This window comes from Lynx canadensis, chromosome E1, assembly GCF_007474595.2.
Source record: "Lynx canadensis isolate LIC74 chromosome E1, mLynCan4.pri.v2, whole genome shotgun sequence".
Lineage (NCBI taxonomy): Eukaryota > Metazoa > Chordata > Mammalia > Carnivora > Felidae > Lynx > Lynx canadensis.
In genome coordinates, this window is record NC_044316.2 from 12639899 (window position 1) to 12744074 (window position 104176).

At 41.2% G+C, this 104176-nt stretch overlaps 1 pseudogene; it reads right to left on the bottom strand.

Annotated features, from left to right (window-relative positions):
- Window positions 1–14094: 14094 nt before the first annotated feature.
- Window positions 14095–94002, bottom strand: LOC116737765 (annotated as a pseudogene).
- Window positions 94003–104176: the final 10174 nt, after the last annotated feature.

Below are 104176 nucleotides of genomic sequence, written 5' to 3' on the forward strand. Positions count from 1 at the left end.
TCAATCAAATTGACAGCTTTGCTAAAGTTTAACTTTTAAGGATGATTTTTTTTAGGGATTAATTTTTAACTCTGAAATTTAATCATATGCATGCTCCTTAAATGAGAAGGTGATGCCTGGGTAATTCGCTCTATGTGGCACTGAATATTAATTCACACATTTCCTCTTTAAGGATACTGTCCTGATAAGATAATGTTGCCCTGGAAAGTGTTTGAATAGCCACTGGCACATTTTATACTTTTCACTACAAAGGGTTAATAATGACTCTCATAATAGTTAATGAGAGAAAGGGCTAATTATTCAATCTTTGGTAACTTCAGTGAATTTCAGAAGTAGCCTCTCGATTCTAGACATTAAAATGTACACAAATCAAAAGGAAGAATCTGCTCCATTTCTAGAGTCTTGACAGCTGGGGCAGAAAAGGATGTGCAGTAGAATTGGACATAATCAGTTTAATTAAGCCCAGTTTATGAAACCTTCTTATGAGGTTTTATTCTCCTTAGGTTAGTGACACTCATATGGTAATTAGATTATATCACTTTTCTTTTTAAAAATATTTAAAATTTTTATTTTATTTTCTAAAATTTATTTATTCTTTTTGTGCGTGTGTGTACAAAACAGAGAGAGCACAAGCTGGGGAGAGGCAGAAAGCAAGGGAGAAAGAGAATCCTAAGCAGGCTCCGTGTTGTCAGCATAAAGTCAGACATGGGGCTCAAACTCATGAACGGTGAGATCGTGACCTGAGCCAAAATCAAGAGTTGGATGTTTAACTGACTGAGCCACCCAGGTGCTCCTCACTTGTCTTTTTAAAATTTTTTTATTTAGGTCTAGTTAGTAAATATACAGTATTACATTATTTTAGGTGTTTGATGCAGTGATTCAGTACTTCCATATATCACTTTCCTAGCCCCTTAGGGATTCCCATCCTCAGAACTGACATAGCGACCTGGTTTCCAATGCATCTGACTACTGACAAGAGTAGTATGATGTTATAACCCAAGGTCCTGAGCTATTGTTATTAATAGATCACATGCAGACATTATACAAATTTTCTGATTTATTTTAAAAAATAAACTTTGAAAAGATGTCTGCACCCCTATGTTTACTGCAGCATTATTTACAGTACCCAAGGTATGGAAGCAACTGAAGTGTGCATCAATAGATGAATGGATAAGGAACATAGGGTATACATACACAATGGAATATTACTCAGCCATGAAAAAGAATGCATGTTTGCCATTTGCAGCAGCATGGATGGACCTAGAGGGTATTATGCTAAGTGAAATAAGATAAAGACAAATACCATATGATTTCACTCATATGTGGAATTTAAGAAACAAAACAGGGGCAGCTGGGTGGCTAGGTTGGTTAAGTGTCTGACTCTTGATTTTGGCTCAGGTCATGATCTAGTGGCTCATGAGTATGAGCCCCACATTAGGCTCTGTGCTGACAGTGTGGAGCCTGCTTAGGATGCGCTCTCTCCTTCTCTTTCTGCCCTTCCTTCACTTGTGTTGTCTCTGTCTCTAAATCAATCAATAAATAAATAAGCAAAATAAAAAATAAAAATAAATGAACAAAGGGAAAAAAAAGAAAACTAAAAAACAGACTCTGAACTATAGAGAAATGGTGGTTTCCAGAGGGAAGGGTGGGTGGGAGATGGATGAAATAGGTGAAAGTTGTTAAGTGTACACTTGTGATGAGCACTGAGTAATGTATAGAATTTTTTATTTTATTATATACCTGAAACTAATGTAATACTTTATGTTAATTATACTTGAATAAAAAATTAAGAGAAAAAAGATGGGGTGAGGAAGAAGAGAGATGTGTAAAAGCATTATAATATTCAAGACAAAATTATAAAAGTTCACAAATATATTCAATTAAATGTAGGTCTACAAAACATAATAAACCTTTGTTTTAAATTTTTTTTTCAACGTTTATTTATTTTTGGGACAGAGAGAGACAGAGCATGAACGGGGGAGGGACAGAGAGAGAGGGAGACACAGAATCGGAAACAGGCTCCAGGCTCCGAGCCATCAGCCCAGAGCCTGACGCGGGGCTCGAACTCACGGACCGCGAGATCGTGACCTGGCTGAAGTCGGACGCTTAACCGACTGTGCCACCCAGGCGGCGCCCCAAATAAACCTTTGTTTTAATTTAAAATATAAAGTCATATATGCTCTCCAAATGCAATCATAATGGGTTTATTTATAGAATAAAATTATACAGTAAATTGCACTTTTCTATACCTATTGAGGATCTGGTATCAAGGACACAGAGTATCTTGATAAATATTTTAGATGGAAAAGTGATGTATGAAAAAATGAATAAAGAATAAGTATAGATTTTCGAAGGTGGAGGAAGATGGCAGTGTAGGAAGACGCTGGGCTCACCGCATCCTGCCAATGGCTTAGATTCCACCCACATCTGCCTAAATAACTCAGAAAACCGCCAGAAGACTAGCAGAATGGACTCTCTGGAGCCAAGCGTAGACGAGAGGCCCACGGAAGAGGGTAGGAAGGGTGGAGAGGCGGTGCACACTACATGGACTGGCGGGAGGGAGCCAGGGTGGTGGAGGGGCAGCCAGCCCACCCAGCAAGGCAGAGCCCCCGAGTCTGGCTTGCGAAAGTGGAGGGGCCAGACAGAGTGTGTTCTGACAGCCAGCAGGACTTAACATCTGGAATGCTATAAGTCAACAGCTCTGCTCAGAGAGCGGAAGGGCTAAAGGACAATGGGAGGGAGAGTTGTTGAGCCCCAGAGGACAGAGCTCAGCTTGGTGGGGAACAAAGGCACTTGCCAGCGACATCTCCCTCACCCATTCCCCCAGCCGAAATCCCAAAGGGAACCAGTTCCCATCATGAACTTGCTTGCACCGCCCAAGCCCCCAATGCTTTGCTTCTGTGGATCCATCCTCCGAGGGGTCTGCCTCCCTCCCGGTGCCACAGAGCCCCTCCTGAAGCAGACCACTGAAGGCAAAGTGAGCTAAGCCTGCCCCTCCCGCCCCTGTGCACCTTGCAGAACCACCCCGGCTAATACACCAAATCCCATCGAAGCAGCACCACAAGCCTGGCAGTGTGCATGTAGTCCAAACAGAGGCCACACCACTCCACAGTGAGTTCTGCCCCTGGGAGAGGGGGAGATAAGGTACACACCAGTCTGACTGTGGCCCCAGCGGTGGGCTGGGGACAGATATCAGGTCTGACTGTGGTCCCACCCACCAATGCAAGTTACTCCAGACAGCACAGGGGAAGAGCCCTGCAGTTCCACGCCACTCCAGGGACTATCCAAAATGACTAAACAGAAGAATTCTCCTCAAAAGAAACTCCAGGAAGTAGCGACAGCTAACAAACTGATCAAAAAAGGTTTAAACAATGTAACGGAAAATTAATTTAAAATAACAGTCATAAAATTAATCGCTGGGCTTGAAAAAATTACAGAGGACAGCAGAGAATCTATTAGCACAGAGATCAAGGGACTAAGAAACAGTCAGGAGGAACTAAAAAATGCTATAAATGAGCTGCAAAATAAAATGGAGGCGACCACAGCTCAGATTGAAGAGGCAGAGGAGAGAATAGGTGAACTAGAAGATAAAATTATGGAAAAAGGGGAAGCTGAGAAAAAGATTAAAAAAAATCCGGAGTATGAGGGGAGACTTAGAGAACTAAGTGACATAATTAAACAAAATAATATACACATAATTGGAATTCCAGAGGAGGAAGAGAGAGGGAAAGGTGCTGAAGGTGTACTTGAAGAAATCATAGCTGAGAACTTCCCTGATCTGGGGAAGGAAAAAGGCACTGAAATCCAAGAGGCACAGAAAACTCCCTTCAGACGTAACTTGAATTGATCTTCTGCATGACATATCATAGTGAAACTGGCAAAATACAAGGATAAAGAGAAAATTCTGAAAGCAGCTTGGGATAAACGTGCTCTAACATAAAAAGGGAGACTGATAAGTCTCGTGATGGATCTGTCTACTGAAACTTGGCAGGCCAGAAAGGAATGGCAGGAAATCTTCAGTGTGATGCACAGGAAAAATATGCAGTCGAGAATCCTTTATCCAGCAAGTCTGTCATTTAGAATAGAAGGAGAGATAAGTGTCTTCCCACACAACAAAAACTGAAGGAATTCATCACCGCTAAACCAGCCCTACAAGAGATCCTAAGGGGGATCCTGTAAGACAAAGTACCAGAGACATCATTACAAGCATGAAACCTACAGACATCACTCTAAACCCAAATCTTTCTATAATAACACTGAATGTAAATGGACTAAATGCTCCAACCAAAAGATATGGGGTATCAGAATAGATAAAAAAACAAGATCCATCTATTTGCTGTCTACAAGAGACTCACTTTAGACCTGAGGACACCTTCAGATTGAAAGTGAGGGGATGGAGAACTATCTATCATGCTACTGAAAGTCAAAAGAAAGCTGGAGTAGCCATACTTACAGCAGACAAACTAGACTTTAAATTAAAGGCTGTCACAAGAGATAAAGAAGGGCATTACATAATAATTACAGGGTCTATCCATCAGGAAGAGCTAACAATTATAAATGTCTATGCACCGGATACGGGAACCCCCAAATATATAAAACAATTAGTCACAAACATAAGCAACCTTATTGATAATAATGTGGTAATTGCAGGGGACTTTAATACTCCACTTACAACAATGGATTGATCATCTAGACACATGGTTAATAAAGAAACAAGGGCCCTGAATGATACATTGGATCAGATGGACTTGACACATATATTTAGAACTCTGCCTCCCAAAGCAACAGAATATACTTTCTTCTCGAGTGCACATGGAACATCCTCCAAGATAGATCACATACTGGCTCACAAAACAGCCCTTCATAAGTATACAAGAATTGATATCATACCATGCATACTTTCAGACCACAATGCAATGAAGCTTGAAATCAACCACAGGAAAAAATCTGGAAAACTTCCAAAAGCATGGAGGTTAAAGAACACCCTACTAAAGAATGAATGGGTCAACCAGGCAATTAGAGAAGAAATTAAGAAATATATGGAAACAAATGAAAATGAAAATACAACAATCCAAACGCTTTGGGGTGCAGCGAAGGCAGTCCTGAGAGGAAAATACATTGCAATCCAGGCCTATCTGAAGAAACAAGAAAAATCCCAAATACAAAATCTAACAGCACATCTAAAGGATATAGAAGCAGAACAGCAAAGACACCCAAACCCAGCAGAAGAAGAGAAATAATAAAGATCAGAGCAGAAACAAACAATATAGAATCTAAAAAAACCTGTAGAGCAGATCAAGGAAACCAAGAGTTGGTTTTTTGGAAAAATAAAGAAAATTGCTAACCCTCTAGCCAGGCTTCTCAAAAAGAAAAGGGAGATGACCCAAATAGATAAAATCATGAATGAAAATGGAATTATTACAACCAATCCCTCAGAAATACAAGCAATTATCAGGGAATACTATGAAAAATTATATGCCAACAAACTGGACAACCTGGAAGAAATGGACAAATTCCTAAACACCCACACACTTCCAAAACTCAAACAGGAGGAAATAGAAGCTTGAACAGACCCATAACCAGCGAATAAATTGAATCAGTTATCAAAAATCTCCCAACAAATAAGAGTCCAGAACCAGATGGCTTCCCAGGGGAATTCTACCAGACATTTAAACCTATCCTTCTCAAGCTATTCCAAAAGATAGAACGGGAAGGAAAACTTCCAGACTCATTCTATGAAGCCAGCATTACTTTGATTCCTAAACCAGACAGAGACCCCGTTAAAAAAAAAAAAAAAGAACTACAGGCCAATATCCCTGATGAATATGGATGCAAAAATTCTCAATAAGATACTAGCAAATCGAATTCAACAGCATATAAAAAGAATTATTCACCATGATCAAGTAGGATTCATTCCTGGGCTGCAGGGCAGGTTCAACATTCGCAAATCAATGTGGTACATCACATTAATAAAAGACAAAATAAGAACCATATGATCCTGTCAATCGATGCAGAAAAAGCATTTTACAAAATTCAGCATCTTTTCTTAATAAAAACCCTCGAGAAAGTCGGGATAGAAGGAACATACTTAAACATCATAAAAGCCATTTATGAAAAGCCCACAGCTAATATCATCCTCAATGGGGAAAAACTGAGAGCTTTCTCCCTGAGATCAGGAACACGACAGGGATGTCCACTCTCACCGCTGTTGTTTAACATAGTGTTGGAAGTTCTAGCATCAGCAATCAGACAACAAAAGGAAATCAAAGGGCATCAAAATTAGCAAGTAGAAGTTAAGCTTTCACTTTTTGCAGATAACATGATATTATACATGGAAAATCCAATAGACTCCACCAAAAGTCTGCTAGAACTGATACATGAATTCAGCAAAGTCACAGGATACAAAATCAACGTACAGAAATCAGTTGCATTCTTATACACTAATAATGAAGCAACAGAAAGACAAATAAAGAAACTGATCCCATTCACAATTGCACCAAGAAGCATAAAACACCTAGGAATAAACCTAACCAAAGATATAAAAGATCTGTATGCTGAAAACTATAGAGAGCTTATGAAGGAAATTGAAGAAGATACAAAGAAATGAGAAAACATTCCATGCTCATGGATTGGAAGAATAAATATTGTCAAAATATCAATACTACCCAAAGCTATCTACACATTCAATGCAATCCCACTAAAAATTGCACCAGCATTCTTCTCAAAGCTAGAACAAGCAATCCTAAAATTTGCATGGAACCACAAAAGACCCCAAATAGCCAAAGTAACATTGAAGAAGAAGACCAAAACGGGAGGCATCACAATCCCAGACTTTAGCCTCTACTACAAAGCTATAATCATCAAGACAGCATGGTATTGGCACAAAAACAGACACATAGACCAATGGAATAGAATAGAAACCTCAGAACTAGACCCACACAAGTATGGCCAACTAATCTTTGACAAAGCAGGAAAGAATATCCAATGGAAAAAAGACAGTCTCTTTAACAAATGGTGCTGGGAGAACTGGACAGCAACATGCAGAAGGATGAAACTAGACCACTTTCTCACACCATTCACAAAAACAAACTCAAAAGGGATAAAGGACCTGAATGTGAGACAGGAAACCATCAAAACCCAAGAGGAGAAAGCAGGAAAAAACTTCTCTGACCTCAGCTGCAGCAATTTCTTACTTGACACATCCCCAAAGGCAAGGGAATTAAAAGCAAAAATGAACTATTGGGACCTCATGAAGATAAAAATCTTCTGCACAGCAAAGGAAACAATCAACAAAACTAAAAGGCAACCAATGGAATGGGAAAACATATTTGCAAATGACATATCAGACAAAGGGCTAGTATCCAAAACCTATAAAGAGCTCACCAAACTCCACACCTGAAAAACAAATAATCCAGTGAAGAAATTGGCAGAATACATGAATAGACACTTCTCTAAGAAGATGTCCAGATGGCTAACAGGCACATGAAAAGATGCTCAACATCGCTCCTCATCAGGGAAATACAAATCAAAACCACACTCAGGTATCACCTCACGCCAGTCAGAGTGGCCCAAATGAGCAAATCAGGAGACTATAGATGCTGGAGAGGATGTGGAGAAACGGGAACCCTCTTGCACTGTTGGTGGGAATGCAAACTGGTGCAGCCACTCTGGAAAACAGTGTGGAGGTTCCTCAAAAAATTAAAAATAGACCTACCCTATGACCCAGCAGTAGCACTGCTAGGAATTTACCCAAGGGATACAGGAGTGCTGATGCATAGGGGCACTTGTACCCCAATGTTTATAGCAGCACTCTCATCAATAGCCAAATGATGGAAAGAGCCTAAATGTCCATCAACTGACGAATGGATAAAGAAATTGTGGTTTATACACACAATGGAATACTACGTGGCATTGAGAAAGAATGAAATATGGCCTTTTGTAGCAATGTGGATGGAACTGGAGAGTGTCATGCTAAGTGAAATAAATCATACAGAGAAAGACATACACCGTATGTTTTCACTCTTATGTGGATCCTGAGAAACTTAACAGAAGTGCATAGGGGAGGGGAAGGAAAAAAAAAGAGGTTAGAGAGGGAGAGAGCCAAAACATAAGAGACTCTTAGAAACAGAACTGAGGGTAGATGGGGGTGAGAGTGTGGGGAGGGTGGGTGATGGGTATTGAGGAGGGCACCTTTTGGGATGAGCACTGGGTGTTGTATGGAAACCAATCTGACAATAAATTTGATATTAAAAAATAAAAAGCATATTGTATGCCCTCTTAACAATTCAATGAAATGGAATGTAGACTGAAATTCTACATCCAGAATATCTGTCAAGAAAAAAAAAAAGACAATCATGGCAATGAATGCTTTGTATGTTTTAAAATTTCATTCTAAGTAATTCTAAAATATTTAACATTTGTGTTATTATCTTTCCATTTTTAATGATTTTTATATATTCATTTCATGTTAATGTTCCCATATTTTAACATTTCCTTGTTCCCAATGTCTGTATCAAGTACAAAATATTTTTGCATATCACAGAAATATATAATCTTGTGACACATTAATCAATAACAAAAAATAACCATGCAAAAAATACATAGCTATTTAATAGATATCTACCAAATGAATAAACAAATAAATCAACCATGTTTATCACGATTAAAATAAATCATTTTAATAGTGTGCTCGTGTTCACTGCTCATTTCATGAGCACCACATAGATGTGTATAGAAAAAAAATTACCTCTGAACGATTGGAGATGCTTCTATCATAAATTACCAAAATTTACAAAATATACTATTAAGATTTAGTAGACATAATTAGATTTTTGTGTGAGTGCATTTTAACAATAGAGAATTTAAAAATGTACTGCATTAAATTCTATTGGTGTTTATTTAGGGAATATAATGAGAACAGTTAAGATCATGAGATGAGGAACACCAAAATGATCACTTGATCACCAAAATCTTCTCATAAAATATGCATCAAAAATTATTCCCAATACCCTCAGACCTATCATGAAGTTCAACATTTTCACCTGTTTTCTTGTGCCAGAAAAATGGAAATAAAATCATATGGTAAGAAAAGAAAGACAATGCATTGTGAGTTGGCAAAAGTTTTACACCAAGGACTGAAATATACTTCCCCCAAAGAATTCCCACTGAGAAAGACATCCAGTAAATACTGAATGTCTAAAATGTGTCAATTTACCATTTTCCCCTAGAAACACAATGTCCTCTGCTAATCCTCATATTAATTTCCTCTTGTGCTTCTATATACTTTAAAATTTTTATATAAATTCCACTTAAACAGTGTAATATTAATTTCAGGTGTACAATACAATGATTCAACACTTCGATACAACACCCAGTGCTCATCACAAGTGTACTCCTTGGTCCTCATCACCTATTTCACTGATCCCCCCACTCACCCCAGCTTTGGTAACCATCAGTGTATTCCCTGTAGTTAAGAGTATGTTTCTTGGTTTGCCTCTCTCTCTTTTTCCCCTTGGCTTACTTGTTTGTTTCTTAAATCCCACATGAGTGAAATCATATGATTTTTGTCTTTCTCTGACTGGCTTATTTTCCTTAGCGTTATACCCCCTAGCTCCAACCACATCATTGCAAATGGCAAGATTTCATTCATTTTTATAGCTGAGTAATATTCCATTGTATGTATATACTACATTTTGTGAGCTATGAACTTTGAAACTACATTCTGATTTTCAGATATCAGAACACATAGGCAGTAAATTATTTGTACAAACTGAATTGCTTTACAGTGAACTGTGAACATGCATGTTCCTGAAGCATTATCTCTTCATGAAATCCCTATCCTCCTCTTCTTTATCAGCCATAATCTTCATTATATTTTCAGTTAAAGTTTATTGAGTTCCACTAAATGTGTATTCCTAGAATTTGTACCATAAGAACACAGATTAGTTATATGTTACAATTTTTTTTAGAAGTGCGTAATGTAGTATGGGTATGGACCAGTCAGTTGCCAATGGATATGACACAGAATTCCAAGAAAGTACAGGATAAATGTGCACACAATATAACAAATTCACATGAAAATCTATACGTGATCATGTAAGCTTTTATAGTATTTAGTTTCCAAATATTTGAAGTCTGTTTACCTGTCAGAAACAATAGGATCAAGAATTAGGCAAGGGGTGCCTGGGGTGGCTCAATTGGTTAGGAATCTGACTCTTGATTTTGGTTCAGGTCATGATCTAATTGCTCATGAGTTCAAGCTCTATGTTGGGCTTTGCACTAATAGCATGGAGCCTGCTTGGGATTCATTCTCTCTCCCTCCCTCCCTCCCTGCTTCCTCCCTCTCTGCCCCTCCTTTGCTTGTGTTCTATCTCTCTAAAAATAAATAAATGAACTTAAAAAAAAACTAGGCAAGAAATAGACATCAAAAAATAATGGCCTGTATCAAGATGTGCAATTCTCACAATTATTCATAAACACCCAACATATAGAAAAAAAAATCTAAAAGATATTTTCATCATGCTAGGCTAGATTGTGTTGCAATAACAATATAACTTCAAAATCTGAACGCCCCAAAATAACAAAGGCTTGTTTTTGATTCATGCTACAAATTCATGTGGGTTAAGGGATTGGAGGAAAGGGGAGGAACATGTGCTGTGTCTCTCTACACTAGGACAAAGCTAATAGAACCTCCCCACCTGGGGCTGGTTGCCACGGCAGAGAAAAAGAGGTTCTGACAAACTGTGCACTAGCCATTACAGCTTTGTCCCAGATGTGACGCATAGAGCTTCTCAAGATTCATCCACCAAAGCAAGTCACATGACCATGATCAGTGCAAAGCAGATGGGAAAATTCAACCACCCTTCTGCCCAGACACGAGTCAGAAATATTTGGTGAGTAGCACTTGTATGTACATGTATGAATAGGTAATAGCTTAAAAGTTTTCAAATACTTAGATATCTGGAAAGTGCAGGTAATATATCTGTAAGATGTTTTTTTTTTCCTTACAGATATATTCAGCATCTTAACCTGAAAATCTTGGTCAAAATGCTACCACCTTAGTCATGCATCTTTCCATGGAATTTCTATTCTTCTCTCCCTTCATCTAACTCTGGTCTATGCAAGTTTAGCAGAATTAAATATATATGCAAACTTTAATGGGTTCCCTCCAAAAACATTAGTCAATTTTGCTTCGCAGGGAGCAGAACAAGTGAAAACATTATATATCAATTATATTTGCTCCTAAGGTTGTTTCCTTGAGTTGAACAAGATAAACAAGTGGAAATTGTAAACATTATAAAAAAAAACTGCCAGAAAAGTTGATTATGTTCTGAATTCCTTTACAATTGCCTTGGTGTTTTTTATATACAATTTTAAGTACAACAAACACTACCTAAAGTAGTGCATTTCATTTATTTTTGGCATCTCCAGCCTGTTCTTGAATGATATTAGATAAGAATAAAGATGGCTAAACTAGTCATGGAGATGGAAAAGATAGTGCTTGCATCCTTTTCTGAAGATAGAAGAGGAGGCTTCTGAACTAAAAATATTATGTACGACTGTTGCCTCACATTTTATTATAGATGCTTTTATCAAACTAAAACAATTTACCCATCTCTGTATATCATCTTTTCAGTCCTTGCTAGTAAAAACCCTCACTTTATCCCAGAAACAAAGGAGGTGTAGATAAACTTCTCAGAGGTGTACACTCTTCCTTTTTATTTACATTATTTTAGATTTAAAGTAATCATTTAAAAGAGTTAATTTAATTCCTAATAGAATCTCATTCCTGTAACATTCTTCTCCATCCCCTCCAGGTTAATGCTGAAGAAATATCTACAAGGTTTCTTAGAAATTTGGACACAGTAAGGAGAAAAGGGTGTGCATGTCTTATGGGGAAGGTTAGTTGTGGTGATATTAGTCCAAGATTAGCCTAAAAGAATACTGTGTATAACAGGGCAATGAATAATCCCTGTCCCACAGACTCACACCCACCTCAGTCCTTCAATCCCACAATCCTTTGTCTGTCTTCACTTGAACTTCCTAGGACTTGTAAAAGAAAGCTTGTGAAGTGGTGGGGGGGCATAAAAATAGAGGGTCAGAGAGCTCTGGCAGCCTATTTTACTAGACAACCTCCCTCTCTCCTTCTAGATATCATTGAGAGGAGAAGCAAATTGGAGAGTCTGCTTTCTAGTTGTTTTGCTTTCTTGTTTTGGTCCCTAAAGTCATTAAAAACAGAAAGAGGAGAGAAAAGGTGAGAGAGGCACAGAAAGGAGAAGAGAGATGTTGGAATGAGTTGTAGGCAGACAGATGAAGTCTACAAATAAAATGTGTCTTTTCTCTCCTGACATCTCACAGAGCACTTTGTCATCTGGTCATGATCAGGTAGGCAAAAAGGGGCTGAGAAACACACCAAATTCTCCATGGGCTCATTGGATGTGGCTAAGAACACATGATGCCCAGAAAGGATACCATATTCACCCTTGTTTAGAGTTATAGAGCCACACCTGCCAGCCTAATCACCTCTCTGACATCAGGTATGGTTCCTGAGTGACAATGAAAGGAGGGTAGGTGGAGGACCTTTCCAGTGGTTGGTACGGAGCATGAGTCCACGGGTGGTTCTGAAGGTCCCTGTCACCTAGAAAGCAGAAAATGGGGTTGCTGGTGCTCGGTACACAGATTATCCAAAAGGCTAATAGAAAAGGTAGAGCATGGCATAGGCCGTCATGAAGACTTATCAGCAGCAAAAAAGCTACTTGAAAAATTTTGGATTTTGGTAGATTTAGAGGTCTCTTACTTTTATCCTTTACCTCAGCAGCATTCTACTGCTTATGTCCTTGTTTTTCCAGATACTCAGCAGGGTGGGTGACATGGGCTCCTGGGCAAAGATGAAAATTCAGATGGTGATGGCCAAGCCGAGGTCTTAGGGTCGTGACATTATCCACTGGAAGATGAACAACTTGCCACAGACATTAAACATGAATCTAGCTTTTCAATGTTCTTGTAGTTATGGTGCTGGAAGATACAATGTTCCTCTTCCAATGTGACTCTTAAGTACCTACATCACAAGCAGGTGGGAAGGCCTTGACACAAACAAAGATTCAAGCAATGGAGATGAAGGCAGTGCTGTCTTTACTATCATTTCCTTGGCTTAGACAAATCATGGTCATGTCCACAAAAGCTACATTAGTGATGATGACAGCAATGACAGAGAAGAGAGGCCAGCACATGCACACCACTGTTGGCCAAGCAGAGGTCCAACAATGGCTGGCAGGTAATCTGGGGCAAGAACAATTTCCAAAGGCAGGAGTTAACCACACTAGTACCCAAAGAGCTTGAGTATCTCCATGGGCTGCCCTGCTGAAAGTAGTCTGGTTTCCCTTCACATGGTAGTTACTCCTGTAGGAACTGGACTACAGTTCCCCATTAGCAATAACAATAGTTTCATGCTCTCTTGGGCAGCACATATACTAAAATAGTAATAACAATAGTTTTGTCTCATTCTGGGAGGCTGTGGTCTGAGGCAGTAATGAAGGTAAGAAGCTACAAGTGGTGTCCTACTCCTGTAGATGAAGGACAGGGGGCATAGGGTCCTGATCCAATGTTTTGAATGGAAAGAAAGGACATCTGTCCAGAAGATCTGACCTCATCACACTCTCTGATCGCCTGTTTTTGCAGTAAGAGTTTGTCCAAAAGAAGACCCTCAGCTTGTAGCCGTCCTGGGATGTCTGAACTCTTTCATCCCTAACTGGTATACACCTTAGCAAATCTGCATTAGGGTGTTTGTTAGGTGGGGGTTGGTTCAAAAGGTCCCACAATGCAGGTATATTTTGGTTGATGAAACTTGTGTCCTCATCCAAGTGCCGCTGCATTCGCCCCAACTTGGGATTGAGGTGGAGGAAGGCCCTGTCAGCCTGAGCATCCATGGTCTCTAACTCCACACTCAAAGTCCCTGAAGAGATCACATTCAAGGCTCAGGGCCTCCCCACTTCCTTCACCTCTGCCACTTTAGTCTTCTGCACCATGTCTCATCTGAACATCCCTTCCTCATCTTCTCCTCTACCTCCTCATTCATTTTTTTCTTCTCCAGGATTCTCATCTCTCCATTGGCTCTTCATCCACTAATTCTTTCTGCTGCCACTGAGAAGGTGGCATACTCCTCAGTCATCACATGAGACCTCTATGACACCATGAACCAGATCTCTGTAGGCACTCCACCTGACATTACCAGGGTGTGAAAGTATATCACTCACCAGTACCAGATGTATGGGAGAAAACTGAGGCTTCACAAGTGATGGCTGGCAGAATGCAGCAGCTTGGATATTGCCACACCCTGCCACCCCAACTCTAAAGGAGGGGACACCACTGTCACACCACTGGGGACAGCAGTTTCTGGGATTAGATAGAACAGTAACTACTACTAAGAAGAAACTCAATCTCCCACAGCAGGGCCAAGAAGCAGCCTCCATATCCTTAGCACATTCGTTTTCATCAGACAGTATGTTGGGGATTCATCTCTATGTATTTATCCCCTTCCTATGCAATGATTACCAGGAAAGCAAAATTATTACCCTGTTTTTTTTAAATTTTTTACAAATCATCTTGTAGTCAATCCAATATTAGCACTTTCATTATAGGGTCCTATTTTATGATGTCAAAGTCTGATATTCTGAAATGAATTTTGATGTTTTAATGAGTTAATGTTGCAAAGGCTAGCACTCTGTACTGGTCCTTATGCAGTCACTGGCAATAAGAACGAAGGTGTGATGGGTCATTAAAATAACCTTCTATTACTTCTAACTTTCTATGGATGTTACCTCTTGTCACAAAGGAACTGAAAGTTCTCACTTGGCATTGTCATAAACTGGCACTTCAGAGAGAGGAGTCTCTGTATACAGACACCGACTCTTTGCACAATCTCAGGAAAATAAAAGTTTGTGCTCCTACAGTCAGCTGTCATTTTTACCCATGGACTGTTTTCCCCACTACAGCTTTAAAATTCACACCTGATTATCCTCAGACATCCTGAATCAGCATATGGGTTGAAAGCAGGTTTATTTACTCTTTTTTAAAGGCCTTGAAAACCACATGAATATGCTCATTATTTTGAAAGGAGATGTCTCATAAAGAAGAACTATTTCTACAGCTTGGTTACACAGCTTGGAGGGCATGTTCCTAACACTACAAAGTAGACAAACAAAGTCTATCTCAAGAGGAAGCCTTCACTTTCAAGTTTTCTTTCCCCACTTCTGAGTCTGTAACTGGCATACACATACCCAATGGATAAATTTCTCTCTTTAGCATGGTATCATGTTGATGTTGGGTGTGTGTGTGCGTGTGCACACATGCACGTGTGTTTATATTCTCCCTCTACTAGCTATGTATTTTACTTTTTATATGCCTGGACCCTAGCACAGTAGCAGGATGGTTTTTATGAGTTTTACTGAATGCTTTAAATTGTGTCTAATTTCTACAGGTTGGAATTGTCAAGTTTTCAAATGCAAAACTCAGGACCACCTACATAAAAATCACTCAGAGGGTACTTGTTAAAAATGAGATCCCCAAGGCTCCACACCTAGATCTACTAAATCAAAATATAGGTATAAGGCCCAGCCATCTACATTTTCACATTCTCAGGTATATTTATGATTTTCAAAGTTCAAAGACTCCTGGTATATGAACTAAAAACACTACAATATTTACCCAGATATTCACCTTTTCTTTAAGACCCAATGAGATCTTGAAAGGAGAAGAAAAAGAAAAAAGAAAAGAAAGAGAAGAAAAGTACTCCTACCCTTGAACTCCAGCCATTTCCTTATACTCCTTCTCTGTCTTCTACCCTATCCATAGGGCAATAAACTTCTCCAAAGATTTCCTTACACATCAGAATTTCAAACTATAAGTCCTAGCCCAGACTCCCCGCCCCCCCAACACAAAATGTTGAGATTCATTTGGCACAATAGGTATTCAATGATCCAAAGAAAGTTCGCTGGGTTCAATTAATGGCTGTATAATGGCTTAGCAATTCAAATGGAAACTACTTGAAGGATTTACTGATAAAGCCACTTAAAAACCCCTCATTCTTTAAAAAAAAATTTGGGGGCGCCTGGGTGGCGCAGTCGGTTAAGCGTCACGACTTCAGCCAGGTCACGATCTCGCGGTCCGTGAGTTCGAGCCCCGCGTCAGGCTCTGGGCTGATGGCTCAGAGCCTGGAGCCTGTTTCCGATTCTGTGTCTCCCTCTCTCTCTGCCCCTCCCCCGTGCATGCTCTGTCTCTCTCTGTCCCAAAAGTAAATAAATGTTGAAAAAAATTAAAAAAAAATTTGTCTAAGTTCACTCATTTTGGCTGATGTTTCTGACCCAAATACTACTTCTTTTAAGGGTGTTTCTACAATGCTCAGCTGATACAGCACTGGAAAAGAGGTCATGGATATAAATACAACAGTGATTTGACCTGAGAACTACTCTGAAGTGAAGGAAAATAGATTACAAATGACTGCCCATCAAAGAAAGCTCTTCTCCTGATAATATGCTCAGTAGATCTATCAGTATAAACTCCAGTTTCTTCCCAGGAATCTCAACCCTGTGGAAAATGCTGCTGTCAGACCCCAGGTTATTTATCATAAAAGTTATTGAATACTGGGTCACTTGAAAAAAGAAAAATATATTGAAACACGCAGTCAAAATTTCTTTCTTCAAGTTAGATGTGGGCAACTGAAAATTTCTTTCCGCTGTCCAGCAGTCTATTCTATAGGATCGTCAGTGATAGGGCTTCGACTCTCCACTTTCATCCCCCCAATATCACTTTTAGTTACTCTATGTTCCAATCAAAATGAAGAACTCAAAGTTCTTTGCCAACTTCCTGTATCTCCCTCCACCATGTTTATACTCAGAGTTACTGCTCTACTTGGAATCATTATCCATTTGCTCTTTGTAAAATAATTACTGAGTCTGTCACTTTCAAGAAAAGTTTTCCAGGGATTCCTGATTTGTCAGAACTTTAAACATTGCCCCTAAAAATCAATGAATGTCTGCTGTATTTTCAGTAAACACATAATGAGTGTTAAATAAAGTGAGTCAGTGTCACAAAAGTGAATAATTTCAAGACTTCCAATAATGCTACAGTAATCAATCAAGACATTGTGATACTGGTGAGGAACCAACAAATATATCAGTGGCACAAAACAGAGAACCCAGATGTAGATTCCCAGAAATACAGTCAACTGATCGTTGACAAATAAGGAAGGGCTGTGTACCTGGGTGGCTCAGTTGTCCAATTCTTGACTACTTAGCTCAGGTCTGACTCTTGATTTTAGCTCAGGTCATGATATCATGGTTTCTGAGTTTGAGTCTCACATCAGGCTCTGTACTGACCACTTGGAGCCTGTTTTGGATTCTGTCTCTCTCTCCCTTTCTGTCCCTCCCCTGAGCATGCTGTGCTCTCTCTCACACAAACAAACAAACAAGAAGCAAGAGCAACAAAATGGAGCAAAAAAAGTTTCTTTAACAAATGATACTGGAATGAGTACACATCCACATGAAAAGAATGAATCTAGACACAGACCTTACACCCTTCACAAAAATTAACTAGAAATGGGTCAGAGACCTAAATGGAAAATGGAAAACTATAAAAGTCCTAAAGAAGAAAGTCTAGATGACCTTGGGATATGGTGATGGCTTTTTAGATACAATAATGAAGACGAGATCTATGAAAGAAATAACTGATACACTTGACTTCATTAAAATTTGTAGACCTGCTCTACAAAAGGTAGTATCAAGAGAATGAAAAGACAAGACAAAGACTGGGAGAAAATACTTACAAAAGACACATTTGATAAAGGACTCACCCAACATATATAAAGAGCTCTTAAAATTCATCAATAAGAAAACAACCTGATTAAAAATGGGCCAAACACCTTAATAGACATCTCACCAACGATATGCAGATGGCAAATCAGTATATGAAAAGATGTATCACATCCTATATCATCAGAGAAATGATAAATTAGGTAAATGAAAAAATAAAGTGGTCCATACAAACAATGGAATATCATTCAGCGCTAAAATGAAATGAACTATCAAACCATGATAAGACATGGAGACTTGAATGCACATTAGTAAGTAAAAGAAGCCAATCTGAAAAGACACCATACTATATGATTCCAACTATATGACACTCCGGAAGAGATAACACTATGGAGACAGCAAAAAAGACTAGTAATTGACAGTGAATGGTGAGTGAGGAAGGGGATGACTAGGCAGAGCACAAAGAATTTTTAAGGCATTGAAAATACTCTGATATTATAATGATGAACATATGTCATTATATATTTAACCAAATCCATAGAATGTGCAATACAAGAGTGAACCCTAAGGAAGACTATGGACTTGAGGTGTTTATAATGTGTTAGTGTGAGTTCACCCTTGGTAAAAATGTACCATTTTGGTGAATAATGCTGACTGGGTAAAGCTACGGGCCAGGGAGTATGGGAAATTTCTGTGCCTTACTCTCCATTTTACTGTAAACTTAAAACTGCTCTAGAAATATTAAGTCTTCTTTTAAGAAGTACATAGTGAAGCCCGTGAATCAAATGAAATCAAGTGAATCAAATGAAAATGTTTCATCACAAATATGTTTCTTGAAGATAATCTAACTTCCATAAATCCTAATAGCCTCAGGTATCAATATATTATCTTTTATCCTCCCAGATTAAGTATAGTTTAGAAAACAAGCCTTCCACAACCCCTCTTCCATGAGTTAAATGTGTCACATGCTTCCAAGTCCATTTTCATGCTTTATCTTTGCTAATCCTTTAAATCCTTAGGTAGAATGTGATCTTTGCTTCTTCAAGAAATGCAATACAACTTGGCTGTGGCACATTGTACACCACAGTCACTTGTGTTTGTACTTTATCATCCTATGTACATTACCAGGTCACTTACTTTTGAAAGCAAGGATAATATCTTAGTTATCTTTTTAAGTCCTGCAGGGGCTAATAGAGTGTAGCATAGTAGACGCTTAGAGAATTATGACTGAGTCAAACTGTATTATATACATCTCTATCAAGAGCTAGGTCAACATCGATAAGATATAAACTGCATTTCAAAATCAAAGTCATTGTAAGAATCAACTCACCATGAGCCTGTGTAATGCCAAATCCAGAACATATTCAGATCAGCAGGTGATTAGTATGAATTATGGAAGTATTTCCATTAAGTAGACAAAATTAACTGCTTTCTTCAGGTTTCCATCATTGACTCAAGTCTCTCATACACACCTGCTAGCCCAGGTAATGCTACTGCCATTTCTCACTTGAAAGATGGCAATAATATCCTTGTGTTCTGCTTTTGCACTTCAGATATATGCCCACACAACTGTGAAAGTGATTTTTTAAATTATTTTTTTTAAAGATTTCAGGAATAGAATTTAGTGATTCATTACTTATATAAGACACCCAGTGCTCATCACAAGTACCCTCCTTAATGCCTATCGCCCATCTAGCCCACCCCACCCACCTTCCTCCAGCAACCCTCAGTTCTTTCTACGTAAGAGTCTCTCATGGTTTGCCTCTCTCTCTGTTTTTATTTTTGCTTCCCTTCCCCTATGTTCATCTGTGTTTCTTAAATTCCACATGAGTGAAATTACATATTTGTCTTTCTCTGACTTATTTCATTTAACATAACACACTCTAATTCCATCCACATTGTCACAAAAGGTAAGATTCCATTCTTTTTGATGGCTGAGTAATATTCCATTGAATATATATACCACATCTTTTTTATCCATTCATCAGTCGATGGACACTGGGGCTCCTTCCATATTTTGGCTACTGCCAATACTGCTGCTGTAAATATTGGGGTGCATGTGTCCCTTTGAATCGGCATCTTTATATCCTTTGGATAAGTACCTAGTAGTGCAATTGCTGGGTCATAGGGTAGTTCTATTTCTAATTTTTGAGGAACCTCCACACTATTTTCCAGAGTAGCTGCACCAGTTTACATTCCCACCAACAGTGCAGGAGTGTTCTCCTTTGTCCATATCCTCACCAACATCAGTTGTTTCTTCTGTTAGTTTTATTCTGACAGGTGTGAGGTGGTATCTCAATGTGGTTTTGACTGACATTTCCCTGATGATGAGTGATGTTGAGGATTTTTTCATGTGTCTGTCTATTGGACATCTGGATGTGTTCTCTGGAAAAGTATCTATTCATGTCTTCTGCCTATTTCTTTGCTGAATTATTTGATAAAGTGATTTTCCTTCCATGACTTCACCTTGCTCCTATGATTAAGACCAAAATCCTTAAAATGGCTAAAACACCAGGTTCTAGCTCCTACCTGTCTTTATCTTGTGCTACTCTTCCATTATTTCAGTTTGACCACAGTGATCTTCATTTACTTGTTCCAATTTCATTATGTTCCTTTCTGACTCAGAGCCTTTACAGATCCTGACCCCACCGCATAAAATCCTCTGCTTCCATCATCCTTCCTGCCAAGTTAGCTCCCTCTCATCCCTTAGATCTCTATTTTAAGGTCACCTCCTCATGGATGCCTTCCTGAATTCCTAAAGTGGGTGTCTCTATCACAGGTTATCATAACACTATGTAATTTTCCCTCATATTGTGGTAGTTTATAATTATGTATTTGAGAAGTGATTAATCTCTGTCGTCCTCATTAGTCTGTGAACTCCATGTAGGCAGGTATCATGTCCATTGTGCTGGTGATATGTGGTAAGTGTTCAAGAAACCTTCCTTTAAGGGATAAATGGGTGAAAGGGGTTGGTCAAGTTGTGGACTTCCTTAAGATCATGCAGTCTTGAGACCCCCACAAGCAGTCTTCTGGAAGGGATAAAGCCTGAGCAATGTTAAGTCCACCACCTATTAGCTTTGTGACCTCAGATAATTTCTTAAGCCCCCTTCAAGCCTCCTTTTATTCTTCTATAAAAGGCAAATAATATTTTACAAGGCTGCTGAAAAGATTAAATAATTTTATATCTCTCTAGTGATACCCATAATTTTAATTAATAAACAATTAACTGTCTGTATATTTGTTTAGTATCTATCCCTAATGCTCAATTTATAAGCACCAAAGAATATGGACCATGCCTGTCTTACATACTACTATGCTCCAATGCCTAGCTTTGTATGTAGAACACAGTAGGTGATAATTATTTGTTGAAGATAAATCAATAAACATAAAAAGAATTTAGCATGGTACCTAGCTAAATTAAGCATTCAGTAAATATCAATGTCTACCATAGATTGAATGTTTGTGGCCCCCTAAATTCCTATATTGAAACTTAATCCCCAATGTGATGATATTGGGATATAGGACTTTTAGGAGGTGATTAGAGACCTTTGGGAGGGCTCTACCTTCATGAATGAGATTTGAGTCCTTATAAAAGAGACCACAGAAGGTGAGCATCCTTGTCTCTTCCAGTATGTGAGGACATGGCAAGAAGACAGCCATCTAGGAGCCAGGAAGTAGGTCCTCCCTAGACACCAAATCTGCCAACACCTTGATCTTGGAACTCTCAGCCTCCAAAACTGTGAGGAATAAGTTTCTGTTGTGTATAAGTTACCTGGTCTGTGGTATTTTTGTTATAGCAATCCAAATGGACTCAGACACTCTTCTTCCCTCCCTTCATAGCAAATTCCCCAAGACATTCCCTCTAGCCCTGTTGTTCTTTCATTTGGGTGGAGGTAGAATCAGCTGCTTGCATTGTTCATTAATTCACAACGTATTTACTGCAGATAGTGTTATTATTTTAAAAATTCAAAATTGAATTTTTAAAATAATAACACTCTCTTTTTTATGGGCAGAAAAAAAATCCCAACAACAATGATCTGCTGAGCACAATTTATGTGTCAACTGCAACAAAATGCTCTATCAGTACTACTGTTCCGACTTTGTAGAAGCAGAAGATAGACACAGATAGGCTACATGACTTAAGTAACAAAGAGAATTAAAATGAGCTTTCCACACTTCTGTTCAATACCCTTTCCTCTGCACTTAATTGTCATTGCACATGAGCAAATTCAGCAGTTCTCATCAGGCCTTCTGTGATGGTCAATGAAACTTCTTTCATCAGACAGCTGAAATATGCTCTATTGTTTATGAGACAGTGAAATGAGTAATGAAATTAGGTTAAGTGGGAAAAGGGAGAGGCACAATACTATGCTTAAAGTATTTTTTTTAAACTTCTGCATAAAGATTCTCTTTAGCTTCCTGGAGCCAAAGAGAACTAGTGTTTATGAAGTCCAACACATATTAAAAAATAGTACAGTGGCGCCTGGCTGACTCAGTCAGTTGAGCGTCCAGCTTCAGCTCAGGTCATGATTTCACAGTTTGTGAGTTTGAGCCCTGCATTGGGCTCGCTGCAGTCAGTGCAGAGTCCACTTTGGATTCTCTGTTCCCCTCTCTCTCTGCTCTTCCCCTACTTGCACTCTCTCTCTCAAAACTGAATAAACATTTATTAAAAAATAATAAATAGTAAAGATTTGTTGAATGCCTTAAAAAAGGAGACCTAGTTATAGTCTTAACTCTAGGCTAAAATTCAAATTGCAATTTAAAGATTCAAACTCAACCTCCAACTATTATTTCAAGAGCCTTGTGTTCATAATAAAAGGTTTTGGTTATTCTTTCTTTTTGCTCTCTGAACACTCCTGTGATGTACCCATTGTTTTCATTCTAAAGGTATGAAATTTGTCTCGTGATTGTCAGTTACTGGATGCAGGATACCAGATTATGAAATATAAATATAAATATATAAATATATATATGTTATATATATATGTGTGTGTGCACACGCGCATATATATATATATACACATATACATACATATATATACATGTATGTATATGTATATATATGTGTGTGTGTGTGTGTGTATAAAGCTAGGACCACCTTTGGTCCTAGTTCTGCACCTAACTAACTAGGAATAGTAGCTGTCTAATACATGACTGATCTCAACCACTGTTTTCTACAATATGAGCTTTTAGCCGAATCAAAAATCCCATTCAAATAACATCTCTGCCACTTACTAAGCTCATCTTCAAAAGGGACATAACACATATGGCACAGTGTTCTTCTGGAAAATAAATATCACAATGAAGGCATTCAGCTCTGTGTTAGAACACAGCTTATATTTAGTATATGTGAAGTCCACTTCTTTAGTTCCTCTTTGCTGTAAGAAATTTTCACTTTTTAAATCACTAGTTTTTTAAGTGGTAAGAAGTAGGAGAATTACATTTCTGCTACATAACAAGAATTAAAGGTTTGTGAGGAAGATAATGGAATCAATCCAATTCAATAAGATTTGCAGATTGCACTGAGGCTATCCTACCAGCTAAGTGAGAGGTAGCTGTCCTGTCTAGAAGACCAATTTCCATTTTAGTAAATGCATCCAATGCCCAGGTATTACAAGCCTTGATGGGAATATAACTGACATATTCATATTCTAAAGCTTGCCAGAAATCCTCTTCTAAATGGCCTAAGGGTAACAGAAATGCTTGTAAAAATATCATTGTCATTATACAAAGAAAACTTGATATTTTTAAATGAAAAAAATTAAGTTTATTCATTTATTTTGAAAGAGAGAGAGCATGAGCAGGAGAGGGGCAGAAAAAAGAGAGAGAGAGAATCCCAGGCAGGCTCTGCACTCTTAGTGAGGAGCCTGACACGGGGCTTGAACCTATGAACTGTGAGATCATGACCTGAGCTGAAATCAACAGTCAGTTGCCTAATGGACTAAGCCACCCAAGCATCACTAAGTGAAATTTTTAAGTAAACATATTGAAGTAACTCACCGACTAGGTGGTAAACTTAAAATTCCAAAGTGTACACAAACTAAAAGCTAGTTTCTCATAATATTCTGATAAAGGTGTTAGTGACAAGGGCAAACATGCTGTTGAGCTCAGAGCTTAACTTCTTACAGCTTAATACATAAGAGACAGACACTGTGTAATAACATAGACTCCATAAAGGCTAGTGAAAAATCTTTCACTTGTATCATGAGGTAACATTTACCCTTTTAGATATAGGAAATTCTAGCAACATGGGTTAATATACTAAGAAAACTTGCTAGAGACTAGTTATCATAAATTTCCAGACTGTTTTTACAATTGATAGTCGTTTCCTTTGTGTCTTATTCTACTCAGGCTGCTAATAACAAAACACCATAGGCTAGCTGGCTTAAAACACAGGAATTTTGGGGCGCCTGGGTGGCACAGTCGGTTAAGCGTCCGACTTCAGCCAGGTCACGATCTCGCGGTCCGGGAGTTCGAGCCCCGCGTCAGGCTCTGGGCTGATGGCTCAGAGCCTGGAGCCTGTTTCCGATTCTGTGTCTCCCTCTCTCTCTGCCCCTCCCCCGTTCATGCTCTGTCTCTCTCTGTCCGAAAAATAAATAAACGTTGAAAAAAAAATTAAAAAAAAAAACACAGGAATTTCTTGGGGCACCAAGGTGTCTCAGTCGGTTGAGCACCTGAATCTTGATTTCGGCTCAGGTCATGATCTCGTGGTTCATGAGTTCTAGCCCCACATCAGACTCTGTGCTGACAGTGTGGACCTTGCTTGGGATTCTCTGTCTCCCTCTCTCTCTGTCCCTTCCCTGCTCGCTGTCTCTCCCTCAAATTAATTAATTAATTAATTAACTAATTAATTGAAAACAAACAAACAGGAATTTCTCACAGTTTTGGTGGCTCGGAAATCCAAGACCAAGGTGCTGGCCGATTCGGTTCACTGGGGAAGGTGGACCTTCTGGCTGGCAGGACTTCTCCCTGTGTCCTCACTTGGCTGAAAGAGAAGGAACTCTGATCTCTTCCTCTTCTTCTAAGGACACTGATCCCATCACAGGGCCCCATCCTCATCATATCATCTAAACCTGATCACCCTTCCAAAGGGACCACCTCCAAATACCATCACATTGGGGGTTAGGGTTTCAATAAAAGAACTTTGGGAGGATACAAGCATTCAGTCCATGACACCTGGTAGTACAAAAATCAAACACATCAATCTCTTAGTGGTGTCCACCACTATTTAGGTGATTAAAAATTAATAGGGGTAAAAAGAACAACCCCCAAACACTTTGATAAATTCAGCAATACACTTCATCAATTTTGATTTCTGCTTGGCAATCCACATTATTTTAGCCTTCTATTTCACGATTTCCCACAACACTAAAAGAAAATGTCATTTGAATATCAAAGGAAAATCATTCAGGATGTCAGATTACAACATAAAAAAATAAACATTTTAGGTTCCATTTCATTGTGTTAGTAACAGACATTGCACAAGTCAATGTTACTTAGAGAAACACTGTCATCTTCATAAATGCCATATTGTAACTTGGATTATTCAGAAAAAATTGCAGACAAACCATAAGCCCATCTTCAGGAATAAGGATCCATGAGGCTCCAGTAAAGGTCATACAAATAATTCATTTCAGGGAGCTTCTCTCTTAGCCCTTATTTTACCTCTCTCCATACCCTTCCTTCATAGACTTTCTCTGGCATACAACGTAATTCTAATAACCTGAGAGAATGAACCCAGGCAAATGAACATTTTATCTATTTCTAATAATCACTGGCCACACAATGTTCATGTACAAACACATGCACATCCAAGCATTTGCCTATCAAACACCCACCCCCCCCCCCGTACTCACCATATATGCCCAGAAACACCTATGTGAAAAGGAGAGTTAACATTTACAGTTAGTATATGGACCAGACACTGTAATAAGCATTTTACAGGTATTTCATTAAAATGTTTTTTTAATGTTTATTTATTTTTGAGAGAGAGAACGAGCAAGCAGGGGAGGGGCAGAGCAAGAGGGAGACACAGAATCTGAAATAGGCACCGGGATCTTTTTTTTTTTTAATTTTTTTGATGTTTATTTATTTTTGAGAGAGAGAGAGAGAGAGAGTGAGCGAGCAGGGAAGGGGCAGAGAGAGAGAGAGGGAGAAAGAGAATCCAAAGCACACTCCAGGCTCTGAGCTGTCAACACAGAGCCTGACATGGGGCTTGAACTCATGAACCGTGAGATCATGAACTGAGCCAAAGTTGGTCACTTAACTGACTGAGCCACCCAGGCGCCCCTAGGCACCAGGATCTTGAGCTGTCAGCACAGAGCCTGATGTGGGACTCGAACTTACCAATGCGAGATCATGACCTGAACTGAATCAGATGCCCAACCAACTGAGCCACCCAGGTGCCCCTACATGTATTTCATTTAAAAGCTCATTTAATCCTCAGCTCTGTCTGATGGAAATAACTTCATTCATGACCTCTGCTGAAGAGACCACCATATTTTGCCCATGTAATCCCACCACCCATCAGGTCCAGGATACTGGAGAAGACATCTTCTTAGCTGAGGAGTATCTGTCCCAAACCTGGGATAAAGTCTATCTTTAAGAAATTCATGTTGCCGCTCATAGGAATACAAGTTAAATACAAAGACTAAGGTAAATGGTAAAGTAAAATGTAAGATAATGAGAAAGCCAAGACACATGGGGGCATAACATTAAGTTGGAGTCCTAGAATGAAAAGCCATCAATCCCAATTGCTGAGGTACTTAAGCCACTGGATCCCAGAACCACCCTCAGGCTCCTGCTCTTTTCAGTTTGTTTGGCTCTTTCTGATGTCCCATGCCTATATACTCATATAACAAGTTCCCTGACTCAGAAAATTTTGAGTTAGCCTCAACTCCTTAAAACTCAATTAGTCTAACCAGTACCACCTACCCTAAATCTTTGAAGATGGATCATATACCAAACATCCTCAAAAGTACTGGGACAATAGTGGGTTTTACCCCACAAATCATTCCCAGAGAACAAGATCTGTTTGGTAGTTATCTTCAAGAGCATTAGATCTAATGGAAGTGACTGATTATTCTCTATTTTCAATGAGAAATGAATGATTAAAAAAGATAGGGGAGGGTTCCCATTGTAATAGGAGGAATTTAAATGACATTTCCTTTAAAGTAATGGCTTTTTTTATTTTACGCTGGAAAGACAACAGAAGGAGTCCTCTCTGGATGAAAAAGACAACAGATCATTTTAGAGAAGCAGGAATTTTTAAAAATTGGAATTCAATGCACACGTCCCTCTCTGAGTCTCCCCATGCCATGACGGCTGCACCACGGTAACCAAGAATCACCTCATCAGCTCTGGCACCCCAGGGTCCCAGGGAGCCCTATGGAAAAGATGGCAGCCTGCAGGTCTTTACTGCACATTGCCAGAGGAAACATCATGAAAAGCCCCAACAGCAGCGTTTAGAGTCCAAATACCTCAATTCAAAGTTTAACTCTACCTATTCTAAGTTTATGTGTTAGGATCTGTGAAGTGGAGAGGAGAATACTTGTATCAGATATTGTGAGGATTAATAACCATTACCATGCAGAAAAGCATCATGGGAGCTGTACATCCCTATAAATTCTTAATATTTGTGATAAGAAGAAATTTCTTACAGAATAATTAGTAGTGAAATTCACTTAGGAGTTAAAAACGTGGACTCTAGGATCACACAGACCTAACTTTGAGAGCTAACCTTCTAGATCACTAACCAGGTAATATTGGACAAGTTATTTCAATTCCAAATCTCAGTTAGCTGTAAAATGGGGTGAAATAGAAACTCACCTCATGAGCTGGTATGATTTTAAGTTACAGGAGATCATGAGTATAAAGCATCAAGCCCTAAGATTCACACTCATTATGTATTGCAAATGTTAATAGTAGTAGCAGCCTCATTAAGTGGTATTTCCAATACTATTTATAAACAGAGCATCATCCCAGATACAGAAACACCTTGGAATGCCCATTCCCAAGAAGTAACTAAAGAGCAGGAAACCTTGAATGTGATACTCATTTTTTATACCAACCAGCAAGTGGCATCACTTAGGGTGCACCGTGTTCACTTCTCATGCTAATAGCAAAAGGAAATTCAATGTAGCTTCTCCAGCCACAAATATACAGTTGTCCTTTAGGAAGAATTTAGGACTGGTGAACCATAATGAGGAATTATATTCTCCTAACATCAGTGTTCAATTTATTGTTTCAAGTCTTCAGATATAACCTACAGACAAGGCTGAGATCTGGCAGGAAGAAAACACTTTTTGCTGTAATAAGCTAACACATCCTTAGAGCTGTCATTTTGACTCCTACTTAAATATTCTTTCATTTACCCAATCATTTAACATATACTTAATGGCATAGGATCAAACATTGGCTATTTGACAGTAAGCAAGGCACATACGGCCCCTATCTTTTACAGCTCACAGCCCACTGAGTACACAGATGAGATAACCAGCAATTACCATCCTGTGTGTGGAAGTTGTGTTAGGAGAAATCTGCTTTGTGGGTACCTGGAAAGGAAATCCTCCCCTATTCTCAAGGTAACAATTCCATAATAATCAAGACACTGAACTGGTCTCCTCTCCCTATTAAATTATGACTCTCAAAGAGAGAATCCAGCTTACTTGTCTTTATTTTCTCCATAGAACCAGAACTATTACTTTCCACAGGTACTTGCCTAGCATGTGTCCAGCTGACTGGCCCACTCAACATCTATTCCAACCTCCTTGTACTTTTCTCCAAGACTGGAAAGTAAAAACATCCCCCAGCCACCCTTGTTCATCTGGCTATCAGTGTGACTTTGTATTTGCATGTAATTGGCACAACCGAAGAGTTGTTTTAGAAATGTGTTAAATGGAGATAAAAGTAGTCCTAGAACCATCCCTTAGTGGTGTAGACTTCAGCAGACACATGCAGCTGGAGTCAACAAATTCAGCAGTGACTTGCTGGGTTATGGCTGAGATGGAATGAAACTGGGGCCAGAATTTTGAATAGCAGCCCTCTGACCTCCTGGGATTATAACCGTGACAGGGCTAAAGCAATTTTGGCGGGACTCTTATTCTGCAGTCCTTCCCAGAGGCTCAGCCTAACCGCTGTTTCTCCAGCATTTTAAACAATGTTATAGCCAACTAATTCCCTGTATGAAGTCCCTTTCCACCCAAACTAACTGTAACCATTTCTGTTATCGGTAACGAAACCCCCATCTTCTGAACCAAATGGAATTTGTCAGAAATATATACCAGACCCCACCATCAGTAACGTAAAGCACTAGAGCATAAGATGAAGCCACACATGGTAAGAATAGTAAGAAGGAGCACACCATGGCCAGACCTAACTACTTACATAATTCTGCTTCAGATGGTTTGTGAATGTGTTGGTCTGTCAATAATCTGGAACCAGTCAAGGCCAATCAATGTGGTTCTATTGCAGGCTTAAACTGGCCTGCAACCAAGTGGACAATCTAACAAACTTAAAGATGTGTCGTGGTCTGCACAAAGGTCTAGAAAGAAGGAAGTCAAGAGCAGGCACACTGTAAAGAAGATGGGGACTTGACCAGCAAACAGGAGAAAGTTCCCTTGGAAGGCTTGATTCTGTCGATTATAAAAACAATGAAACTCACCATGTAGGTTCTCTACCTAATTCCTTTGGGTCTGCTTACAGATTCATTATAGATTTTTTTTTAAATTTTTTTTTAACGTTTATTTATTTTTGGGACAGAGAGAGACAGAGCATGCACGGGGGAGGGGCAGAGAGAGAGGGAGACACACAGAATCGGAAGCAGGCTCCAGGCTCTGAGCCATCAGCCCAGAGCCTGACGCGGGGCTCGAACTCACGGACCGCGAGATCGTGACCTGAGCTGAAGTCGGACGCTTAACCGACTGCGCCACCCAGGCGCCCCAGATTTTTAAAAATACCTAGCTAGTTTCCAATCATGTGGTGATTACTTTGCACCCACATATTCATTTTCTTCTCTCACCCACTCTTTCTAGATCCATTTTATAGGCAAAAGCCTGCAGCTTATGAAGATAATTGATACACCCCAAGTCTTATAGACACTGGTTGGCAAAGCGGGGATTCTCTGGCTCTGTGACACCAAAATCAAATTCCTGAATGACAAGTTACATCATGCTGCCCCCTGCAAAGAAATTCCTTCCAGGGAGAGAATGCAGTGACCAATTGCCATTAGTATTCATGTCCTCTTGCCAAGCATAGTCTCTGTAAAATAAACAATTGTATCTTGTACAACAGTCTCTTTTGAGTTGAGATAACCTGATTTTTCAGACCCCATCGACTCCCTCAAATCTGATACACCAGTGAGGTAAATTGGAGGAATTGACCAACTCAAGAACAGGCTCAGAACATGCTGGACCCACCAAAATGCTGCCATCCTTGGGCTCCCAGCCTGGATAGCCTCTTTTGTAGCTGCACACTGAAGAAAAAGTTCCCACTTAGACTGAGCAGACGTACAGGGCTGCCTCTGCCAGCAAAATAGTGGCAGGAGCAAACTGCACATAGTCTTTGTTTCATGTTCACCAGGTATAAATATGAAACAATGTTAGAGCATGGGAGGAAAACACAAGGAGCCTCCAGACATAGACCAAACACACATCTGGTGTTTACATGAAAGCATGCAGGGAAGATGTGCAGTTTCAAGGACTGCTAGGCAATGACAGTGGGTCCCTTCCCTCACTGGCTCCTGGGAGATCATGGGGCTCTGGATCTCACAGTGCTATGGCATTCCATAGCCTTGAGACCAGAACATCACTGACGTTTCAGCAGCTACCCCATTCACTTTCCCAAGGCTTACAGTAAATTCTCTAGAAATAACTCCACACTCTATGTATATCCTTTCTTTTCAAAGGCCATAACCCCTATTTCTCTTTCTCCTCCCTCTGTCCTCAGGAGACTGCTGTGGTTTAGGGGGAGGCTCTTGGGTGTTCACCATAATGGCATGACACAGATTTCTGAGCTATTTCGGTAGGAGGCTTGTCCCATGTTGTCCTCACATGAAAGATTTTTCAAAGGTTGTAGAATTCCACAGCTCAGTCTTATCTTGACTAGTCCCTAAAGTGCAGGTTCCAACAACAACAGGGAGTATTAGCAGCTGTTTTCATGATGTAATTTCAGGATCAACAAGAAGGCCTCTCCCACACTCATAAAATTATATCTCCATCTGGCTAATGAGGCCTAAAAATTCACAGATTTATTCTTTTAAGCTGTGGCTTCCTGCATTTACCACATTTCAAATACCCCTAGGAAACCAGTATATTAACCTTTTTCAGTCATTAACATCCTACTGAGCTTAGTTTCTCGTAAGTTCCACCTACAGGAAGGTTTTAAAAAGTAGGACCAGAAAGGGGAGCCTCAGAATATGAGGCTTTAAGACACAGAAGGGATGGGGGTGGGAGGTGGAGAATGGTCTCTGCCTTTCTGGAGCTCAGCTCTAGGAGGGGTGGGGAAGGGAAGAGTCAAATGCATGGCTTACAGCCACTCCCTCCATGACTCCCCCACCTTCCTGGGTTCTATATGCTATCTGAATAACCTATGTTATATTTTTCAAACTAAAATAAGGAGTTCAAGTTGAGCTTCCACTGCCTACTCAGTACTAGAAAAGAAAAAAAAAAGATGTGGTATATATCTACAATGGAGTATTACTTGGCCATCAGAGAGAATGAAATCTTGCCATTTGCAAATATGTGGATGGAACTAGAGGGTATTATGCTAGGTGAAATTAGTCAGAGAAAAACAAATATCATATGACTTCACTAATATGAGGACTTGAAGATACAAAACAGATTAACACAAGGGAACGGAAGCAAAAATAATATAGAAACAGGGAGGAGGACAAAATATAAGAGACTCTTAAATATGGAAAACAGAGGGTTACTGGAGGGGGTGTGGGAGGCGCAGTGGGCTGAAACATTAAGGGGCATTAAGGAATCTACTCCTGAAATCATTGTTGCACTATATGCTAACTAATTTGGAGGTAAATTTAAAAATATATAAAAATTAAAAAAAAAAAGATAGAGAGACGGAGTAACTTGATCCTCTGCAAATGTAACAAAGGCAAAGTCCTGGAACAATTTGGGAATGAAGCCGTCTACCGCTTCTCAGTCCTGGCAAAAGAACTGCTGCAGCATATATGCAGTCACGTCCCTCTGTAAGGCACCCGACAAACGCCTTCCTGCTTCTCTAAAGCTCATCTGGGCTTTGATGAGATTCAGGAAGTTTGCAGTCACACCATTGTTCCTTGATCGTATGTCTCTACAGGTGACATGACTTTCACCTGGGTTTCCTATTCCATAAAACAAACACAGCCAAACCCCTTTGAAGGACTCGTGTGAATATCTTTCCTGTCCTGAACCAGAAGAACCTCTCCAAAGCTACCAAAATATTCTTTCAGATCCTGTTCGGTTGTTTTCCCACGGGAGACCCAACACTCTTAAAGCGGACGTTTTCTGGATGGCTCTCTTCACTTTCACTGCTGAAGAAGCAGGCATCTGTCTCGTCCCTTTTCCTGTGGCTATCTTTGGGATAAGTTGACGACTATCCGCTACCGGATTTCCCCAGCCAGCATCAGGGATGTGCAGAATGTCTTTGACCGGCCGGACACCTCTCATACGCTGAGACGCTGGATTCCGGTAGTGCAGTCCACGTGCTGCCGACAAACTGGGCTGTCACTGTGGACAGCAGCACTGTCCCGTCGTCTTCCGATGGCATTTCAATGGGCTCGTCGTTCTCATCTTTGGTCACCCGAGTACATTCAGACACCTGCTCTTATTTCTCCGCTAGGCCGCTGCTAGGAAGCCTGACAGGGAACCCGAAGCAGCGAGGGATCCAGGAGCAGCCCAGCTACTGCTCCGCTCCCGCGAAATGGCCGCCTTGTAACTCTTTACGGAAGAAGAAAAAACACCACCGTGACCGCCACCATTTAATAACCTTGCTCTAAGTGTGGAGAAAGCAACCACCCATCCCCAAAAGGAAACATCGGCAGGCTACACGTATAGGACATATGGGGCCTATACTTGCAAGTGCTTACTTATGTGGGAACATGGAAGGGTCACCTGAGTCCCTGATGGCCCAGATGGGGTTCTTTGGAGGTGTCTGAATGAGTTTTCTTGTGTGCTCCCTTAGAGAAAGCTGGCCGTGAGACGACGCGGCCAGAAACTAGGAAGCCCTTTGGTTCCACCAGCGAAGCCCTGACTTTTGGGGAGGAACGGACGCTCACGGAGATATCCCGGGCCACATTTGGTTTGTGGGTTGCTGCAGCTTTTTTTTTGGCTTCTTTGCGCCAAATTGGCTGTGTTCTCATTGGAAATGGAAAACACCTGCGCGATGGGATCCATCCGCGGTAATGCTCTCGTGCGATTGGATTTGTTTTTACAAAAGGGGGAGATTTGACCATTGGGTCTTTCGTGTCCTCTCCACAAATAGGAGTGAAACAAAGGCTGATGTTGGTTTGCATCTTGTTTGTGGATCTATGGCCACAGGTGTTATCCGTGTGAGATGTTTTCTCTACCTCTGGATGCTATTGCTAACACCGATTTGTAAACGAGCTCCGTTAATGTGTTTCAAGGCAAGCTCTTGTAAACATTGGGCCTTCTAACACTCGGGAGGATCAGAACAAACCCAAATGTGTGTCACATTCACATGAACGGGGTGTGTGTGTGTGTGTGTGTGTGTGTGTGTGAAATTCTGTACATTCAGAGTTTTATGTTACTCCATAAGAAAGTTGCCTCACGGGAAGGGACACAATTGATGGCCCAGAGAGAGGAGAGATAAAAATTGAACACACCTGCCCTCCCCGCTACACCCACACCCACACCCACACCCACACCCACACCCACACACCCTTTCCCAATAGTCAGAAGAATGAGGAAGAGGAGGAAGGCAGACAGGTGCCAGTGATCCTAAACCCACCCCTGCTCCTCCCCGAGCACAAGCGCCAGAATTGGTGCCCACCCCATGGCCTGCTCCTTCACCTCTTCCACATGGCTGAAAAGCAAACAGAAACAAAGCCACTTCAGCAGGAGGGAAAGACAGACGGAGATGGGAGATGGGAGATGGGAGAAGGGGAAGGGGAAGAGGAAGGGGAAGAGGAAGAGGAAGAGGAAGAAGAGGAGGAAGAAGAGGAAGAAGAAGGTGGCTGACGCTGATGTGCAAAAAAAAAAAATGATGACATAAAAAGATAAAAGAAATGGAAAAATGTTATTCCAAAACTTTAAATCTGCCCGGGGCCTTGCCAGTGGCTCCCTTGCCACCTCTCCCTTCCCCTCCCTCCCCCACTCCTCCTGTTTCTGCATCAGTTGGTGTGGCTCCAGTGATCTCCTAGGCCATCCCCGGTGGTGGGGCCTCCAGTGAGGGCGACTTTGGGCCACTTCCTGATGAGGTTCAAATTGGAGCACCTACCAAATCAGCAGAAGGGGACCAAGAGGTCCCCTGGGCTTCAACTGCCCACTTCAGACTTTCCCACAGGAGCCTGATGGAGGGGAAGTGAACCGTTTGATTTTTTTAGTGGACACAGGTGTGACATATACAGTACTAAATCCCATTCAAGGTTGATTGCTTATTTAAAACAGACATGTTTTTGGAGCTTTCAACATCAAACACAATACAGATAATCAGGCTTTATTCTTTGTTGTTGTTGTTGTTGTTGTAGTAAAATCATCACTTGAATTTGGTACTCTCTGCATTACAAGCCTTTGGGGTGGGCAGTGGAATTGCCTTGCTTCTGTCCCGATACTGAGCCTGTCTGTAATTGTGGTTATCAAAAATTGTGGCCGTTATAAACAAAACAACACATTTTATCCCTCGTTTTACAAGAGGTATCAAAAAAAAAAAAAAAAACCTTAACAAATACACCCTTGTTCTACCCTGACACTCACTTCAGGATCCATCCCTGAGGGAGGAGCCTAATCAGCTTTTATGTGAGTTAATTTTATTAGTTAACTAGTACCTGTTGCAGTTTGTCAGGGAAAATTACTTCAAATGATGTTTCATTTTGTCTGTCTCATACAGTGTCCATGGGTGATTGTTGAGAGGATATAGGGTAAATACATAAAAAGGTTTATAGGTAAACTTTTAAAATGGCTTCCCAAATCTTTCGTGACCTGGAACTTCAAAGCTTTGCTAAGCTAAGTGGTAAATTAGGTTCAATTCTTCGGACATCTGAGTCTTTTCCACAGAAGATAAAATACTAAAGGGTGAATTACTAAACACAGTGTATTTTGTTTTGTTTTTTTTTTTTTGTCTTTTGCCTTATTCAGAAAAACTAAACACACTTCTGTCTGTTAGTAAACATGTTACATGCTTTTTTTTTTAAGATTTGTTTTTAGGTCTATTTCCTTATTTTTGAAAGAGAGAGAGAGAGACAGAATAAGCAAGAGAAGGGGAACAGAGGATCCAAAGCGGACTCTGTGCTGACAGCAGAAAGCCCAATGTATGGCTCGAACTCATGAACTGAGCCGTAGATCATGACCAGAGCTGACGTTGGAAGGTTCATTGACTGAGGCACCCAGGTACTCCCGTAAAGAAAGTTTTAAGAACACCTATTTCTGTATGCATTTAAATGCTAATAGACTGACACTTTAGAACAGTGTACATTTAGGCAATTGAGCATAGGGCCATTCCTTAGAAGTGTATGGAGTGATTATCAAACTCTTTTTGTAAAATTTAACATATAGTTAACATATAGTGTAGTATTGGTTTCAGGAGCAGAATTTAGGGATTAATCACTTACATTCAACACCCAGTGGTCCTCCCAACAAGTGTCCTTCTTAATGCCCAACACCTATCCCATGTCCCCTCCAGCAACCCTGACTTTGTTCTCTATATTTAAGGGTCTCTTAGGGTTTGCCTCCCTCTCTGTTTTTATTTTTTTAAATTTTTTAATGTTTATTTTTGAGAGAGACACACACACACACACACACATTGTGAGTGACGGAGGGGCAAAGAGTGAAGGAGACACAGAATCTGAGGTAGGTTCCATGCTCCGAGCTGTCAGCACAGAGCCCTATTCAGGGCTCAAAACCACTAACTGCGAGTTTGTGACTTGAGCTGAAGTCAGATGCCCAATCGACTGAGCCACTGAGGTTCTCTAGTCCCTCTCTGTTTCTATCTTATTTCTCTTTCCTTCCCTTCCCATTTGTTCATCTGTTTTGTTTCTAAATTCTACATATAACTGAAATCATATGATATTTTCTTTCTCTGACTTATTTTGCTTAGCATAATATACTCTAGTTCCATCCATCCACTTTGTTGCAAATGGCAAGATTTCATTCATTTTGATTGCTGAGTAATATTCCATTGTATATATACACCAATCTTTATCTCTTCATCAGTTGATGGACATTTGGGCTCTTTCCATAATTTGGCTATTATTAATAGTGCTGCTATAAACATTGGGGTGCATGTACCCCTTTGAATCAGCATTTTTATATCCTTTAGTAAATAACTAGTAGTGCAATTGCTGGGTCATATGGTTGTTCTATTTTTAATTTTTTGAGGCAGCTATATACTGGTTTTATATAGGTTTTTATATACTGTGTATAGGAGCCTATACACAGTGGCTTTACCAGTTTATATTCCCCACAGTGCAAAAGGCTCCCCTTTTTCTACATCCTTGCCAACATCTGTTGTTTCCTGAGCTGTTAATTTTAGCCATTCTGACAGGTGTGAGGTGATATCTCGTCATGGTTTTGACTTGTATTTCCCTGGTGATGAGTGATGTTGAGCATCTTTTCATGTGTGTATTAGCCATCTGGATGTCTTAATTTTTTTTAATGTTTATCTTATTTTTGAGAGAAACAGAGACAGAGAAGGAGACACAGAATCTGAAGGAGTATCAAGCTCTGAGCTGTCATTACAGAGCCTGAGGTGGGGCTCAAACCCAGAAACCATGAGATCATGACTTGAACCAAAGTTGGACACTTAACTGACAGCCATTCAGGCACCTGCATTTGGGTGTCTTCTTTGGGAAAATGTCTGTTTATGTCCTCTGCCCATTTCTTCACTGGATTATTTGCTTTTTTGTTGTTGTTGAGTTTGTTATGTTCTTTATAGATTTTGGATAGTCACCGTTTTATCTGACATGTCGTTTGCCAAATGTCTTCTCCCATTCTGTTGGTTGCCTTTTTGTTTTGTTGATTGTTTCCTTCACTATGAGGAAGATTTTTATCTTGAGGAGATTCCAATAGTTCATTTTTGCTTCTGTTTTCCTTGCTTCTGCAGACATTTCTGGTAAAAACTTGCTGTGGCTGAGGTCAAAGAAGTTGCTGCCTTTTTTCTCCTCTAGGATTTTGATGGTTTCCTGTCTCACATTTAGGTCTTTCATCTGTCTTGAATTTATTGTGTGTATGGTGTAAGAAAAGGGCCCAGTTTCATTCTTCTCCATGTCACTGTCTAGTTTTCCCAGCATCACTTGTCGAATTGACAATCTTTTTTCCATTGTATACTCTTTCCTGCTTTGTCGAGTATTAGTTGACCATACATTGTGGGCCCATTTCTTGTTTCTCTATTTGGTTCCATTGATCTATGTATCTGTTTTTGTGCCAGTACCATACTGTCTTGATGATTACAGCTTTGTAATAAGCTTGATGTCTGGAATTGTGATGTCTCCAGGTTTGTGTTCTTTTTTCCTTTTTCTTTTTTTAAACAATATTTATTTATTTTGAGAGAGAGAGACAGAGAGTGTGAGTGGAGGAGGGACAGAGACAGACAGACACAGAATTCAAAGCAGGCTCCTGGCTCTGAGCTGTAAGCACAGAGTCTGAAGCAGGATTTAACCACAAACCATGAGATCACGACCTGAGCTGGTCAGACACTTAACTGAGCCACCCAGGTGCCCCTGTATTCTTTTTTTCAATATTACTTTGGCAATTTAGGTTTTTTTTCTGGCTCTATACAAATGTTAGAATTGTTTGTTCTAGCTCCGTGAAAAATGCTAGGGTTCTGTTGATAATGATTGCATTGGATGTGTAGATTGCTTTCAGTAGTACAGATATTTTAAAAATATTTGTTCTTCCAATTCATGAACATGGAATGTTTTTCCATTTTGTGTGTGTATTTCTTCAATTTCTTCACAAGTGTTCTATAGTTTTCAGAGTACAGATGTTTTACCTCTTTGGTTAGGTTTATTCCTAGGAATCTTATGATTTTTTGGTGCAATTGTAAATAGGATGAATCCCTTGATTTCTTTTCTGCTGCTTTATTATTGGTGTATAGAAATGAACTGATTTCTGTATGTTAATTTTATATCTTGTGAATTTGCTGAATTCATGTATCAGTTCTAGCAGTTTTTGGTGAAATATTTTGGATTTTCTACATCCATTTTACATCGTCTGCAAATAGTGAAAGTTTGACTTCTTCCTTACCAATTTGCATGACTTTTTTTATTTTTGTTTTTGAATCACTCTGGCTAGGACTTACAGTACTACGTTGAACAACAGTGGTAAGAGTGGACATTCCTGTTGTGTTCCTGACCTTATGATGAAAGTTCTCAGTTTTTCCTCACTGGGGATGATATTAGTTGTAGGTCTTTCATATGTGGCTTTTCTGATGTTGAGCTATGTTCTTTCTATTCCTACGATCTATTCCTATGTTCATTTTTTGTACATATATATATATATATTTTAATTTTGTATAATTAATTTTTTTATAATTTACATCCATGTTAGTTAGCACATGGTGCAACAATGATTTCAGGAATAGATTCCTTAAGCCCCTTGCCCATTTAGCCTATCCCTCCTCTCACAACCCTTCCAGCAGCCCTCTGTTTATTCTCTATATTTTCTTATGTTTTGTTCCCTCCTTGTTTTTATGGAATAGAATGGAAAGGAAACTTCCAAACTCATTTGATGAAGGCAGCATTACCTTGATTCCAAAACCAAAGATCCCACTAAAAAGGAGACACTACAGACCAATACCCCTGATAAATCTAGATGCAAAAATTCTCAACAAGATACTAGCCAACTGGATCCAACAATACATTAAAAGAATTATTCACCACGATCAAGTATGATTTATTCTTGGGATGCAGCGCTGATTCAATATCCACAAATCAATCGATATGATACATCACATTACTAAAAGAAAGGATAAGAACCACATAATCATTTAAATAGATGCAGACACAGCATTTTACAAAATACATAATCCTTTCTTGATAAAAACCCTCAAGAAAGTAGGATAGATCATAAAAGCCATATACAAAAGACCCACTGCTAGTATCATCCTCAATGGGGAAAAACTGAGAGCTTTCCCACTAAGGTCAAGTACATGACAAGGATGTCCACTCTCACCACTGTTATTCAACATGGTGTTGGAAATCATAGACTCAGCAATCAGACAACACAAAGAAATAAAAGGCATCCATATCAGGAAGGAGGTCGTCAAACTTTCACTCTTCACAGGTGACATATGATACTCCATGTAAAACACCCAAAGACTCCACCAGAAAACTACTAGAACTGATCCATGAATTCAGCAAAGTTGCAGGATATAAAATCAATGTACAGAAATCGGTTGCATTTCTATACACCAATAATGAGGCAGCAGAAAGAGAAATCAAGGAATCAACCCATTTACAATTGCACCAACCACCATAAAATACCTAGGAATAAATACCTAACCAAAGATGTGAAAAATCTATACACTGAAGACCATGGAAAGCTTATGAAAGAAATTGAAGAAGACACAAAGAAACGGAAAAACACTCCATGCTCATGGATTAGAAGAACAAATATTGTTAAAATGCCAATACTACCCAAAGCAGTCTAATATTCATTGCAATCTCTATCAGAATAACACCAGCATTCTTCACAGCCCTAGAACAAACAATCTTAAAATTTGTATGGAACCAGGAAAGACCCTGAATAGCCAAAGAAATCCTGAAAAAGAAAATCAAAGCTGTTTTTGAAGTCCAATTCCTCATTTCAAGCTGTATCACAAAACTGTAATCATTATGACAGTATGGTATTGACACAAACACCGACATATAGATGGTACCAAATAGAACTGAATAGAGAACCCACAAATGGACCCACAAACATATGGCCAACTAATATTTGACAAACCAGGAAAAAATAGCCAATGGAAGAAAGACAATCTCTTCTGCAAATGGTGTTGGGTAAACTGGACAGCAACATGCAGAAGAATGAACCTGGACCACTTTCTTACACCATACACAAAAATAAACTCAAACTAGATGAAAGACCTAAATGTGAGACAGAAAACCATCAAAATCATACAGGAGAAAATAGGCAACAACCTCTATGACCTCAGCCACAGCAACTTGTTACTAGACATGTACTCAGAGGCAAGGGAAGCAAAAGCAAAAATTAACGGTTGGGACCTCATCAAGATAAAAAGCTTCTACACAGTGGAGGAAATAATCAATGAAACTAAAATGCAACCATTGGAATGGGAGAAGATATTGGCAAATGAAATATCAGATAAAGGGTCACTATCCAAAATCTATAAAGAACTTATCAAACTCAACATCCCAAAACCAAACAATCCACTGAAGAAATGGGCAAAAGACATGAATAGACACTTTTCCAAAGACATCCAGATGGCAAACAGCCACATGAAAAAATGCTCAACATCACTCATCATCAGGGAAAAACAAATCGAAACCACATTGAGATACCATCTCACACCTGTAATAATGGCTAACATTAACAACTCAGGCAACCACAGATGTTGGCAAGGATGTGGAGAAAGAGGAACCCTTTTGCACTGCTGGTAGAAGGCAAGCTGGTGGAGCCGCTCTGGAAAACAGTATGGAGGTTCCTCAAAATATTAAAAATAGAACTACCCTACAACCCAGCAATTGCACTACTAAGTATTTATCCAAGGGATACAGGTATGCTGTCTCAAAGGGGCACATGCACCCCAATGATTATAGCAGCGCTATCAACAACAGCCATATTATGGAAAGAGTCCAATGTCCATCGACTGAAGAATGGATAAAGAAGATATGGTGTGTATACATACATACACACACACACACACACACACATACATACAGTGGAATATTACTGAATGATCAAAAAGAATGAAATTTTGCCATTTGCAACAACATGGATGGAATTAGAGTGTATTATGCCAAGTGAAATAAGTCAGAGAAAGACAATATATGACTTCACTTACATGTGGAATTTAAGTTACAAAACAGATGAACATAAAGGAAGCAAAAAATAGTATAAAGCAGAGAGGGAGAGAAACCATAAGAGACTCTTAAATACAGAGATCAAACTGAGCGTTGTTGGAGGGGTTTTGGGTGGGAGATGGGATAAATGGGTATTAAGGGGCATTAAGGAAGACACTTGGGAAAAGCACTGGGTGTTATATGTAAGTGATGAATCACTAAATTCTATTCCTGAAATCATTATTACACTATATGTTAACTAATTTGGATGTAAATTTTTAAAAATCATTAAAAAAATACCCCGTGCACTTCTGCTCCCTGCTGTCTACCTTGTCCAGGTACTCCCTGTAATGTAACGGACATGTTTCCCCTACAAGAAGCTAAAGTGTCAGAAGGAGAAACACAGGGAGGCACCACCAAGATTACAAGTACCTTTCTCATTGCAAGATTTAAGACAGGTAAAAGAAAATCTAGATAAATTTTCTGATGATCCGGATAAGTATATAGAGGCTTTCCAGAATATTAGGTATGTTTTTGAGTTGACCTGGAAATATGTGATTCTTTTGTTGAATCAAACTCTTTTTAAACATTTTTAATGTTTATTTTTGAGAGACAGACAGAGTGTGAGTGGGGAGGCACAGAGGGGGGTGGGGAGACACAGAATCTGAAACAGGCCCCAGGCTCCAAGGTGTCAGCACAGAGCCCAATGTGGGGCTCAAACTCTTGAGCCATGAGATCATGACCGGAGCCAAAGTTGGACATTCAACCGACCGAACCACCCAGGCACCCTTCAATCAGGGTCTTAATGAGACAGAGAAGTGTGGTATTCTGTCAGTGGCTGAGAAATATGGGGATGAGCAACTCATTAATTATCATGGGACTGGGGATCCTTTGCAAACTCCCAGTTCCCTACTGGGATTCAGGCAGTTCCACCCCAAGATCCTAATTGGGAGTATGATAATCCCATTGGGGAATGGTATCATTGCCACTTCAAAACTTGTGTTTTGGAAAAACTAAGGAGGTCTACAGTTAAACCCTTAAATTATGCTAAATTAGCCACTATTTTACAGACACAGGAGGACAGCCTGGTGGTCTTCCTGGAAAGGTTATGGTTAAATATATGGCTATCTCCCCTGATACTCTCTGAAGCTGAGACAATACTAAAGGACAAATTTGTCACTCAATTGGCCCCAGATATTTGAAAGAAACTGCAAAAATTGGCTATTGTCCCAGAAGGGGTCGTGGAGGAGTTTTTATGAGCTGCCGATTGGGTATATCACAACCAAAATAAAGAGGAGAATAAGGAACAGGAAAGGAGTCTTAAAAAAAACAAACAAACAACTAAGGCCTTAGTCATGGCCTTACTTACTATGTCAGACCAGACTTCTGAGGTCCTGGCACCATTTATGAAATGAGAATGTCCTCGGAGGGGACAACTGAATTTGAAACCCCATAAGCCATGCATGCCCTTTGTATGGAGATAGTCACTGAAAAATCTGAATGCCCTTGGGGACCTCAGTGTGCAAGGGCTCAGATAACCATGCCCCTGAAAAGAACTAATGGGTCCTGGGGCTCTTCATAGTGGCTCCCCTGAACCAACTGTCTATTAGAGATACAGAGCCCTGCATAATTCTAGAAATAGAAGGAAAACTAGTTAATTTCCTCCTTGACATCAGAGCCACCTTTTCTGTCCTCCTCTACACTCCTGTGCAACCATCCAAACACAGCATAACAATTAGTGGTGTCTCCAGAAAAGTTACTACTAAATTTTTCTCTCAGCCACTGGGGTGCATATGGGGAGACTTTTTTCACATTCTCTCTCTCTCTCTTTTTTGATAATGCCAGAGAGGCCCCACTCCCTTTCTAGAAAGAGACATTTTGACTGAATTACAGATTATAGTGCTATTAGCTCCAGGACTGTTAAACAATTGTCTAAACTTATAGTAACCTGGATATCTAAGATCAATCTTTTCTTGTAAAATTAAATATGCCTCATGGAATTGTTCCTATGGAAAAATTGATGGACAAAGGAAGATTTGAGCATTGAGAAACAAAAGCTACTTCAAATGTGTGATTATTCTAAGCAACAATATCACAAGATCCAAATAAATACCAAGAAGAGGGAGGAAAAACTATAGTTAAAAAAAAAAGAGCAGACATGTCAGGGACTTTTTGGGTGGCTACAATGCATCTTTCCTTTCCATGGTGTGACTTCCTCCCTAGGAGGCATTAGATTGGGAATATTAATGCTTGCTAGTCTAATATTCTTTTTGCATGTCATTTGTAGAAGCCATCTCATATGCCGTAAAAATAGGACATCATCCAAGAAAATTTTGCTGGCCTAGACCTTCCAAACACCCTCTCATTATTTCAGACCTCTGGATCGACCTCTGAACCTGCCCTGACTGCTGTACTCCTGTTGTGGCCCTCTTTCAGCAGGAAGCAGTTAAGCTGAGTCATCATCCCAATTCTTAATGGCGGTTAGGAGTCATGTGTTCAAAGTGGGGAATATGATAGGAAAAGATGGGATTCAGTAGGCAAAGAGGGAAAGGTTAGGACTTGAGGTCCCCGGGTAGAAAAAAAAAAAACACATATTTTGAAACAATACTGGGAGCATCTAATTACAGCAAACCCCCTTGGGTGTAAGGTTCCTCTTAAGAAACAAATGTCTGTACCTAATGCCCCAAATAACCTGTTATTGGAAGATACACCTGACTGTGAAGAGGAGAGACAACTTTGCTGAACATGATTGAGTGAGGCCTCAAAAAATAAAGGAAATATAAATAAAAATGGAATCAACTTAGAAAAGAAGAGAAAGGATTGTGAGAAGTGAGGGAGATGATTCATTTTCAGAAATACCATATAAAACTGTGCTATCTAGTTAACAATAGATTTACCCTCTTGGAAATATATACAACCTCCCCTCTCCCATAATGGAGTCCCAAACCCTTGGACACTTCACTTCTGTTTTTTTTCCCTTCTCCGTTTCGTGGGCTTATTTTTGTGAACTTTGCGATGAGCATGTGTCAAAGAACAAAGGGACAGAAAATCTCCGTGTCACCTCAGGAAATGTACATTTGTTCCAATCAGAGTACTTTTTGGCTTAGAGGGGCATAGGCAATGTCCAGGTAAGGCGGTAACCTCTTGTACTCGGCCAATGAGGAATCGAGAGAGGGACTTGCAGGCTAGGAGATAAATTGTCTGCTGTAACTGTCCTGAGTGTGCCTGTCCATCAGACACCCACTCTTACAAGAACATTGAGTAAAGCCTCACTTCACTGTGCTCTGAGTCTCTGAGTCCCTTCTTTGATTGGGTCAGTGGGCTAATTTCTCACAGTGCCATTGTGTTGTCTGTAGAGTTGGTGTTTCTTGTGATGTCCCCTGTCCTTTCTAGTCTTTGTTGCTTTTGATCTTGTTTTGTTTTGTTTTCTCCAAAGAGTCTCCTTTAAAATTTCTTGCAGGGCTGGTTTAGTGGTCACAAACTCCTTCAGTTTTTGTTTGGGAAGCTTGTTATCTCTCCTTCTATTCTGAATGAATCCTTGCTGGGTAAAGAATTCTTGGATACATATTTTTCCCATTCTTCATGTTTAATGTGTCCTGCCACTCCTTTCTGGACTGCCAAATTTCTGTGGGCAGATCTGTGAATTTGATCTTTCTTCCCTTGTAGGCTAGGACTTTTTTTCCCTTGCTGCTTTCAGTATTCTTTCCTTGTCTATGTATTTTGTGAACTTGACTATGATATGCCTTGGTGCCTGTCGGCTTTTGTTGAATATAATGAGTTTTCTCTGTGTTTCTTGATTTTGATGTCTGTGTCCTTCCCCATATTAAGGATTTTTTCCCATTATAATTTGCTCATATGAAACTTCTGCCTCTTTTTCTCTCTCTTCATCTTCTGGATGCCTGTGATATAAATGCTACTCCTTTCTAATAAGTCACTGAGTTACCTAAGTCTGCCTTTGTGATCTTTTACCTTTGTTTTCCTCTTCTTTTAAACTTCACTATTTTCTGTAATTTTATCTTCTATATCACTGATTTGCTCCTCTGCTTCATCCATCCTCACCATCATGGCATCCATTCAAGCTTGCGTGTTGTTTATAGCATTTTTAATTTAGACCTGAGTAGATTTTAGTTCTTTTATCTCTAGATAAAAGAAGAAAGGTATTCTCTGTGTCTTTTATGCTTTTTTCAAGCAGAGCTAGTATCCTTATAATTGCGTTTTTAAATTCTAGTGCAAACATCTTCTTTTATTTGTATTGATTAAATCCCTGATGGTGAATTTTACTGCCTGTTCTTTCTTTTGGGGCATATTTCTCCACCTTGTCATTTTGCCAGAAACAAAAAGAAGAAAGAAAAACAAAACAAGGCAAAGAGAAAAACTCCAAAGAGCAAAACAAAACAAAATAACACTAGATCCTTGGTGTGTTTGGTCTATTTGTTAAAAGAATCTAGATCCAAAAATAAAATACAATGAAAACAGAAAAAGTAAAATAAAAAATTAAATAATTAAATAATATGTATGTCTAAAAGTATATATATACATATATATGTGTGTATATATATAATAATAAATTTAAAAGAGTGGAAAAAATAAGAAAATAAATGAAAAAAAGATTAAAAGTAAAATGGAAGTTAGATCTTACTTCCCTTAGAGCTGAAACTTTGTCGCACTCTATGATCAGTTGGCTTGGTGCAAGTGTGTTGTTTGTGATGGTCTTCTGGAGGAGGGGCCTGATTTCTTAGGCTGACTTGTTTCCGTGGAAATGCTGCTCCAGGGTGCAGTGGGGGTGAGTTTTGGTGTAAGTGACCCCAGCCTCCACTAGGTGGCACTGTGTTTCTCTCTGAAGTCTGACCCTGCTGGTGGGCAGGAAGAGGTAGTGGTGGAAGATGATGTCATCCCATCCTCTTGTACCCTGGGAAGAGAACTCAGTGCCATGACTGTTCAGGAGGTACTGACAGAAAAGTGTCCCAGGATTTAGTCAGAACCCTGTTCTTAACCTCTGTGCCCAGAATTTGGCACGCCCAATACCACAGTTCTGTGTTTTATCTCTGGCCAGTGGCCTGGCAAAATTCATGATAGGGTTTTGGAGTGGTGGTGGGGTCCAGAGTTGACAGTCAAGAAAGAATTCATGTGACATCTTTGGTGCAAAAAAGGTGATTTTTATTAAAGCATGGGGACAGGACTTGTAGGCAGAAAGAGCTGCCCTAGGACCATGAAGAGAGTTGGGGGAAGTAAAGTCAAGAGGAAGTTTCAAAAGAGATTTTCGTTTGCTAAAGAAGGCTCACAGCTATTGTCAAGCTAAGGTTGTTTTTCCCTCTAGCAAAGCATTAACATTGAGACAGTAGGGAGTTCCTGGAGAAATGTTATACTATGACTGCCTCAAGTATTTGGCAATGGGCTGCAGGTTATAAGGAAATTTAATTTCATCTTCCATTTCCTTCTGCTTTTGTTTCCCACATCACTTTGACCCACTCCCCTCCTCCTCCAGAGAGGCTTGTGGCACCGTTCTGTACCACAAAATCAGTCACATGGTGTGTGCACAGTGGCTGGAGTCTATTGTGGTATATAGTGAAAAGCTGTGACCAGGTTATTTGGTTTCTGCACGTGCCTCTTTCCCTAGCTCCATTCTGTCCCAGAAAAACAGTCACACACTGCATGCACGGTGGCTATAGTCTATTGTGGTGCACAGTGAAAACTTGTGATCAGGTTATCTGATGTCTGTGCACATCTCTGTTCCCTGCTGTTGAATGGCCACTCAAGGGCTCCTGGTGGGCCTTTTGTTCTTGGAGAAGCAAAATACCCTCTTTAAAATGTACTCCATGAAGGGGAGGAATCTATCCCAGTACAACCCAGGGGATCCCCACACCATAGTCTTGTGCTAACACTACACACTGCTCCCTCCACCCTTACCCCACCCCTGTTCTCTCTTTGTCATCCTGATCACTCTTCACAAAGAGGGTTCCCTTCCCTTCTTGGCACTGTGGCTTTTCTCCCTTCCAATTCATGGCTCTGAAATTCACATCTGCTGCTTTTTCTTTCTCCAATTGTGCAGATTGTTTTCTTAATCCTCAGATAGATTTCCTAGTCGTTCAAGATGATTTGATGTTGATCTATCTCTGTTCAAGGGATAAGGCAAGCTCAGGGTCCCCCTACTACTCCACCATCTTAACTTCTCCCATGGAACTCTTCTTACTTTATGTGTCTAAGATGTCCGAGAAAGCCATTTGAAGAATAGTTTATGTTTAGAAAATTAAGCACAAAGCCATTTCCGGATGTTTATATAGAGCCATTGAAGAACACTTATAATATGTATCTAAGAAGTCTATTCAGGGGATTGAAATGCAGTTAGTTCTAGGAAGTTAGCACATGGCAAATCTTAATACCTCATATAGAGTGTTTATGGATAGTTCATACTGAGTATACATTAGGGCTACATGAAGGAGGCTTTAAGTACAGTTTAGATTCAATAAGACAAGCACAGTGTCCTTCCCATGTGTTTATAAATAGAAGTTTAAGGACACTTGTTACTACATGTACTTAGAGGTTTTTGAAGGCCTCATTGAGCACAGAGCTGTTTCATGCAGTTCAGCACATGGTCATTTCCTAGTGCTTACACAAAAAGGTTTAAGAAAACTTTCTTCATGTTTCCCAGAGATTCCTTGAAATCCTCTATGAGCTCATTTTGCTTTTCAACCAATTTAGAGCAAAGCCATTCCTTATTGCTTTTATAGAACGTTCTAACAGAAGTTTCTCTCAGTTGTATGTTAAAGACTGCATGAAGGTCACTTGAAGCACAGTTGAGTTTTAGGCAGCTGAGCACATGACCATTCCGTACTCCTAATATACAAAAGTGTTTATACAAAAGTGTTTATACAAAAGTTCCTTAGATGTACATTAAAGGTTACAAGAAAGGCCAAGATTGTGGGGAAGTGAGAGAGTAGGAAGACCCTAAGAAGTGTTCAAACTTAAGCGACCATCAACTTAATGTAGACTGCTGTATGCATAAGATGTTATATACAAACTTAATGGTAACCACAAATCCAAAACTAGTCTTAGATATACAAAACATAAAGAGAAAGGAATACAAATATGTCACTAAAGTAAGCCAACCTATCATGAGAGAAGAGAGCAAGGGACAAAAGCAACAGAGACCAACAAAAACAACAATAAACAAGTAATAAACAAGTAATAAAATAGTAATAAATGCACATTTCAATAATTACTTTGAGTGTAAATGGGCTAAATTCTCCAATATGAAAATAGAGGGTGATGGGATGGATAAGAAAACAAGACCCATTTGTATGCTTCCTACAAGAGACTCATTTCAGACCTAAAGACATATGCAAATTGAAAGTGAGAGATGGAGAAACATTTATCATGACAATGGATGTGAAAAGAAAGCTTATAGAAAACAGTTAAGAAACACTTCTTATTAAATGTGTAAGAGGTCTGTGAACGCTGCATGAAAAACAGTACAGTTTTGGCAGTTAAGCACACGGCCCTTGCCTGTTGATAATATATAGTGTTTCAACAAAATTTCCTATGAGATAAATATGAAAAGCTACATGAAGAATGCTTGAAGCCCAGTGTAGTTTTAAGCAGTTAAGCATAAGACCCTTCCTTAGTGCTTGTATACACAAGTTTAAGGATACTTGTTACTACATGTGTTTAAGAGGCATTGGATAGTTTCACTGAGAACACAGGTGTTTCTGGTAGGTAAGCACATAGGTATTCCATAGTGCTTAACTAAAGGATTTAACCATACTTCTTACTAGGTAAATCTAAGAAGCTAACCCCAAAATGCTTTAAGCACAGTGTTTCATCTACAAATAAGCTCATGAGCACGTAGGGTTTAAACAGAAGTTTATACTAGATGTCAGTTACAAACTATATGAAAGATGTAGTAAACAATGTAGTTTAGATACTTAAAAACAAGGCCATTTCTTAGTGATTCTACACAAGGGTTTCAGGACACTTATGACTGTATGTATCCCAAACTCTTTTTGAAACATGCTTGAAGCACAGCATACTTAGGCAGATAAGCACTTAGTCCTTTCTTATAGCTACTATGAAATTTTTAAACACAGGTCTTATTAGATGTATGTTAAAGTCTCCATAAAGTTGTTTGAAGCACAGTGCAGTCTTAGGTATTTAAGCATATGGACATTTTACATTGCTAATATAGTGTTTCAACAAAAGTTCCTAGGAGAATTATGTAAAAGACTACATGAAGAATGCATGAGGCACAGTGAAGTTTTAGGCAGTTAAGCACATGGTCATTTTCTATTGCTAACATAGACTGTTTCAACAAAAGTTCCTATGATATTTATGTGAGGGCTTCATAAGTGATGCTATAAGCACAACGTAGTTTCAGACACTTAAGCCCCTCCCTAGTTCTTTGAAGAAAGGTTAAGAACACTTCTTACTAATGCTAATTGATATCTGCTTTAAGCACAGTACCATTTCAGACTGTTTAAGTCATGACCATTCTACTGAGTCACTTACATTAAACCCTGCCCACCTGCAACCTGGAAGCGCATTTCCAATGAAACAAGTCTGCTTGAGAATCAGCACACTAGGCCCTGCCCCAAGACCACCAGCACAAATCCCTTCCAGCCACTCAGTCTAAGGATCATAGTGTTTTGCAATGTTTCAGCTCTAGGGGAAACTGGATCTAGCTTCATTTGGGTTTCTTTTTGTTTGTTTGATCATTTGTTTCTTTCTTTGCTTCTGTTTTTGTTTATGTTGCTGTTTTTTCCCTCACTTTTCTTTTTTTTCCTGGACCCAGAGCAAATTTTTAATTCTATTTTATTTTATTTAATTAATTATTTAAAATGTTTATATTTTTAATTTTTTTCCTTTCTCTTTTTGTTCTTTTCTATCAATATTGTCTTAACAAGCAGATCAAAATACACTTAGGATCTAGCTCTTTTACTTGATTTTTTAAATGTTTACTTATGCAAAAAAAATTTGTATGTTTATTTATTTTTGAGAGAGAGGCAGAGACGGAGGGTGAGTGGGGGAGGGGCAGAGAGAGAGAGGGAGACACAGAATCTGAAGCAGGCTCAAGGCTCTGAACTGTCAGCACAGAGCCTGATGTGGGGCTCGAACCCATGAGCCATGAGATCATGACCTGAGCTGAAGTCAGATGCTTAACCAACTGAGCCACCCAGGCACTCCTAATGTTTATTTATTTTTGAGAGGGGGGGAGAGGGAGAAAGAGAGAGAGCGAGTGAGGGAGAGAGAGAACGAGCAAGGTGGGGGAAGGGCCAGAGAGAGAGGGAGAGACAGAATCCTAAGCACTCTCCAGGCTCTGAGCTGTGAGCACAGGACCTGACACAGGGCTCAAACACATGAATTGTGAGATCATGATCTGAAATGAAGTTGGACACAACTGACTGAGCCACCCAGGCGCCCCTTGTTTTGTTGTAAATTTTTAAATTTTCATATTTTACTTTATTATTTTTTTCTTCCTCTGAAATGAAAAGATGGAAGAATTCACCACCAAGGAAAGAATGGGAAGAAATGACAGCCAGCGATTTAATCAATGCAGATATAAGTAAGATGTCTGAACTCGAATTTAAAGCCTTGATTATAAGAATACTAGCTGGGGTTGAAAAAAAATCATAGATGACAGCAGAGAATCATTTCTGCAGAGATAAATGAGCTAAATCTAGTCAGGTTGAAGTAAAAAATGCTATAACTAAGATGTAATCTCAAATGCATACCATGACTGTGAGGATGGATGAAGCAGAACAGTGAATCAATGATACAGAGATAAAATTAAAGAAAATAATGGAATTGAACAGAAGAGGGAAACAAAGGCAAAAGATCACAATACATGGCTTAGAGAATTCAGCAATTTATAAAATAGGAATAACATTCATATTATATAAGTCCCAAAGTTGAAGACAGAGAAACAGGGACAGCTCATTTCTGCGAGCAAATTATAATGGAAAACTTCCCTAATCTGGGGAAAGACACAGACATCAAAATCCAAGAACAGAGAAATCCTATTAATTTCAATAAAAGCCGACCATCACCAAGACATATCAGAGTCAAATTCACAAAATACATACACAAGGAAAGAATCCTGAAAGCAGCAAGGGAAGGGAAAAAGTTCTTAACCTACAATGGACGACAAATCCAGTTCACAGCAGATCTGTATTAAAGCAGATTCCTTACAGAGGAAATAAAAAAGTACATGGAAGCAAATGAAGATGAAAACACGACAATTCAAAACCTCTGGGATGCAGCAAAGGCAACCATATGAGGGCAGTATATAGCAATCCAGACCTTCCTAAAGAAGGAAGAAAAGCCTCAAATACACAACCTAACCTTACACCTAGAGAGGCTGGATAAAGAACAGCAAATAAAGCCCAAAACCAGCAGAAGAAGGAAAATAATAAAGACTAGAGCAGAAATCAGTGATATCTAAATTAAAAAAAAAAAAAACAATAGAACAAATCAATGAAACTAGGAGCTGGTTCTTTGAAAGAATTAACAAAATCATTAAGTCCCTAGCCAGATTTATCAAAAAGAAAAAGGAAAGAACCCAAATAAAGTCACAAATGAAAGAAGAGAGATCACAACCAACACCACAGAAATACAAACAATAATAAGAGAATATTACGAGTAATTATATGCCAACAAATTGGGCAATCTGGAAGAAATGGATAAATTCCCAGAAACATATAAACTACCAAAACTGAAACAGGAAGAACAGAAAAATTTAACAGACCCATAACCAGTAAAGAAATTGAATCAGTAATCAAAAATCTCACAACAAACAAGAGTCCAGGACCAGATGGCTTCCCATGGGATTTCTACCAAACACATATAGAAGAATTAGTATTTATTTGAAACTGTGCCAAGAAATAGAAATTGAAGGAAAACTTCCAAACTCATTCTATGAAGGCAGCATTACCTTGATTTCAAAACCAGACAAGACCCCACTAAAAAGGAGAACCACAGACCAACTTCTCTGATGAACATGGATGCAAAAGTTCTCAATGAGATACTAGCAAACTGAATCTAACAATACATCAAAGAATTATTGACCACGATCAAGTGGGATTTATTCCTGGACAGAAAGGTTGGTTCAATATCTACAAATCAAACAACGTGATGCATCACATTAATAAAAGAAAGGATAAGAACCACACGATCCTCTCAATAGATGTAGAAAAAGCATTTGACAGAACACAGTGTCCTTTCCTGACAAAAACCCTCAAGAAAGTAGGGATGGAAGGAACATACCTCAGGATCATAAAGGCCATATATGAAAGACCCATAGCTAATATCATCCTCAATGGGGAAAATGTGAGATTTTTCTCCCTAAATTCAGGAACATGGCAGGGATGTCCACTCTCACCACTGCTGTTCAACATAGTGTTGGAAGTCCTAGCCTCAGCAATCAGACAACAAAAAGAAAAGGCATCAAAATTGTCAAGGAAGAAGCCAAACTTTCACTCTTTGCAGACAACATGATACTCTATGTGGAAAACCCAAAAGACTCCAAAAGAAACCCCTTCTATAACTGAACCATGAATTCAGGAAAGTCACAGGATATAAAATCAACATACAGAAATCTGTGGCATTTCTATACATCAATAATGAAACAGTAGAAAGAAAAATCAAGGAATTTATCCCATTTATAATTTCACCAAAAACCATTAAATACCTAGGAATAAACTTAACCAAAGAAGTAAAAGATCTATACACTGAAAACTATAGAAAACTTATAAAAGAAATTGAAGAAAACACAAGGAAATGGAAAAATATTCCATGCTCATGAAATGGAAGAAGAAATATTGTGAAAATGTCTATACTACCCAAACTATCTACACCATCAATGCAATCCGTATCAAAATAACACCAGCATTTTTCACAGTGCTAGAACAAATAATTCTAAAATTTGTGTGGAACCAGGAGGCCTAAATAGCCAAAGTAATATTGAAAAAGAAAACCAAAGGTGGAGGCATAACAATTCCAGACTTCAAGCTATATTACAAAACTGTAATCATCAAGACAGTATGGTGCTGCATAAAAACAGAGACATAGATCAATAGAACCGAATAGAGAACCCAGAAATGGACCCACAAATGTATGGCCAACTAATCCTTGATAATGCAGAAAAGAATATCCAATGGAAAAAAGACAATCTCTTCAGCATGTGGTGTTGGGAAAACTGGACAGCGACATACAGAAGAATGAACCTGGACCACTTTCTTACACCATACACAAAAAACCAAATCAAACTAGATGAAAGACCTAAATGTGAGACAGGAAACCATCAAAATCCTACAGGAGAAAATAGGCAACAACCTCTTTGACCTCACCACTTCTTACTAGATATGTCCCCAGCAACTTCTTACTAGATATGTCCCCAGAGGCAAGGGAAGCAAAAGCAAAAATGAACTATTGGGCCCTCATCAAGATAAAAACCTTCTGCACAGTGAAGGAAACAATCAATAAAACTAACCAGTAACAGGTGGAATGGGAAAATATATTTGTAAATGACATATCAGATAAAGGGTTACTATCCAAAATCTATAAAGAACTTATCAAACTCAACACCAAAAATCAAATAATCCACTGAAGAAATGGGCAAAAGACACGAATAGACACTTTTCCAAAGAAGACATCAAGATGGCCAACCAACCCATGAAAAAATGCTCAACATCACTCAACATCAGGGAAATACAAATCAACCACAACAAGATACCACCTCACACCTGTCAGAATGGCTAAAATTAACAACTCAGGAAACAATAGATGTTGGCAAGGATGTGGGAAAGGGGAACACTTACACTGTTTGTGGGAATGCAAACTGGTGCAGTCACTCTGGAAAAAAGTATGGAGGTTCCCTCCCCAAAATTAAAAATAGAACTACCATATGACCCAGCAATTACACTACTAGTATTTGTACAAATGCTACATAAATGCTGGTTATAAGGGGCATATGTACCCCAATATTTATATCAGCACTATCAACAACAGCCAAATTATGGAAAGAGTTCAAATGTCCATCAACTGATGAATGGTTAAAGAAGATATGGTATAAATATACAATGGAATATTACTCGGCAATCAAAAAGGGTAAAATCTTGCCATTTGCAACAATGTGGATGGAACTTGAGTGTATTATGCTAAGCAAAATAAGTCAGTCAGAGAAAGATAAATATCATATGATTTCACTCATATGTGGAATTTAAGAAACAAAACAAGTGAATACAAGGGAAGGAAAACTAAGATAAAAAGGGAAATGAATGCAAGCCATAAGAGACTCTTATTTTTTTTTTATATTTTTAATGTTTATTTATTTTTGAGAGAGAGACAGAGCATGAGTGGGGGAGGGGCAGAGAGAGAGGAAGACACAGAATCTGAAGCAGGTCCAGGCTCTGAGCTGTCAGCACAGAGCCCAATGCGGGGCTTGAACTTGCAAACCGTGAGAACATGACCTGAGCTGAAGTCAGATGCTTAACCGACTGAGCCACCCAGGCGCCCCCATTAGAGACTCTTAAATACAGTGAACAAACTGAAGGTTTCTTGAGGGGAGGTAGAGGGGGAGATGGGCTAAATGATGGGCAGGCATTAAGGGGGTACTTGCTGGGATTAGCACTTGGTGGGTTTTTATTAATGTTTGTTTATTTTTGAGAGAGACAAAAAGATAGAGCATGAGCCAGGGAGGGGCAGATACAGAGGGAGACACAGAATCCAAAGCAGGCTCCAGGCTCTGAGCTGTCAGCACAGAGCCCAACATGGGGCTTGAACTCACAAACCATAAGATCATGACCTGAGCCAAAGTCAGATGTTTAGCTGACTGAGTCACCTAGGCGCCCCAGCACTTGGAGTTATATATAAGTGATGAATCACTAAATTCTACTCCTGAAATCATTATTACACCATATGTTAACTAACTTGGATTTAAATAAAATTTACAAATTAAAAAAAAACACATATAATGATGAAAAGTGTTATTTGAAGAACCCTTTAAACAGAGTCCACTTTCAAGGTTTAAGCACATGGACTTACAAGTGCTTATACTCATAAAATTCTATTTTTTATTATTTATCTTGAGAGAGACAGCGAAAGTGGGGGAGAGACAGAGAGAGAGGGAGAGAGAGAGAATAGCAAGCAGGTTTGGCATTGTCAGCACAGAGAACCATGTGGGGCTTGAGCTCACGAATGGTGAGATCACCTGAGCTGAAATCAAGAGTCGGATGCTTAACTGAGTGAGCCAGCCAGGTGTCCCTACACTCATAACATTTTAAAAGCCTCTAATTTCATGAAACTAAGATGTTACTTGTAGGATGCTTTAATTATAAAATATCATACATCTGGTATATGAGAGGTGTGTGTGTGTGCATTATATATATAGGGTATGTGTGTGTTGTGTGTTTTGTGGCATGTATGTTTATGTGATGTGTGTAATGAGTGTGTGTTTTGTTGTGCAGTGTTTGGTGTATGTGTGTTTTTCGTGTATGGTATATGTGCAGTGTTTGTGTGAGATGTGTGGTGTGTATGAGGTAATATGTGAAGTACTGTGGTATGTATTTGGTTTATATGTAGTGTATGGTGCATGTATGGTATATGTGTTGTGTGTGTGTGGTATATGGTGTGCATGGTGTATATGTGAAGTATGTTCATGTGGTACACATGTATGTGTTTTGTTGGCATACATATGTTGTATGTGTGTTGTGTGTGCTAATTGTTTCTGGGGGGTGTATGCATGATGTTTGTGCAGTGTGTGTGTAGTGTTTTGGTTTGTATGGTATTGTGTGGCATTGTGGTGTGTGTATGGCATATGTATGGCATATGTGTGAAGTATGGTGCAGTGTGGTTTTAGTGTATATGTGGTGTATGTATGGTATATGTTTGGTGTGTGTGGTATATATATTGATTGCGTTTGTGTGGTATATGTGTGGTATTTTGTTTGGTATATGTGTGTTGTATGCAAGTTGTATGTGGTAAGTTTGTGTGAGGGGGTGTAAGTGTGGGTGTATGGTGCATGTGTGATGTTAGACATGTTAGATATTAGACATGTTTGTTGTATATGCATGGTAAGTGTGTGGTGTATATGAGGTATGTGTAATGTACATATGGTGTGTACAATGTATGTGTGATGTGGGTGTGTATATGGTATTTGTGTGTCAAGTGTGGTGTGTGATATGTGTGGTTTGCATGGAGGGTGTACGTATGCATTATATGTGTGGTGATTTTGTTGTACATGTGGTTATGTGTGATGTATGTTTGATATATGTTTTGTGATTGTGTCTTGTGTGTGATGTGTATTTGTATCTGTGTGGTGTTTGTGTGGTATATGTGTGTTGTGTATGGTAGTTTTGTGCGTTATATCTGTGCTGTGTTTTCGGTGTATGTGAAGTGTGTGTGTGGTGTGTATACAGTGTATGTTTGATGTCTGTGTGACGTATATGTTTGGTGTGTGTTGGTATATCTGTGGTGAGTGTGAGCTTGTATTGCAGATGTTTGGTATGAATGGCATGTATATGGTGAATGTATGATGAATATGTTGTCAGTGTGGTGTATGTGTGGAGTTTGTGTGTTTTCACTATGTTGTATTGTGCTGTGTCTGTGTTGAATGCATTGTGTGTGTGTGGTGTGTGTGTGTATTTGGTATTTGTGTGGTGTGTGTGTGGTGTTTCTCTGGTGTATATGTGGTATTTGTGTAAGTGTTGTTTGGTGCCTACGGTGTATCTGTGTTGTGTGTGTTGGCAGTATATTTCAGGTGTGTGTGATATGTATGTGTTGCATGCGTGGTGTGTTTGTGGTGTGTGTTTGGTATCTGTTTTCTGTGTGTGATGTGTGCTATATTGTGGTTTACGTGTGTGAGGACTATATGTGATTGTGTGGGTGTATATTAAGAGTGTGGTGATATGTTTGATATCTGTGTGTGGTGAGTGTGTGCTGTGAGTGTGGTATATGTGTGGAATTTGTGTTATCTCTGTGATGTATGTGTGTTATGTCTGTATTGTATGCATGTGTGTCGTGTTTGTGTTGTATGCTTATGTGTGCAGTGTATGTATGGCGTGCATTTGTTATACCTGTGACGTGTGTGTGTGGTTTCTTTGGTGTATGTGTAATTGTCATATGTGTCTGTGGTCATATGTGTCATAGGTGTCTGTGGTGTACCTGTGTTGCATTTGTTAGTGGTATATTTGAGGTGTTTGTGATGTGTGTGTTGTATGTGTGTGTGGGGGTGTGGGTGTTGTATATTTGGTGTATGTGTCTTTGTGTGGTGTGTGATGTGTATGTGTGGTTGTGTGTTATGTATTTTTGGTATATGTGGTGTATGTGTTTGGTATTTTGGTGATGTATATGATGTGTATGTGGTGTATGTGTGGTACATGTGTTTTTAGTGCTTTGTATACATGTGTTGTGAGATGTGTGTGTGGCAAATGTATGATTTCTGTGTGGTGTATGTGTTGTGGGTGAGGTATATATGGAGTTTATGATGGTAAATATATATATATATATATATATATATATATATATATATATGGTATATATGTGATGTGTGTGCTGCATGTGTGGTGTTATGTGTGTGGTATGAGTGAGGTGTATTTCTGGTTGTGTGTATTATATGGGTGGTTTATGTGGTGTATGCATATGTGTGTGGTATATATGTGTTATATGCTATAGTTTGTGGGCATGGTATCTTTGTGGTATATATATGGTGTGTGTTTGGAGCATATGTGATGTTTATTTGCATGGAATATGTGTGGTGTATGTGTACTTTATGTGTTTGGTATCTGGGTGTGTATGTGGTGTATATTTCATATATTATGTGGGTTTGGAGTATATGTGGTATGTGTGTTTGTGTATATACACCACATATGATGTATTTTTTGTATTAGTGTATGGTATGTGTGGTAAGTTTATTGTGTATGTGTGGTCTTTGGGGGGTGTATATGTGAAGATTTTGTGGTGTATCTAAGGTATGTGTGTGTGTGCGGTGTGTGTGTGGCTTATGTGTTGAGTGCAAATTGTGTTGTGTGGTGAGTGTTGGTATTCTACATGTAGTGGTTGTGTGGTATATGTGTTGAGTATGCATGCTATGTGTGTGTAGTATATTTGTGGTCTGTGAGCAGTATATATATATATATATATATATATATATATATATATATATATAATGTGTGTGATATGTGAATGGTGTGGGAGTAGTGTATGTGTTGTGTAAATATTGCATGTAGTAGGTGTGTATGTGTGTGTGGTATGTGTGGTGTCTGTGGTATACTTGTTGTAGGTAGGTGGTATGTGTGGTTCTTTGTGGTTTATGTATTGCGTACGTGGAGTATGTACAGTGTGTGTTTGTGGTGTTTCCCAGTGTGGTGCCTGTGCAGAGTGTATTTAATATATGTAATGTGTGTTTTGTGTGCATGTGATATGCCTTTTAGTGTGCTGTATTTGTGGTTACGTGTGGTATGTGTATTGTGTATGTTTGGTATATGTGTGATGTGTGTGGTGTATGTGGTACGTATGCTATATTTGTGGTGTGTATGTTTTACATGTGTGGCGAGTTTATGGTATATTGTGGAGTATGTGTATGGTGTATGTTTGGTGTGTTTGTGGTGTATGTGTGGTATGTGTGGTATGAATGTGTGTAATATATGTGTCATGTATACGTGGTATATGTGTGATGTGTGGTGTGTGTGGCATGTATGTGTGGTGTATGTGTATGGTATGTATATGTGGTGTGTGTGAAGTATGTGTGGTTAGGGTTTGGTGTTTCTATCTGATATAAGCATGTTTTGGGTAGTGCATATGTGATGTGTATCTGTGGTATATATGGGGTGTTTGTAGTGTGTGGGAGGTATCTTTGTGGTGTGTGTGGTGTGTGTAATACATATAAGTTTTTGGTATGCATGTGGTATATGTGTGTAGATAAGCAACATGGATGTGTGGTGTATGTATGGTTTCAGTGCAGTATATGAGTGGTGTGTGTGTTGTGAGTGTGAAGTGTGTATGTTCTATGTGTGGTGTGTGGTACACATGTTTTTGGAGTGGTGAATGTGTGATTATGTGTGATGTTTGTATTGTATGTGCTGTATGTGTGGTTTGGGAGCTAGTGTGGTATTTATGTGGCAGGTATGGTAAGTGCAGGGTGTGTGTGGTATAGGTATGTGATGTATGTGTGGCAAGAGTTTTGTGCATGTATTGTATCTGTTTTATGTATGGTGTTTGGGGGGAGTTGTGGTGTGTGTGTGTGTGTGTGTGTGTGTGTGTGTGTGTGATTTGAGTGGTATAAATTTGACGTGTGCATTTGTGTGTGTGGTGTATGTGTATTGTGTTTGTGTGTATGATATATGAGTATGTGTGTAGTATGTGTTATGTGTGTGGTGCATGTGTGGTATGTGTTCATATCTATGGTACTTCTGTTTGTGGTATATGTCAGGTCTGTGGTGTGGTGTGTGTGTGGGTATGTGTGTGGTATAATGTGGTGTATGTATTGTTTGTGGTTTTGTGTGTGTTAGGTGTTTGTTGTGTGTGTTCAGAATGAGTGGTGTGTACACGTGTGTAGTGTATGTGTGGTAATTTTAGTGTATGTATGCTGTGTTTGTGGTGTTGTGTGATGATGTGTGTTTGGTGTATAAGTTGTGTTTGTGGTGTGTTCATGTGGTATGTGTATGGTTTATGTGTGATGTATGAGGTGTGTGTGGTGTAAGTGTGGTGTATATGTTGTATATGAGTGATGCACTTGTGTAGATGTTGAGTGTTTCATATGTGGTATATGTGTGGTGTTTGAATGGTGTATTTGTGTGAATGTTGCATATGCAGTGTATTTTTGTGTGTTGTGTGTGCATTTGTTATGAGTGGTTGGTGGTTGGTGTATGTATGTTATATCTTTGGTGTTTTTGGTGCACGTGTGATGATATCTGTGTGGTATGTGTGTTCTGTGCGTTGTGTGTATGTAGTGTGTATGGTGTTTGTGTGGAGTGTTTCCCTGTGTGGTGTATTTGTATTGTGTGTGTGTGGTGTGTGGAATATGTGTGCTATAAGTATATATACTTTCATGTGTGTTTGCGTATGTGGCATATGTGTGGTTTGTGGGTGATGTATATGCAGTAAAAATGAATATTCTTATTTAAAAAAATCAGTCAGAAACTCACGCAAAAAAAGATATAAAATATCATAACATACACCTAAAATGTGAGGAGAGAAGAGAAAAGAATGGGTTCAAATTTAAACAACCATCAACAATATAGACTGCTATATGCAAAAGATGTTATCTACAAACCTGATGGTAAACAAATATCAAAACCACTAATAAATGTGCAAAGAATTATGAAAAAGAAGTCCAAATATATCACTAAAGGAAATCAGCAAAACATGCAATAAAGACAGGAAAGGATCAGAGAAAATCTTCAGAAACAACCACAAAACAAATAATAAAATGACAATAATATATATCTATCAATAATTACTTTGAATGTAAAAGGAATAAATGCTCCAATAAAAATATATAGGGTGTCAGAATGGGTTAAAAAACAAGACCATCTATATGCTGCCTACAAGAGACTCATTTTAGACCTAAAGACACCTGCAGATTGAAAGTGAGGAGATGGAGAAACATCTATCATACAAATGGATGTCAAAAGAAAGCCAGAGTAGAAACACTTACATAAGGCAAAACAGACTTTTAAAAAAGACTGAAACAAACAAACAAACAAAGACTGTAACAGGAGACAAAGAAGGGCACTATATAATAATAAAGGGGACAACCCAACAAAAAGATATAACTATTGTAGATATTTATGCACCCAACATAGGACAATCCAAATATATGAAATAATTGATAAACACAAAAGAACCAATCGAAAATAATACAATAATAGTAGGAGACTTTGGCACCCCATTTACATCAATGGACAGATCATCCAAATAGAAAATCAACAAGGAAACAATGGCTTTGAATGATACACTGAGACAGATGGACTTAACAGATACATGCAGAACATTCCATCCTAAAACAGAAGAATATTCATTTTAAGTGCACACAGAACATTCTCCAGAAAAGACCGCATATTAGTCTACAAAATAATCCTCAACATATTCAAGAAGACTGAAATCATACCATGCACCTTTTCTGACCACAGTGCTATGAAACTAGAATCAACAACCACAAAACAAAACAAAACTAGAAAACCACAAATACATGGAGCTTAAATAACATGCTACTAAGCAACAAATGGGTCAACCAGGATATCAAAGATCTGAATGCTGAGAGAACAAACCTCAGAATGAGAGGGAGAAAAGAAGCCACATCATGGAATGTAGGAGCTGCAGAAACAAGATTCTGGGGAAAAAAGAATCGTGGGTGCTGCAGAGGGGAGGGAGTTTTAATCTAAGAGAGAAGAAACAGAAAGAGAAACAGAGAGAAAGAAGTACACAGGGATTATACAAGAGAAACACTTCCCCAAAACCATTGATTGGGAAAACTAGAGCATCTGATTATCACAAGTTTTTACAAGCAGTGGAGCTGAAAGTTTGAAGTTTTAGAAATCTGTGCCACCACTGGATGGAGGCTGGTGGGCCTAGAGGTGCTCCTGTGGGTAAGGAGGGAAGAGGCCTGTGAGAAGACAGTGTGGTTTGAGGGTTCCCTGGGTCGCACTGGGAGAGACAGTTCCCCTTCTTAGAGTGCATTTTGGAGAGGTGGCACAGTTTCTCAGGGAACAAAAGAACCAGCAGGTGCCAATGTGCTCCCTATTCCTTAGCATAGAAAGAGATACGGGTGCCTGGGTGGCTCAGTCGGTTGAGCATCCAACTCTGGCTCAGGTCGTGATCTCATGGTCCATGAGTTTGAGCCCCGCATTGGGCTCTGTGCTGACAGCTCAGAGCCTGGAGCCTGTTTCTGGTTCTGTGTCTCTCTCTCTCTCTCTGACCCTCCCCTGTTCATGCTCTGTCTCTCTCTGTCTCAAAAAAATAAATAAACCTTAAAAAAAATTTAAAAAAAAGACAGAGAGACACCTGCTGAGGGCAGCAAACCTTGGTGTCAAATTTTACTGCATTTTACCATAAACTCTGAGCACCTGTATGATCACGCAACTGCTTTTCTGGGATAAACTGGCACCAGCCACAGCCTGGCAAGACCATACCCTAGAGGATAAGCATGGGTCCATGCCACGCCAGGTCCCTAAAATATGAGTTTTGAAACCAAGCACCACACCTGAGATAAAACATATGTACTGTGCCACCCACCTGGCAGGCAGACAGCACAGACACAGTCAAGATGAAGACAAGGATATGACATAAGCCAGAGACACAAGAGGGGAGACTGTTTGCTCTTCTGTGAGGGCTTCCCAACCAGTGGCTGGCCACAAACTCCCTGCTCCAGAGAAGAGAGAACTGGGTGATGGCATTCCCCCTGCCCCCACTCATCAACACTGACAGACCTCAGTGAGCTACACAGCACCCCCAGTGGAGGCTGCAGCCACTTACACCAAGCCTCACACCCCTGTGGCCTGCAGCTGCATCTTTACTAGGGAAAGCCAGCTTGAGAACCAGCGAAGCAGGACCCTCCACCAGAAGACCAGCACAAACCCTTTGGAGGCACCAATTCTACTGACCGCAAGCTGCTGCAAAGCTTCAGATCTAGTGGAAATAGGATCAAACTTATTTTAACAAGCAGACCAAAACACACCTTGTTAAAACACCACACACTGGACCAGGTCCAAACACTCTCCACTTCAGGGAAGGAGAAACTCTGCAGAGGACTGACCTGAGGGGAAAAAAAGCTGAAACATGACACAGTGCACACACTGAAACATTTCCTGAAGTGCCAGGCCCTGTACAGTATAGGGCCTATTCTTAATATAGTCATTACTCCCAGTAGCAGGAAACATAACAGGCTTTCCTAACACACACCAAAATAGAGACCTAGACAAAATGACAAGGTGGAGAAATTCACCCCAAAAGAAAGAACAAGAGGAGGTCATGGCCAGGGATTTAATCAAAACAGACATAAGTAATATGCCTGAACCAGAATTTAAAACAACAATCAAAAGGATACTAGTCAGGCTTGAGGAAAGCATTGAGCATAAAAGACACTAGACAACCCATTACCACAGAGATAAAAGAACTAAAAACTTGTCAGACCAAAATAAAAAACGTTATAGCCGAGATGCAAAACTGACTGGATATATGACAACAAGGACGGATGAAGCAGAGAAATGATTCAATTATACAGAAGATAAATTATGGAAAATAATGAAGCTGAAAAAGAGGAGAGAAAGAAAGGTATTGGATCACGAATATAGAATTAGGGAACTAAGTGACTCCATAAAGCACAAGATTTGTTTCATAAGAGTCTCAGAAGAAGAAGAGAGGAAAAAGAGGAAAGAAGGTTTACTTAAACAATTTAGAGCTGTAAACTTCCCTAATCTGGAGAAGGAAACAGACATTGAAATCCAAGAGCCACAGAGAATTCCCATGAGAATCACTGAAAGCTAGCCAACACCAACACATATCATAGAAAAATTTACAAAATACATAGACAAGGAAAGAATCCTGAAAGCAAAAACAGAAAACAGTCCTAAACCAGAAGGGGACACAAATCAGGTTTGCAGCAGAAATTACCACAGAAACTTGGCAGGCTAGAAGGGAATGGCATTATCTATTCAATGTGCTGAAGGGAAAAATATGCAGCCAACAATACTTTATCCAGAAAGGCTATTATTCAGAATAGAAGGAGAGATAGTTTTCCAAACCAAAACTAAAGGAGTTTGTAACCACTAAACCAGCCCTGCGAGAAATATTAAAGGGGACTATTTGTGTGGGAAATAAATACCAAAACCAACAAAGACTAGAAAGGAACAGAAAACATCACCAGAAATATCAACTTTATGGGTAAATTCATACCTATCAATAATTACTCAATGTAAATGGGCTAAATGCAATCAAAAGACGTGGGGTATCAGAATGGATTAAAAACACAAACAAAATCCATCTTTATGCTGCCTCTAAGAGACTCATTTTAGACCTAAAGACACCTGTAGATTGAAAATGAGGGGATGGAGAACCATCTATCATGCTAATGGACATCAAAAGAAGCCAGAATAGCCGTACTTTTATCAGACAAACTACATTTTAAAACAAAGAGAGTAACAAGAGATAAAGAAGGGCACTATGTCATAATTAAGGGGTCTATCCATCAAGAAGATCTAACATTTATAAATATTTATGCCCCCAACTTGAACATCCAAATATATAAATCAATTAACAACAAACAAAGAAACTCCTTGATAATAATACAACAATAGTAAGAAATTTTAACATCCCACTTATGGCAATGGACAAATCATATAAGCAGAAAACTAACGAGGAACCAATGGCTTTGAATGACACACTGGGCCAGATGGACCTAACAGACATTTCAGAACATTTCGTCGTAAAGCAGCAGAATACAAATTCTTTTCAAGGGTACATGGAAATTCTTCAGAATAGATCACATACTAGGTCACAAATCTGGCCTCAACTAGTACAAAAAGATTGAGATCATATCATGCATATTTTTAGACAACAAAACTATGAAACTTGAAGTTAACCACAAGAAAAAATTGAGAAAGACCACAAATACATGGAAATTAAAGAACACCCTACTGGAGAATGAATGGGTTAACCAGGAAATTAAAGAAGAAATAAAAAAATACTTGGAAGCAAAAGAAAATGAAAACACGACAGTCTAAAACCTCTGGGATGCAGCAAAAGTGGTCCTGAGAGGGAAGTATGTAGCAACACAGATGTACATCAAAAAGCAGGAAAAGTCTCCAAATACATAACCTAATCTTACACCTAAAGGAGCTAGAAAAATAACAGCAAATAAAGGCTAAAAACAATAGAAGGGAAATAATAAAGATTAGAGAAGAAATAAATGATACAGAAACAAAGCAAAACAAAACAAAAAACAGTGGAACAAATCAATGAAACCAAAAGCTAGTTCTATGAAAGAATTAATAAAATTGATAACCCCCTAACCAGACTTATCAAAAAGAAAAGATAAAGGACCTAAATAAATAAAATTATGAATGAAAGAGGAGAAATCACAGCCAACACCCCAGAAATGCAAACAATTGGAATATTGTGACAAATTATATGCCAACAAACTGGGCAATCTGGATGAAATGGATAAATCCCTAGAAACATACAAACTACCAAAACTGAAACAGAAAGAAATAGAGAATTTAACAGACCCATTACCAGCAAAGAAATTGAATCAGTACTCAAAAGTCTCCCAACAAACAAAGGTCCAGGGCTAAATGGCTTCCTAGGGGATTCTACCAGACATTTAAAGAAGAGTTAATACCTATTCGTCTCAAACTGTTCCAAAAAATAAAAATGGAAGGAAAACTTCCAAACTCATTCTCAAGGCCAGCATTACCTTAATTCCAAGGCAGACAGAGACCCCACTAAAAAGAAGAATTACAGGCCAATATCCCTGAAGAACCAAGATGCAAAAATCCTCAGCAAGATACTAGCAAATCAAATCCAACAGTACATTAAAAGAATTACTCATCATGAACAAGTGGGATTTATTCCTGTACAGAAAGGGTGGTTGAATATTCACAAATCATACAATATGATAACCCACATTAATAAAAGAAAGGATAAGAACCATATGATCCTCTCAATAGATGCAGAAAAAGCATTTGACAACATACAGCATTCTTTCTTGATAAAAACCCTCAAAAAATTGGAACAGAGAAAACATACATCAACATCATAAATGCCATATGTGATGGCCTCACAGCTAATACCCTCAATGGGGAAAAGCTGAGAGTTTTCTACTACAATCATGAACAAGGCAGAGATGTCCACTCTCACCACTGTTATTTAACATCGTAGTGGAAGTCCTAGCCTCAGCAATCAGACAACAAAAATAAATAAAAGGCATCCAAATCAGCAAGGAAACAGTCAGACTTTCACAATTTGCAGATAACATGATACTCTATGCAGAAAACCTGAGACTCCACCAAAAAATTGCTAGAACCAATACATGAATTCAGCATTCATAGGATATAAAAATCACTGTACAGAAATCTATTGCATTTCTATACATCAATATTAAAGTATAGAAAGAGAAATCAAGGAATTGGTTCCATTTATAATTGCACTAAAACCAATAAGATATCTAGGAATAAACCTAACCAAAGAGGTAAAAGATCTGTATGCTGAAATTGAAGAGGATACAAAGAAAAGGAAAGATGTTCCATGCTCATGGGTTGGAAGAACAAATATTGTTAAAATATCTATACTACCCAAAGCAATCTACACATTTAATTCAATCCCTATCAAAATACCAACAGTATTTTTCACAGAACTAGAACAAACAGTCCTAAAATTTGTATGAAATCACCAAAGACCCCAAATAGCCAAAGCAATTCTGAAAAAAAAAAAAAAAAAAGCAAAGCTTGAGACATCACAATTCTAGACTTCATGCTGTATTACAAAGCTGTAATCATCAAGACAGTATGGTCCTGGCACAAATAGATCAATGGAACAGAATAGAGAATCAAAAATGAACCCACAACTATATGGCCAACTAATCTTTGACAAAGCAGGAAAGAATATCTAATGGAAAAAAAAGACAGTCTCTCAACAAATGGTTGTTGGGAAAACTGGAAAGCAAAATGCAGAAGAATGAAATTGGACCTCTTTCTTATAGCATACATAAATATAAATTAAAAATGGATGTAAGGCCTAAATGTGAGACAGGAAACCATCAAAATCCTAGAGAAGAACACAGACAGAAACTTCTTTGACCTTGGTCTTAGCAACTTCTTACTACACATGTCACTGCCTGCAAGGAAAACAAAAGCAGAAATGAACTATTGAGACTTTATCAAGATAAAAATCTTCTGCACAGTGAAAGAAATAACCAACAAAACTAAAAGGCAACCTACGAACGGGAGGATATATTTTCAAATGACATGTCTGACAGAATTATTATCCAAAATCTATAAATAACTTATCAAACTTAACACACACACACACACACACACACACACACACACACACACTAATCCAGCTAAAAAATGGACCGAAGGTATGAACAGCAATTGTTCCAAGGAGGACATACAGATAGTTAACAGACACATGAAAAGATGCTCAACATCAGTCATCATCAGGGAAATACAAATCAAAACCATGATGAGATACCACCTGACACCTGTCAGAACGACTAAAATTAACAACACAGGAAACAACACATGTTGTCGAGGATGTGGAGAAATGGGCACCCTCTTTCACTGTCGGTGGGAATCCAAAATTGTGTAGCCAGCCACTGTGGAAAACAGTATGGAGGTTCCTCAAAAAAGTTAAAAATAGAACTACCCTATGGCCCAGCAATTATTTACCCAAAGGATACAAAAATACAGGTTTGTAGGAGCACATGCACCCCAATGTTTATAACAGCATTATCAACCATAGCCAAACTGTGAAAAGAGCCCAAATGTCTATCAACTGATGAATGGATAAAGAAGATGTGGTAGATATATATACACTCGAATACTACTCAGCCATCAAAAAGAATGAAATCATGCCATTTGCAATGACGTGGTTGGAGCTAGAGTATATTATGCTGAACAAACTAAGTCAGAGAAAGAAAATACCATATGACTTCACTCTTATGTGGAATTTACAAAACAAAACACATGAACATATGGCAAGAGAACAAAAAGAGAGGAAAATAAACCATAAGAGACTCTTACCAATAGAGAACACACTGAGGGTTGAATGGAGGGAGGGACGTGGGTGGGGGATGGGCTAAATGGGTGATGGGAATTAAGGAGGGCACTTGTTGGATTGAGCACTGGGTATTATATGTAAGTGATGAATCACTAAATTCTACACCTGAAACCAATTATATAATATATGTTACCTAACTAGAATTTAAATTAAAACTTTAAAAAAAAAGAAATTTTAAAAGAACATGGAAACAAAAATGAAACACAATGGTCCCAAACCTCCTGGTGCAGCAACAGCGGTTCTCAGAAGGAAGTGTATAGCAATACAGGTCCACCTCAAGAAGCAAAATAATTTCAAATAAACAACCTTACCTTGCACCTTGAAGGAGGTAGAAAAAAGGCAACTAACACAACTAAAAACCAGCAGGAGGAAGGAAATAATAGATTAGAGCAGAAATAAATGATAGAAAAACTAAAAAACAATAGAATAGATCAATAAAGCTAGGAGCTGGTTCTTTGAAACAATCAATAAATTGATAAACCTCTAGCCACTTTTACCAAGCAAAAAGCAGAAAGGACTCAAATCAGAAATGAGAGAGGAGAAATAACACCACAGAAATACAAACCATTATAAGAAAATATTATTTAAAAAACTATATCCCCAAAAATTGGACAACCTAGAAGAAATTGATAAGTTCCTACAAACATAAAATATACCAAAATTGCAACAGGAAAATGTAGAACTTTTTAACGAACCAATAACCAGCAAAGAAATTGAGTCAGTAATAAAAAAACTACCAACAAACAAAAGTCCAGGACCAGAGAGCTTTACAGGTGAGTCTTACCAAACATATACAGAAGAGTTAATACCTATTCTTCTCAAACTATTCCAAAAAATAGAAAAGGGAGGAAAACTTCCAAATTCATCTTATGACGCCAGCATTACACTGATGTCAAAACCAGATAAAGGCTCTACTAAAAAGGAGAACTACAGGCCAATATTCCTGAGAAACATAGAGGCAAACATCCTCAACAAAATGCTAGCTAACTGAATCCAAAAAAATAAATAAATAAATAAATAAAAATAAAAAAAATCATTCACCACAATTAAGTGGGATTTGTTCCTGGGTTGCATAGGTGGTCCAATATTCATAAATTATTCAATCTGATACACCATGTCAGTAAGAGAAAGGATAAGAAGCATACTATCATTTCAATAGCGGCAGAAAAAGCATTTGATGAAGGACAGCATCCATCCATGATAAAAACCCTCAGCCAAGTACGTTTAGAGGTAACACATCTCAACATAACAAAGTTCATACGTGAAAAAAAAACACAGCTAACATAATTCTTAATGGGGAAAAACAGATCTTTCCTCCTAAGGTCAGGAACAAGATAAGGATGTTCACTCTCATTTTTATTCAAAATAGTACTGGAAGTCCTAGGCACAGCAATCAGAAAACAAAAGGAAATAAAACTCACCCAAATCAGCAAGGAAGAAAGAAAACTTTCACTATTTGCAGATGACATGATACTGAATGTAGAAAACCTGAAAGACTCCACCAAAAAAATGCTAGAATAAATACATGAATTCAGTAAAGTCACAGGATACAAAATCAAGATACAGAAATCTATTGCATTTCTATATGCCAATTAATGAAACATCAGAAAAAGAAATTAAGAAAACAACCTTTTATTTCTTCATTAAAAATTTTTTTTTCCAACGTTTATTTATTTTGGGGACAGAGAGAGACAGAACATGAACGGGGGAGGGGCAGAGAGAGAGGGAGACACAGAATCGGAAACAGGCTCCATGCTCTGAGCCATCAGCCCAGAGCCTGACGTGGGGCTCGAACTCACGGACCGTGAGATCGTGACCTGGCTGAAGTCGGACGCTTAACCGACTGCGCCACCCAGGCGCCCCTCTTCATTTTAAATTTTAATCTAAACTTTAGTTAGTTAACATATAGTGCAACATTGGTTTCAGGAGTAGAATTCACTGATTCACCACTTACACACACACCCAGTGCTCATCACAAGTGTCCTCTTTAATACCCATCACCCATCTAGCTCATCTCCCACCCACCTCCCTCCATCAACCCTCAGTTTGTCCTCTATCATTAAAAGTCTCTTGTGGTTTGTTTCCCTCTACTTTTTCCCCTCTCACATGTGTTAATCTTTTTTCTTGTTTAAATTCCACATAAGGAGGAGCCAAGATGACAGAACAGCATGGAAGTTTTTTGTGTGTCTCACATCCATGAAATACAGCGAGACCAGCACTAAACCATCCTACACACCTAGAAAACTGATTTGAGGATTAACACAACAATCTGCACAACTCGAACCACAGAATTCAGCAGGTACGTGGCCTGGAGAGGTTAACTTGGGGAGAGAGAAGCTGGCAGTGGGCAGAGAGCTGCTTTTGCAGGCAGAGAGGACAGACACTGGGGGAGGGGGGAGAATACGGGAAAAGCACCCCTCCCCAAAGCAGCTGGAGAGAAAGTGGAAAATTGGAAACTGCAGCAGGGACTAAACTAAAAAGGGAGAAAGGAGAGGGTTTAAATTCCATTAACACTGTAAACAAGGGGTGCGCAGTCTGCAACTCCGCAGCTCCATACCTGGTGGTGCTCTGGTGGGAAGGGCAAATCCCCAGGAACAGAGTGGGGTCCGGGAGGTTCTCAGCCACACGGGGAAAAGGGGTTCCACTGCTGGAAGGAGATTTGGTAGAGACTGTTGAAGCCACCTGGTGCCAATAGACCCCAGAAAACAGCCACATTTGCTGGTGCTGGAACAAGGTTGTAAAGGGTGAAGCCTAGTGGCAGATGTGTGTTGTAATTTTCCACAATCCCTGAAATGCTGCTGCTACACTACCTCGTGAACTTTTTCTGGGCTGGGCTGGCACCTGGCAGCAGTCTCAGGGTGCCGGCAGCAGCAGGGTGCAGCAAGCATTCCTGAGTGCAGCCGGCATTTGGCCATTTCTTGGTGAGACCCTCCTGCAGAGGGGCAGAATGGGTCAAAGCCGCAGTCCTTCAGAAGTAAGGGGCCAAGGAAAACAGCCGCATCTGAGACAAAACTTGGGAGAGAGGTACTGCCTGAGGCCTGGTCACGGAGAGTGAAAGAGCGGGGAGTGGACGAAGGCTGAAGACAGAGGACGGGTGCGCGATTGCTGATCCAGGAGAACAGACTGGGTAGCTGGTTGACGCCATTTTCACCGCTCCCACGCATGCGCATACAGCATCTATGAGTGCGGCAACAATCCACTCCAGTAGGCTAGCAGCGCCATCTAATGGAGAACGGAGCCATTGCACTGAGCCCCACCCAACTGGGCCAACCTCGCTCTTCAAGGACACAAGTCTCACCGCCTACTTAGTTTATGGACTATAAAGTGCTACATACTCTGACTTCTGGGGGAAAACGAAGTAATTTCAGTCCTACTTAAATCTGTTAGAAGGTCCATCTATTCAATTTTCTTTCTTTTTTCTTTTTCTCTTTTACACTACTTTTCTTGAATACAGAACGAGAAAACATTCATTTTTTTGGCTCATAAACACTGCATATTTATTTATTTTTATTTATTTATTTTTTTTCAATATATGAAGTTTATTGTCAAATTGGTTTCCATACAACACCCAGTGCTCATCCCAAAAGGTGCCTTCCTCAATACCCATCACCCACCCTCCCCACCCTCTCACCCCCCATCAACACCCAGTTTATTCTCAGTTTTTAACAGTCTCTTATGCTTTGGCTCTCTTCCTCTCTAACCTCTTTTTTTTTCCTTCCCTCCCCCATGGACTTCTGTTAAGTTTCTCAGGATCCACATAAGAGTGAAAACATATGATATCTGTCTTTTTCTGTATGGCTTATTTTTCAGTTAGCATCACACTCTCCAGTTCCATCCATGTTGCTACAAAGGGCCATATTTCATTCTTTCTCATTGCCACGTAGTACTCCATTGTGTATATAAACCACAATTTTTTTATCCATTCATCAGTTGATGGACATTTAGGCTCTTTCCATCATTTGGCTATTGTTGAGAGTGCTGCTATAAACATAGGGGTACAAGTGCCCCTATGCATCAGTACTCCTGTATCCCTTGGGTAAATTCCTAGCAGTGCTATTGCTGGGTCATAGGGTAGGTCTATTTTTAATTTTTTGAGGAACCTCCACACTGTTTTCCAGAGTGGCTGCACCAATTTGCATTCCCACCAACAGTGCAAGAGGGTTCCCGTTTCTCCACATCCTCTCCAGCATCTATAGTCTCCTGATTTGTTCATTTGGGCCACTCTGACTGGCGTGAGGTGATACCTGAGTGTGGTTTTGATTTGTATTTCCCTGATGAGGAGCGACGTTGACCATCTTTTCATGTGCCTGTTGGCCATCCGGATGTCTTCTTTAGAGAAGTGTCTTTTCATGTTTTCTGCCCATTTCTTCACTGGGTTATTTGTTTTTCAGGTGTGGAGTTTGGTGAGCTCTTTATAGATTTTGGATACTAGCCCTTTGTCCGATATGTCATTTGCAAATATCTTTTCCCATTCCGTTGGTTGCCTTTTAGTTTTGTTGGTTGTTTCCTTTGCTGTGCAGAAGCTTTTTATCTTCATGAGGTCCCAGTAGTTAATTTTTGCTTTTAATTCCCTTGCCTTTGGGGATTTGTCAAGTAAGAAATTGCTATGGCTGAGGTCAGAGAGGTTTTTTCCTGCTTTCTCCTCTAGGGTTTTGATGGTTTCCTGTCTCACATTCAGGTCCTTTATCCATTTTGAGTTTATTTTTGTGAATGGTGTGAGAAAGTGGTCTAGTTTCAATCTTCTGCATGTTGCTGTCCAGTTCTCCCAGCACCATTTGTTAAAGAGACTGTCTTTTTTCCATTGGATATTCTTTCCTGCTTTGTCAAAGATTAGTTGGCCATACGTTTGTGGGTCTAGTTCTGGGGTTTCTATTCCATTCCATTGGTCTATGTGTCTGTTTTTGTGCCAGTACCATGCTGTCTTGATGATTACAGCTTTGTAGTAGAGGCTAAAGTCTGGGATTGTGATGCCTCCCGTTTTGGTCTTCTTCTTCAAAATTACTTTGGCTGTTCGGGGCCTTTTGTGGTTCCATATGAATTTTAGGATTGCTTGTTCTAGTTTTGAGAAGAATACTGGTGCAATTTTTATTGGGATTGCATTGAATGTGTAGATAGCTTTGGGTAGTATTGATATTTTGACAATATTTATTCTTCCAATCCATGAGCATGGAATGTTTTTCCATTTCTTTATATCTTCTTCAATTTCCTTCATAAGCTTTCTATAGTTTTCAGCATACAGATCTTTTACATCTTTGGTTAGATTTATTCCTAGGTATTTTATGCTTCTTGGTGCAGTTGTGAATGGGATCAGGAAAACATTCATTTTTATTTTCAATTTTCATTAAAAATATTTTTCTTTATTTTTTTACTATATTTTTTACTTGTGTTTAAATTTTTAAAAATTCTATCTTACTTCCATCATTTTATCTTAGTCTACTTCAGTGTATTCACCTTTTCAAATTTTCAAACGATTTCTTTTTTTTCTTTTTTATTTCTTTTCTTTTTCTTGAATGCAGAAAGAGGACAACTTCATTTTTACTTTGTTTCTATTAAAATATTTTTCTTTAACTTTTTTACTCTATTTTTTGCTTTTATGTAAATTTTTTCAAATTCTATTTTACTTCCATCATTTTATTTTAGTCTACTACAGTGTATTCACTTTTTCATATTTTCAAATGATTTTTTCTTTTTTCTCTTTTTTGTTTCTTTTCTTTTTCTTGAATACAGAAAGAGAAAAAAATTCATTTTTATTTTTAATTCTTATTAAAAATATTTTTCTTTAATTTTTTCTACTATATTCTTTACTTCTGTGTAATTTTTTCAAAGTCTATTTCACTCCCATCACCTCATTTTAGTCTACTTCAGTGTATTCATTTTTTCAAATTCTCAAACGATTTCCTTTGCCCCACTTTTTTTCCTCTAATCTATCAAACCCCTGTCAACACCCAGACACCTAGGATCTAGCATCATTTATTAGATTGTGTGTGTGTGTTTTAATTTTTTAATTTTAATATTTTTTTAATTTTAATTTTTTTAATTAAAAATTTTCTACCTCATTAATTCCTTTTCTCCCTTCAAAATGACATAATGAAGGAATTCACCCCAAAATAAAGAGCATGAAGAAACGACAGCCAGGGATTTAACCAACACAGATACAAGCAAGATGTCTGAACCAGAATTTAGAATCACGATAATAAGAATACTAGCTGGAGTTGAAAATCGATTAGAATCCCTTTCTACAGAGATTAAAGAAGTAAAAAATAGAATGAAATTAAAAATGCTATAACTGAGCTGCAATCACGGATGGATGCAGCGGCGACAAGGAAGGACAAGGCAGAATGGAGAATCAGCGATATGGAGGACAAACTTATAGAGAATAATGAAGCAGAAAAAAGAGGGAGATTAAGGCAAAAGAGCACGATTTAAGAATTAGAGAAATCAGTAACTCATTAAAAAGGAACAACATCAGAATCATAGGGGTCCTAGAAGAGGAATAGAGAGAAATAGGGGTAGAAGGGTTATGTGATCAAATCACAGCAGAAAACTTTCCTAACCTGCGGAAAGACACAGACATCAAAATCCAGGAAGCACAGAGGATCCCCATTAGATCCAACAAAAACCACCATCAACAAGGCATATCATAGTCAAAATCACAAAATACTTGGGCAAGGAGAGAATCATGAAAGTGGCAAGGGGAAAAAAGTCCCTAACCTACAAGGGAAGACAGATCAGGTTTGCAACGGACCTATCCACAGAAACTTGGCAGGCCAGAAAGGAGTGGCAGGATATATTCAATGTGCTGAATCAGAAAAATATGCAGCCAAGAATTCTTTATCCAGCAAGGTGTCATTCAGAATAGAAGGAGAGATAAAAAGCTTCCCAGACAAACAAAAATTAAAGGAGTTTGTGACCACTCAACCAGCCCTGCAAGAAATTTTAAGGGGGACTCTCTGAGGGGAGAAAGGATGGAGATATATATATATATATATATATATATATATATATATATATATATATATATATATATATATATATCTAAAGCAACAAAGATTAGAAAAGACCAGAGAATACCACCAAAAACTCCATCTACAAGCATCATAATGGCAATAAATTCATATCTTTCAGTACTCACTCTAAACATCAATGGACTCAATGCTCCAATCAAAAGACATAGGGTAACAGAATGGATATGAAAACAAGATCCATCTATATGCTGTTTACAAGAGACCCACTTCAGACCTAAAGACACATTCAGACTGAAAATAAGGGGATGGAGAACCATCTATCATGCTAATGGTCAACAAGAGAAAGCCAGAGTAGCCATACTTACATCAGACAATCTAGACTTTAAAATAAAGACTGTATCAAGAGATGCAGAAGGGCATTATATCATAATCAAGGGGTCTATCTACCATGAAGACCTAACAATTGTAAACATTTATGCGCCAAATGTGGAAGCACCCAAATATATAAATCAGTTAATCACAAGCATAAAGAAACTCATCAATAGTAATACCATAATAGTAGGAGACTTCAACACCCCATTAACAGCAATGGACAGATCATCTAATCAAAAACTCAACAAGGATGGGGCACCTGGGTGGCTCAGTCAGTTGAGTGTCTGAATTCAGCTCAGGTCATGATCTCACAGCTTGTGGGTTCGAACCCCATGTCAGGCTCTATGCTAACAGCTCAGAGCCTGAAGCCAGCTTTGGATTCTGTGTCTCCCTCTCTCTCTGCACCCCTGCCCCCTACTCACTCTCCATCTCTCTCCCTCTCTCAAAAATAAACATTAAAATTAAAAAAAAACACAAAAAATCAACAAGGAAACAATAGCTTTGAATGACACACTGGACCAGATGGACTTAACAGATATATTCAGAACATTTCATCCTAAAGGAGCAGAATATACATTCTTCTCCAGTGCACATAGGACGTTCTCCAGAATAGACCATATACTGGGACACAAATCAGCCCTAAGTAAGTACAAAAGGATTGAGATCATACTGTGCATATTTTCAGACCACAACACTATGAAACTCAAAATCAACCAGAAGAAAAAATTTGGAAAGGTAACAAATACTTGGAGACTGAAGAACATCCAACTAAAGAATGAATGGGCTAACCAAGAAGTTAAAGAGGAAATTAAAAAGTATATGGAAGTCAATGAAAATGATGACACCACAACCCAAAACCTCTGGGACATAGCAAAGGCGGTCATAGGAGGAAAGTATATTGCAATCCATGCCTTCCTAAAGAAGGAAGAAAGATCTCAGATACACAACCTAACCTTATGCCTTAAGGAGCTGGAAAAAGAACAGCAAATAAAACCCAAAGCCAGCAGAAGACAGTAAATAATAAAGATTAGAGCAGAAATTAATGCCATCAAAACCAATAAAACAGTAGAACAGATTAATGAAACCAGAAACTGGTTCTTTGAAAGAATTAACACAATTGATAAACCACTAGCCAGTTTGATCAAAAAGAAAAAGGAAAGGATCCAAATAAATAAAATCAAGAATGAAAGAGGAGAGATCACAACCAACACAACAGAAATAAAAACAATAAGAAAATATTATGAGCAATTATATGCCAATAAAATGGGCAATCTGGAAGAAATGGACAAATTCCTAGAAACATATACACTACCAAAACTGAAACAGGAAGAAATAGAAAATTTGAACAGACCCATAACCAGTAAGGAAATCGAAGTAGTAATCAAAAATCTGCCAAAAAAAGCAAGAGTCCGGGGCCAGATAGCTTTCCAGGGGAATTCTATCAAACATTTGAGGAAGTGTTAACACCTGTTCTCTTGAAGGTGTTCCAAAAAAATAGAAATGGAAGGAAAACTTCAAAACTCTTTCTATGAAGACAGCATTACCTTGATTCCAAAACCAGACAGAGACCCCACTAAAAAGGAGAACTATAGACCAATTTCCCTGATGAACATGGATGCAAAAATCCTCAACAAGATATTAGCCAACCGTATCCAACAATACATTAAAAAAATTATTCACCACGACCACGTGGGATTTATACCTGAGATGCAGGCTGGTTCAATATCCGTGAAAACAATTAACATGATTCATCACATCAATAAAAGAAAGGACAAGAACCATATGATCCTCTCAATAGATGCAGAGAAAGCATTTGACAAAATACAGCAACCTTTCTTGATAAAAACCCTCAAGAAAGTAGGGATAGAAGGAGCATACCTCGAGATCATAAAAGCCATATATGAATGACCCAACGCTAATATCATCCTCAATGGGGAAAAAATGACAGCTTTCCCCCTAAGGTCAGGAACAGGACAGGGATGTCCACTCTCACCACTGTTATTCAACATAGTATTGGAAGTCTTAGCCTCTGCAATCAGACAACACAAAGAAATAAAAGGCATCAAAATTGGCTAGGAGGAGGTCAAACTTTCACTCTTCGCAGATGACATGATACTCTATATGGAAAACCGAAAAGATTTCACCAGAAAACTGCTGGAATTGATTCATGAATTCAGCAAAGTTGCAGGGTATAAAATCAACGCACAGAAATCAGTTACATTCCTATACACCAACGATGAAGTGACAGAAAGAGAAATCAAGGAATTGATCCCATTTATAGTTGCACAAAAAAACTATAAAATACCTAGGAATAAATCTAACCAAAGAGGTGAAAAATCTATACACTGAAAACGATAGATGAAAGAAATTGAAGACACACACACAAAAGAAAAAAATATTCCATGTTCATGGATAGGAAGAACAAATATTGTTAAAAGGTTGATACTACCCAAAGCAATCTACATATTCAATGCAATCCCTATCAAAATAACACCATCATTCTTCACACAGCTAGAACAAATAATCCTAAAATTCGTATGGAACCAAAAAAGACCCCAAATAGCCAAAGCGATCTTGAAAAAGAAAACCAAAGCTGGAGGCATCACAATGCCAGACTTCAAGCTATACTACAAAACTGTAATCATCAAGACAGTATGGTACTGGCACAAGAACAGACACTCAGATCAATGGAACAGAATAGAGAACCCAGAAATGGACCCACAAACGTATGGCCAACTAATCTTCGACCAAGCAGGAAAGAATATCCAATGGAATAAAGACAGTCTCTTCAGCAAGTGGCGTTGGGAAAACTGGACAGTGACATGCAGAAGAAAGAACCTCAACCACTTTCTTACACCATACACAAAAATAAACTCAAAATGGATAAAAGACCTCAATGTAAGACAGGAAGCCATCAAAATCCCCAAGGGGAAAGCAGGCGAAAACCTCTTTGATCTTGGCTGCAGCAACTTCTTACTCAACACATCTCCAGAGGCAAGGGAAACAAAAGCAAAAATGAACTACTGGGACCTCATCAAAATAAAAAGCTTCTGCACAGCGAAGGAAACAATCAGCAAAAGTAAAAGGCAACTGACAGAATGGGAGAAGATATTTACAAATGACATATCAGATAAAGGGTTACTATCCAAAATCTATAAAGAACTTATCAAACTCAACACCCCAAAAACAAATAATCTAGTGAAGAAATGGGCAAAAGACATGAATAGACACTTCTCCAAAGAAGACATCCAGGTGGCCAACTGGCACATGAAAAAATGCTCAATATCACTCATCATCAGGGAAATACAAATCAAAACCACAATACCACCTTACACCTGTCAGAATGGCTAACATTAACAACTCAGGCAACAACAGATGTTGGCAAGGATGCAGAGAAAGAGGATCTCTTTTGCACTGCTGGTGGGAATGCAAGCTGGTGGAGCCACTCTGGAAAACAGTATGGAGGTTCCTCAAAAAACTAAAAACAGAGCTACCCTACGACCCAGTAGTTGCACTACTAGGCATTTATCCAAGGGATACAGGTGTGCTGTTTCGAAGGCACACATGCACCCCCATGTTTAGAGCAGCACCATCAACAATAGCCAAAGCATGGAAAGAGCCCAAATGTCCATCAATGGGTGAATAGATAAAGAAGGTGTGGTATGTACACACACACACACACACACACACACACACACACACGATGGAGTATTACTCAGCAATCAAAAAGAATGAAATCTTGCCATTTGCAACTACGTGGATGGAACTGGAGGGTATTATGCTAAGTGAAATTAGTCAGTCAGAGAAAGACAAAAGTCATATGACTTCCCTCATATGAGGACTTTAAGAGACAAAACAGATGAATATAAGGGAAAGGAAACAAAAATAATATAACAGGGAGGGTAACAAAACAGAAGAGACTCATAAATATGGAGAACAAACAGAGGGTTACGGGAGGGGTTGTGTGAGGGGGGATGGGCTAAATGGGTAAGGGGCACCAAGGAATCTACTCCTGAAATCATTGTTGCACTATATGCTAACTAATTTGGATGTAAATTCAAAAAAAAAAGAAAAAAGAAAACAACTTAAAATAAAAAAATAAATTCCACATATGAGTGAAATCATATGGCATTTATCTTTCTCTGACTAACTTATTTCACTTAGCATAATACTCTCTAGCTCCACCCATGTCATTGCAAATCGCAAGATTTCCTTTTTATGATGGCTAAGTAATATTCCACTGTATATATATCTACTACATCTTCTTTATCCATTCATTAGTCGATGGACATTTGGGCTCTCTCCAAAGTTTGGCTATTGTTGATTATGCTGCTATGAATATTGGGGTGTATGTACCTCTTTCAATCTATATTTTTGTATCCTTTGGGTAAATACCTCGTAGTACAATTGCTGGATCATAGGGTAGTTTAACCGTTTTTAGAATTGCACCAAAAAAAAAAAAAAAGATACCTAGGAATAAACCTATCCAAAGATATGAAGTATCTGTACTCTGAAAACTATAAAACACTGATCAAGAAATTGAAGATGACACAAAGAAATGAAAAGACATTCCATGCTTGAGTTGAAAGAACAAGTGTTTTTAAAATGCCTATACTATCCAAAGCAATCTACACATTTAATGCAATCTCTATGAAAATATCAACAGCATTTCTCACAGAGCTAGAACAAAGAATCCTAAAATTTGTATGGAACCACAAAAACCCTGAATAGCCAAAGCAACCTTGAAAAAGAAAAGCAAAGCTGGAGGTATTGCAATCCCAAATTTCAAGATATACTACAAAGCTGTATTAATGAAAACCATAGGGTACTGGCGCACAAATAGACACAGATCAGTGGAACAGAAGAGAAAATCCAGAGATAAACCCACAATTATATGGTCAATTGCTCTTTGAAAAAGCTATAAATAATTTCTAGTGGGAAAAAGAATGTCCCTTCAACAAATGGTGTAGGGAAAACTGGACAGCAACATGCAAATGAATGAAACTGAACTTTCTTATACCATACACAAAAATAAATTAAAAATGGATTAAAGATCAAAATATGAGACTTGAAACCATAAAAATCCTAGAAGAGAACACAGGCAGTAACTTCTTTGATATTGGCCATAAAACTTCTTTCTAAATATGTCTCCTGAGGCAAGGGAAACAAAAGCAAAAGTAAACTATTGGGACTACATCAAAATAAAAATCTCCTGCACAGAAAAGGAAACAATCAACAAAATTAATTTTTTTTTCAACGTTTATTTATTTTTGGGACAGAGAGAGACAGAGCACGAACGGGGGAAGGGCAGAGAGAGAGGGAGACACAGAATCAGAAACAGGCTCCAGGCTCCGAGCCATCAGCCCAAAGCCCGACGCGGGGCTCGAACTCACAGACCGCGAGATCGTGACCTGGCTGAAGTCGGACGCTTAACCGACTGCGCCACCCAGGCGCCCCAACAATCAACAAAATTAAATGGCAACCTATGGAATAGAAGATATTTGCAAATGACATATTTGATAAAAGATTAGTATCCAAAATATATAAAGAACTTGTCAAACTCAACACCCAAAAAGTAAATAGTCCAGTTATATATCGGAAAAAGACATAGACATTTTTAAAACTTTTCAAAAATGTGTATTTATTTATTTTGATGGGGGGAGGCAAAGAGAGAGAGAGGGAGGGAGAGAATCCCAAGCAGGCTCCACACTGTTGACCCAGAGCCTGACACAGGACTTGATCTCATGAACCATGAGATCATGACCTGATCCAAAATCAAGAGTTGGACACTAAATCAGCTGAGCCACCCAGGCACCCCTAAATAGACATTTTTCCAGAGAAGACATACAGATGGCCAACATATACATGAAAATATGCTCATCATAACTTATCATCAGGGAAATGCAACTTAAAACTACAATTAGATATCACCCCACACCTTTCATAATGGCTACAACCAACAACATAAGAAACAACAGGTGGGGCGCCTGGGTGGCTCAGTCAGTTGAGCAGCCGGCTTTGGCTCAGGTCATGATCTCGCGGTCCGTGAGTTTGAGCCCTGCGTTGGGCTCTGTGCTGACAGCTCAGAGCCTGTAGCCTATTTCGGATTCTGTGTCTCCCTCTCTCTGACCCTCCCCTGTTCATGCTCTGTCTCTCCCTGTCTCAAAAATAAATAAAACGTTAAAAAATTTTTTTAAAAAAGAAACAACAGGTGTTGGCAAGGATGTAGAGAAAGGGTATCCTTCTTGCACTGTTGGTGGGAATGCCAACTGGTGCAGCCACTCTACAACACACTATGGAGATTCCTCAAAAAGTTAAAAATAGAACTACCCTGTGATTCAGCAATTTCACTGCTAGATATTTACCCAAAGAATACAAAAATACCAATTCAAGGGATACATGCACCCCAATGTTTATAGCAGCATTATCAATAATAGCCAGATTATGGAAAGAACCCAAATGTCCATTGACTGATGAACATATAAAGAAGATGTGGGAGATTATATTTATACATAACCGACTGAACCACCCAGGTGCCCCAAGAGACAGACTCTTAACTGTAGAGAAAAAAACTATGGTTACCAGAGGGAAGGGGGGGATGGGTGAAATAGGTTATGGAGTGCGTTTGGTGTGAGGAACAGCAGGTAATGCATGGAAGTATTGACTCACTATATTATACACCATCTGCAGCTAATATTACACTATATGTTAACCAATTGGAATTTAAATAAAAACTTAAAAAAATTTTTTTTACTGTTTATTTTTGAGAGAGAGACAGACAGACAGACAGACCATGAGTGGGGTGGGGGATGGGTAGGGAGAGGGAGACCTCCAGGTTCTGAGCTGTCAGCACAGAGCCCGACCGACGCAGGGCTTGAACTCATGAACCGTGAGATCATGTCCTGAGCTGAAGTCGGATACTTAACCGACTGAGCCACCCAGGTGCCCCTAGATAAAAACTTAAAAAAAAAAATAGGGGTTCCTGGGTGGCTTAGTTGGCTGAACATCTGACTCTTGATTTTGGTTCAGGTCATGATCCCAGGAATGGAGCCCCATATTGGAGTCCATACTGAGCATGGAGCCTACTTGGGATTCTGTCTCTCTCCCTCTGCCCCTCTCCCTCTCTCCCTCCCTCTCTCTCTCTAAAAGCAAACAAAAAAGGAAATCAGAAGAGATTAATTGTAAACTAGAAAAAAATTAATAAAACACAAAATGGAAATCAATAAAACTTATAATTAAAAAACTCCTAGTGCTGTTTCAAAAGTAGAAATTGACTTAAGGCACATTCTTGAGTTGTTTTTGCAGGACTAAAACTATGCCTCAGGGTTAATTAGGTTAAAATGTTCTCCAGGAAGACCCCCACTTACTCCCCATCTTCACAGGAATGTTAACCTTATATTTTAGAGGCAAACAGCAGAAAGAGCTCTGGCAAGCCTAGACCAGTTTGAGCTTGGCCACCAACCCACACCTGTAGGGGTGGATCATGGAGTGTCAGCTACCTGTTATTCATTATAATGTTTAAATCTCTGTCCAAAATTTAACATAACATACAATGTGTGTATAGGCATGTTTCCTTAAGATGCATGTGCGACCTTATGCCTACCTCTATATATGATGACAAGGCCCCCCTTTCTGAATATTCACCATAACCTTAAATAAAGGAAACCCACTTGCCCCTGCTCAGGGAGTCATGGCTTTGGAGGTTATCCCTGGGATGTCTTTATTTGTTGCAAATAAAGTTTCCTTTGTGTGACAACTTCACCTGGTGTAGTCTCTACCTGTAACTCACCAAGGAACAAACTCATATTAGTTAGAAAACAGTTGGAGTAATTCCCACAGTGAACCAGTGTTAAGGACACTGTTGGCAATGACACAAACAGTCTGAGGATTAGGTGCCCCCCCGCCAAAACCAGACTTCAGGCAAAATATGTGCATCTGTGTAGATTAGGCCTTGGATTTAGGCACATGCCAGGTACCCCCAATAGTCTGCTACTATATGCCTGGACCTCATCTAACGTTGCCCTGTTCCAGGTCCCTGGCTACTCTGACCTGTGAAACTGACACCTGTACAGACACACCCTGTCAACTGCCCATGAGCAGCCAGGGCCCTACAAGCCTACAGATATAGGGCCTATCTGCAACTACCTGCATTGCCTTAAGTGTGAAGGGTGCTCACCCCTGAAATTCTCTTTGAGGCAGCCACTGAGATGGGTGGCAGTCAGTTCCCAAACAGTGCTTACTGTTTGCTGAAGTCCCAGGTTTTTGCATCAATGAAGTTTCCCAGATATCTCTTATTAATGATACCATGGTCAGCACACTAGAATCAGCACTTGCAGGGCTTCTAAATTCCTCCAGCTCTGCCTTTGGAGGATATGTACATTTATGTGGATTAACACCTGTAAATAGGCATGTGCCATGTGTCCCCACTAGCTCACTCCTTGTGAACCAGCCTCTCCAGAGAGACTCGCCCTATACCACACCCCTGGCTACACTCACCTACATGGCTCATGCATTGGCAAGAAACACCCTATCAACCTGCTGAGAGTATCTAGGAGGCCCTCCAAGCCTGTGGAGCTTAGGCTGGTCCCAAACCACCTGCATAGCCTCCAGGCCAGAGGGAGCTGTCCGCCCAAAAATCTTTCTGAGATGGCACCTTTCAACTGGCCAAGCTCAGTCCCCATTTTGAACGGCTACCTGAGGAGTCCAGGGCTTACAGTAATCAAGGCTCCCAGGTATCTTTCAGTGAAGGATACGCATGTATCCCAACAAGCTGCATCCTGGCAAGGCAGACCAGACTCATCCATCCACCTGTACCTTTAAAGAGAATATGAACTTTTGTGTTGGATAGGGCTTGGAATAGGCAAGTGCCTTGTACCCCCAACAGCCCACTCCCAAGACCCATCTTTTCAGGACACTTGCCCTGTTCAGGTCAGTTCTCCTACCTAGTGCCGACAAGGCAGTGCAGTTGCCTCTAGATTGGCCTGCAGGGGGAATATGTGCATTCCTATCAACCAAAGCTACAAATGAGGCAGATATCAGGTACCCCCAAAGAACCTGCTCCTGTGACCCAGCCTCTTACTACAGCTTCCCTGCTTTAGGTCCCCATCTTCCCAGACCCTAGCCTCCCCGACATGGGTAGTCTGTGCTGTATCAGTTGGCCTTTGTCTGCCTGGGTCCTCCAACCTGGTGGAGCATAAACCAGTCCTCAAATTTTGTAGAGCCTCCAGGGCACACCTCCCAAATCTCTCTCTTTTTTTTAATTTGTAAAATATTTGTGTGTGTGAGAGAGAGAGACAGAGTGTGAGTGGGAGAGGGGCAGAGAAAGAGTGAGAGACACAGAATCGGAAGCAGGCTCCAGGCTCTGAGCTGTCAGCACAGAGCCCCATGAGGGGTTCAAACTCAGACTGTGAGATCATGACCTGAACTGAAGTCAGGTACTTAACTGACTGAGCCACTCAGGCACCCCTCAAGTATCTCTTTAAGGCAGCATTTCAAACTGGGTGTTTCTTATGGAGCAGGATAAAACTTGCAGTGAGGCAGTTGACAGGTGCCCCACACAGCTTGCTCCTATATGTCAGCCTCCCTTTCCAGCTGCTCTGCTGCAGGTCCTCTGATGCTCTGATCTGGAGGACCTGGGATAGCCCTTGCCCTGAAGCCAGCCTTGGGCATTTGGGGCCCTCAAGGCCTGTGGAGCTTCAGCCTGTCCTCAACAACTAGGACAGCTTCCTGTGTGGAGAGATTCCGCCCCCAAATTTTTTTCTGAGGCTTCAGCTTCAAACTAGCATGAAGTCAGTCCCGATTCGGACTGGTTCTCTGATGGGGTCCTGGGCTTACCGGTCGTTAAGGCTTTCAGGTCCCTTTGAGTGAAGGACACCCCTGTCAGCCTGCCTGGTGCCACCCTAGCAAGATGGCCCAGATGCCTCCATCTCTACCTTCACAGTAAATATGTCATTTTTTATAGGTTAGGCAGATTCCATGGCCCCCAAGAGCCTGCCCATGAAACCTAGATTCCCTGAGAGGTTGCCAGTTCCAGGTCCATGGTTCCCATGACCTGCACAGACCATGCATGTACAGAGCACACTCTGTCAGATGGGCTTGGCTGGCAGGGGCCCTCCAGGCTTGTGGGGCTCAAGCCAGTCCCCAATTTCTTACAGAACCTCCAGGATGGAAAGAGGACATTCCCGGGAAATCTTTCTGAGCCTAAGTTTGAAATAGGACTGTCTGTCTCTTTTTGGACTGGCTGCCTGAAGGGGTCTCAGACTTCTCCAACAACTAAGTCTCCCTAAGTGTCTTTTAGTAAAGGCTACCCAGGCCATCCTTCCTGGCCCCAAGCTGACAAGGCAGTCCAGATTCCTCCAGCTCTGCCTTCAGGGGGGCATGTTCATTCATGTAGGCTAAGACTTAGAATTAGGTAGATGCCAGTCACTCCAGAGAGGTTGTGAGACCTGGTCTCTCCCTTCAACTGCCCTGTTCCAGGTTCCCTGGCTTCCCTGGCCTGTGCCACCTTTGCATGCTACCTAGGAACCTGAATTACTGGAAAAGCCTGGACCCCATCAGATAGCTGTCTGAATGGGGAATCAATGGTCCCCTATTTAAAACAAAGCCTCAGATTTTTCTGGGGGTGGGCTCTCTCTACCATAGAGGCCACAAAGGAGGCAGAGACTGGCCTGAGTTAGACTACCTAACTTAAGAGGCCAACACACGCACACATTGTCAGCTATCATTGGGCAGCATGGTCCCACAGGGTCATTGTAGAGAGAGGCTGGGTTACAGTAGCAAACTATATGAAGTACCTGGCATATGACTAATTCCAAGAATTCTCATATCCAATAAAAGACGCCCATTTTAAAAAGTAGACTCAGAATGGCATCTGGGTGGCTCATTGAGTTGGGCATCTGACTTCAGCTCAGGTCTTGATCTCACAGTTGGTGAGTTCAAACCCCACGTCGGGCTCTGTGCTGACAGCTCGGAGCCTAGAGCCTGCCTCGGATTCTGTCTCTCTCTCTCTCTCTCTCTCTCTCCCTCTCTCTCTCTCTCTCTGCCCTTCCCCCCCTCATGCTCTGTCTCACTCTCAAAAATAAAAATAAACATTAAAAAAAAAGTAGACTTAGATACTTAGATACTTAGATATCTGCGCCCTGAGTCCATTCAAGTGGTTAGGGTCAAGCTAGCACTCCACAGATTTAGAGTGCACCTGCAGCCCGAGGCCAACTGACAGGGTGCTAACTGCACATACGTGGGTACCCCAAGTCTAGATAATCATGGATATGGAAAAGGACAAGTGACTGAAGAGGAATAGTCAGAGTAGAAGGTTACTAAGGAAACACTTCAGAGCCTTGAGTACTGGAAAGCCCTCGCTCAACTCTTGGCTGACACAGTGCAGTGGCACATGCATGGGCAGAATAGGTCAGGGGAGCCAGGGACCTAGAACAGAGCAGCTGTAAGGAGAGACCAGGCCACAGTAGCAGGCAACTGGGTGTAGCTAGCATATGCCTAATTCTAAGACTTAACCTACACAAATGTGCATATTTTCCCTGAAGGCAAAGCTGGCGGAATCTGGATCGCCTTCGCAGGGTGGGACCCCCTGAGACAGTTAGGGGTAACCTCCAAGAAGAGACACCTAGGCAGCCTTGATTGCTGGAGAAGCCCTGGGCTCCATAGAGACAGCCAGTCCAAATGAGGCCTCACAATCCCTGGTGTAAAATAGCCCACAGAAAGTTATTCAGAGTGTGGCTCTTTCCACCCTTGAAGCCATGCAGGTGGTTGGAAATTGGCTCTGGCTCCACAGGCCTGGAGTGTCCCCCTGCAGCCAGCTCACAGGGTACAGACTGCACATGCACAAGCTGCACAGGCCAGGGAAGCCAGGAACCTGGAACAGGGCAATGTGGGGAGGGACTGGGTAACAGGAGGAAACTATTGGAGGTACCTGACATCTACATTTTCCCAGGACTTCACCTATACTATTGGGCCTATTCCCCCTTAGGGCAGATCTGGAGGACTCCAACTGCCCTGTCATGTGGCCTAGTTAGCAGCCAAAGGAGACACCTGGGAGCCTTGAGTTCTGAAGAAGCTTGCCACCTATCAGGCAACCTGTCTACATGGTGAGTGACAGTCACAAGTTTAAAGCTGTCATGTCAGAATGATTTTTGGTATGTGAGCTCCCTCCAACTCAAGAGCTCTGCAGGTGGTTGGGTCTCAGCTCAAGCCCCACACACCTGGAGTGCCCTGGCTACCCAAGGTTGATGGACAGGGTCAGAATGAGCAGGCAGGCCCAGTAGGCCAAGGGACCCAGGCACCTAAATCAGGGTAACTGCAGGGAGAGGCAGGGTCACAGAAGCAGACACTCGGAGATACAGGACATCATCCTAATTTGAGTCCAAATCTGCACAATGGTATATATTGACCCAGAAGAAAGAGATGGAGAAACGTGGACTGATAAGGCACAGGTGACGCATCTGTTCACTGCGCAGGTCAGAGTAGCTGGGAGACTGGGACAGGGCAACTATACAGAGAGGCTGGGTCACAGGAGTAGGCTGTTTGGAGGTACTTGGCATCTGCCTCATTAGAAGCCTTCAGCCTATAAAGATGCACAAATTTCCACTGAATGCTAGTCTGGAGGCAACAACACTGCCTTGCAATGACAGGAGGGGGCAGCTGGCCAAGGTATCCCTTTGCAAGAGACTCCTGGGAGTCAACTGCTAGAGAAGCCAGGTACCCCATTAGGCAGGCAGTCCAAATGGGGACTGACTGTCACCACATTCAAGGTGCCACCTCTGAAAGATCCTTGGAGATGGGATCCTTCCACCCAGGAGGCTATCCAAATGGTTCAGCCCTGCCAGAATTCCACAGGCCTGGAGGGCTCCGGCTTCCCCACACAGGGTGGAGGGTGCCTATTGCACATGCTTGAGCTGCACAGGTAGCCAGGGACCCAGAACAGGGCATGTGTGCCCAGAGACCAGGCCACGAGAGCTGGACCTTGGCAGCCTAAGGCCCTTGCCTAATTCCAAACCCTATTCTACGCCAACGTGCATATTTCTCCCAAGGTAAAGCTGGAGGTGTCTAGACTGCCTTGCCTGGATGGGGCCTATGTGGCTGCTAGGGTATCCTGCACTAAGAGACATCTGGGAGTTTTGATTCCTGGTAAGCCTAAGACCCCATCAGGAAGGTAGCCAGTTCTACTGGGGACTGTCACCTCAGAAAGATTTTTTTTTTTAATTTTTTAATGTTTGTTGATATTTGAGAGAGAACAAGTGGCAGAGGGGCAGAGAGAAAGGGAGACAGAAACTGAAGCAGGCTCTAGGCTCCAAGCTGCCAGCACAGAGCCCAATGTGAGGTTCAAACTCACGAGCTGTGAGATCATGACCTGAGCCGAAGTCAGACACTTAACTGACTGAGCCACCCAGGTACCTCTCAGAAAGATTTTTATGGGGAGGTCTCCTTCTGCCCTGGGCAGGGTGGGGGGTGCTCAGGTGGAGGTGGTTCAGGACCAACTCAAGGCTCCACCAGCTTGGAGGGCTCTGGCTGGCCCCGGCTGCCCTCAGCCTGCTGAAGAGGTACGAACTGTGCACTCCCAGGCTGCACAATTAAGGGGAGTCAGGGAGCTAGGGACAGGGCAGGGGTCTCAGGTAAGTTGTTAGGGGCACAAGGTATCTGCCTCATTCCCATCGTTAATTCGCGCAAATTAATGTGTTCCCCCAGAGGGCAGAGCTGGAGGAATCTGGTCAGCCTCAAGAGGGTGGGACAGTGTGGGATGGTCTAGCATAACCTCTGGCCACAGAACTCTGGGAGCCTTGGCTGTTTGAGAAGACTCTGGGCCCGATCGGACATCCAGTCCAAAGGGGGAGTGTCTGTCACCAGTTCAAGCTGCAGAAATAGATTTACATTGCATTTTTATTGCAAGGGAGATTCTCTACTTCCCCCAATAACCACATGCAGCATATGCATCTGAGGGTATGGGCTGTCCCTCCAGTATGGGCACTGGTCAAGCTGGTGCCAGATCCCAACACTGCCATATGTGAGCAAAAGTGTGTGACTGCTGCCACCCCATGTGCTTCCCGTTCTGTGGCTGTTTTCTTGGTATTTATGACAAAAAAAAAAACAAAAAAAAACGTCATCACACAAAGTGTATTGTTTTCATTTGCCCTCATTTATCTTCTTGCTGATAACATTGCCTGTTTTCTTCAATACTTGGATTCCTTTCCCCTTTGCCTGGCCTCACTGTTTCACTTTGGGAAAGTCCCTGACCTTTCCAGGCTTCATGTCTCACCTGTGCAAGGCAGAGGTGGGCAGAGATGACTCAGAGGCCCTTTCCAGGTCAGATATCCTGGGTTGTACAGTTTTGTCATATAATATGGGGCAAGGGACAGAGCCACAGCCTCCTTCCCTCCTCCCTAAGGCAGCGATTCATCAGCACACCTTGCAGAGAAGGTGTGGTGCCTAGGACATCCTTCTTTATCTGTGCTCAAAGTGCCTTTTCCTGCATGATGGCAGGGCAACACCACTAACACTTAAGACATCTGGAGCAGTTATTTTTTTTAATTGAAAAAAATTTTTTTTTAATTTTTTTTAATGTTTATTTATTTTTGAGACAGAGAGAGAGCATGAATGGGGGAGGGGCAGAGAGAGAGGGAGACACAGAATCGGAAGCAGGCTCCAGGCTCTGAGCCATCAGCCCAGAGCCTGACGCGGGGCTCGAACTCACGAACCGCGAGATCGTGACCTGAGCTGAAGTCGGATGCTCAACCGACTGAGCCACCCAGCCGCCCCTGAAAAAAAAATTTTTAACGTTTATTTATTTTTGACTGAGAGAGACAGAGTGCGAGTGGGCGAGGGGCAGACATGGGGAGGAGACACAGAATTCAAAGCAGGGTCCAGGCTCTGAGTTGTCAGCACAAAGCCCGATGAAGGGCTCGAACCCATGAACTGCAAGATCATGAACTGAACCAAAGTCAGACGTTTAACCGACTGAACCCTGCAGGGGCCCCTGGTGCAGTTCTTCATGCTGGGCCTTATGCTCAGGGCTGACACCTCACTTCACAGAGCTACATAACACCAGCTGAGATGGTTTTCTAGAATTATTCCCATTTCTCAGACAGAAAAACAGAGAGCAGAGCCTGTGGATTTTTTTTTTAATGTTTATTTATTTTGAGAGAGAGATTGAGAAGGAGAGCACAGGCAGAGAAAGGGCAGAGAGAGGGGGAGAGAGAGAATCCCAAGCAGGCTCCAAGATAACAGCACAGAGCCCAACACAGGGCTTGATCTCAGGAACAGTGAGATAATGACCTAAGCCAAAATCAAGAGTCGAGGCTTAACCTACTGAGCTAACCAGGTGCCCCTAGAATCTGTGTTTTTAACCTCTACACTGCACCACCTCCTGTTTAAAAAAATAATAATAAAAATAAAAACCTGGGGCACATGGGTGACTCAGTCGGTTAAGTCACCGACTTAATTTCTGCTCAGGTCATGAGCTCACAGTTCTTGAGTTTGAGCGGCTCATCGGACTCTCTGCTGTCAGCATAAAGCCTGCTTCCGATACTCTTTCCTCCCTGACTCTCTGCCCCTCCCCCGCGTGCGCGTGCACTCTCTCTCTCTCTCTCTCTCACACACACACACACACACACACCCACAAATAAATACACATTTAAAAAATAAATAAAATAAATAGAAATTAAAAACCCAGTTTGTAGTATTTACAACCCAGGGAGCTAGCCAGAAAGGTTTGGGAGCCAAGATACCAAATGGGATTTATCTTGCTTGGGTACCACCCATTATCACAAGTCCCAGACCATCCCCATCATCACAGAAATTTCATGTGAAAGGAGTCCAGCTCTTGAGATGTCAAATTGTTTCACTCCAAAGCCCGTGTAAACTGGGATGTCACATAAAGTCCCAGGTAGGCCTGTTGTAGGGTACAGCATTCATTCATAAATTAAGACTGTAATTAATCACTTAGGTTCTAAGTGAGCTGTCTTTCTCCCTCTTCCTTTCTTTGTTCTCCCTGGGAAACCTCTGGAGAAGGAGTCAGCTCCTAGGTCTGCTGGCTTCTCTCCAGCTGTTCCATCCGCTGGGGTAACAGGCACCTCCATCAGTTCTGACTCAAAAACAAGGCCACCATTCCAAAGTTGGAGCATAAGGTAAAAACTGAAGATGAGTGAAATTACCCTTGAAACCCTTCTAGAAGGGGTGGGGAGCCAGGTGCCATCACTCATTGGTGATTCCTGCCTGCTAGTTTTCCTGCCAGGCCTGGAATAATCTTGGTTTCTCCAATGGATCCCACAGCCAAGGCCATCTTTACATCCTGAGGTCCTGAGAGACACTCAGGAGACAGCAGATTCACCCACTGAACGGCAAGGCAAGTGGAGTCACTCACACCATTTACACCCTTTCTTCCTCTTTCCCTCTCTGTCTACAGAGCACGTGTAAGTGAATGTGGAATATGCTGTGACTTGTCTGTAAGGTCACAGACAGCATTTATTGAATGCTTACCATGTGCTAAGCTTGGTGCTAAGATCCTGTATCAAAGGGTGCCTTCAGCTGAAAGGAGCAGATAACAGATTTCCCAACTGCTTTATATAAGGGCTTTTAAAATCATCTCTCAAAACAAGAATGGTAGATGGTTAATCTCAGGCTGTTCTATAGCTTGATAATGCTTCCCCTGCCAATATCCTACTACTTAGCCATCCTCAATATGTGGGCTTCACATCCTCAAGCTAGATGCCTCATGGTCATGGATGCTGCAGTTCCAAGCATCCCAACTCTTCACAGGCAGGAAGCAGGAAAAGCAAAGGCTTCATCCTCTGTATTTTTTCAGGAAGCCCCCTGCCGACTTCCCCTTACACCTCATTGGCCTTAAATGAGTCGCATACCCATCCTCAGCTGCCAGGGAACTGGGAAAACCAGTATCTGGCAAAGAAGAAGGACATCACTGTGATTGGCTTAAACCATTCATGATTCATGCACTACACTGGGCCACTTTGCTACCTGAAACAAAGTCAGGCCTCTGTTAGCAAAAAGGGGACACCTTTGTGGGGTAGCTAACAATGCCATGTGTCTTCTCAATGAAACTCACAGGAGTCCACTGTGGTGGGCCTTTTTTAAGTTCCCATTTTACAAATAGTGTAACTAAGACTCAGAGCCATTTAGTAACTTGCCCAAGATCCCATAACTGGTAACTAGCGGGGTTCAATCCCAGGTCTATCTCCTGAAAGCACGCTCTTAACTACTGTATACCCTTAGGTACCTGCTTCTTGGGTATATATCACCCTAGGCCATGACCCTATTGAGGGAAGGGACCATGTCTTCATCTTTGCATTTCTGCAGTGTCTTACAATTGACAGAAGCTTAATTGAATTGATTTAAATACAAAATGATTTTGTTTTGATACTTGCTGCTTTGTCGTGTGTTTTAAAACCAAGAATGCAAACTTGCCAATGTTACCTTTAAAAAATACACCTATCTCTTCTTCTGTATTGTTTTTCATTTACCCATACTGGGTTCCTGAAGTCCCGGGAAGAATTCCAATGTAAATATCACCCATGATGGAAATTTAGGGGAAGGAGAGGAGGGTGAAAGACTAATTGAGGCCCTAAAGAGAGTCAGTTCCTCATTAACTATGAAGCCATGGAAAATTCTTTGTTCCCGCCTGTTGGCCTCTTGCCTCCAGGATCTGGGTGGGTATTGCCCTTGGCCAGCTTCCTGGTCAGGTCACAGACAATTGGATTGGAGGGGTGTGTCTTGGGGAACAGGGCAGAACCAGGCTGGCTCTGGGTCCTTGGGAGTGAATGCAAGAAAAGATGGGCCCCGAGCATCTGCAGTCCAGAAGGACTAGGCTGGCCACTCCACATACACTGGCTCACTTAGCACTCCCGATGACCTGTGGGCTTAGGACTACTATCTTCCCTATTTTACAGCTGAGAAAGCTGGGGCTCAGAGAGGTGAGGTCACTTGCCCAAGGTCACACAGTGGAGCTTGGATTAAAAACTAAAGCCCGTGAACTTCTTAGGTGGGGTCCATTCTGCAGTCAAGAGTGACTACTATCTCAGGCACCCCAGAGAGAGTGCTGTTGGAGGCCAAGGAGGTCCCCGGCCCATCCTCGGAGCTTTCACCAGGCCAGTAGTCAGTAGTCACAAGCAGGGGCTTTGAATAAGAGCCAGGTTAGGACCCCACCCTTACACTGCCTAGGGACTTCAGGCAGGCGACACACTACCTTTTTCTTTCTGTCCATAGTCCAGTGGTTAAAAGCCTGGGCTCTGGGGCCAGACAGCCTGGGTTCACATTCCTGCTCTCCCAGGTACCAATTTTGTGACCCTCACCCCATTGTGAAATTTTATAAAGAAGAGCATAAAGAACCTGCTCTAAAGGCAGCTTGTAAAGATTAAATGGTGTCCTCAGCTCAGTGCCTGGCACCGAGCCAGTTCTTGTTAGGTAGTTCTTTTATCCCCGCCCCAGTGCAGACAGTGCTGTGAGGGGCCCCAGGCAAAGGTCCCCAGCTAATCCCATCCTTCCCTCTGCCCCAGAAGCTGGCTTTGTGAATGAAAGACCCAGGAAGGCCTGGACTGATTTGGTTGCACAAATGAGGCAGGTGTGACTTCAGGGAATTAAACGCAAATGGAACCCCACTTGCAAATTTGGTCATTTTCATGGAGAATGGTTGTTAGAGGTCAAGAGATGGGGCCCAGCTGAAGCTCCCCTCCCATGCTCCCACTTTCACCGTGCAGAGGGTCACCCCGAGATCCAGAGAGTATGCCCAGCATACCCAGCCCCTTTGGAAGTAACCGCACTCACCATTCACACAGATTCCCTTAGTCTGCAGGGCCTGGTCTGGGTCTGGGAGGGAGCCCAGAGAAGTAGAGGACATGCCAAGGTCACCTGTAGGGCTGGCGACAGGGCAGCGGGCCTTGCCCATGTGTCTGCCCGGAGGCTGGCCACAGCCCAGGCGTCAGGTGTCTTGGGCACAGTGCCCGGTTCTGCCACACGGGAGATCTGGGTGCCTTTGCCAACTTCCCCAACCTCTCTGGGTTTGTGGTCCCCATCTGGGGATCTGGAAGGAACCCAGAGTACTGGGGCTGACTTGGCAGGATTCAATGCCTAGGCTTGGGGCCACAATGACAGGATATCCCCAGGGAGCTGGGCTGGTTGCCACACAGGGAACACTGGGGTGGAGGCTGGCACTGCCGACAAGAGGCCCAAAAAGCACACCGAGGAGACAAAGCCAGGACAGCTGGGCCCTGAGAGGGTAAAGGACAGGCTGGGAGTGCAATGGAAACCACAGCTACAGGCAGTGAGGGGCCCACAGATAAAGACCTAAGTTTCTCCTCAGCCCCTAGCCTGGGAACCAAGGGCAGGACCCAGCATCCTGCCACTTTGTCCTGACTTTGATCCTGGGTAGGCAGTGTGAGCAAGTTCCCACCAGGGTTCCTGTGAGCTCCAGATATCATCTGTCCCACCCCTATTGGGACAAAGACCCAGGGTCCTGAGGGAGAGAGGCCTTTTCAGACTCCTATGGCCAGGATGATATGAGGAGGGCCCAGCCTTGCTTGAGGACTTGGCTAGCCCCGCAGCTCAGCCCCAGGCCTGGGGACACCCTCTGGGAGAGGCTAAACCAGCAGTCCCTGCTCTCTGCACACAAGTAGCAAGGCCGGGACCCCAGTTAAGGGACTGACTAAGACAAGCCTTGCCCCCAGATGCTCTAGGGCCAACGCCCTTTCCCCATACCAGGGAGCAGGTCTCAGCTTCCAAATTCCTTTCCTTTTGTCTTTTTTTTTTTTTAACTTTTTAAAAATATTTATTTTTAAGAGACAGAGAGAGAGCGCGCGAGCAGGAAAAGGTCAGAGAGAGAGGGAGACACAGAATCTGCAGCAGGCTCCAGGCTCTGAGCCTGTCAGCACAGAACCCAACGCGGGGATGCGGGGCTCAATCCACGAACTGCAGAGATCATGACCTGAGCTGAAGTCGGATGCTTAACTGACTGAGCCACCCAGGCGCCCCCCCAAATTCTTTTCCAAGTTTGTACCTCAGGCTGATGAGCCTGGTTGAGTATAACAATTTACAAGGCAAATAAGGGTTTTGTGTTTTATCTTCTTACAACCCACTACCAGCTGAGTCCCTGCAGGCAGATTGGTCAGACGTGGCCTGGAACAGCTGGCGCCCCCTCCTTGCCAGGCAGGTCCTCTTGCCTCATTGGCCAAGGTGCTGATAGGCATTGCCAAAGACTAGCTGAGAGACTATGCGTTGGTGCCAGACGGTGGAGCAAGGAAAGAAGCATACAGCTAGGCGGGAACCCAAGTCCCCATGTGACCCTGGTGGGCCTTAAACCCCTGTCCATACAATGGGAATGCTAACTCTGATACATCCCACCGTGAGAATATCACAGCTCCTGAATGTTTTCTTTTACTTTCAACTTGTTTTGTTTTACATGGATTCATTCTTTTACTTTCCAGTATTTGTACCTCATTACTTTTATCTCTTATTGCATTGGCTAGAACCTTGTTCATTTAACCGCCATACATTTTTAAGTCTAGTGGGTACCAAACCAGGTACGAGACACTGAGATGCAATGATGAGTGCCATAGACTCAGCTTAGGCCTCAGGAGATTCTCAATGTAGAGGGCAACTTTATAATGACCTTCGTGGACTGGGCCACCCTCTAGAGATCTTGAGATGATTCAGATACAGCTCCTGTTCTGGAGGGATACAGCTGGATGCTGCCGCTGCGAATTCAGGCAAACGAGGAGGGGCACACAAACAGGTCACTCAGCAGGTACAAGGTCACTGACTCCCAAGGGGTCAAGGAGGAGTTCTTGGAGAAGGCATTTGAAGAGTGAGGAGGGTTCAGATAGGTAAAGATGAACGAGCTAGTTTCCCGGAACAGGTAACAGCATGGGCAAATGCAGAAAGAGAGGAATTCTTGGAGCAAGAAAGGAGAAAATAAACCAATGTGATTAAGTTTAAGGTGTTGAGGGGACAGGAAAACAAGATAAGGTTGGCAGGCTGAAGAGTTGATTTCTTTCTTTCTTTCTTTCTTTCTTTCTTTCTGAGAGACAGACAGAGAGACAGAGAGAGAGAGAGAAAGAGCATGTGCAGGGGAGGGGCAGACAGAGGATCCCAAGTGGGCTCTGGGCTCACAGCAGCAGGCCCAATGTGGGGCTTGAACTCATGAGCCGCAAGATCACAACTTGAGGCAAAGTCAGACACTCAACTGACTGTGTCACCCAGGCGCGGCTGAGGAGTTGATCTTATTGGGGGAAAGACCATAGGAAGCCACGGAAGACACTTGAACAGGAGAGTTAGTTAGCATGACTTTTTTAGGAAGAGAAATCTGGTAGCAGCAGCAAAAGGAGGCAGGCATACCCTCACATGATATGCTCCCCATTTCCTGAGGTCTGGGGTGTCTCTGCCCACCACTGGGAGAAAGTGGACAACTTCCTCTCCTCAGCCTGGCCAGGGAGATAAGGTGGCAAGGACAGGAAGTTGTCTTAAGGAGCTGAGGAGTTGGCAGCCTGGCCAAAGCCCCCACCCCCACCCTGTGCAGGGTGTCCTTGTAGAGGTAAATTCAGGGGAAGGAGGCCAGGCCCCTCAGGCCAAAATGCAACGATCCAGGTGTCCTGGGCTGGCTGAGGGGCTCTTGGGTGCCTGCTCTGTCCTGCTGCTGACAGGTCTGCAGTTCCCGTGCCCTTGAAGACCAGGTATGCTCCTGTTCCAGGAAGAGGTTCTGGAGTTTTCCTACCTCAACTCTGTCATGCAAACACCCTCCCTGACACCTCTTGGAAACAAAGGTTAGTCAGACCAGACGTCTGCCCTCAAGGGTATCAACAGGCCAGGGAGCAGAGCAGACAATGGACACCAGGGTGCTGTGAGCCTGATGGGGTCATGCGGGCTACCAGAGCCCTGTTGGCCTCACCGATGAGAAGTGGCTTCCAAGCCTTAAGAACTAGTAGGGATCAGCACTAAAAGATGGACCAGTGTTCCAAGCAGAGGGGACGACTGAATAAACAAAGATTCAGAGGCAAGAAACTTCCTATTGTGTGCAATGACCTAGATGTGGCCCCCGTGTGGCAACCATGGGAGGCAGGAAGTAGTGCGGCTGAATGGTGGGCTGGGAAATCTAGATACCCTCTTAGAGGCAAGGTTGAGGGGAGATGACACGGTGAAGGTCCCCATCTTAGAGCACAGGGAGAGGCTGAAGGGAGAGGTTATACAAGTGGCTCCAGGCCAGGTGGGGCTCCGGCCCAGGAGGACTGGTGGGCGTGCTTACATGGGGTCCCCAAGCCCAAAAGATCAAAATAAAAGAACTTGGCATCAGAGAGAAGATAGCAGACAGGAGCATCTCCCGGTCTGAACAGTTGCAAGCCAGTCTTTCCTGCCCCTCCAGAGGGGACTGTTCAAGTAGGTGGAGGTAGGAGGATAAGACAGTGGACTTAGAATTGGTGCTCAGCAGCAGGGTCTTAGGGAGCCTGGGACACCTGCTGGCTGGGCCTGGATGACGCTGGTGAAGAGGAAATGAGGTTCCCAGGTCTCTAGGGCTGTTTGCATTTTCAGTCAAACCATTTACAAACCAAAGTGGGGCAGTGGCAGGGCAACCCCGGCCTCTCTGTCTTCTCAAAGGACTGCACTGCCTCAGTCCCTCCCACAGCCAGCACTGATGTGACAGACGGGAGCCTGAGGCCCAGAGACAGCAGGCACCTCCAAGGCCTCACAGAAAAGCCTACTTTACACAGGCTGTCCCTCAGCCCAGATCACTTTTCCCTCCCCTGTTCCTTCAGATTTCCCCTGTTCCTTCCTCTGGGAGATCTTCCCTGAGCTCCCTGATTGAGAGAACCCCCTCCTGACCATGTGTCAAGACTCTGATGGCCACCCTGCAGTCTGTTTCTATGTGTGGTTAGTTGGGATTAATGACTGAGGGAGCGACCCCAGGGAGAACAGGAAGTTCTCTAGGGCCTGGCACTGTCTCTGGTACATGCTGGGTCCTTGTTAAATATTTTAGAAGGAGGGAGGGAGGGAGAAAGGGAGGCCTTTCTCTGGCCTCATTCAGAGCCCATCAAAAGTGTGCAGGGAGGAGAGCAAATACACAGGACTGAGGTAGCCAAGGAAGTGAGTTTCCCAAGTGGAGAGAGATTTTAGGGAGAGGAGCCTAGGAGAGCAGTCCAGGCCAGGGGAACAGCGTGAACAAAGAGGTGGAGCTGGAATGCACAAGGCCAGTTTGAGGAATTTTGAGACCAGTTTACCTAGAGATGCCAACTGGTAAAGGGCTGTGATTGCTGGGTTGAAGAGTTTGGACTTTACCCTGAAGTAATAGGGAGCTAAGAAAGGTTCATAAGCAGAGGGATGAACTCATGAAACCACCAGCTCAGTCAGGCAATCTGTAGGTCTGGAAGCGGGGAGACCAGGGAGGAGGCTTGAGAGAGAAGGTGGGGCTTGAGCTCAGGCAGTGATAATAAAGTAGGAGGCAGGAAGAATAGAGCAGGCAGGAGACCACCCTTCTCCACTGGTCAAAGCTCCATTCACCTCGTGCTTTGGGAGGGGCTTCCAGGTAGGTAGACTGGTGGGGTGTTTAGGAGCCTGGGCTCTGGAGTTAGAGTAGCCCAGGTTTGAAACCCAGCTGTGTGCCCTTGGGCAAGTCCCCTAGGCCCTCAGAGCCTCTCTTTGTCTAGGAAATGAGAACAGGGCTGGTAACATAATTTGTAGGGCCAGTGCAAAATGAAATGTGGAGCCCCTCTCTAAAAAAGAGGGTGAAGGGGCGCCTAGGTGGCTCAGTTGGTTAAGCATCCAGCTTCAGCTCAGGTCATGATCTCGTGGTTTGTGAGTTCGAGCCTCATGTCGGGCTCTGTGGTGATACCTCACAGCCTGGAGCCTGCTTTGGGTTCTGTGTCTCCCTCTCTCTCTGCCCCTTGCTCTCTCTCTCTCTCTCAAAAATAAATAAACATTAAGAAAAAATTTTTATAAAAAAAAGAGGGGGGGAATGTGCCATTGTACATTATACATTGTACAAAGCTTTTCCTTCTGCAATCTCTGCTTTACTGGTCATGATGGTTTTTTGTTTTTTTTTTTAATTTGCTATTCACTCTTCTAAGTAAAGGAAAATGCAAAATTTAAATTATTAGCCTGAATTGTACCATTCATCTTTATTTTGTGCAATGCCAGTTTTAAACGCAAAATTAAGAGCATTTCACTCATATGTTCAATCACTAAAATGACACCAATTGTATTTCATAGCTGGTGTGTGCATATGTGGGCCCAGCACACTTCCACTGTGCAACTCTGCCGCGCATGCATATATATGTGGTTTGGACCAGAACAGCGGGAATGCTGCACAATACTTACTGTTTTCATTTCACTTCTTGACATGGGTGAATCCTAGCCCTTGGGCTTACAGATGAGTAAGGATATACTAAAAGAAAAGGGAACTCTGGGTTGCCCTCTCTTTCCCCTTTCTTCTATGGCTTTCTTTCTTTCTTTCTTTCTTTCTTTCTTTCTTTCTTTCTTTCTTTCTTTCAAGTTGTTTTATTTATTTTGAGAGAAAGAGTGAGCAGGGGAGGAGAAGAGAGAGAATCCCATGCAGGCTCTGCACCATCAGCATGGAATAGGGCATCCTTTCTAATTTAAGTGGTTGGCAAATGCTGGGAAGTATCATGAGTGAGGAAGTGTTTCTTAGGATACTATTGCCTTCTTTTTGCTTTTGAAGCAAGTTCTGGTTCAAAGGCAAAGCATGGCCTATCAGGGTGGTCAGCACTCCCACTTACTCAGTTGTAGACATAACATGCTTGCTTTATACCCAGTTTGAGTCTCACTGAACTCCCATGCATCATGAGTCCACCAGAATTCTGAGCTCATAGAGCATCACAAACTCTATATTTGAATGGGACAGCATATTTGGCATAGCCTCTCGGCTTACATACATGCTCTGTTGACTTCATTTACAAAGTGTAAGTTCAGAGATAAAATTATGCAGAATTACGAGACAATGATAGCAGAGCATTAACCAAGCACCAGACCCTGCGTAATCATACACTTTATATGCCCATGTAGCCGGGAATAATTGTGTAGTACTTACCCCAGTGTTGTGGGGATTAAATGAGATGATATGGGAAAAGAACTTAGCACAGGGCCTGGCACATGGTGACTCTTCACCTCAGGTGACAGGCAAGAGGCAAATCAGAGTGCTGGGGCACAGCCCTCAGGCCAGCCAATGAGGCTCTAGGACAAGGCCCAGAGGAGGGACATCTGGGAAACCTTCCTCTGTTGGTCCCATGTTTTTCATCTTCGTTTCTGGCTGCTCCTTCTCCATCTCCCCTGCAAGTCCCTATCCCACTCCTATAAGAGTAAGAGTAATGCTAGGAACCATTTATTGAGCACATACTACTTCTGGACACCATATTTTACCAACATCCATCAGTTAGTTCCCACAGCAGCTCTTTAAGGCCATTTCCAAATGGCAGAAGCCCTTACTAAGAAAGGAATTTACTGACTCACGCAACTGAAAAAAAAAACAAAAAAAAAACAACTAGGGATGGACTGATTGCAGGTAGATGTCATCAGAAATTTGCCTTTCTCCATCTCTCTACTTCTCTTTGTGGTAACTTCATGGCGGGAAAATTCTACTCTCATGGTGGCAATATGGCCGCCAGCAACACCAAACTTACATTGCACCAGATTCACCACCACTTTAGGGACATAATAACAATATTTTCCCTAATATTCTAATAAAAATCCAAGTCAATGGCTCTGATTGGCCGACTTCTGGTCACATGCTTGTCCTGAACCAATCAGTCTCTATGGCCAGGGAGTTATAGGCCCCTCCTTGGCTAGAACAGTCAAAGACCACCCCTAGATCTAGGAAATGGGATCAGTTCTAAGGGAACCACAAGGAATGAGGGAGAAGCAGGGAAGATTCTCATAAAGAAAACCAAGCAAGGAGGATGGATGCTGGGTTTCATCAATCCTGGAAGTGGGTCATTATTATCTCCATACATGGCTAAGACTACCTATTCACCAGACTAGTTTTCTCTTCTTTCTTAAATATATATATTTTTTTATTTGAGAGAAAGAGAGAGAGAGAGAGCACACACGAGTGGGGGAGAGGAGCAGAGGAAGATAGAGAGAATCATAAGCAACCTGCAGGCCCAGCGCAAGCCTGATGCAGGGCTCCATCTTACGACCCTGGGACCATGACCTGACAGGAAATCAAGAGGTGGACGCTCAACAAACTGAGCCCCCCAGCCCCCCCCCCACTTCTTTCTAAGCACAGGTAGACTACATTTCCCAGCTCCCCCTGTAGTTAGATGTGGCCATATGACTGAATTCTGATCAATGGAACTTGAGAGAAAATGAGGTCCTCACCTCCCGGACTGCCTCATACACTGATCACCACCCTCCTTCCTCTTTCTCCTTTTGCTGACTGGATGCACGTGAGTGTGGTAACCTTGGAACCACATTGGAGATGGCAGAACACAGAGCAGAAAGAGCCTGGGCCTCAGTGTCGCCACTCCACCAAGCAGAACACCTGCTTCAGACTTAACATGACCGAGAAATAAACTTCCATGTTGCTTAAGTCTTTACACATTTTGGAGTGACCTTGTTACAGTAGTTGACTTACCCTAATAATTACAGATGAACAAGGTGAGGTTCAGAGGGGTGAAGTGCCTTGCCCAAGGCCACACGGCCTGCAAGAAGCAGACCCCAGATTCAAAGCCGAGCCTACCAGACTCTAGTCACAGCCCTTGGCTGCAATAGACAAAACCTGCTCAAACTGTGACAAATAAAGGCAGGTCTATGCAAAGTGCACAGAATTGTGCCTCGTGGAATCTCGGGGAGCCAAGGGCAGAAGTACGGTAGAGGCTCTGAGGAACTTGGATGCCATTAAGCAGTCTCTGTCTCTGCCTCTCTCTCCCTGTCTCTGACACCACATGGTATCTTGTCTCAATATCTTGCTTTGTGTAGACTTGGTTTTCCCTCCGCTCTCCCATTGCTGTACTTCACATGATGTTAACTCCTGCCCTCTAACTGTAGTCCAAGCGCCTATGGTCATAGGTCTGGATATAACCTCTGGCTCAACATTTAAACTCTTCGAGAGAGACTTTGATTGGCTCAGTTCACCTGCCTATGGCTCAGTGACTCCTGGCTCAGAGCCCTCCCCTGGTCACTCAGCTGGGGAGGGGGATTACATGAGCAGTTCAGGCTGCCTCCCAGGTATCCCTCTTCAGCCCCAAACCACAGCTGCCTTAAGACATCTCTACCTGGAGTCTCCCAGACCCCTCATACCCCTTGGTACCCCACTTGGCGCCAATATACCCCTTGATTCCTCTCCCCACATCAATCTGCTGCTTCCTTACCTCAAGGCTGAACCTCTCTCCCACCCAGCTACTGATGCCAGAAACTTGGGGATTAGCTGGGACTCCTCACTATCTCTCATCACTGAATCTAATCCATTACTAGGTTCAGTCCATTGCAGCCCTGTCTGTCTTGGTTCACACTGCCTCACTTCTTGTCAGGAGGATTGCAGGGTCCCTTCCGCCGCTGCTCTCCCCTTCAAAAGCTCCATCTCTTAATGCTTAAAAAGCCTTCAGTCCAAAATCCAGGCCATTATATGGACAATCAAGGTTCTCAGCGTCATAGCCCTGTCTCTCTGACCTACCTTCCTAATCCTGGTGCTCATGCTCCTTATGATCCAGCCATGCTGAAGGATTGAATCACTACCCCTGGCAGACAGCGGAGGTGTCCCACCTTCAACACTGGCTGTTTTTTTCTGACTGCAACACCCTTTTTTTCTCATGTGTCTAAGTCCTTCTAAGGAAGACCTACCTTTCCCCCATGCTCCAGCCTGGTCTCCTCAGGTGAAGTGAGGTAGGCATGTCTGTTGCCAGAGAGGCAGTAAATTCTGCCAACCATCTATCCTGTGAGAGAGTTTGAAAGAGCTGGGCCCAGATGACAGGACCGAAGTTCTCAGTACCCGGCAGCTGGGAGGTGGGGAGGATAGACCTGCCCTTTGGACAGCATGCCTGTGACCATGTCACTTTGGCCACCAGCTGTTTGTCCAAGTGCAGATAAAGCATACACTCACTGAGTGTCTCAATGCTTAAGGAGGCATAGTGAAGATCAGACAGAGGAGGAGGACCACATTCTATGCGGGCAGGGAGAGATCAGGAGCTGGGGGGTACACACGGTCGGATAGGGGTCAGCAACCAGGGCCAGGCTGAAAGCTTGGGCTTGTGTGTGCAGTTGCAGTATCTGGAAAGGCTTTCTGGCTGCACAGGAACTCACTGTAGGGTTTAGGGTTTGAACAGCTGGCTGGGTGGGCTCAATCTGGAATCTATGACCTTGTGCAGCCAAGGTGGATCCCAGAGGCTGAAGACAGCAGAGGCCAGCTTGGGAGGGGTGGGGTGTAAGAGGGCAGATGGATGAGACTGGATGGCTCTTAAGCTGAAGGGGGTGCCTGGAGTAGACTGCTCTCTGCTCCTTCTTTTGATGGGGTGAGTGGTTTCTGCCTTCCCACAGCTCGATTCCCTGACCTGCAACTCCTTCTCTTGGCACCCCTTAGAGAGGCTGGAACTCAGGGAGCGCTGGAGTGGGGGTTCCTAGGTCCCTCCCCATCCCTGACTCAGGGTCACTCTCCCTGGGGACCCTGGCCAGAGGCCTCCACCCCAGCCCCTCAGGCCTCTAGGGAGCCCCACCCCCACCTTGGCAGATACATTTCCTGCTGGGGTAAGACTGTGAGTCTAAGGTAATGAGACTGATTTTCTTTCTCATACACTGGTTCATTGTTAGAGGTTCGGTTGTATGAGGAATAACCATGCATCGCTGACCATTTGGAAGACATAAAGAAAGCACAGACATCAAAAGAAGAAAACATCAAGTAATCTCCGCAGTAGTTGCGCTTATTCACAGGCTTTTGGGTTCTCTCTAGACCCAGGGTCCTCCTTTGCATAATTCAAGTTCGGGGATAGGAAGCCATTCTATGGACACCTCCATTTTGCAACCCCCCAGGACCCAGGAAGGCTCAAAAGAGGACAGCCCTGAGAATCGTGCTCCGCAGCCCGCCGCAGCTCTCGGCCCTTGGTGGCGCCCAGAGCCCTGAGGACAGGGGC